Source organism: Falco punctatus, assembly GCF_963210335.1.
Source record: "Falco punctatus genome assembly, chromosome: 17".
NCBI lineage: Eukaryota > Metazoa > Chordata > Aves > Falconiformes > Falconidae > Falco > Falco punctatus.
Window position 1 is genome coordinate 7,729,330 of NC_137597.1, and position 140,798 is coordinate 7,870,127.

A 140,798-nucleotide genomic window follows, 5' to 3' on the forward strand; every position below is an offset into this window, starting at 1 on the left:
AGTTTTGATGCAAAGCATTTCTTTAATACAATCCAGAGGACAATGTGGAATAACTCTGTTGTTAGTATCTAATTATCTTTGCTATTGACCCAGCACCCCTAAATAGTCTGGCCCAGTATGGGATCTTTGCCTTAATGTGTTATTTCCAAGTAGCCATGAAATTGCACAGGATTACAAACTTCCCCGCTTTGATGGAAACTCTTCCCGCTTTGAAGGTTTCTGTGTGGGATAGAAACTAAATGCTTTAGTGTGTCAGTAAATTAAGAAGAATATTCTTTAGTCCAAAGGGTAAATTCATCTGTTGCCTGCCTCTCGTGGGGCTGAAGAAGATGGTCTGCAAAGAGCGCACCCAGTGCAGAAGTATGACAAGAGATAAGTCTCGGAGGTGCAGGAAAAGAGATAAAGCAGGTATATGGAGATAAAGCTAATTAAACTGAGATTCATGGATACAAAGAAAGACTAAAGAAGGTGTCTTTATCTGGTGATGATGAGGGCAGAGGAGAGGGACTGAGGACACCTGGCTTCTAATCTCAAGCCTCCCCTCAATGTGTTAGGTAGCCTAGGGCAAGTCACTTAATTCTTTTTTTTTTTTTTTTTTTTGCCATTTAACCCTGCACTAAGATAAACCATGCAGCTATTTATAAACACTCTGCAGCATTTCTGAAGCTTGGAATTGTTTGGAAATGTTTTGAGGCCCCACGTCATTGTACAGGCACTGGACAGCCATGACCACTAAGCCCAGCCCTCACACCCTCGTGCACTGAAGAGATTTGGATTTGACTGGGGAGACACCTCGCATTTCTGCACCTCCTCTCACCCTTCTGGCAGCAGAACACTCACCAGCAGCTGAGATTTCATCCCGGAGAAGGATGGAGAGGGGAATGTCCTTTACAGCGGGGGCCAGGCAGTGTGGAGCAAACCCAAATGATGCTCGGTGTGGGCACAGGCTCATCAGCAGGATTTCAGGGAGGGCTGCAATAATATTTATGATATTAAACAAACCCAAGGCCCACAGCTAGTGGTGAAGGTAGCAAAAAGAAGATCAATATGATGGTTAATGGATACAGAAGGGCAATTTAATTGGGTGTTGTGTTTGATAAATTATTTGTAAAGTTAAACACACAATGAAGGTATTGCAAGCCTGCCTGCTTGGGAGGTAAATGAGTCAGCCGGCACAAATTGAGCCCAGATGATTAATGGTTATAAGCACCATTGTTTGCTAAACTGACAAGTCACCGAGAGTAAAAACAAAGCTGGAATATTTTTAATTGGATTTTATGTATGTCTCACTGTTCAGAACTGGTTTGGAAGCAGGTCTTTATTTGAGACAGGGAGTCAACGTGCCAGGCTGGCATCACAGATGTCATCCCTGCGGCACTGAGCAGTGCCCAGCACCCTGCTCGCCTGGGGAAGCTGCCGCTCCTGCGGGATGTGCCAGAGCAGCGTGCAGCATCCTGCCACTCCAGCACCAGCACCAGGGTGTTCCCTCTGACCTGGCCCAACAGAGGAACAGGACAAGCCACTGCCTCTGCGAAGCTTAAAATGAAAGTATTATAACATAGTAAGTGAACAACTTATGTTGTAGGGAGCTTTATGCTCACACAGCTGGATTAGTGCATAACAAACAACTATATGGATTTACATTTCAAATTAACTTTAGAAAAAGTAGTCTGTTGATTGCCTAAAATACATAACAGTTCTTTGGTCTCACCCAATTTTAAGCCCATAAAAATGCTGCTGTTACTAAAAATATGCTACATTGGGAATCTGAGCCCCACACAAGCCAATTAAAGTTAAATACTGATACCATCTCCTTACAACATTTCTTATTATTTAAAAATTACTCCCATTCATTTCACCTGACCGGCATTTGAACAGTGGCCACAGACACACCAGGGCAGGACAGTGTGTGATGGATGGCCAGCCCTGTGCTCCCACAAATGGGTGCGTGTATGCATAAAAGTGATGTTGATTTAGCAAATGATTTTTTAAAAATGCAAATGATTATTTCTCATAAAGGACTAGAAGACAAGAGATGCAGCTTTCTTCACCCTGTTTTGCTTATGTCCTGAGCCAGAACAGCAGTCCCTGGTTATGCTCTTTTGCTTGTTATCCTAAGCCTTATTTACGTAAATTTATCATGAAAGCATGCATGATGATGCTGGAGAATTTGTAGGCATAAGCAATGCAGCCATCTTTTCTCCTCTGTTTCCTGCAGCAGCCATGCCGCCACATCACAGAACTGTCACCTGGAGCTTCTCCAGCACCTTCAGCTGCTCTTTCTTCTCCATCCGACTCCTCTCTTCCCCACGAGCCTTTCATCCTCATACATGCCAGCTAGGTGACCCTCAGACATAACTGAGCTTTATCACTTCTCTGGGTGCGGGACCCAGGCCACGGTGGTGCCAAGCAACTCAAGTGGGGGCAGAAAAGCAGTTTTAGGTGAGCATCTTCTGCAGCAACTGGAGGGAGGTCAGCCACCACCCTGCCTGGGACCTGGCAATTACAGCCAACAAGTTTGGAACTAATGAAAAAAGCAACGAGGTCTCACAATGACCAAGTCTGAACGGAGTGGTTTCTGGCACCCTTTCAAATTGATTTTAAATACGAACTCCTTTTAATCCTCCTCCCTATCTCATTCCCTACATCGCTGATTCCTCATCAAACAGTTTAAATTAATGTGAGCCTGTCGTTCTTTGCCCTGTTATCCCCCCCCCCCATTTATAAATTTTAAATCAACTTGTTAACAACCTACTTAGTTGCATAATTTTTCTATAATAATCCATGCCCCTGGCCGATGGCATATTAATTCTAGAGATAACACACTCAGCAACTGACAGTGCAGCAAGCTCACGGCTGCGCTCTCACTGCCAGCAGTGGCTGCACTGCCAGGAAAATGCCTTTGTACAAGGCGGTAGCCCCGTGACTGCCAGGACTTGGGCTACCGGTGTTTTGCCTCCTGCTCCTGCCCGCTGCTCTCCAGCCCAGACTACTCCCCATCACGCTGGGGGCCACCACCCCCTGCACAGCTGGCGCAGGCAGGAGTGGGGGTCCGTGGCTTGGCACCACACAGGGACACCGGCACGCGGGATATCTTCATTGCCAGGCAGGCAGCTGTGCTGTCCCTTCCCCTCCGCTCCAGACACGCTATCTCTATTCATCCTCACAGCCCAGAGGCTCTAGAGGAAGCTGTGATGCAGACAAGTATTGTTTCCAAGATGGAAACTGAAGATACAATCTATAAATCATTTCCTAAGGGTTATGATAATGGGTTATTGATTAATAGCAGAGGGTAGAGAAAACATGGGAAGCCCTGGAGGTCATAAATCCTGTAAATTAGGTAACCCTGTGTGTGCCAAGTGATGTGAGCTGTGCTCCCAGGCCCTTGTGTGGCAGCAGCTGGATTGCCTGCCTCGGTGAAGTTTGAATTCTCAACAGCATCAGGGCTGGGCGCAGCATGTCCATCCCCATCCTGCAGCACAGGGTGCTTGCCCCGGGCTCCTGGGAGAGGCTGCAGGAACAGCAATGTTGACCCCTGTGGGTTTTCCCCTTGGCTCCACAGGTGAAGGTCACTTCAATGAGATGCTCAGAGGAGCCCTTGCTCTCAGCTCCTCTGCCTTCTGGCCTGGTGAGGTTTAATTCCTCTCTCCCGCTTTGCTTTCGTTCCTCCTTTCTTGTCTGTCTTTAAGAGTCATTGAAAGCAGCACTTTATTTGACCATGCTGTGCATTAATCCTACTTGTTCTACTCCCATGGAGACATGCTGAGAGGGCTGCTACTTATTTTTCCTGCTTTTTGTTGTTTGGATTTTTTTTGTGGGTTGTTTTTTGTTTGTTTGGGGTGTTTTTTTTTGGGGGGGGTTGGTTTGTTTTGGTTTTTTTGTCAATTTCATGGCTAAAGAAAAGCTGTCCATTACCTTTAACAACAACAAATTAGCCAGAGGTCTGCAATGAGAAACTGTTCCAGCCTGCCAGTAGTTTACCTTAACTACAGAACACAGCCCTCTCTGTTCAAAGAGCCGGTGGCTCGTGGCTGGCTGTGACCAGTGACCGCCCAGCACCGCTGGCCTCAGCCACCCGGGGCTGCTCGCCACCCCCCCTACCCGCCCCCCCGCCAAGGCACCCCGGGGTGCTGCTCCGCGCCGGGAGCTCCCGCAGCCCGGCTCCCCCGAGACGGCTCCCCCCAGCCCGGCTCCCCCCAGCCCGGCTCCCGGCTCCCCCCGCCCGGCTCCCCCAGCCCGGCTCCCCCCCGCCCGGCTCCCCCCAGCCCGGCTCCCCCGAGACGGCTCCCCCCAGCCCGGCTCCCCCCAGCCCGGCTCCCGGCTCCCCCCGCCCGGCTCCCCCAGCCCGGCTCCCCCCCGCCCGGCTCCCCCCAGCCCGGCTCCCGGCTCCCCCCAGCCCGGCTCCCCCCAGCCCGGCTCCCCCCAGCCCGGCTCCCGGCTCCCCCCGCCCGGCTCCCCCCAGCCCGGCTCCCCCCAGCCCGGCTCCCGGCTCCCCCCCAGCCCGGCTCCCCCAGCCCGGCTCCCCCCAGCCCGGCTCCCGGCTCCCCCCCAGCCCGGCTCCCCCCGCCCGGCTCCCCCCAGCCCGGCTCCCCCCAGCCCGGCTCCCCCCAGCCCGGCTCCCGGCTCCCCCCGCCCGGCTCCCCCCAGCCCGGCTCCCCCCCGCCCGGCTCCCCCAGCCCGGCTCCCCCCAGCCCGGCTCCCCCCAGCCCGGCTCCCCCCAGCCCGGCTGCCCCCAGCCCGGCTCCCCCCCGCCCGGCTCCCCCCCGCCCGGCTCCCCCCCGCCCGGCTCCCGGCTCCCCCCCGCCCGGCTCCCCCCAGCCCGGCTCCCCCCAGCCCGGCTCCCGGCTCCCCCCCGCCCGGCTCCCCCCAGCCCGGCTCCCCCCAGCCCGACTCCCCCCGCCCGGCTCCCCCCAGCCCGGCTCCCCCCAGCCCGGCTCCCCCCAGCCCGGCTCCCCCCGCCCGGCTCCCCCCAGCCCGGCTCCCCCCGCCCGGCTCCCCCCGCCCGGCTCTCCCCAGCCCGGCTCCCGGCTCCCCCCGCCCGGCTCCCCCCGCCCGGCTCCCCCCAGCCCGGCTCCCGGCTCCCCCCGCCCGGCTCCCCCCAGCCCGGCTCCCCCCAGCCCGGCTCCCCCCAGCCCGGCTCCCGGCTCCCCCCAGCCCGGCTCCCGGCTCCCCCCAGCCCGGCTCCCGGCTCCCCCAGCCCGGCTCCCGGCGCATAGTGCCCTCTGGCGCCGCCGGGAAGCTCGGCGGGCAGCGGCGGGCGGAGGAGCGGGGCTGGGCTTGGCCTGGCCCCGGCTGAGCGGGGGCTGCCCTGCCCCGGCCCCCAGGGAAAAGCAGAGGCTGAGAGCAGCTGAGGGAGAAGGGGGGTGAAGGGCTGCGGGACCGCAGGCAGGACGCCCCGGCTGGATCCTGCCCGGTCCCCGGCTCCGGTCAGCACCCACCTCAGCAGTCACCACTGCAGACGAGACTTTCCCCTTCTCCCACCGAGCTGAAAGCAGGTGGCCGATGAGGGGGCTGTTCACTTTGCCATTAATGTGACAATATCACCAAGGAGCAATTTATGGGGGGGTCTTATGTCCTTGTTACCGCTACCTGTTACGCCCCTGCACCGAGGAGATGCTCCCCTGTCCACCCGGGTTGGGGCAAACAGCCGCAAGCACTGACCAGACTTCCCAGGTGTGGAGTGACGGGCAGGAGATGCTCCAGTGACTTTTGCAGGGTTTGCAAGGACACGGAACCGCAGGGCAGCCAGTCGAGCATCGCGGGGGGTGATGGCTGTAATGGGCTCTGCACCCACCCAAGGCAGGAATATCCATGGACTGGCAGCGGGGTGCACGGCTGCTCCCCCAGAACCGCTGCTGTGCTCCTGTGCAGCTCTCATAAATGCACAAGCACCCGTTTCCCATGAACCAACAGCTCTCCAGCCCTGGTGCATGTGCCCAGAGGGGACAGATCCACTGCAGGTGCCGGGTGATACCCAACCCTGCTGGCCCTGGGGCCGGGCAAAGGGTCTTTCACCCCGCCATACCCTGCAGGCTGCATCACAGTGGGACCCTGGGCACCACAGACCCTGGTGCATCACAGTGGGAAAAGGAAGCAAAAGCCATTCCCTTGGGGAACAGGGACATCTCAGCCTGTGGGATCATGAAATGGGCCAGTGTTAACTCCTGGGAGAAACAGTGCCCGGCCACAGGAAAGCACTACGGGCTGCAGCCACTCACGGCAACTGTCAGTGCCCTGTCCAGGAGCCTGTAACGTGCATTCAGAAATCATTATAAATAATTAGTAAGCTGGTATTCCAGGGTGATATCCCATAATTAAACACAATGATTTCATAGTGTTTGGCTGAGCGAGAGCCCAACATTTCAAGATAATGGCTTGCTTTGCCTTTTATTTGCCATGTGTTAGATCCCCATATGGTCTCAAAAGCAGTTATTAGCACAAGTGTATTTCATAATTAGGTTTATTCTGACTTGTATGCTATTAATTACATCCTTAAAGTCAAACCTGGTAAGATCTTGTTTTTAGGACAGGACAAAACTATAGCTTCAGCTAATGGGAGATCTTACTGGTTTCGACACATGAGGCATCACCGCCATTGGCGGCTGCTCCAGTATCTGCCACCGGCCCCTGAAGGACGGGGCTGTGTCACAGTGCCTGGCGCAGGACAGCACAGAGCCAGGGCTGCTGCGGGGAAGGGTCCCAAGGGAGCACCGCTCCTTTGAAAGCAGCAATGGCCAAGGCTGAGGCCTGGGAAACGTGTCTGCTGCTCTGCACCCTGTCCTGACGGTGAGGCCAAGCAGTCCCGGCCACCCTGAGCGGCGGGCAGTGCAACGGGCACCCTGGGTCCCAGCGAGGTGCTGCTCTCACCTGGGTGGGCTGGGCTGGTTCTGGGTCCCAGCTGCTGCTCTGCTGAGCAAATCACCCTGTTTTACTGTTCCTTTGCTTTGTGCAGGAAGAAACTTGGAAGAGAAGCTCCTAAATTATTTTATAGACATTTTCAGCTGTTCCCTTCACTCCACCCGGCCAGCACAGGCTGTTCAAAGCCATGGAGCTGCAGGTTTGGTGAGGATGCACTTTGAAGGGGCTGATGCACTCTAAATGTGTCGGCACATTGTGGTTGAGCTCAGAGCTGGGGCTGCCTCAGTGCCTTTGCCAGGGGCTGGGACTACAGCCAGATGTGGCTTTTCCCCCTTCAGCTTTGCAGAGGGATAGAAGCCATTTGGGATGGCACCTAGTGCCAGGCTGGGGTTTGTGCTGGGACATGGTGCCCTGACTGACTTCTCAGCCCTTTCCAAAGCTTGGGGCTGACCTGATGTAGTAGCAGAAATTGTTCTGGGTGAGAATAAATCTTTTATTTTAAGATGTTATTAATGTATTAGTCCCTCAGTGCTCTGCTCTCTGCTCCCACCCTGGCCCTGGCCCCAGTGCGAAGACCCATCACCAGCTGTGATGTCCTGCACAGCCCTGCAAGGGATTCCCCCCCCAGCCTCGGAAGGAGCCAAGCGCTGCTCTCAGCTCTGCCCAGGCCATGCTCCCACTGGCAAACAGCTCCAGAGCCCACTGCGTGCCCCTCGGGCTGCTCCGGCCACCCTGCCGTGGGCACCGGTGCCCAGCTGCACATAGGTGCTGGGCAGAGCTGGGGCCTCACGGCTGGGGCCAGCTGGTGATGCTCCTGCAGCACCTGCTGACAGTGCAGGACCCAGCTCCGCACCGGCAGCTTCCCTCCTGCCCCGGTGCGCTGGGGTGGATCAGGGATTAACCTCTGGGATGTCTCTGGGAAGGGGATAATCGCCAGCCCGTTTGCTGCAGTCTCAGTTGAAAGCCGGGTAAATCTGCTCCCTCCATGCAGATAAAAGCAATGAAGATATCAGAGATGTGACACACCGCAGTGTGGGACTTGACTCTTCATTACTGAGTCATCCGACTGCAGAATTGATTCCATTTTCACACGGTTTATTGCAGTTCAAAGCATGGTTAGCTTTACCGTTTCATTGTCTGAGGGCTGCGGGCACTCCTGAGACAGACATCAAAGGAAGGGGAGTGATGGAGGGGTCAGCGGGGGGCTTGGGCTCCGCACCTACGCATGGGAACAGCTCGGGCTCTTGGCCGAGGAGCCGCCGTGACACCACTCTCCTCCCCTGCGGCTCGGCCACCCCGCAGGGGACAGGGCGGAGGGGAGGTGGGACACCAACACCACTGGATGAGGGATGCAGCTCACTGTCTGATGGGGAGGAGATGAAAACAAGACACTGATCTGTAATTGCAAACAATTAAATTCACAAAAACAGGCTCATTCTTATGCACAACATGCGGCCTCTAATTAAATTTTAAACATGTTTCATTTTCTGTCTTTCCCCCCCTAATTTTCCATAGAAGGTAATTAGCTATCTTTTTTTCTGTGGGTATGTAATTAATTAATACTTTGTTAATCGTGGCCAGGATCATACTGTTTTGATTTACTCAGCGTTAATCTTTTCCCAGTGCAGTTACTCCCAGCTCTCATGCCTGGAGTCACAGGTGCAGGCAGGCAGGTTAACTTGGCACAGCCCTGCCCGTACCCTGGCCCGCAGCCCCCGGACCCCTGGGGTCCCAGCCCGGCTCACACCCACACCCCCCAGTGCACCATGCCCCCCCCACCCACAGAAACCACCTCATCTGCCTGCTGCAGGAACGGGTCCCAGCAGGGACATTGGAGCCATGGCAGCTGCCTGGGGTGCAGCATCCAGCCCCCCGGGATGCTCGTGGGTCGCGGGGCACGGTGGGGATGCAGGTACACGCGCTGGGGGAGCAGGGCCGCGCGGGGGCGTTGCCACGAGAGGGTGCTCATGCAGCTGGATCCGGCGCTGGACAGTGCAGCCTGTTCGTGGGTACATGAGGCAACGGCCCCCGGGCAGCTGCTGCCTGCAAACCGCTCCCGCCTGCGAGCTGCCTCCTGCCCACACGGCTCGCAGCAGCCCGTGGCTCCCCAAAGGACACCTCCTGCAGCGATTTGGGTGGTGGGTTTGCCCCGTCCTTGGCCTGGCTCCTGCCTGCCCAGGAGCATCGCAGTGGGAGCCCAGCTGGCCCCTGCCCGTGACACTGTCTGCCCGATGCCTCCACGAGCCCAGAGAGGCTTCCAGCACAGCACTGGCCCCAGCCCCGCAGCCCCAGCCCTCCACCCTGGGGCTGATGGACCCACCCGGGCTCCTGTCCCCAGCTCCCACCACACATGGGGATGGTTCCTGCCCGCTGCAGTGCTGACACTTTGCCAATTCTCGTGCAAGAACTGTTTCTCCTAGGGCTGTGTCCTGAAATGGGCACATGTTGGCACCGTGTAACATCCATCATATGGAAAGCAGGGATGACAGCAGGCCTGGCTCAGAGCTCCTGGAGGAGCAGGGGTTTGTGCTGCGCAGTGCTGGGACCAGGCCTTTGCCCTTGCTGTGGCAGATGGTGGTCCCAAGGCAGCCAAGCCCCAAGCCGTCCCATGTGGGTCACCAATGCTCTGCTCCAGCCCTAATTCTACCAGTAACCAGCTGCTCTGGCTGTAAATCTTGGTGGCTGGCTCTGCAAACCACCAGCACAGACCCTTCTCATGATTAATAGCAATAATTAAATTCATATCAAGCCACAGAGAAACGTCACAGGGCAGCACAGCAATAAAAGCCACTGTTGAGATGCTGACAGCCCAAGAGGGATGAGCAGGCAATGCACTGTGGCCCCAGGACGCTCTGATGATTTGCAGCGGGGTAAATCAGCTTGTCCCTGTGCACCCGGGGAAGCTGGCCTTGTGGCTCCCTCCTGCTGGGCCCAACAGCATCCAGGGTGGCCATGAGCATCTCCTCCTCCCCTTGCTGTACACTGGGGTGCAGAGTGGGCAGGGCAGTGGGCACGGCTGCGGGTGCAGGCAGGCATTTGGCCAAGGCACTAGCCTCGGCAGCTGCAAGCACCTCCTGGCTGCCAACACAGCAGTCATCAGCCAGCACTGCAGAAAGCCTGGGGTGCTCAGGACATGTCTGGGCCCATTGTGGGGCCAGTGTAGCCTCTTCCCACCATGCACAGTCATGGCATGCAGCATAGACTGAATCAGCCTGCCTACCATGTGCCTCCAGCCAGCTTTTTGCACCAACACCTCCTTTGCCTCACTGGCCCAGAGCCACCCTGAGCACCCTGCGGGCACCCCAGCTACAGCATCCCAGTCCCTGCCCAGGCAGCACTGTCTGCCCCCGGACCTCAAGGCTATTCTCCAAGGCTGTACCCCAGTAACATGAAGATGCCACAATTCGCATGAAGCAGAGCAAAGGTCTCGGGTCCACCCAGGGAAAAGCCCGGGCAAAGTGCAGAAGAGCTTGTCCTTGGCAGTGTTTGCAGTGAACACAGCCCATCAGCCCCATGGGAGCTACCCAGGGCATGTGCTGCACCCTGCCATCACTGTGCAACGGCAGAGCATCGCTCACCTCCCCCGTAATGGCTCCGTGACACTGGCAAAGGGCTTTCATTAACAGAATATAATGTGCAGTGAAAATAATTGATGATCATCTTGTAGCAATTGATTATCTGTCTCCCGTAATGCCGCTTTGCTCATACCTTAAGGTGCTGTTGCTTTTCCCTGCAGAGCCCAGACCAAGTGGCGAAGGCTGCACACACAGCCGTGGCTGTGGCCACCAGCCCAGCTGCCCCCACGCCACAGGCAGGACTGGCCACCCCCAGGGCTGAACCAGTGAGTGCAGGCAGGGAGAGCTCTGCCTGTGCCGAGGCATGGGCCCGGAGCCAGCCTGTCCCACGGGCAGCCCAAGAAAGAGGAAGAGGAGGAAGGCTTCCCTGAGAGCCATGAGCTCCTCCTGCGGATCCCTCCTGCTCCTCAGCTGCAAGCTGTGGGGGGTGTTGGGTGATGCTGGAGAAAGCATCTCTGCAGCCATGTTCACCTCTGGGGGAGTGGAGGTGGGCTCTGTGGGGCTGTGGTCATTCCCACACACCCGCCTGCAGAGAGAAGGTGGCAGCCACGTGGATGGCTTGCCCCTGACCAGGCAGGGCAGGTGCCCACTGCCCCCTGCCCAGCTGGGCAGTGCTGGTGGCACAGACTGTCCCCACAGCCGCCCTCCCTTCCTGGGCACGGTGCTTGCCTCAGCATCGCCCAGCCAGCACCTTCGCCGGCGCTGGGAACAGCAGCAGTTGTTTGCAGAGCAGCGGCTGGAGCTGCACACTCAGCAGAACCCAAATCTCCCGAAAATACTGAATAAACTTCCCCGGCAGAGCAGAAGCTGGGCAGGGACCCAGATCCCCTCCTCATGCTTGTCACATGAATGAGCTCTGCAGCCGGGCTCCCCTCTCCCCGGGAAGGGGATTGTGCCACATTGTGGGGAGGATTAGGCTGTTTCAAGAGACCGGGAGCATCTGTGCATGCGGGGCTGCTGCAAGGCTGCCCCCCCCCCGCCTGCCCTGGCCCCTCATGGTACTGGGGGCAGGAGCTCCCACACAGAGGGGAGATGGGCCCAGGGCACCCACTGGGCAGGGATGCGCTTGGGCAGCCCCCCGAGGGGCGGTGGGTGGGTGATGGCAGCTCCCCAGCCCCCGCATCCACTGGGGGTCACCCAGTGCCCTCCCCCCACATCCCCCAAATCCCCCAGAACAGGGACGAAGGGAAGGAAGAAGGGCATCCCGCAGCGCACCCCTCCCACGGGCACCCGGCCGGGGCTGTCGCCGGCGGTCAGCAGCCAGCAGCAGTTCCCGGTCAGCAGCCAGCAGCAGTTCCCGGACGGCGGCTGGAGCAACCGCCTGCTCCTCTGGGAGCCCCCAAGCCCCCCCCAGCCACTGCTGAGCATTTCTGGCCGGCGACCTCAGATGTTTGGGAAAACAAACTGCACGGGAATTAGCTCCCAAGTATTTCCTCAATTCCGCCTGCTATGAAGAGAATTTTATTTTGCTACCCCCCAGGAGGAAGGAAGGCGGCCTGGCAGAGCGCAAAGGAAATCTGTGTGATCATTCAGGGGGCTGGCCGGTGGTGCCCACGCTGCTCGCCCACTGCCGCTGGGGCCTCTTGGCTTGGGGACTGGGGGGGTGCCCACGTCCCCACGGGCTTTCTGTGGCCCATTGCAGAGGCATCGTCCCAGCAGTTGCCAGCCAGCTCTGGTGAAGCAGCCCCAGGGGCTCAGCCCACAGGGTGTCCCTGCCACATGGGCTTTTGCAGAGCGGCACTTCCCCGAAGGCACCAAGGTCTGGTTTGAGCATCCAGCACCTGCTCACCCACCACCATGGCAAAAGCCAGAACTCCTGCCAGTTGCACCATGCCCTGGGGCTTATTTTAGCTGCTGTTTTACGGGTAGGTGATAGTGGGGGGCTCCGGGAGCCGAGCACCGCTCTTGTACTTCCCAGTGCCGCGGATACCTTTGCTGGCTGAAATAATGTGACTAAATATAGCCCTGCCCCTGCTCCCTCTGCGAGCTGAGCCGCCAGGGAGGGCCGGGGCACAGACAGCCCCTGCCCGGCCATGCTGCCTGGGAGAGGCTTGCTGCAGGGCAGAGTCCGCACCTCGCCGGGGTGCCAGCCCCACCACGGCACGCAGACCCGGCCCCGGCGCTCTGCCCTTACAAGCAGAGCAATTATACAACTGCTACTAGACTGCGTCACTCCCCAGCCCAAGAGCAAGGGCAGGATCCTCATCCTGAACCCACCCGCCTCCCTTCCTCCTTCACCTGCACTTCCACGACGGTGGATTCCAGCAGCAGTCCCACAGGAGGTGCTGGAGCCAAGGCAGGGCTGACGCCCAGCTCCAGACAGCACAGCGCAGAGGGGACAGCGCAGGGAGAGGCCACCCTGGGAAAACAATCAAGGATTTACTAGCGAAGTGTTCCCAGCCAGCCAAGTCCAAGCAGCAGGAAATTATTTAAACATATTTTTTTTTTCCTTAGAAAAAGGGCTGGCACCCGGCCTCAGCTGTGCAAGTCTCTCCCAGGCAGCGCTGGTTACGGTAACACCTGTGTCAACTGTGGGGGCACCAGAATACAGGACAGGCAAGGACCCCCCCACCCAGGGGCATTGTCAGTGCTTGATGGCCATCAGCCAGCTACACCCAAGCCCCCTCCTGCAGCCCCCTACACGGGTGACAGCCCCCGTAGGGACCACCCCAGACATGGAGGGGAGCAGGCAGGGCTGGCAGCTTGTCCGGAGAAACAGGGACACCAGGGGCAGCTCCTCAGGGTTGGTTTATTGTGATGTGAACCCACTACTGTAGCTACGGTAGACACTCCATTTATAAAAACACAGTTCCTTGGCTTTACAGCATCACAGCTCAGCACTGTATAACAAAATCCTTTTGTACAAAATACTCTGTTGGCTTTATAAAGTTATTCTACAGTATGAAAAAAAAAAAAAAAAACAACAAACCACCCTGGCCTGCTTTCTGTGAGATTTAGACTGTAAGAGCCCCAAGCAGCCCCACAGCCAAGGAGTGCAAGGAGAGCAGCCACAGAGCAGGGTCTGGCCCTGCTGGGGGCTCCAGGGACCCCAGGGCAGCTCCATCAGCGAGACCCTGGTTCACCCCCTTGTTTGGTTTCAGCCATCAGTGCAGGGCCACGGCAGGGGGTGGGGGTGGGGGGGCCGGACCCTGGGCTGCATACCACCTGGCCCCACTAGGCTGGGGGGAGGCAGCAGGACAGGGGAGTCTGCCCACCTCAAGGCTTTCACCAGCATCCTGTAAGGAAGGGAGATGTCTCCACAACTGGAGTGCATGGGGACACTTAGCCATGGCCACCCCAAACCCTACCCAAAGCCTCCTCTTGTGGCTGAGGTGGGAAAGGGGCATCTCACCCTTGCCGGGTGGGGACCAGCTTCCACAGCCAGCAGGACCCACTCAGTGGGAGCCTTGGGGTGCTGGTGCTGGAGCAGCGGGTGGAAACTGGGGTTCTGCCAAAGCCCCATGCACCTCTCCCCAAAACAGACCTTATAATGTGTCAGAGAAGTGTGGTCCTAGGAAAGAAGTTCCACATTTGGTGGGTAAATTGTAAAAAAAAAGTTTATTTGAAAAAAAACTTAGCCTCTTACATGATTTCTGATCAACATTTACTAGAACTTGAGAGCCATTAACCTGCTCCACGTACGTTGAGATATTTTCCAGCACTAAAAAATAAAAAATAAATACGTACAAATTCTTTCCTCCCCCTTACATGTCCTAGATTGAGTGGTTAGGCATTCACTGCCTTAAGATCTCAGTTGAACAGAAGCAAGTAATAGAGGTTTCTAAGAGATAAAAAGAGCAAAAGCAGCAGGCCTGTCTCAGGGATGTACCACCTCACCCACCCCATCCAGCCCCTCCACTCTGCCCAGGGTCAGGCACTCGCAACACCCGTCTGGGCGGGATGGACCAGCGCAGGGATGCTCGGGGGGGAAACCCACCCCAGGGGGACAGGGCAGCACAGCCCCACAGCAGGACTGGGCCCAGCACCCCAACCCAGCACTGCTGGCCAAGCCCCCGGCATTCACACTCGTTTCACATCACCCAGTGCTGGGCTGAGAAGAAGCACTGCCAGGGCAGAGTCAGGGGGCAAGGGGGGAGACCCCAGCCCTCCCTACGGAGGGCTCGGCTGCAGGGGCTGCTGCAGCCCCAGAGCAGACAAGGCTGCCTGACAAACCGCAGCCATCCTTCTCCAACCTAAATATCCCATGAGAGCACAGCTACAAGAAGAGGGATTTTAAAGAACTACAGTAGCTAAAGTGTTTTGAAAACATACCTAAAGACCAACTACAGAGACAGAAGGCACCAGGCACAGGAACTGAAGCCCACCCTGCCCCGCACCCGGACCCCCCTCTCCACAGAGGGCCTGCGGTAAGAAGCGTGTGAAGCAGTATTCATCCAGGGCTGGCCCTGAAGCCCATCGTGCTTCAACAAATCCAGTATCCTGCTTTTTATGGCTTTTTAACAACGAAACTCCCCCAACCCCACACACATACACATCCCCCTGCCCCCCCACCCCGAGCAGAACACAGGGCTAAAGCATGGTTTAGAGTTAAGGCTTGTCCAAATTCAGCTAGATATGAAGGCTGTAAGGCACGTATTAGTACATTCATGTTACTGTTAAAAAGCCAGACTATAAAAAGCTCCCCTGCCCCAGTACACGCGGATACTGCATGTGTAGCCCTGTTACCTTTGTTGAACACAGATGGAAAGACAATTCAGAGCCCGGTTAAAAATGAACACCTGGTTTAAACACTTCTCACGGCTGCCCAGCGCCAGCGGAGCACGGCCCCGGCCACCGCGCCAGGGCAGCAGCACTTCCCCGACACTCCGGGATTGAGACCAGTCCCTCACATGTGGCTCTCCTCCTCTTTGACACCATCCTCCGCACTCTTCTGAGGCGAGGGGGCCACGTCATTGTTTGCCTCTTTCTGCTTCTCAGCCTCATCGACATTGGTCTCCTCCTCCTTCCCTTCATTCCTTGCCTTCTCCTCTGCCTTCTGCTCCTTTGCCACCAGACGGTAGTTGATGCCCATCCCGATGAAGAGGTAGATCCCAGAGACTATGAGGATGACCCCACAAGCCCAGTATGTGTACTTGTAGTCACCGTACATGTCATTGAGTTTCCCTGAGGGACAGAGAGGGGACAGCTTAGTCAAACACCCCCAGAACCGCTCCAGGTTGTAGAGACGTTCCCAAGACCAGCCCAAACCCATCACCCTCAGCTTCACACCTCTATTCCTCCAGCCCCTGCTCCCCACCCCCATTGCCAGGGCTCACCCCTCCACTTCCCCAGCCATCCCTCAGATGCCAGGGCAATCTCAGTGCCAGTGCTCCCCCCCTCCCCCCCATCCCAGTGCCGAGGGCTGCCCACAGCTCAGGGGGACCCACCCCCACCCCACAAGGCCAAGCAGAGCCCCCCAGGCACAGCACACCCTACCTAGCAGGGGGGGTCCCAGAAGCACAGGGCAGCACTCCACGATGGTCACCAGGCCGACGGCGCTGGAGAACCGCTGTGCTCCCACCAGGTCCATCAGGGTCTCAAACAGGACTGAGCTCAGCCAGCCGAAGGCAAAGCCAAAGAAGCCAGCATAGATGCAGAAGCCGGCATAGGTGGTGGACATGGGGGCCAAGAGGTGGCACACCCCGTTGTAGATCACAGAGATGGCAAAGAAATACTGGACTCTGGGTCTGATCCACTTGGTGTTTGCCACCAGTCCCATGGAAGGTCTGGCCACCATGTCTACAAAGGCCAGGATGGAGAGCAGGAAGGCTGCAGACTCATTAGCAATCTTCTTGCTCTTCGCATAATTGCTGAGGAAGACCAAGGGAGTGAAGAGCCCGAAGAACATGATCACGTTGCCTGACAGGTAGAGCAGGAAGCCCCTGTGCGTGAACAGGGACAGGTCCAAGAACTTGTTGATTGTCTGGAAGAGCGTGCTCTTCTGTTTCTTGGTCCTCCCGCCAATGAGGTCTGCACTGGTGTCACTGTCATCCTTTTTCACCACCTTCCCAGCTTCCTGCAGCACCTCCTTAGTGGCCTCTTTCTTCAGCTGGTCTGGCTTGGGACCTATGGGCCGCATCAGGGATCCGGCCACGCAGCAGTTCAGCAAGAGACCACCGAGGATGAGGAAGCTGCCACGCCACCCAAATATGCCAAAGAAGAGCTGGTTTACAGGTGCCAGGGTGGAGAGGAACACGGGGCTGCCCGCCATCGCCAGCCCATTAGCCAGGGGACGCTTCTTGAAGAAGTACTTGCCGATCATGGTCAGGGCTGGGTTCAAGTTAAACGCGAGGCCAAGCCCTGAAGAAGAGGAGAAACGAGGGGCTCAGAGCTCAGCCGCCCCCCTGAGCCAGCAGCACCGGCGGAAGGGGCGGTGGGACAAGCAGGGTTCCAGTGTCTTGCTTCCCCATCACGTGAGCGGTGCTGGGCACCACTGCTGGCCGGGAGGAGGCACCGGGGCAGCAGTGAAGCCGCACACAGGAGCTCGGGGGCCGGGAGACCATCAGGGCACAGCACCAACCCGGGTCAGAACAGACACTCTCTACAGCCAGGACCAAGTACCGGTCCCACATACAGTCTCCCCATATTGTCACCTGGGCCACCCCATATGTAACAGGAATCAGGGTTTACGCAAATCCACCATAAATATTCCCTAATAATTACTGGGTTCGAGATGCTCCTCTTGCTGCCTCGGGAGAGGTCTTACCTCTGCTGCAGCCCCGGTGGGGCAGAGCCATCACTTACCCCCTACAACCCCGACACAGAAGTAGAGCTCCTCCACTGTGTTGCAGAAAGAAGCTGCGATCAGCCCACAGCCCGAGAGGCAGCCGCCGGCGATCATGATGGGCCGGCTGCCGTATTTGTTCACCAGGATGCTGCTGATGGGACCTGGGGAGGGAAGGAGATACACCCAGATGAGTGATGCTCGCAGGAGACACAAGACAGATGCCCGCAAGCTCACCGGAGGTTTACTGCCCAGGCTGCTGAGCTTTCACATAGTGACACTTCACCCAGCCAGGGAACTGGGGGAAGGGGAAACGACAGGAGGTTTGGAGGCAGCGGGAATTAACAGAGTTAATCTGGTTGGAGCACAGAAAGCTGAGCCATCTCCGAACAAGCTGCCTTCTGGTGGCTACACCCGGAGCGGCTGGGCACCAGCGGCCCCCCAGCGACAGGGGTCCGGGATGGGGTGAAACCACCCACCCTGCACAGTGCTGGGGTCTCAGCAGCCAAGCAAGTGCACAGCAACTGCCAGCAAGAGGTTTCTGGCCTTGATCAGACAAAGCTGTGAAGAAACAGGTTGGAGGGTGCAGGCAAAGCTTCTCAAGGGCTCACGGGAGGGGCAGTGCAAGCAGAAGGTGTGCTTCTGTTTTCACTGCTACCCCTAAGCCAGGAAGAGCCCAATTGCTCTGCACACCCACCTTAAGTGCTTCATTATCAGGAGCTTTAATCCAAAGTAAACAGTGATTAGATACTGCAAAGCATGCTCTACAGATACTAAAATGTATTTAAATAAACTGAATGAACATCCATTGAATATTAACAGATCTAGTTTTGCCATTAACAGATAGCAAGGTTGTCAACATGTTATTCATGGGTCCTCAGATGCTACTTGACCTTTTTGCCCAGTTTAAACAAAGCCTGGAGAAGGTCACAGGAGCCCTGCTGCTGCAGGAGCTGCCCCCAGCCCCACGGCACCCTGCTCTCTGCAGCCGGTGGCCAGCTCTCCAGTGGCCTACGTGCCAGCTAGAGCAGCCCACGCCAGCAGCTCCGACCTGATGCCACCAGCAGATGGGAAGGGGCCACAGCCCCTGTCCCGGGAGAGGCAGCAGCAGCACCCGGGGGCTGCCACATCGCCCGCAGCCCCTCATGCTTCCCCAAAGAGCACGCAGCACTTTGCAAAACCTGTACCTTGAACTCAGCAAATGTGATGCCCCTGGCCAGAGTCTAAAGGCAGCTGTGGCCTTTCCTCCGGGAAGCTCAGCCCCGAGCAGCAGGCTCCAAGGGCAGCTACCAGGAAGCCACTCAGCTAGGCAGTGCCACATACCCTGATGGCAATTCCCCTCTCTTTTTTTTTTTTTTTTTTTTAATTACAACAAAAAATAAGAATTTACACCCACTCCAGTCTTCTACATTCACATGAAGCTTTTCTGACCAAAAGTTAGTTGATGTGTTTTGATTATTCCTGCTGTGAAAAAAGTGTAACTAACAGAACCAGAGTCCTCCTCGACCTGAATGGGGAGCTGAGATTGTTACATCCACATACTCTGATGGTGACTGTGTGGGGCTGCAGGATGCACTGCTCCACCACCCCCAGCTCTGCCCAGGACAGGAACTACCCCAGCTCTGCAAGATACCATCAGCCCAGCACCCTTTGCCAGAGCATGAGCTACTTTTTCTGCCTCCAAGCAAGCGCACAGCTCCTGCAGGAAGGTTCCCTGGGGGACGGGAAGAACAGGATGCAGTACTATGACAGCTCCAGTGCAATTCAGACCCTACAAAGGGTCTGGGGGTTCAGGCTGTAGGAGCCCTGGAACAAGCAAGTGGGGCAGTGCCATGTTCCTGCACTCCGACAGCCGGAGATGCACCTGGGCAGGTCTGGGGTCCCTTCAGCATCCCTGCCACTGGCTTACAGGCAACCAGTTCAAGACGGGCAAGCTGCTGGGATTTAATGGCAACAGTTCAAGGGGAGCAGAAGGGCTGGAGGGAGGGGGGCAAGCCCGGGACTGGAGGAGGGAGCTCTCACCATGGCCTCCAGGGTGCCCAGAAGAACCAGCTCTGTGCTATTAGGAGAGGAGGAATGGCCCAGATTGAGTCTCATTAAAGCAGTTACACAGTTTACAAGCTTGTTATAACATCGGAGCAGGGAAATGTGCTGGTCGCTTCGCTAGCTGAGCTAAGACAAAGCAGAGCCTGTTCCCCCAAAGGAAAAGCCTCGTGTTCAGCTGGGTGCTGACGTCAGCTCCTTTCGATGCACAAATGCAGCAAGGCTGCGGGCAGTTTGCCAGCTGGGGATGGCAGCGGTACAAGCTCTGATCTGCCTCTGAAGTGGACACAACAGCAGGCTCCCAATAAGAGTGTCTTTCAGCCAAGCGACCCAGTACAAAGCTGTGTTTGCAAGCGGGTATGAGACACCGGGGTTTGGAGAGCGGCGAGGCGAGGGCCGGGAATGCATTGCCCCGCAGGGAGCACTCTGCCTGCTCCTCACCTTAGAGACTGGCATAAAGCACACAGCTTGGCGATTAAAAAGACTCCAAGAAGCAGTTTCTGGAGGATGGGGGAGGGGAGCTGCTTCAGTTTAAGTAGTTTTGCTTTATTCTGCTCATGTCTCCGCTTCCAGCGTGCACTGCCACCCTCAAACAGCACAAACTGCCTACGGCGCTGCTCGGCACCGGCAAGGAAGAACAGGCAGTGCCAGGTTTCACTACACTCCAGAGCACAGCTGAGCCATTGGAGCCGACTAGAAACTGGGAACAGATCCCTAGGATACAACCACTGTTTGCTGGATTAAAAAAAAAATCAATAATAATAAATAATAAAAAACCCCCCTGGTGTCTTATCTAAAAGACCTTGTGAGCTGGGTATGCCTGGCAAAGCAGCTCCCCTGGCCTTTGAGCAGGAGTTGGAAGCAGATACAGCATCTGCAGCACACTGTAACAAGGACAAGGGCAGAATTACACAAGTCGTAATTCCCCGGAAAGATTTTACTTACAGCTTTGCAGAGGAGGACAGATTAACCCGGTTTTTGCATTCTGGGCATTAAATAGAACTCTTTGAGTAACATCCTTCATGCAAACTTGCTAAGGCAAGTTTTGCTCTCACATAAGGAAAGAATTCCAACTTTTAGCATCATTTTGGTTGTCGTCACTACAGCAAGGTGTGAATCAGACCCAGCAGGAGAGCTGCATCCTGTACTATGATGCACAAGCATGTGTACTGCTGCCTCCAGTCCACTTACCTCCTGCATACATAACAGCCAGCATGATGGAGGAGATCCACGAGACTTTGCTGCTGGATGCATTGAAGATGACCTCAATCTCTTTGAAGAACACTGTGATGGATTTGGGGAAGGCATAGGAAAACCCAATGGAGATGAAGGCTCCGATGACAACAGCCCATCCCCATCCTCCTTCAGGAGGAGTGTATCCCACAGGGCCTCCGATGGCCGGTGGCATCTTGAACCAAGTTGGCAATGACTCAGTTGGGGTTCAGAGATCTGCAAAGGACAAAGTATTGCCTCAGCCAAAAGCAGACAGCCGCAGCCCCGCTCCCTGGCCTGCAACAGCACGGCTTGAGTCCTGCCAGCAAGACTGGCACGGCAGCGGCGCCCCAGACCACCTCCGGGAGAGCTGACCCAGGAGGTGAGTGCTTGGGGCTCATCAGCACGCTGGCCCAGTAAGGCTGTCCCCAAAACACACACCCTGGTTGTGGCTGGCCTTGAAGAGCCCTGGCCATCAGGTATCCATAAGCAACAAATTCAAGACACGATACCCCACCCCAAGCTGAAAATGGCAGGTGATGTGAAGCAGGCAGGGCTACAGGCAGCACGGGGCTGGACCTGTGGAGGGGCGAGCAGGGCAGCGGCCGCTGTGGTCAGGGCTGGCCGTTGTGGTCAGGGATCGCCTGCCCTGCAGCTTCTCCAGGAGAGTGACAGCAGCACCGCCCTGGCACACTGCTCGGTCTCGGGAAGCCCCAGGCCACCCAGGTTATTAAATACAGATGCACAGAGGGAAATAAGTCCACACACATGAGGCAGGACGGCTCCATTTCTGCGAGGAAAGAGCAGGCAGGTGTCACAGCACAGCCACCAGCCCAGCCAGCTCTGACGGTCACAGGCTGCTGCTAAATTTAGTGACTGGGGAAGGCTCCTGCTCGCTGCCAGCACTGCCCAGGAGGGGAGGTGGGTCTGCCCAGAGCAGCCCCAGGATCACCTGGCACCCAGGCATAAAAACAATTCACCTTAAAAGCTCAAAACCAGAAGGGATTAGAAAACAAAATGAATAGGGAAATGCCACCCAGGCTTGCTGAAGTGTGGAATTGCCTTCGAGAGGCTGATTTGGAGCAATTCTGAGATGGGTCAGGCTGCTTATGCATTCCCTGTGCTGCAGCTGCTGCGCAGCTGGATCACACCCTGGAGCTGTGGTTACTCAAAGAAATAAGGCTACTTCAGGCAGCAGAGAGCAGCACAAGCCATCCCAGGGAGGAAATGCAGCCAGAGCAGCTGCTCACAAGCATGGTTTACAATATGCAAAGCAACAGGAATCGCTGCAGTCCCCAGTACTGCTGTGTGCCCCTGCAGATTTTAGAAGACACTTCCTGACACCCCACAGCTCTCCCCATTCTTGCAGCCAGAGACACCCACCCTGGCCACACTGAGCACCACCAACCAAGCCGGGGGACACTGGGCTCCTTTGTCAGTGCCCACCCCTCACTGCACTTCTCTGCTCTGCTGCTCAGGCTTCCACTTGAAGAAAAAGCCGCCTTGGAGCAGGAGAGCATTCTCCAAAACTCCCCTAGGTCACACCAGGCGCAGCGAAATTTCAAAGCAGCATGCTGGCTGAGAGGTGCAACCTCCTATTTATAGCACGCTCCCGGCAATTACCATCTCATCCACGGCTGCTGACATGCCAGCCACTACCTGGCACTCCCCTCGTACCCTCAACATGCAGTACCATGAGTGCCTGCCTTGCTCTCGCTCACACTCCCCTCGTACCCTCAACACGCAGTACCATGAGTGCCTGCCTTGCTCTCGCTCGCTCCCCACCACTTCGGTGCACACCCGAGGCCGGGTTCCAAGGTGTCCCGGCTGAAGCGCAGCCAGTGGCCCCGAGCCATAGGGAGCCCCCGCTCCCACCTGGCACCGCAGGTGGCAAAGTTACCTGATACGGCACCAGGTTTGCCAGAGCCACCTGACACCCGGATGCGCTCAGGTGATGCCTTGGACCTGCACAGGGCGAGAGGAAGCAGAGCACAGGGGGCTGGTTACTGTAAGCCGCTAAGACTGGTTTAGCCCAACCCAGACACCGATTTTTTCGCTGGCAGGGTATTTTCCTGCATCCCGGCCAGTATGACACATGACCATCACGAGCAGATCCGAGCCACCCTGCCACTCCAACAAAGGAATCATTTACAAGACGCTGCCCCGGGCACGTCCACGGCTGAACTATGCCCAGGAGCCAGAGGAGCAGATTGCCCCCCCTGGACCCCAAAGACCACAGCTGCAGCAAGCAGCCCATCCGACACCACGCCGAGCCCCCACCACTGGGGTCTGGCTGCAGGCAGGTCCCGGAGGCACAGCCCAGAGCCAGCATGCACCCACGGGCACCAGCCTGGCACCGGCAGGCGGGGAGGGAAGTGCCAGGCTCTGCAGAGGCTCACCACGTACATTCGGCCTCTCAGCATGCGGAACAGCCCACCCGCCCATCAGCTCCGTCTGCAAGGCTGCTATGAACGCTGGGTTTTGCTTACCATCACTTCCCCGCACCAGCTGCATGCTGGAGCTCTGGCCACCTCTTGCTTTGAGTCACACTGAGCTTTCACAGCATTCAATGAACTTTAAAGCATCATCCAACGATACCAATTTGTCTAAAACATTTCAAAAAGATGAGACTACCAGGTGTTGGCAGTAAAAGCTGCCAGGAGGGATACAATGTATTTGTTAGCACTAATTAAAACTACTGGCAATAAAAGCTATCCTAAGCAAAAGCTGGGGGGTGCTGATGAGGTGTTGGGAATTTTGTCCTTTTGCTCCCAAGACACGCATTTAATTCTTCCACCCCTCTCAAGGAGCTCAACTGCACTGAAATTGCTGTGGCTTGGTTCATCTATTTGTTCTTTCCCTGCAAGCAGCATTCCTCCTCCTGTGGGTGCTCAGGTGGCATCTCTCTCTACAAAATAGAAGACTTTTGGTGGGTTAGACATGACCTCTCTTGCATTGCTGAGGCACAGACAAAAACCTTGATCTGAACAAGGCTTGAGACCATGAAGCAAGATTCCCAAAGCCTGACGCCAGAGGGTTTACATGATGAGTTCTGCATGCCACAACATTTTTCCCTGACTCATTGAAAATCCTCATTAAGGAAGACCAGTTTTAGAAAACTCTTCCTTCAACCGCATTAAGGCTTCTTGCTTATTTCCTTCTTGTCCCAACACAGAAGTTTCAAAGGAGAGAGGGGGGAGAAGAAAAAAAAAAAAAAAAGCACATGTAAGGCAGCCAGTTCAATTGGAAAGCTTCCCTCCTCTTTGCAAAAAGGAAAAAAAAAAGCCACCCAGAACATAGTTATGACATTTACAGCTCTGTTTTGGAAGAGCTGCAACGTGTAAGACGTGTTTGGAAATCAAATTCACAGCTGCCAGGCAGCTAGCTACAGTTTGCCCTATTAGGACATAAAATAACCATATTTGCAGTAATTAAGACTGATGAGACCAAGTAATGACTGCAAGTATCACATCTGCTCCCCGTAAACATCTTGTCTAATCCACAGGAATGGGTAGCCTACAGCAACCCTCCTCTGCACAGCAACAGCGAGACCAGGAACCGAGACTTCTTAGGCAGCAAGGACATTATCACCTCAAAACAGATCCCACACCAGACGAAAACCCCCTCCATCTCCCGGGTTCTGCGCACAAGCACTGTTATCCCTTCTCCAAAGGGGCCTGGAACAGGAAGATTTCAAGACTTTTAGTTACATAATGTAGCAAATTGCCATGCTTTTAAAGGCCCTGGACTGGCAGGACTCCAGCGCAGAAAGACAGAGGCTCACATTTATAAAGCGCTGCAAATGCCACAAAATATTTCTGGGGCAAAGCCTCTCTGGAAGTGTCCTCACACCGCTGCTGTCTGGGGTCAGAGGAAGAGCGATGCCCCCTGCCCACACATCATGTGCCTCCACCTCCCCTCACATGCCCTCCGGCTCACAGCTTCCCTGCTCCAGGCACACGGCATCTGTTGCGGGCAGGCTGCCTCTGCTCCCGGCTCCAGAGAGGGATGTGCAATGCCTGGAGGGGACCTCTGTGGCAGCAAGATTCCCAGAGACACCCCTGCTGTATGGTGGCTATTAGGGCTCCTCATGCCTTGTCAGCTGGACCCGGCCTTTGGCCAGTGAATGCCGACACCAAAACGCCCAGGCCAGGCACCAAAGCTGCCCCTTGCCAGCAGCCCCAGCCCCTGCTCCCCAAGGGATCACCCACCACGAGCCCCCAGCAGAGGGGAGGGACGCAGGAGGGGGACGCTGCTCCCCAGGAGCCTGGTGACTGCCTGTTCCCACCAGCCCTATCCTGAAGTGTTACCTGAACAAGAGCCTGAAACACATCGACCCACCCAACCCCAGCCTCCCCAAAGGGGCTCACAGCAGCCAGACCTTTCAGTGCCCAACACGCGGTGGGACAGCACGGGGCCATAAAGACCCTTGTGGGACATTTGTCCACGTGAGGAGCCAGCAGACCCTGAGCATCCGTTCAGGTCCCCAAAACTACACTGAAGTCTTGTACTTACTGCTGGGGAAACAGAGGTGCTGGCAATGATGAGCCCGGTTACAGTGTACACAGTAACACTTCATAGCTTCAAATTTGGCCTTTTTCTGGCCAGAAGCTAGATGAAACTGATTGTTACAAGCTAATGAGACACCACTCTCACCAGTTTTAAGCAGGTTTACAGCATTAAGTGTGGAGCTGTAATTCCAGCGAGCACCCATAGCCAGGGTTTAACCTGGCAGCACACAGGCTACGTGACTCCCCAGTGCTGGCAGGGGAGCTGCACCAAGACAATACTCAATGGAGGTCCTGCTCCGCCGCCACGCGTGCTCGCAGGGTGAGGCGAGGGCAGCAGCACGGGCAGGGTTTGCCCAAGGCCCAGAGCCCACACGGGCGAGCTCAAGGGTTTTGCCAGCAGCAGCTCAGCACCTCTGCCCACCCGGGCCAGCCGGCACAGCCACAGGCGCGTCCCGCGCTGCCAGCCGGGTGAGCTACCCCGGGCACGCAGACAGGCCGACGCCACAGGGCACGGTAGCAGCGCGGGCAGAGGCGGCACCAGCAGCTGCCCTGCTCCAGCTCCCAGCTGCGCCGGCACCAGCCCTGGCCTGCAGAGGCACGGAGCAGCCCGCTCACCCCGCCAGCGGCCAGCACTCCCCGGGGCTCTCCCTGACACCCACCACCGGTCTCTCCAGCAGGCAGAGCCCCTCCAACCACCCAGGGACAGTCCCAGTGTGGCAGCTGCCGTGCATGGGCTGCAAGCTGCCTTGCAAAGTGGGACATTGGGATGGTTTGTCAGGAGCTTCGCGGGGGGAGCAACCGACCCAACAGGAGGACAGGCAGCTGTTTCTGCCTAACAGACAACAGGCATGCTCCCACCCTGGGCTGCTGTGCCTGCTTGTTAGCACCAGTGATGCTCAGCGTGGCTGAGCAAGGACCAAGCATCTTACTGGTACAAGAAAGCGTGAAGTCAAGCTTAAGCAAGCTATCAGCAAGACCAAAGCACAAAGCCTGGCTTATCTCTATGCCAGAGCCTGGCCATGGCTCCCCCAGAGCCCTCTGACCCAAAACCCTGCAGGCAAACTCAGAGAGGTTTGCAGGCAGGTCACAGGAACGTAAGGTGAAGCAGCTCTTACAGGCATCCTCACATCAGCTTCAGCCCCAGGCGCAGCACCCGGAGCCCCCTCTCCAACCAGCCCCACCAGGGTATGGCTCATCCCCGGGCAAGGGCTGGCCCCTGCCCACCCTCCACTCTCAGCCCATCTCGCTGCAGACCCAGCTCTGCCAGCGCTTTGCCCCAGGGAGCTGCCGGGCGGCTTGTCTGTGCTGGGGAGTTTCACAGGCAGGACTGAAGGGACTCACCCAAAAAGCACACATTTAAAAAGCGCAAGCCTGACAGTATAAGGGCACCATCCCTGCAGCTCAGAGGTACTGGGGATGGAGCAAGGGTGCTGCTGGTGATACAGCCTCAGATGCCGCTCATGCTCCCAATCCCTAGGAAAAAGGCTTCCCACACAACCAGCTGTCAGCCCCTCCGCAGCCAGCTGAGCCTCCCTGTCTCAGGAAGGCTCGGAGCCCCTGCGCAGGCTTTCACAGTCCCCCCCCCAAGTACAAGCCATGCTCTGCCAGGGAGCAGAGCCAACCCTCCCTGTACCAGCGGTACTCAGGAACGCTCCCAGGACAGCCAGTACCCGCCAGGAAATCCTCAGAATGAGAAAAATGTGGTACCAAATAGCATTGGCATTCTTTCTTTAGATGCCTGAACCACCAGCCATGGACATGGCCGCTCTAGGTTTCATGGCAGAGCAGGGTAGCAGTTGGCTACAAAATGCCAGAAAGCCACAGCCATCGGAGTCAAAACATGACTGCCGCTCTCTTCCTGGGAGCAAGAGTCCGAGCTGCCTTTGCTCCCAGCCACCACCATATCATCACTTCGTTAAAGCCCTCAAACCAGGGCCGAGGCAGCACAGGGCTGGCGATGGCAGACTCTCACCAGCAACCCAGCAGCATGCGGGTGACTGCAGTTTTGGGAATTAACTACAGCTCCATGTCAATTTTCTTTGGCTACAGTAGAACCACACTGCGGCACATTTGAAAGCGACTTGCACAGACATCACCGGTGAGAGGCTCCCAGTTTCTTCAAGTCACTGTTAGAGGCCGATTCCACAGAAGGAAATAGGAAAAGCCATAGAAGTGCAACAATGAGATTAGCACTACAGTGCTTAATGAGATACAACTTGCCTCCTTTGGCCTACGTGCAGCTTTTCAACTCCTCATAAAGGAAATATAAAATAATAGCATGCAAGTCACTGGGTATTTTCCACCTTAGCTGCCAGATAAGTCAGTCCAATCTGTGTGGGGCAGGCACCAGGAGAAAGCACTCACAACCATTCACACCTTGTTCAGGAACCACCTCCTGGAAGGGGACGATGCTTTCCACCTTCCCGAGGGGCCAGGATGGGCACAGGCCCACCCCGTGACTTTGGGGCAGGGAAGTTAGCGGTACACTAGCAAAACACTTGTTCGTAATTAAGAGATCCATCACTCCAGCGATTGATGTAAGATGGATAAAGCCCCTCCTCACAAAGCCACCCAACAGGAGCAGGGTGTTTCTCTATGCCTGGAGCCTGCCCCCCAACCCCAGCACACACCAGCTATTCCCTGTACTGGCCCATTTCTCAGCCCTGCTCCTTTCCTTCTAGACACAGCCAAGAAAACCTCAGAGCAAAGACACCCAGGAGAATCAGCCAGCACTAAATTACCTCACTTAGCATGAAAATAGGATGCTTATGCACCACAAAGGCTTAGGGCTCCCAGAAAAGCACAAAACCAGTATCATTAGATTTCAGGTTTCTTGTGATGCAACTAAAAAAAAAAACCCACCATCTTTTTTCCTCAGAAGAAACTTAAAGCCTGAGAACATCAACTACCCTTGCACAAAGCATCTGACCTGGGAGCCGGGCAGAAGGGGCCGTGCAGCACTCGGGCAGTTTGCTGTCACAAGGAAGGACACACATCCCACCTCTCCTGCTGCGGACACAAGCTGCCCACACCACAGTTTCCTTCTGATCCTCCTGTTGATGCTCATCCCCCTTCCTCAGGTCAACTTCCAAACCCACAGGCACTGCTCACCCTTCCATGATGCACACGCATGCCCCTTGCCTGTGGGACCCCAGCCTAAGCCAGGACACCCACCCTGGCTGAAGCACCCCAGCAGCATGTCTGCTGGGGCTCACTCCCCTCCACTCACCCAGCTGCTCCCTGGCCCCACTGAGCATCACATCCTGGGGCTACCAAACACCTGCTGGAGGCCACCAGGCTTCAAATATAGTGGTCACCAAGGCCTGGCAAGCTCCGGCTGCACCTAGCCACTGGAGCAGGGAAGCAACTGCAGGAGACATTGGCTGCAGGAGCTTTTCAACAGCCCCACGCTACTGAGAGCAGGGGGCACGTCAGCTACTAGCAAGCTCCAGCAGCCCCAGCTTCCCACTGCCCATCACAGTGGGACCATGGCAGCAGGGTGACAGCCTGCCCCGGCACCCAAGGGTGGGTAGGTGGGCATAGGCCCCAGCACACGCACACTGCTGGCAGGGACCGCAGTGCCTGCAGCTTCTCCCTGAGCAATGCAAAAACATGCATTAAAAGGCACTTCTCCAGGGGCCGGAGCACAGTCCTGCAGGCTCCCCCCATGCAGCCCCCTCCCCACCAGCTCCTACCCCAGCAGCAGTCACGGCCACAGCAGGACAGCAGCAACCGGCCCACCCAAGCGGCTTCGAGCGGCCGAGGTCCAGCGCCTGCCATGAAGGAACAGCCAAGTGCCCGTGCACGCGTCCTGTGGAACCGGCACCTCAATGCTCCCCCCCGGCGTGGGCAGGGGGCTCCACGCCGACACTGCGGGCCGAGGAAGGGGCCAGCCTCCTGCCCCTCCGGTAGAGCAGACCCACCCGCACTCCCAAAGCACACTTCCCACGCGTTGGGACCGCAGCGAAGCTCCCCCCCGGAGCCCCCAGTCCGTTATCGGGTGCTAGCCGCTCCGTTAGTCACACACACACACCCCGCTATCGGGACCTACAGGGAGGGCGCGGGGGGACCCCCCGCCGCAGCCCCCAGGAACGGCCCTGCCGTGCCAGCGGCGGGGAGCGGTCAGGGCCAGCCGGGCCCCGTCCCAGCGGGTCCCCACCAGCCCCGCCGGGGACAGGACTCGCCATGGCGGAGGGACGCGCAGGCCCGCGGGGCAGCCCCCCCGGCCCTGAAGCCCAGAAGCCGCCCGGGACCCCCTGAGGCCACCAGCCACCGCCCCCGGGGCGGGGAGGTCACCGCGACAAGGGCGCGGGGCGGGACCCGGCCCCGGGGCGCTGCTACCGGTGGCGGGGGGGGTGGGGGAGACACGACACGGGACTCGTCACGCAGCGGGGCCGCTCGCCCACGCGGCTGTGCCGGCGGTGGAACAAACCCCGGCGCCGCGCGCACCCCCGGCGTGGGGCACAGGGCGGCCCGGAGCGGCGGCCACGCGCGACCGGCGTGGGGCCGCGACCCGCCGCAGCCCCACGTGCCAGAGCCCCCGCGCCGGGAGCGCGCGGAACCGCGCGGAGCTCCCGGGGCGATGGTGTATGTGGGAGGAGGGGGGGGAGGGGGGGGGGGGGACACACACACGACACCCACGGCCCGGCCCCACGGCCCCCCCCGCACCCGCCACATCCCGTCCCGCCACGTGGAGCCGCCGCGGCGCCGGGCCCTACCTGCGCGTGCCGCCGCCGGCCGAGTGCCGCCGCCCCCGCCCCCGCCGCTATAAGGGCGGAGGGGCCGCTCCGCCGGGGGGGGGCGGGGACCGGGGCCGGGCCGCTGCCGAGCGCCGCCCCCGCCGCGCCACGTGCGCGCTGCCCCGCGCCGCCGCAGCCCCCGGCCCCCGGCATCGCCCGGCCCCGCCGTGCGCCCCGGCACGTACCGCCCCGCCGGCGGGAAGCGGGAGCGCGCCCCGCCCGCGCGTGCCCGGGCGGCGGTGAGGGGAGCGGGCGGCCGGGGCCGCCGGCGGGGCCGGGCTGGTGCAGCCGGGGTTCCGCGGGCCGCAGCAGCAGCGCGGGGACCTCACCGAGCCTGTCCCGCAAGCGCGGCTGGCCCACGCGTGGGGCCGGGCAGGAGCAGCCGGGCGACCCCCCACTCTACCCTGCCCTCGCTCGGCCCGGGACCCGCTGCCCACGCTGCCGGGCCCGGCCGCAGCCCTGCCCATGCCCTGCCCTTGCTCGCCCCAGCGTCCCCTTAAACCCCACCGGCTCTCCGTGGCCTGACCATGCGCGTTAGTGGTGGCTGCAGCCCTCCTGGCCCTGGCTCGCCCCAGCCGGCCCCTGCTTTCCCACGATGGCCGTGACGTGCGCCGCCGGCGGGGGATGCTTCTGGTGTGTCTGCCGTTCCCCCAGCCGCAGCCAGCCCCACGCTGCCCTACTGCAGGTGGCTGCTGCTCCCTGCGCCCAGCAGCCGGGTGCCCAGAGCTGGGGGCCGCTGACGTTCCCCCCACGGTTGGGTTTTGTGGGAGAAAATGGTCCCGGACTTGGTGTGTGCAATGCCGTGGGGTGCAGGACAGGCCCCTGCTGGATGCGTGTCCCCATCCCAAGCAGAGCTTCTCACCCTCCAGATGCAGAACTGCCTGCGGCAGCCGTGCAGCCAGCGCTTTTCCTTCCCCACGTGTACCAAGCACCGCACAAAAGCACTGTTACCTGCCCATCTTTTCCTTGAGCTGCTCTCTCCTACAGCCTAATGATGCTAATTGTCTTCTGGGTCGCATGTCTAATGTGCTAATTTGTTTTAGAGCCGAAAGGAGTGTGATGTAGTTCGACTCAGAGCCAAGAGAGGGAAAGCTCTACAGAGGGAGATGGCAGCAGCTGCAGGGGAGGTGTGAGTGCTTTCATATCAAAGGAAACCACCGCTCGGCGGGTCGCAGCGGGCGTGTGCACGGGTGTGCTCTGTGCATGTCAAGGCACTTAATGGACCAGGTGCACTCAATAAAAGGCCAGGGACTACAACAAACTCCTTCACCCACTTCTGAGGCAAGGCTCTGTAAACCCAAGAGTGAGTGCGTGGGAGGTTTTCTTGATACCTCTGCTCCTGCATGACCTAACAGGGAGAGGTCTGCACTCTATTTTGCTTAGACAACAACATGAATAATAATTAAAAGGGGCAATTTTGGATCAAGCTTAGCTTTTGCCATTCTTTGACAGCCTATCTGAGGTGAAGTCTCTGCAGTGCCGGGGCCAAGTGCTGCCAGCCGTGGGTGGGAGGTGCTGCGAGGGGATCCCAGCCGGCACACGGCCTTCCAGTTTCCTTTGAGGAGACCCCACACCACTGGGGCAAATGAAGCTGTATGATGGCTGGAGAGCGTGTCCTTTCCCTGGCGCTCCTCTACGATGCCCCAAGCATGGCTACGCTCTAGAGAAATGTAGAAAAGGGGAGGCCAGGGATGGCAGAGCTTAGGTGAGCAGGGAGCTGCCAAAGCAGTGATGGGCTGGAAGGGCAGGCAAGAAGCCATAGGACAGCACTGCTGCTGCTGCTGTTTCTCCATCTTGTGTAAAGGAGTCCTTCCTGTTCTTGCCACTGCATTTTTGTCTCCTTTAAAAGACGGATTTAATATTAATCCCATTAGGAATTTTTTTCTTGTGAAGAAAACAGGATATTGTTTCAGGATATTGGGCAACAAAGCTGTCCTTGAAAAGCAACTCTAAGCAGCCTTGCAGTCTTGCTACTGGCTGCATTTGTTGTGGGCACTAATTGAGTTCAAAGTCGGGTACAGCTGAACCATTTTACTTCCAGCGAGAGAGGCCACAGCACAGCAATTCAAGTTCAGGATTTCTGTGTCCTGTTGTAAACACTAAGTACCTGTAGTAATCTTAAAATGTAATCACTAGCTCTGTTTTTTCTTGGAATTAATGTCTCTAGCAGGTCTAAAAGTCTAGCCCTCTCATCTGTCATGAATACGCATGTCCTGCTTAGTAAGAGAGGTAACATGAGTCCAAATCCAGGAATTATTGGAAATCTCTTGGGAAAGTCTGTTCTTTTGAGATATCCATCCTCATTTCCTGACTAGGCTTGGGGAAAAGGTTTCCTGAACTTTTGGATTCACACTTCACTTCAACTGAGCTAGCTTCCAGGCTTTGAGTTTACCCATCATAGCAACCCGGTGACAATGGATGGGGAAGAGAAGGCGAGGAGTGCTGCCCTCAGGGAATGTGTGGGCTCTGCCTGGGTCAGCATGACATTGTTTGGAGGTGTGTTGGTGTAACAGCCTCTGTCATTGTTTAGAAAATAATCTCTTAGGAGGAAAGTGCTGATAAGATGTTCAAAATGGCAATTAATATGCCACAGAGAACTTTTTTGCAGTTGTGGTCGACTTCACACTCATTTAGGTCAATACTTCTCACCCGTTTGGGCTCCTTTCGCTGCTCTGTCCTCCGCCTGCTGTGAGACTCACACATGTATCCCCCTGGGGATACAGGCCACCCCTCAGCAAGGTCGTGCCTCTGGAAAGTGGTCCCAAGTGCGCTGGGTCCAGACACCAGTGGCTGCATCAGAGACCTGTATCTGCTGGCACGCCAGCGTAAAGAGGAGCTGAAGTTTTTCTTACACTCGCTTAGCATGCTAGTTGCACCCAATACATGTTACCTGATGGTAGCGAAGCACATTCCCTATCAAAATCAGTTGCAGGACACAGTGTGACCAGTGAGTGGTAAGACAAATACAGTGGGCTGGGGCATGAGATGATGCGAGACCAGCAGAAAGAAGATAATCTCACGTAGTCTCTCCCAGAAGCTGTGCCAAAGGGTGACTGCCACCTCCATGAGAGCCCTGGGAGTGGTGGGAGCTAAGGAGGGGTGGCGGCACTCAGAGGCACATGGGAGCAAGTAGGCTTGCACCACTAGGAAAGACAAGGCTGCTCCATGCCGCATGCCTGGCTCCCCCGTGCATCCCGGCAAGCTGTCACACCTGATCTTCACTGCCAGGAGGGAGATGCTCTCCTTGGTGAGCTTGCCTAGAAATGGGGGATCCTTGCCCACACGGAGACCGGACAGCAAATGTTAAGAGACATCACACACTGTAGTCTTCCCCCGATGCTTGCGTTGTGCCTCATCTTCTGGTGTGAGTGCTCTCTGGCTCCTTTCTGTGGGCCCCTCATGCTGCAGAGTACGCCAGCCTGTCACCTTTAGCCAAGGAGCTTATCTGACACAGGAGATAGTATCTCTGTTCCTCCTCCCTTGCTGTCCCTGGAGCCAGAGGGAAGTGATGCTGATGTACTTTCCAATGCTAATTCGCTGCTCCACGAGGACTTGGGAGGGTCTCTGGGAGTGTGGGGGCTGCCGTCCTTCCCTGCAGATTGTCATCCCATATGTTCCCAGTGCAGTGACTCGTTCCTTCCACTCTCCTTCCTCGTTTCCCAAGTGCTGGCCGCCTGACTAGCACATCTTGGCAGCATCAGTCCTCTGCTCAAGTAAGCAGCCCATCCTACAGGATCCATAGCGGGTGCTGTCAGTGCCTCCACGCAGGCAGAGGAGGGGACTGATGTCTCCCCTGGCAGGAGGGGCTCAGTCCCCTGCTTGGAGGTGAATCTCACCCTGTGCCTTCACAAGCGTGCAGACTGCTGGGATGGAGCATCATCATGTGCTGTAGGTGACACAGAGGCACCGTCCTCGTCCTCAGGGTGATGCTGGTGGATGAACATCCAACTGCAGCCCAGCCACACTGGTGTCCTCTTCAAGCTGGGGCCACACAAACCAGTCTGACCAGCACGAGATCCTGTTCTGCTACATACACCAGGTGCTGGGATTATCTTCCTTGTAAAGCTTTCTTGCAGACCTGGGGACCCCTGACGAAAGACACAGGGGTACCGGGTCAGGCCACAGTGGTGGGTGTACTTCTCACCGTGTCCAGCTCTCCCGTGGGATCACCGCTGTCCCAGAACATGCCGTTTTAGTGACTCTATTCCTGTTCTTGGGGTGGGGAGGAAAAGGTGGGGGCTTTGCAAATAATTTAACCATATCCTGCACCAAGTAACTGTGCGTTGATAACCCTGCCTCACCTGCATCGCCCTTGTATCCCTGCCCGGAGAGCCTGTTTCCACCTTGTTTCACAGCCTGCCTTGCAAGATCCCCAGCTGTCAGAGACTAGTGGCGTTCATGACCATGTCTCGTGGTCTTCAGACAAGCTGCAGCTCCTCTCCTCCACATGACGCATTTCTAGGACTGGTTCTCACTGCTGGTGGGTTTGGTGACTGATCTGCTTCTGGGAGGATGGCACCTTCAGTGATCTCAGGGTAGCATCACCACAGGGAGAAGGTAGAGCTCACGGCTGCTTTCCAGCTCTGGTCCTGCTTTGCAGAGTCTGTAGCAGCTGTTTCCTTGAGATGTTGCACAAAACCCAGCTCCTCTCTGTAGTACCCGACATTTTTGGTCCTGCATCAGCTTCAGGCAGCTTGGGGCACTCTCAGAGGTCTGAAAAGGAAGGGAGAGGACTGCAGGCAGCCTGAGAGCCAGGAGGATTGCAGGTGGCCTGCCTTCCTCCAGGCACGGGGCTTGTCCAGCTGGCTCTGATGCCTGTGGAGATGCCTTGTGGTCCCCTGGTGCCCTGCTCCCACTGCCCAGTTGCATGGGGCAGCTGTTTTTCCTGCTGCCTTGGTGAGTACCAGCCCTGGGCATTCCCCAGCTGGGGGGAGTCACTGGGGAGCCCCAGTGCACTTGGTGCTTCGGCACATGACTGTGTAGAGTCTGGGGAGCCGCGGGACAGGGCAGCAGGGCCAGCAGACTCTGGGGCTCTGCCAAGCATCCCTTATGGAGGAAGAGGCTGAAGTGGAGAGTGAGCACTGGCCAGAGCAAGCACCACGGACCTGGGCATGAAACACCACACTCCCAAACCCCGTGGATGGCTTCAGCCGCCATCGGGCAACTCCTGGCTGGCGAGGCTGAGTGCTCCCACTCCACAGTGTGCAGAGGATGGCTTGCCTCCTGCGGTCCCCTCCCAAGCCATGATGTGGCCGAGGACTGCCACTGAGACATCATGGCTGTGTGAGTCCCCAGAAAGGCAGTGTGCACTGAGCCAAGCGCCTGCTGAGAACAGACAAAACACAGCCCCCAGTATTTGTTCTGAAACCTGCCCAGAACTGCTTTGGCCTCGATGAGACTGGAGGATTATTTTCCTTAAGTATTTTTAAACCTGGAGCCTGGCAAGTACCAAAGGGCTGGGATTTCCTGGCTTGAACACACAGGTCGTGGATGGCAAGGAGCCTGCTCCTGCCACCCCACCTGGGAAGTCCTGGCTGCCAGCACGTGGCAGAACCAGGCTGACCAAGCCGGCAGGTGCTGGGCAAGGCAGTGCCTGCAGAGCGGGCCGTGCGTGCCGACGCAGGGCTCCATGGGTGCAGCCCCCTGGGGACTGAGCACCCGTCTGCTCCTGGAGCAGGCACCAAGCCCTCTCCCTCTGCCAGGCCAGCACCAGTGCAGAGCCCTGTGACCGCCCAGCCTGCGCGGCTCCATGTCTGGGTGACTGTCAAGAAGGAAACCAGAAGATGCAGGGAGGAGGTCAGGAATGTGCTCACTTTCTCCTGCACTATAAAGGGGATGCAGAGCCCTTGGGTGGGCTCCTGATGCTTCAGACTGGGTGCTCACCTCTGGAGACACATTTGTGTCTGTGGAGCAAACATGACCCTGCTCGTGGGGCCATGGGGAGGCAAGGGCAGACAATACTCCATGTGTCTGCCCTTGGCAGCCCTGCCCAGGTGCCCCCATCCAGCACCCTGCAGAGCCTCTTGCCCACAGGGGTGGCAGCAGCCTGGGACCATCCAGCCCTGCTCTCCCTTTCTGGGCTGGCTTGACACCTGAAAGTTCCCCCCAAAATAACCTCCCAGAGCCCATTGGGGAACAAAAAGGGAGAGAAAGGCAGCACCTGTGGCACACCATGCCAGCAACACCCCAGCTGGAGCCTGACCCCTTCTCTGCAGACACTGCTTCCACAGCAGCATCCCAAGCACCGCTGCACCAAGAGGTGCCCCAGGGCACGCCAGTGCTGAGCACTGCTCTGCTCCGAGGTTACTGGGCATGAGGGAGAACAGAGCAGAGCTCAGAGGAGCGGTCAGGCTGCTCTAACGCAGGTGCATTTTTTAAATACCCTGCCATTTGCCCACAACCCCCACCGGCTGCGTGGAGGCAAGCATGGGGCGAAGGAAAGCAAATGCAGAGCTCTGGATGCTGGCAGTTTCTGCATGGCTGCGCTTAGTGGTGCTGCTGCCTCAGTCCTTCCCTCGCTGGCAGGACCTGGCAGCAGGACGGCTGTGGTTTGCTCCCATCCAGCGCTGGGGAGCACACAACCTATTGTGTGCACGTGTAAATACACATTTGTGCTGCTTGTTCCAAAACCCCACTTGTTCCGTTCCCAAAGAGCCAGGACTGACAATGTCAGGAAAGCCTCCATCCCCCCCCCCACCCCCAGCTTTGTTTGACCGTGCTTGTTTGGAGGAAAGATCCCCGGAGAGGAGCTCGCAGCCACTGCATGCCCCGACCCAGGCTTGCTGCTGCTGAGGAGCAGCCTCTGCTTGCGGGCAGAGCAGGGGGAGCCCATGGGCCTGGCTCCTTCCCAGGGCCCAGCTCAGCATCATTCCCAGCCCTGGGAAGGAGGGAGCAGGGAGCAGCACCCATGGCCAGCAGAGCAGGCACAGGAGGCAGTGGGGCCCTGGGTGCTGGCCAGAGCTCGTCCCAAAGGCTCACCTGGAGCCGGCTCCTTCTGAAGTGGGTCAGGTCCCTTTGCTGTGCAAACACAGGCCGGCCTAAGTCCAGCACCACCAAAGTACACTGGGAGCTGGAGGCAGTCATGGCCCCGGTACAGGCTTTTGGGACTTTGCTTTTTGCTGCCGCAGAGGCTGGGATTTCATGCCCTACCAGCAGCAAGGGTCGGAGCGGGACACAGGCGGCTTTTGCCTGGGAAGTGGCTGCTGCTTCATTAGGGACCTGCCTGCTGCCATGTCGCCCACTCGGCTGCACTCTCCTCCTGCCTTTGCCCTGCTGGGATGCTCTGCTGGCTCTGCCCCTGGCCTCTCCCGCTCCACAGGTCCGTGCTCTCCTCTTCCCCACAGCCCTCACACTAAACACCCTCAGCGTTCGTGGTGCCACATGGCCGGCTGCATGGCTGGACTCCAGGACATAGTGCCGTCTGCCATGGTGAGCAGTAAGAAGGCTGTTGTGAGGGAGAAGACACATTTACAGGCCCTGAATCTTGCATTCCAAGTCCACGTTACCAGGGATAAGGTTTGGGTAAACACTGCAAAGTGTCCGTCAAAACTAGCTCTCACTGGCAAATTCAGTTCTGCTTTTTCATGTGCTTTTTGTGTTTGGTTTACACAAACTCTGTTGGCTGAGCTGTACAGGCAGGAGAAGTTGCATAAAGCAATTTAATGAGTCTTATGTGCAAGCTAGAACTGCTTCCTCACCTGGGCAGGTGCCCCATGAAATGTCTTTTGACCTACCTACCTACATACCCGCCACAGCGGCACAACAGCCCATGGCATGCACGCCAGCACAGGCACGGGGCACATGCACACTGTCTCCAAAAAGCCTCAGAAGAAAATCCTTGCAACAACCACAGTTACCATCTAAACAAATCCCAGGTCTTCCATAAACAGAAAATGGGGTTAAATGTGCCTAATAAGCTGTTCCTTCTGAATTATCATCCCTGCTCTAATAATAGCTGATAAGCTAGTCTTTTGTGGGACAACAGATATTTCTGTTATTCCCCAAGCCCAGCTTTGAGATAAATAAAGCCAGCCCTTGTTTTTAAGCAGGAGGTCATGCTTCATCTTAGGATAAAGGTGCTGCTACCCTTTCCCTGATTTACAGGCTTAAAAGAGCAAAAGGTATTGAGTGGAAAAAAAAAGTCAGACAAAACTAGAGTAGGAGCAACTAAAGACAAGTCAAACATGCTGGCACTAAGCTCCCTTCACATGTGTGTTTAGAAGATAATTTGTTATCATCCCAGTCCAAAGTTAACCTGCTGGAAAGCTGCGGTGGGAGAGTTTGCTGCATCTACAGTGTTTCAGATTTCAGTGTTTCAGCAGGGCACAAACAAAAAAAAAAGTGCTATTAAAGCTTGTTTTTGATTAAACCTGTTGCTGCCAGGTACAAATATTTATTTTCTAGGTGGGAGTTCATTGTGGCACAAGCACCGAAGACCATTAATCCCCAGTAAAACACAGACTGTGTGCCCAGTGCCACCACTCAGCTGGCAGCTGCTCTCGTGCTGCCCCACAGTTTCCACTTCCCCATCCCAAATCAGAGGGACGCGGGAGGAGGAGGGTGGTGGGGGTTCCTACTGCCCTCTGGCAGCCCTGGCCTCGGGGGATCCATGCCCCGTGCCCAGTTGGGTTGGGGTCTCGCACTGGTGCACGGGCTGGGTGGCCGCGCTCCACTCCCAGCAGCAGCCCCGAGCCCCTGGTGCAGCGGTGGGTGCCCCAGTGCGGGCGGTCCCCATCACCTCCATCTCCTTGGGCTGCAGGGCCACGGCAGGAAGCTGCGGTCGCGGTTGTTTTTCTGCCCTAGCTCATCTGCTATTCTTACACACCTCGGGGTGGGGGGAGCCATATTTTCACTGCCTCAGAGACAGGATTTGCCTCCGTTACGCCTTGGAAAAGCAGCTGACTGTTGCAGGGAGTGGAGGGGGAGGCGCATGGTCTGGGCTTGCAGGAGGCGTTTGTCACAGGGCCAGCAGCAGCTGCAGACCCCGCATCCAGGTCCCACACAGCAACCCAGCCACGAGCCCCCCTACCTCCGCAGGATGCCCTGCTTGTGCCCCCCCAGCAGACCTGGGGCTCAGCTCTCCCGGGACGGGCATTTTCCCTCTCCGGGTGTGGGCTTTGCCAAAACCAGCCCGGCAGAGGGGAGCCCGGCAGCAGGGGCACGCGGTGGGCAGCTGGGGGCTGAGCGCTGCGTGCCAGCCAGGAGATGCTGCCTGCCTGCTGTGCGGCCACCTTTGCCCAAGGACCACCCCTGGGGAGAGACCCCAGCCCCAGTGCTACTGGGGCAGGAGTGGCCATGCCATCGCCTGCCAAGGCCCCTCACAGACCCCTGGGGGCTCTGTGCCCTGCCGCAAAGGCCAGGCACCACGTCCCAGCCTCTCACGTACCTCGGATAGCCCCAGGTCCCAAAAAGACTAGCCACCCTTGGCTAATGACACCCCCCCCTCTGCCATCTGGTGTCAGACCGAGCTTCAGCAAAGGGACATCCCAAGTAGGTCCTCATGTGTCACCAGCCATGGGCACGCTGGGGCTGTGCGTGCGCGTGGCCGTGTAATGCCATAACAAGATTACCCTGTGACATGATGGCTGTGAAATAATCCACAGTATCATTCAGTAAATCCCAGGATCCAATTACCCTTCCACATGACACCCCTTCCCAGGCGTGGGGAGGCCAGGGGGCCACAACCCAGCGCCCTGCCCCTCCAGCAGCCACCCACTTGGCTCCTCCGCTCCCCTGCACCTCTCTGCCTCGGTGTCATTTAAGATTAGCAAAGTATGCATTATGCTGCAGGAGCCCCGACCCTCTGCCAGGCTCTTTTGTGTTTTCTCGCCCGGCTGCGTGCTCCCCAGCACCACGCTGACCTCCCTGCCCAGCCAGCCCCATGCTCCCTCGCTGCCCTGGCAGCACCGGACCTGGTTGAGCTGGTGTTCAGCCGGCTTGGGTGGCAATGCCAGCCTGCCTGGGATGGCGATGCCAGCCTGTCTGGGACAGCGATGCCAGCCTGCGTGGGATGGGGAGGGAGCCAGCCTGGCCAGCTGGGAGGTTCACAGGATGTGGGAGAGGTGAGCAACACTGCCCTGTTGAACCCAGCTGTGCAAAGAGCCCCAGCACACACCCTGCCTCCCACAGCACAGTTTTCCAGGGCATTTTCCTTGTCCCAGCAGCTGCTTGCTTCAGCCAGCATATCCCTTTCTGTGAGAATAAAGCCTGGGGCACAGGTACACCAGCGCTGCCTGGCCCCAGCAGCAGTGCCAGGGCACGCATGATGCCCCACGGCTGGTTCGGCGCGCTCTGCTGCAGGCGCCGCAGGCGCTCCTGGCCCTGGCAGGTGTTCAGACACCAGCACTGCTGCCAAACCGTGAGGGAGTGTGGCCAGCTGCAAATTTCGGCTTCATTTTTGGAGCCTTTGAATCACTGGCTGGCTGCCAGGTTTGTTATTTGTTAGTCTAAGTATTTTTTTCCCAAGTGAATTTCAAGCTGGCGAGAGGAGACGGGCAGAGGGAACTTGGCAGGGGGCCCTTGGCATCCTCACCGCCGGGGGAGCGGGGGCAAGGGCAGGATGCTGTGGCATGATGCACCCTGCCCCGGGCACCCCAGGCAGCAGGGCAGTGGGCTGTGGTGGTGCTGGCAGAACCTTCACACCAGGAAACCTTGAATTTCACCTCAGCTGCGGAGAGAATTCAGCTGAAACTCCCATGCAGGAGACAGAGTTCATGGACCAGCCTGGCTGGAGCAGTCTGCACCTCTGCAGATCCCTATTGCCACACGGGCCTCAATGAGGTGTCAGAGGCTTACCACCCCAGGCGTGGAGCCCCAGGGTGAGCAGGAGGTTTGCAACACCCGTTTCTGTCTGAAAAACCTTGGTGTCCCACACGAGCCACGGCTGGGGCCATAGCAAGGTGGAGATCTGTGTCCTGGACGGGTCTGCTCTGCCGCTGCAGCTTTGAGCAGCTGGCTGAGCCCTGGAAAGCCACCCGGTGCCACAGGGGCGCGGGCAGTGCTCATGGGGGGCTCACACCTACCGGGGTGGCCCTGGGAGCCACCACAGCCTCCCAGCCTGGGTGAGCAGAGTCAGCGGGGATCAGGAAACAAAACAAAACCGGAGCAATTTGCAGGGGAAGAAATTGCTTTTCCACCTTGGAAACCTGAGCCTCAGATCCATTTCCCTCCAGAGAAGGGAAACAAAAGCTTTGGGAGGGAAGGGCCAGGCAGCTGCCTCGGAGGGCAGGGAGCCGTGGGGCAGGGAGCCGTGGGGCAGGGAGCCGTGGGACCACAGCTGGAAGGCAAGTGCCAGCAGGAGGGAGCCTGCCAGGCTCTGGCAGGAGCAGGGTGCAGGTGACTGGAGCGTGTCCTGTTGACACCCCACACTGCCCAGCTCCCCGCCGCCTTCCTTGCCATTGTTCGGCAGCCCTGGGGTGAGGCACGGTGTGGAGACCGGCTGCCCTTCCTCCCTGCCTCCCGCCTGCCCTCCTGCCTCCACTCCCAGCCCACCACCTTGCCAGCAGTGCCCGTACCCAGCGCCAGGGCACACGCCACTGGCTCCCCGGGGACATGGGGCTGGGATGCCCTCCCTCCTGCCTGCCCCGACACCCAGCCGCTGTGGGGAACAGCACCTGGCTCATCCCAGGACAGGGTGGCAGCCACCAGCACTTCCCCAGGAGCCAGCCCAAGGCCAGGAATGGGCACAGGATGCAGCCCCATGCAGCCAGAGGTGCTCACAGCAGTTGGAGGGAGGGGCTCTGGCCATCCCCTGGTGTCCCTTTGGCCTCTCTGTTTAGATGGATAAAGCCCCTGTGATCCCATCCACAGGCAAAGCCATTTCTGTCACATTACTACATTCCCCTGACATTAATCTGGTGGATTTTGTAAGGACACCTTTCTGCCGAGTTGTCTGAGAGTTATTTCTGTGGCTTATCAGCTGCCGCTCTCTGGCCACCACAGCCACGTCAGTGCATTTTGAAAAGGCAAACCAAGCCTGTCCGATGACTGTGCATCACTGGTTGCAAGGTGGCTCCAGCCAATGGAGTGGGAAAGATGTCAGCACTGCAGCAGACGGCGCAGTGGCCTGCAGCTCACTCCTGGGGGGATGGTCCAGATCCCTGGAGCTCACTCCCTGTGCAGGGACCGCACTAACACTCCCAGCACAGAGCCAGCAGCTCACGGGCTGGGCAGCCTCACACACAGCATGGGTACCAGGCAGAGGGGTACACAGGAGCCCCCAGTGCCACGGCTCCGAGTCCCAGACAAGCCTGAAAGATGAATGACCTTTTTTCCAGCGTTTTCTTTAGGCAGAGCCATCATTGCAGACCAGAGGGCTCGGGCTCCAGGGCTTCCTTCAGATAATGGTCTGGTATGAGAGTGAGCTCCCCTGGTGAGGTGCAATTTGGAGAACTTGAATGGGGGCTCCAAAACTGGTTGCAGAGAAAGAGATTAAGATCAGTATTTGTCTTTTTTTTTCTTTTTTCCTTCCTGCTAGAGTAAAAATATTCCTGTTTATTGCTACAAACCCTTGGGGGCTGTATGGTAAACTCCCAGTGGGAATTACTGTCTCAAGAGATCAGAGATCCCGAGAACATCCCCTTGCCAAATTTACAGTTACTGTTCGCTCTAATCAGCCTTGTTTATCTCTCCCTGTGGTGGTATTTGGAAAACTAGCACAGGTCAAACACGGGACAGTTCCCTGGTTGCCAGATATCTGAAATCTCCCTTCAGGCTGCACAGGATCCCTCCCAGCATGGACACCTTCCTCACACCTTCTCCTGGAGCCTGGCTGGACCCAGCGAGCATCCTGCTGCTCAGGCTCAGACCGTGCTGCCGGGAAAGGGCCAGCCAAAGGAGAGCCGCAGGCTGCTCCTGGCGTGGGCTGCTGCACTCAGCCCCCATCAGCCCTGCCATGGCATGGCTTCTATGGCCACTGGTGGCCCTGTCCTGGTCCTGCTCAGCAGAGCCGCAGGACCCCACATGCAGCGAGCCCCAGCACCGGCCGCAGCCCCCAGCCGCCCCAGCCACTCGGCCCCTGCCTGCTGCTGAGCGCAGGGATGGCTGCGATGCCTGTGTGCTCACACCGTCCCTAGTGTATATTCTTCCTAAGAAAATAAAGCATCACTGTCCTATTAATTATGTGAGTTCCAGAGCAGTATTTTTCCCAGAGTCACCTACTGGTTCACATAGTCGTTTTCCAGGCAGTTTAGCCAGTAGCCTGGCAACACAGTGACCTTATGCTCTGCTCAGCTTTGAGCGTTTTATTAGCCACACTGGACTCTCTCCACTGCTCCATATTGCTGAGCCCCTCATTAGTACAATTAATAAGCCGCTCCTGTCAATTCAATCAAATGCCAGGCTCGACAGCAGGAGAAAGCTTTGGCAGATCAAGTAGGGGAGATTCTGGGTAGACTGGGAAATTGCAGGAAACCTTTTATCTCCCCCAAGGAGCCGAACAAGAATGGAATTGTGGGATTGGGATTCTCTCAGGTCATGTTTATTTATCGCCGGCTCGTTAGTATAATAAATCAGGTCCCCTGTCACTTTGAATGAAGTCATAGGTTTGCTGGAAGGATCTTGGCAGAACACCTTGATATTATTAATGATGGTGTGGACAAAGCCTCATGAAAGGCGATGCCCTGGCCGGGGTGCGCAGACACCCTCACACGCACCCGCTCGTCCCTGCACCCCACCGGCAGAAGGCCACCACCGGCCCAGGCTGGCGCGGTCATCCCAGGGCAATGCCCGCAGACTGGGACGATCCCGGGACACACCGTGCAGCGCAGCTGTGAGGTGCCAGCAGCATGGCTGCAGTGCAGCATGTCCCAGGTACATGACAGCCATGGGAAAGGATGCTTCTGCCTGCTCCTGCTGCCTGCTCCAGGAGACACGCACGGTGGGAGGCATCCCTGCCCTGGCCCCACTCTCCTCCCGCCTGTGCACATTGCCAGGATGCGGCCGGGCCAGTGCAGAGCACCAGGCAGGCAGCGCAGGCGCTGGACCTCCACCGGCAGTCACGTGTATTGGGCACATGTGACGGCACTCTGCTTTCACACCTCTCTGCGTCCTGCCAGACTTTGCCCTGGCTCTGACATCGGCGGCGTGCTCTTTGGATCCTGCGCTGGCTCTGGGAGCTCCCGTGGCAGCGGTGTCTGGAGGTGCTGGGCAGGACACAGCTGCCCCTGTGGAGAAGCAGCCTGGTGGTTTCACAGCTGCCTGACCGCAGTTCCTGAGCCTGCTCTGTCCCTGACTCCTCTGAGCAGGACCGGCCAGCGGCAAGGGACCAGGAGGTGGCTTTCCAGAGCCTTTGGCTTGACACTTCCCCCTGAACCCGGCATCCCCGCTGGGGTGCGTGCGGTGCGGTGGTCTGCTAGAGATGCTGGGACGATGGTCATGGTCTCCTTGCCCGGATCCGGTGCTTTTCCACACCAGACAGCAGATCTGAAGGGTGGCTCCTAGCCTGTCGCTGGAAGTAATGATGTGTGGCAGCTGGGAAGAATTGTATCCTGAGTGTCCCAAATAGAGCAACATCACAGGTGTATGTCCCAAAAACATTCCTAAAATAAACTTCCCCAGGAAATGCTTTGATCTAGTTTGACGATGAAAATGTAAATCTAGATAAAGTCAGATATTTTAAAAGATTAATTTCCATTTAGTTTAAATATAGCTTGAAGTTTATAAAATAACAGCTCTTTTATTGTTCAATTTATCACAGTATTTGGTCTCCACGCTGGGATAAATGTTAAATTGCTCCTAATTTATTGCTCATAGACCCACTTTAGGGAGACAGTTAACTCTTGATCTCACAGTCTCTGGGCTGGGCCTGCAGCACCATTGAAATGCAGGTCACCCGCCTCAGCTGTGTGCTGCAGGAGCCTTCCCCTGGCCACCCTGTCCCCATCCCTGTCCCCATTCAGTCCCCATCCCCTATGCAGCATTCCATCTGTAATGGCCTGGGAAGGGCCTGGGGCCATGCTCACACTCATTAGCTCTCCGGACTCCAGCTGACCCATAAATGTTGAAGAAAACAAACAAACTGTGGGAGGGGAGGGAGAGGAAGGGCTGTAGGTGTTGGCTACGTGTCTGCTGAGCTCCACCTGAAGATGCTATTGTGTTGCAGTGATTTCCTAGGGAAAACAGGCCTGGAGATCTCCTTACTGTTCCTGGGAAGCGCTTGGTGACTGGAAGGGTGTGGATTCAGGGCAAGGGCAGCCCAAAGGCTGCAGAAGCATTTGAGACTTTTGCTGTTACTTTATGATGATGCTGTGAATGCTGCTGTGAACAGACACAATGGCCAAATGGCAGCTCTGCATCTCCTGGCTGCGCTGTGGCCACACTGGATGAGGCGCCTGTGCCCAGCTCCAGCAGACATGCTGTGGGACCACTGATGGCCAGCAGCGCTGGGGCTTGGCTCTGGCTCCCGGCTGAACAACGGGTGTTTCAGAGGACGTGCAGGCGCTGCACTTGGGCGGGCGCACGCACATGAGTGCTCACACAGGCACAGCAGCTCCTCGGCTGCTGCACATCAGCAGCTGTGGGGTTGTGATCCTGTAGGCACCAAACCAAACGGACCTGGGGCCGGGGAGGAGGCCATGGCGGTGGGGTGGCTCTGTGCATGCTCCAAGCAAGACCTACGAGCCCTGGCCAGGCCCATGGCTGCTGCTGTTCTTCAGGCTTTGCCACCCCTTTGCGGGCTGTTTGCAGGCAGGGTGACTGTGGGAAGGTGCCCAGATCCCAGAGCAGGTGCGTAGCAGACTGCTGCATGCCAGTGAATCTCGGGGCGGGTGGGTGGGGGGGGGGGGGGAGGGCAGCAGTGCCGCCAGCCCCCCAGCACTTTCCCCTTCCTGCCAACCAAGCGCAGTGCCCTGGACATAGGGGCCATGGATGCACACAGTCAGGGTTGCCTGATTGCATCCCACCCCTCGGGGCTGGGACGGTGCAGCCACCTTGGGAATGGGCTGGAGGAGGGGAGGCTGCTCCACCGAGCCCCAGCCAAAGCCCAGCTGGGCCCCAGCCTTACTTCTTGAGGAGGGAGGGTCTGCAGGTGAGGGAATCCTCCCCCACAGTGCCAGATCTCTCCAAGGCTTCTCAGGCAAATCACTTGCGTCTTTTGCAAAGTCTGGCCTAAATAAACCACTGCCTGAGCATTCTGCAGATGCCCAGTCCCTGCCCAGTGCCTGCATGGTAGCATGGCAGGCTGTCTGGGGACACAATCCCCCCATCTCCTGCACCACAGGGGAACCTGCTGCATCCACCTCCACTGGAAAGCCAGTAAATGCCCCCCCCCTCCTTATATTTCCTTTAGCAGTGGGGTCTTGGTACCTCCTTAGCCCCCGTTTCTTCTCCCAGCTCTTGTTGACAGTGGGTGCAGGAGAACAAGGAGGCCAAGGGTGGTGGAGTGACACCCTGCCCCTTCCTCTGGCTGCCCGCTCACCTTCCTGGGCACAGCTGGGCACCCAGGCCCCAAGGACCTGTGGCACGGCCAACAAGGTGATGGCACCAGGGTGAAGCCACAGCCTGGGCAGGCGGATGCTGCCCTGTCCCAGCAGTGCAGCATCAGGCATCCCCCAGCATGGGGCCACGCTGCACCACCTGATGCTGGTGGGAGCCATCCCAGTGAGGGGAGGGATGTGGAGGTACTTCTGTGCTGGTGAGGAGCCCCTGGATGAGAGGATGACAGGGGCAGATGGAGATGGTCAGAGGTTTTTACTGTGAGTTATTGGCCAGGCTGACACCCTCCGCCTTCCACTAGAGTTGCTGGCAAGAAGGGCGACATTAAATAAAGAGCTCACTTCAGCCCATGCTTGTCAAGGCTGGCAGGTGTAAAGCCCTTCCCTGATTTTCCAGCCTGCGAGGAGCAGGGAGATGAGCTTGCTCTTATCTGGAGAGAGTGCTGATCACGATGGCCTTGCTGCCCCCACAGAGCAGCCGGGCACCCAGCTGGAGGTGCAGCAGATAGCATCCAGCCAAGGTCACAGTCCCACTCTGATCGGGCCACCGATGCTCCTGAGGGCTGCGAGGAGGGAGTAGAGCTGTGCGGCTGGGAGCCCAGCACGTCCTGGTACCCTAGCATCCCCCAGCATCCCTTGGCACCCCCTGGTACCCCCAAGCACCTCCATCCTCCCCCAGCTTCCCCCTGCACCCTCCAGCATCCCTCAGCATCCCACAACGCCCCCAGCCTCCTGGCACTCCCCAGCACCCACGGCACTGACAGAACCCCCCAGCCCCTCAGCACTCCCAGTCCCCTGGCACCCCCTAGCACCCCCAGCATCCTTTGACACCTCCTGCACCCCACAGCATCCTCCAGTATCCCCCAGCAACCCCCAGCAGCCCCTGGCACCTCTGGCATCCCCTGGCATTGCCAGCATTCTTCGGCACCCTCAGCACCCCTTGGCACACTCTGGACAGCCATATCCCCCTGGCACCCCCAGCACTCTGCAGCATCCCCTGGCACCCCAGCAACCCCTGGCATCCCCCAGCATCCCCTGGCACCCCCAGCCCCCCGAGCACCCCCCAGCCCCCTCCAGTCCGCCCCGGCACCCCCCAGCACCTTCAGCAGCCCTCGGCACCCCTAGCCCCCTGGCACCGCAGCGCTCTCCAGCACCCCCGCGCCGGCCGGCTGCCCAGCGCAGAGCAGTGGGGCTTTGCGCAGCCGCCGGGGCCCCCGGCTCCGCCGCCGGGGCTCGTGTGCCATCCAGTGGCCGCGGCCCGGCGCAGGCTGCGCCCTCCCGCCGCGCCGCTCAGCGCCGGGCAGGGGCAGTCGCGCCGGGCGCCAGCCCGGGGGCATCCCCCGGGGGACCCCCGGCACCCCCGGCGGCAGGGGACGCGCTGAGCCTGCAGTGCCGGCTGGCAGGAGCCCGGCCCCCCCGGGTGCTCAGGGGGCTGGAGAGCAGCTCAGGCGCTGCGAAAGGGGGGCGTCCCGGGGGGCGCAGGCAGGGCTGGGAGGCAGCGGAGCCTCCGGCCCCTGCCGTGGGGATCGGGGAGCGCCCTGTGCTGAGGAGGAGGGAGCCTTCATCTCAGGGACAGGGAGCCGTGCACATCCTTCCCTGCCGAGCCCTGGCCACCCACACCGCATGTCCTAGCCAGGGACGGCACCCAGTGCCCCCACCATGAGAAACCACGCTGGCTCTGCTGGTCGGGCTGGTGGTACCTCATGGCGTCACCGACATCGGGAATATGAAACTCCTTAACACCAACGTAGCGCTAGGAAGCAGGCATGCTTTATTGCAGAGAAGGATGCACGGATCGCTCCATTGCTTTATCCATCACTGCAATAAAGCATGCCTGCTTCTTAACTACATTGCTGTTAAAGAGTTTCATATTCCTGATTTCGATGACAGTGGGACCGTGTCAGGTGGTCCCACACGTGCCACTTCTACCAACTCCGCAAGGGCTTGTGCCCACTTCAGCGGGGCTGGGGCTCGAGGTGCCCGGAGGGAAGCACTGGCAGTACCAGGCACGCAGGACACGCACCACGTACAGCATCTGTCCTGCGTGCATGGGTGGCTGCCGGCAGGCTGGGTGGCAGCCCCAGCTTGCACCGGAAAATTGACACAGTGGGTGACGGTGCGGACCTCAGGAGAGCTGTGCTGGGCGGGGGCGGGCAGCAGCGAGAGCTTTAAGGAACTTGCCTGGGAAGGCAGGGCCTCCAACAGCCACAGTTGCAGCTTGGTAAAACACAGCAGGCTTCCTTCTGCTTCCAGACATTGGGAGTAACTCAACAATTAGGACTGGCTTCTATTAATATGCAAATTTCTGCTGCCATGGCAATATTCTTGTAAATGCAAATTGCAGTGGGAACCATTGTTGGAGAGATTGGTGCTGGGCCCTGGACTTTGTCTGAGCAGCACAGATGCTCCTAGCTGAGCTCTTCCCACAGCCTGTGGCCCTGGGCAGCCGGGGACAGCACTGCCAGCGGCCACCGTGACATTGGCAGCAGGTTCTCCAGCTGGCAGCACCGCTGCGGTGCCCTGTCCCCACACAGAGCATGGGCCCATTTGCACAGATGCTGATGTACCAGCAGCAACAGGCAGGGCAGTTGGGCCTCACTGCACCTGCCACTGGCAACCGATTCCAGTTTCTGCGGCAGAAGCCGTGCCTTGAGCTGCTCTGGGAAGCAGGGATGTGTGCAGCTGCCTCACAGCCGGGGAGAGCACGCCTTTGCCATGCAGCCAGACCCGCGGGCAGCAGGACCTGGCTGCGGCCCAGCCTCCCTGCAAGCCGCCTGGGGAGGCTGGGGCTGCACCAGGACCGCAGGCGCTGCAGGTGCCAGCCCTGGCTTGCTCTGCTGGCGGGTACCACTGAGCCGCAGATCCCGGCCCGAGGGGAAGGGGGGTGTTTTCTCTTGAGCCTGCTCGGGACTGGGCCTCCGGCAGCCCCATGCTGACAGGGCGGGCTGGCCTTGCCACCAGCTACCAGCCCCACGCCCCAGCCCTGTGGCCGCAGGTGCCCACGCCAGGCCCGGTGGGCAGCCGGGTCCTGGGGGAGCGTGGCCGTCCTCCACCCGTGTCCCTTCCCACTCGGGGCCGGGACCACGAGGTGGCAGTGCGTGAACAGCATGAGCGGCACTGGGGGCTCCCGCCCTGACAGAGACCCCTGCGACCTCCCCGCAGCAGCCAAGCGGCTTCTCGGGCTGCAGGGCTGGGGGCCAGCAGCGCTGCTCCCCAGAGCCACCCTCGGGGACCTGGCGTAGGGGCTGCGGGCCGCCCACACCCGTCAGCAGGACACGCGCGGGACGGGTGGGTTGCGGAGGGCTCGCAGCAGCAGGCTGCGGGGGCCCGGGGGTTCGGGTGCTGCAGGCTGCGACCAGGCGTCGGTGACAGGGCTGGGTGGTGCTCGGCCGGGTGCCAGCGGCAGCCGGCACTCGGGGTCACGCCGAGCCGCGGCCGCGGAGCCGGGCCTGGGGGTCTCCATGCAGCGCCCCCCCCCGCCCAGCACACAGCGGCCGAGCAGCCGCCGAGCGGAGGCCCCGGGAGCCGCTGACAGACCCCGGTGAGGCCCCACCTCTCCTGCCGCCGGGCGCGAGCAGCGCCGTGTGTAATTAACTCCTCATCGCCCCACAGCCCCGGTGAGCCAGGCGTGCGGGGGGCGCCCGCACCCCGGCGAGAGCGCCCGGCGCAGGCGGCGGGTAACACAGCGGGCCCTCACCGCGCGCTCCGAGAGCCCCCCGGCCGCGGAGGAGGCCCGGCAGGCCCCGAGCCGCGCTGCCCCCCGGCGCAGGGACCCCACGGCGGGGCTGGGGGGGCCGGGCCGGCGGGCGTGAGGCGACAGACGAACCGCCACGCCGCCACCGCCGCCGGCAGGCTGAGGCAGGCAGGGGGGCGCGGCCCCACCCCGCGCAGCGCCGCCTGCGCGCTGAGGTGGCGCGGCGGGGCGGGCCGGGGCGCGGCGGCTGGGCCGGGCGGCGGGGCCGGGCCGGGCCGCGCTGGGCCGGGGAATGCGGGGAGCGGGGCCGGGTGTGCGGGCCGCCCGCGGGGCGCTGCCCCGGGCCCTGCTGGCGCTGCTGGCGGTGGTGCTGCTGCTGACGCTGCTGTGGGCGCGGGTGGCCGTGGCTGCGGCCGCCGCCGCCGAGCCCTGCGCCGCGCCCTGCTCCTGCCGCCGCGGCCTGCTGGACTGCAGCCGGCACCGCCTGCCCGGCGGGCCGGGCCCGTGGAGGATCCCGCCGCTGCCCGCCGGCACCACGGGCCTGTGAGTGAGCGCGGCGGGCGGGCGGGCGGGCGGGCGGCCGTGAGGCCGCGGGGCCCAGCGGGCGGCGGGGCGGCGGGTGCGGGGCCTAGCGGCGTACCGGCGGCGGAGGGTGGTACGAGGCCGGGGCCTGGCCGGGCCTCCTGGCCGCCGCAGCGTGGCTCTCGGGTGGGAGCGGCGGGAGGCCGGCGATGCTGGGCCCCGGGGCCCGTGGGTTGTTGCCGCGGGCCCGGGGCGGTCAGTGCTGCGGGGCGTGGGGGGCAGCGGCTGGCAGGGGCAGCGGCTGAGCCACCGCTGGGCCGGGGGGCGGTCGTGCCCCGCTGCTCCAGCAGCCGCCCGGAGGAAGCTTGGTGCTTCGCGGTCGCTAGGGCACAGATGTCACGCTTTTCTTAGCGTGCTACATGATGGTAACATTTGAGAGCAGTGTGAAGCAGAAGCAGGCTGGAATGGTAATGCCCGTCCAGCCAGGATTTAACGTTTTTTCGGGTCAGGCTGTAGGACACAGTCTCTCAACAGTTGTGCTTGGAAATATTCTTTCCAGCCCCCAGCTTCAGCTATGTGCTGTGGCAGCTCCTACTGCATCTGGTTTCCCCTGCATCCCGTTGCTGCCTTGCCGACTCAGTGACTTCCTTTTCCCCTAGGAAAACCGCTGTGGGCTCCCCTGAACATTTGCTGCCATTGTTTTTCAAAAAAACGCAACCCTCAGAACATTTTACAATGCACCTTTAGTCTCTGCCCCCAAGAGTTTAATTAGACAGTGGGCGAAACAGTGTTCAGGTGGGGCTGAGCCCAGTACACCTTTATTCTTCCTTGGCTATTACTGTCATAATAGTCACCGTTGCATTTGTCACCTTTGGCTCCAGTGTACTCAGGTGGAAGAGCTGCTGAAGTATGAGGGATATCAAAACCCAGTTTCGTGCTCAAGCAACAGTTTTCAAGCCCTCTTGGAGTGATTCTGTTTCCTAGTTGATAGAAATAACGTTATTTCAGGCCAAGGGAAAAAAAAAACCTGTTTGGAAGATAGTATAAACATGCAAACCACTGTTCAGTTCACTACAGGAGTTCTTCCAGCAGGACTGAAAGAATCTGATCTGTGTTAAAAACTGGGCATATCTGAGGAAGCTTGTCACCTTCTCACCCCTTTGTGGTTCTGTAGTTTTCTTTCCCTGCATGGTAAGCAATTGGAAATGTTTAAGAGTAAATGTGTATTTCAGTACAGAAATTGTTGTCTGTGAAACCTTTTGTGTTTAGAAAAGTACAAGGATATCTTAACTTTAGCACTTGTCAGGGAGGGTGTCAGTGCTTGGAACAGTGAGTTGGCAGTTCATCAGGTAGCTAATAAGCAAAACGATATCCATGCTGTTTGGAGAGCAAGTTTTCAAGCTTCAACATATACTTGCATCTTTCTGCAAGCTGATAGAGGGTGTGTTTAAAATTACTTGGCACAAAATGGAATGGGAAAAAGCAGTGCTGGCACTGTACTACATTATGCAATCTGACATATGCTGCAAGCAATAAATAAGTGTATCATAGGATGGTTTGGGTTGGAAGGGGACATTAAAGATCATCTAGTTCCCACCCCTCTGCCATGGGCAGGGACACCTTCCGCCAGCCCAGCTTGCTCCAAGCCCCATCCCAACCTGGCCTTGAACCCTTCCAGGGATGGGGCATCAACAGCTGCTCTGGGCACCCTGTGCCAGCACCACGCTGCCCTCATGGTGAAGAATTTCTTCCCTATATCTAATCTAAATCTCCCCTCTTTCAGTTTAAAGCCATTCCCCTTGTCCTGTCGCTACATGCTTTTGTAAAAAGCCTCTCTCCCGCTTTCTTGTCAGCCCCTTCAGGTACTGGAAGCTCCTCTAAGGTCTCCCTGGAGCCTTCTCTAGGCTGAACAACTAACTCTCAGCCTGTTCCCACAGGAGAGGTGCTCCAGCTCTCTGAGCATCTTCATGGCCTCTGGGTTCACTCCAACAGGTTCATGTCCTTCTTGTGTTGGGGGCCCCAGAGCTGAATGCAGTACTGCAGGTGGGATTTCACCACAGCAGAGTAGAAGAGAATCTCCTCCCTTGACCTGCTGGTCACACTTCTTTTGATACATCCCAGGATACAGTTGGCTTTCTGGGCTGGAAACACACGTTGCTGGGCCCTGTTGAGCTTCTTGTCAACCAGCATCCCCAGTCCTTCTGAGGGCTGCTCCCAATTCATTCTGCATATGTTCTCTCTTGTGGCTTTCAGGATTTTGGCACACAAAGTGTGTGTGTGTCTGGGTGACGTTTTTTCTTCACTAGGACTACTCTAGCAGCTCTCAATCTAAACAAGCTATAATGCATACAAGCTGTTTAAAATTAATCAAAGCTTAAGTTTTCTCGCATGAAGAAGTCCCAGATGTGCTTTTCCTTCTTAGTTCTGTGATACCATTTCACCTAACTTTGAGAACTAAAATTTCTTGTTTTTCCGATCCCTTTCAAACTACTTGCAGGTGATGCTTCCAGTGTAGGGGGTTTTTGGTTTTGTTTTGGGTTTTCATTTTTAATAAGGCCAGGAGAACGCCTTCAGAACTTGTTTTCATGACAGAAGTATTCAGGCAACTGTATCTTCATTTTTCCTGCTAAATTACATATGTTTTGTGGGTAACTTGGCAGGTGATGAAAAGGGTAGGGAAGTCAAGAAGTTAGTGAATATTTTTTTATATGTCTGCATCTCAACATTATGTTCTTTAGAGCAAGGAATGCAAGCCCTGTTTGTAGGGCAGTCATTTGTAGTGGGAAAGGGAAGCACGATGCTGGTGGTCGCTGCCTTTCAGTCCTACGCAAGTGCCTGAAAGTTTGTTTATATGTCCTGGTAAATAGGAAGACAATGAATAGAAGTTAATTAGTTCAGCTAGTTCCATTTGCAACAGTTTTTTGGGGTGAGCTTATGTGTTTTCAGCTCACAAGGCTGGCTGCATTGCTGCATCAGCACCTGTACCAGCACAGTGCCGTGGGGAGGGAGCTGGTACGCTCAGCTGGGATGAATTAAGATCATTCTCCAGGAATCAGTATACAGTAATCAGTTTGGTGTGTGCTTTGTGTTCTGTTTGAGATGAATACCACTTCTGCTCAAAATGAATGTTTAGATGATTTTTACATACAATACCAGATAATAAACTCCAAAATACAAATTTTGTGTGTTTGCTCTGTATCTGGCATAACATGGGCCTCACAGTAAAAATGCAAGTGCTTTTAAAATGATGGATTTCTTGGTTTTGGCTTTTTCAGAGCAAGGGAATTATCTGGTTCTGCATAATAGCAGAAGTCTTAGCTGTGTGATGGAATGATCTATAAACATAGAAAATCAGACAATATATTTCACTTTGGATTTAGTAATCGGTCACTATTTCAAAAAGAAAAGTATCAGTAACAGTAACTAGGCATAAGTAGTAATGTCAGAACTGTTTTAAGTATGAACTGTAACCAACTTCTTGAAAGAGGAGTTACTGTTAATCAAAACTGTGTTGTAGTCCAAATCTGAGTAATAATAGAAAAAACTTTTTGGGGCTTTCTAAATTAAAATCTTAATTTAGTAAGACAGTAGGCTTCTGTCTCCTGGGGGGGGGGGGGGGGGGGGGGGGGGGGGAGACCTGAATGTTAGCAAATCCTCATCACCCAGGCCCCATGCCTGTCAGTGTTTAAGAGGCGTTTGGGCAATGCCCTTAATAATTTGCTTTAACTTTTGGCCAGTCCTGAAGTGGTTAGGCAGTTGGGCTAGATGATCATTGTATGTCCTTTCCAACTGGAATATTCTATTCTATGATATTCTTCCTGAAAGCCTTAGGAAAATCAAGTTTCTATTTCCTTTGCATTTTAATCTGACTCGTGAGATCTTTGTCAGTGCCCACTAACCATGCCTGACACACAGGTTGGTCTGGCTCAGCACCTGTGGCATGGTTTTGCTCATCATTGTAGTATCTGGCCACCTTGAGGAGTGTGGTGTTATCTTCTGTGTCCATTGTCTCATCCTTCCTCCATGGGTTGCGCTTATGTCCTTTAGAAACAGCGTGGCTTAGTACTCCCCGCTCTGGTTAAACCCACTGCTACCAAGATTAGTCTCCTCAGTGCTGGCTGGGTGCCTGAGTGTTGGAAAGATCCAGGAAAGAGCCTGCCTCTGGGAGTTGGGATCCGTGCTGCCCACTCTGCGAGTGTGGCTGGTGGCTCCTGCGGGTCATGCTGGGCTCCTCTGCCAAGTCCAGAGCCCCCAGGCTGAGCCAGGCTCCGGCAGTGGTGGGCAGGGTGGATCCTGACAGCCTGAGAGGGTGTCCTGAGTGCTCAGCCTCCCCTGACCTGGAGCAGTTCACACTTGATTGTTTTCATGTGTTATTGGCATTTAAGATTGGCTTAATTACTACTTATATCAAGGGAGCAGGCCTGTAGAGTAGTGTTCAGTGGCTGCATGTGCATTGTTTTCTTCTCCACGTTCTTTTTCTTTTAATTGTAGGAATGAATAATTGTTTGCAAACCTGACTGCTGCTGTATCTGTATAATTTACATCTTGATGTAATTAAAAGAATGCATTAACAACTGTCTGACTTGCCACGACACCCAGGATTTTAATAATTCATTGTTAGAACGGTATCTTTGTTGCTGAGCCTGAGTGGACATTAACAGCAAATAGTCTGTGAAGTCCTTGCTCTCTCCCAGAAGGTTCTGGTCTTACAGATCAAAAATACATAGGTACATGCGTGCTGGGGTGAAAAAAAACAGGTCCTGCTCAGGTTGTCTTCTGGTTAGCTGCCAGTCTTCCCTCCTGCATGGAGGGTTCTTGTGTCAGCATTAACACCCACTGACAGATGCTTACAGGTCCTCAGCGAGGGTTAAATTTGTACTGCAACACCTTCTTCAGCAGCAGCACCAGTACAATTTCTTGTCTTCCCCTAGTCATGTGTTTTTGGGCAGCTTCGTGTCTGTACAAGTTCGACCCTCAGTGTAGTTCAGTTGACCACAAGCCCAAAGCTATTGCAGGAGTAGACGAGCATGTGGGTGCAGTGACTGCCTGAGCCTGGTTGTCAATGGAATTATTTTTAACTGTGACACTTCAATAAGCTTTTTAACAGATAGTTTTGTTTGTAAAGGATAATTTTGTCTCCTGTGTCAGCATAGCTGCAGCCTGCCTGATAATCTTAAAACTGGCTGTAATAAATATATACTGTGTTACTTCTGTAATCATGAAAGAGAATCAGTGATACAGGACCTTAATAGAGGAATTCATCAGGAGGTGAACAGCTTCTGCTGAAGATACTTCATTATAGCTCTGTCTTCGGTGTCAGAATTGGAAATGGAGTGAGAAGCATCTTACCTTGCTGACAGGCAGGCACAACTAGCCAGCAGAGACAGACTTCTTGATTTAATAGGCAGTGTCCAGTTATAATATATGCACCTATGAACAGTTTTCCAACTGTGGCAAGGGTGTCAGTTATGTTTCACAAGCTTGGCATCAGTGCCAATCCTGTTCCTTTGCACAACGACTCGGGCTGTTGGCACAAGCTTCAGGGATTCATCTTTGTTCTGGACTTGTGCCAGAAAGGCGTCAAAAAGATGAGTTGGTTTCACCATGTGGAGCGATGTCTGTCCTCACTGGTATAGCTAGAACTAGGCTTCCATCAAAACCTGATGTTTTCTGGTCATGCTTTGATTCATGTCGCAAAATAGAGATAGTCTCTGTCCAAGGAGTTAGCTCTCCAAAGCGGACCTGTGGGCTTTTTTTCCCCAAGTAACATTTTTTGCACCAAGTCCAAGGCAAAAATTACTGCTTTAAAGTTAAAAATCAATGGGAATAGTATCAACATCCAGTATGGGCATTAAAAACAGATTTAATTACTCTCTTGCCCATTGAAACAATCCAATTCCTGCATTTGTTTCTTATAAGCAAAACCAGCTGGCACTAAAGCATGCCTTCTATAAGCTTCCCAGCCTCATGTTTCTCTCCCCTCCAGCTTGTCTGGTAATTGTGTGTACATTGTTCCTCCAAAACAAGCCCGCCTTGACTAGTCAACATCTTTGAAAAGCCGGGCACGCTGAGAAAATGGGGATTGTAGCTGCTACAGAAATCAGTTCAATAACAGGTGTTTTGTAAGAAATTATTTTCATGTCCCTGGAAAGTTTTTCTCTTTTGTGATAGGCATGTATGGTCTATAAAGCTATGATTTGAGGGAAAAATGCTCAGGTCAGGTATGATCTTTCCTTCAAGAAACCTTTTTGAAAAAAAGTTACTTGATTCAAGCGGAGAAATAGAACTGTAGACTTCTATTGTGAGTGACCACTAGAATGAGCTAGGAAGAATTGTATGTAGCATAAATATGGTTTAAAACTTTTAGGTTGCATAAAGGATACATGATGGTGTTTTGGGGTCTTTTAATTATTATTCCAGGAGCTAGAATAACTTTTCTGTCTGTTCTCTAGGGATTTGAGTCATAATCACTTATTGTCATCCAACTGGAGCATTGATTTGTCTGTTCATACACTACAAGAAGTGTAAGTTGTTTTTTATGAGGATAAACTAAAGATATCGTACCTAATTCTAATTAGTACATTTCATTGCATGTCTAGATGTCTGGTCTGACTTGTAGAAATATTCATTGCCAGTTAATTAAAAATGGTGGCACATTTTGCACAGAAGTGATCCTTTGTGAGCAGAAGACTTTTTCATAAGAGATTAGAAGACCATTATTTTCAAAAAAGAAATTAGATGTGTTTGTTTTGACTGTAGGTGGTTCTAAGCTATAGTGTCCATGAAAATGGTAAAAACTAGCATGCTCCACTATTAAATTATTCAAATTATTAGTATTTAAGCTGCTAGGGAACCTTTTTTGTCAACTACTAAGTACTAGTAAGATAACAAAATTGTTAAATTCATTCTGTGATAGAAGTTAGTTCCACTGCAAACAGAATGGTTTTTCTTCTCTTTGCAGTGCCAATAATGTGTTTTGTTTTGTTTTTAAGGAAAATGAATTACAATGAGCTAAGTGAAATTCCGTATTTCGGAGAAACAACTTCTAATATAACTCTTCTTTCATTGTAAGTAATAGCTTGTCTGCCTTTTTCTTGTTTAACAAATGAGAGAATTGTATTAGAGCTCTGCTATCAAGTTGCAGGAAAACATAGCTTCTTTTGTCTTGAAATACTGCTCATCTGAAGTGCTTTAGGGAATGTGTAAGCACTCTTTAAAGAAATACAAATCAGTTAGGCAATCAAGTCGCCCTAAATTACCAATAAAATGCAGTCAGCCAAGGCAGGCAGCTTTGAAGGGGAGGGATGCAGTCTAGGAATGACAGTTCCCACAAGGAGCAGCCCAAATACAGGCCCCAGAATTTGAATCTATTCATATGTCAAGGTGGCAAATAGCTCTTGGATTTTCAGTATTGCGTTGGGAATTAACACTCTGAAGTGTGTGGTACATGTCCCATTTAAGAGGCTTGCTAATAATATTTCTATACAGAAAGAATCCTTTAGCTGGTTTAGCTGTACAACTTGAAGAATAGGATGTTTTGATAACCATATTTGTTGCTGGTTGGTTTTTTTCCCAGGGTACACAATACTATTCCAGAAATAAATGCTGAGCAACTCCAAGTTTACCTTTCATTGGAAAATCTAGATCTTAGTTCTAATCTGATCTCAGAAATTAAAGCTTCTTCTTTTCCTCGGATGCAACTGAAGTATCTGTAAGTATGAGTGATCTGTTATGTCTGAGATTCCTGACTCTGCACAATAACGTTGAGTAGCTCATCTACTCTTAAGTTACTGTCTTAAAGCAGGCAGCCTTGCATGGCTGTGAACTGGTAGCAGCGTTTAACGTAGCTAAAAATGTGCTTGAAATAAAACACTTTTCATACCAATCTGTATTGTGTTTTCTCAAATAGTAGGGAAAACAATAACTGCTGTTGTCAAAGTGCAGGTACTTCAGCCAGCAGGGACATGGAATGATTCCTGCCCATTTTGAGTAGATGACTGTTGACATTGTCTTAACTATGTTTAACTGAAGCATGTGCATGCAGTAAAAATCAGCTCCTAGCACCAGTTCTTTGGAAAAAAATTAGTTTGGTATGCCAGAATTCAGATGTGATGTGACTTTACAAGGAACGTGAGTTCTAAAATTAAGTGGTCACTCTGAATTGCTTGTGCAGTTGTGTTCATAAAATGCTTTGAAAGGCCTCTTTCCCTGTTTCTTTCCTAGGAATCTGAGCAACAACAGAATAACTACTCTAGAAGCAGGCTGCCTTGATAACTTATCTAGCTCACTAATGGTGGTAAAGCTGAACAGAAATAGGATTAGTGTGATTCCACCAAAGATCTTCAAATTGCCTCACGTGCAGTTTCTGTAAGTAGCAGTCTTGAAAACTTAAAAACATGGCATTTACAGCTGTGGTGTTCATCTGAGTATGTGTTCTTGACTTTCAACAAAGTGGTGCTTTTCAAAAGATGTCTTAATATTTGGATGTCATCTTTATGAAAGGGAGCTGAAAAGGAACCGGATTAAAATAGTGGAAAGCCTTACATTCCAAGGACTGGAATCCTTAAAATCCTTGAAAATGCAGCGCAATGGGATTAACAGACTAATGGATGGAGCATTCTTTGGCCTGGGTAATATAGAAGAATTGTGAGTACGCCTAGTTGTGGAACTTCTTCTAGGGGCTCTAGCTGTGGAGGGTTGTGTCCTGTATGCCTTGCCTTGCGTCAGGGTGGTGCTGAGGTACTGATGAGCATCACAGGAAATGAGTTCAGATCCGTATTTTCCCATTGTTTTGATATCGTATCCAGTTACTTCAGAGGTGGAAGGATCTTGGCTCTCCCCAACTTCCTCCCACTTGATCAAGAGTGCTTTGACCCTTTAGGCTGCTTTTTGCTGGTTTTCATTTGCACTTCCCATAACATGGGATGTTTTTTTGCTGTGTGACTGTTTGGCAGAGATAGCACAAGAGTGTGCCATGCAGTGCTAGCAAAAACTTTTTTAAAAAGAAGTAATCTTTGAGAGCAGAGATTAGTTTTGTTTCTGCCACTGGGTCAGTGCAGCTGTTGAGTTACTCAGTTCTTCATGTACTTCAGTTTGCTCTTCTGGTTTCAATGGAATGAATATAATCATGCATTTCAGGTTGCCTGAGTCTTAATGTGAGTAAATGATTTTGAGATCCACAAGGTCAAATTTTGTAAACATATTTTTCATTGATTATCTATTTGGCAAATGCTTTTCTTTTTAATTCCTCAGAGAACTGGAACATAATAACTTAACAGAAGTAAACAAGGGCTGGTTGTATGGTCTGCGGACATTGCAACAACTCTATGTTAGCCAGAATGCCATTAACAGGATCAGTCCAGATGCATGGGAGTTCTGCCAAAGACTTTCTGAGCTGTAAGTCCTGGGCTGCTTTTCATTGGGGGTTTTGTAATGTTGCAATAACAGATTGGATAGCAGGTATGTAGCAAGAATGAATTGCCGAGGCAGTACTCCATTTTCTTGTTAGGCCCATAGTAATGCTGTGTATTTTACTTATATTTCAATTGTTCTGTTAGAGAAATTAAGCAGAACTGAAGAATTAATCAAGTTCAATAGTATCTTCATAATTAATCCCCCCTACTTGCCTTTAAAGTGTATGTTCAATGTTTCTAGAGACTTGTCGTACAACCAGCTAACTCGCCTTAAGGAGTCTGCCTTTGTGGGACTTGGTTTATTGGAGAAACTAAACCTGGGTGACAATCGCATTAGTCACATTGCTGATGGTGTATTTAAAGGTCTGACAAATCTTCGAACCTTGTAAGTACAGAAAAACTTCTAGTCGAAATTTCAGTTTAATGCAGTGAAGCTTTTGGAAATAAAGACAATGAATATTGCACCATGCAAGCCTGAGATCAGCATGTTGGCATTGTTGCATGCTGTCCTGCCTGCAGGTGTGGTGCAGTTGATAATCTTTTGGTCTGTTGAGATACAGAATTCTGCCGCAGCTAAAACAAACCAACCACTTAAGTTTAGAGGTGGTAAGAAACAGTGGCTTGGTGACCTCGGGTGCAAGCTGCATGTCATACTGGTTCTAAGAAGGTGTGGATAGTCAGCTTGTATAAATGCCAGTTGTGGAATGAATGGTCAGCCTGGACCTCTCCTAATTCCAGAGCATTTTGTTAGGGTTGGAGCCTCAGAAACCAAGCGGTGAACGCTTTTGGTTGCAGAAGGTACGGTTTAAGCCCACCCTGCTTGTGTGCTGAAGGCAGGCACAGTGCATAGGAGGGTGTAGGGTTACTTCTTGCTGTTGTAGAGGCACAGCTCTGCACTCACCAGGACCTTTCGTAGCAGCTGCAGCTGTTTGGTATTTCTGACAAGAAAAGACTCAAATCTTGCCTCTTAATAAAAAAAAAAAAAAAAGAAAAAAGTCCCAAGTAGATCTGAACAGTTGTAATCATCTTAAACAATGGTAGTTGAGAAAGGAGTGAAAGTTTGTAACCCCTCTGTCAGTTCATTAAATAAATGCTTAAATAAGCAAACTCACCAGAGAGATTTATGTAAGCAGTCATATTCTGTTAACCTTAATGCAACCTTTTAATGAAATAATTAAAACTAATTTCTTAGATTTAGAGTAGCATGAAAAAGAACAAGAGCAGATTAATTAGTAGGTTTTCCTGGGCTCCTCAGGGGCGTCAACAGCTGAGAGGCTGGCCATTTGCTTCGGGGTTGGAATGTGCAGGACAGAGGGCAGTGGTGATTAACAAGGCTCCAAGCATTCGTGGCCAGCCAAGCACGAGGAGGCAGCTCCTCAGCTCACACAATGAGGGGCTTTTCTTTTGCGTTGCTCACTCATTTTGCTAAATGGTCTGTGTAGTGGAGTGTAAAAATACTTCAAACAACAGGAGATACGTGTCGCTGTCCATTGTTTGTATACTGGTTGTTTCAGTGCTAAGGCTGACGTTAGTATTTCTCTGTATGTTCAGCCTCTGTCACTGTTCTGCAATGTAGCTTTAATTTACAAGAATAAACTGTAAAACGGTATATTAACTACAAGGTATTAAAAGCAAGGTAGGATTAAAGGTATATTGAAGAATAGCACTGGAATTTTACATCTTAACACGTTATTTACTTCATAATACTGCGAGTAGCTTGGCATTGATACCCCTCCAGCATTCACAATCTAAAATTCCAAAGCAGACCGCGAGGTAATTCTAGAAACAAGTTTCAGATCACAGGAATTAGAAACTTGGAAATAAATTTGGCATATTATTCATCAGTCATTCTTCTCATTAGATCACATCCATGTTGAGTGCCTTAGCCTGAATCATTTTCAAAGTGCAAAATACTTAATGTGAGGAAGTATCAGGGCCATATTTGTTAAGACCCTCTGATGTGTGAATCATGGAATTCTTTGCTTTTTGTCCCAAATGTTAAAGTGTATATATTTATTGTGGAAATGACTGCTGCGTGGTGTTAAGAACAAGACTTCCATATTTCAAAGTAAGAAAATAATGTATTATCACAGATAGCGTCCTGGAGGTTGATCACTCTTTCTTCCAGGATGGTATTCTATGCAATTTACTGTCTCACCCAAGGGAAAGTAGATACTTTGTTTTCCCACCATTAAGATGAGGAAAGAAAGGAAGTGTTTGTGTGAGGTGATGTATACAATTACCTGTATATGTAGCTAGCTATCTGTGTCAGTTGACTTGTTTGGAAGCTCCATCAAACAAGTATCTGGTAAAATGCAGTAAAGGCTATTTTTTCATTGGTGTATTTTCCTTTAAACACACTCCTTCCTGCAGGGACTTCTGTGCATGGTGGTATCAAAACAGACAAAAACCGTGGCTTTGATGGAAACTCTTGGCTCAGTCCATGCCATTGAGGCTAACAATGCAACTGAATTTATTTCTCCTTCTCACTAAACAGCATGTAATCCTCTCTGAACCATATTGCTCTGTTGCTTTTGCTGTTTAGACGGTTCTTCTATGTGAGGGGCCAAAGCGCTGTGCAGAGGTCAAACAGAAATCCCATTAGCTGGTAACGAGATTTGTGAGCAGTGTATCAACTTCATTCTGAAAATCTACTACTTTGTGCCTGGCAGCCTTACACTGTAACCTATGTGTAATCTCTTAATATGCTAATGCTATTATAAGCCTGTTACTCAGGAAGATTAATGCTGCTAGTGTATTGGTTAATTCGCTTACATGAACCAACTTGCTTCAGGAGCCTCTCCCAGCTTCTGGCAAATAGTCCATCACATGACAAGTGCTAGTCAGACTGGGTCTTTGCTTAAATACCACATCAAGAAGTTTACTGCAGAATTTGTTTGTGGTGCTGTCTGTGGCACTGATCTTGAACGATTCCATTTTCCCTGGCATCTCTGAAATGGGGTATTCATCTTCTGACAAACTGTTTTAAAAGATTTGAGACCTTCCAGGTGACACTGTGCCAGAACACTGTGGCTGGCCTGTACAACAGAAAGTTCTCATCCCCAGCTTGCCACTAGCAGTGGTCATGATGATGTTACAAGGCTTCTGTGTAAGAAAGCTCTTCTTCTGCAGGGACTTGCGGAACAATGAGATCTCCTGGGCCATAGAAGATGCAAATGAAGCATTTGTGGGACTCAGCAGGCTGGATAAACTGTATGTATTAGAAACCATCAAAATGACAGTACTTCCCAGGCACACAGAGTAGAGGGAGAGTGCAAAATATTAAGTGAATGTAAATCAATGACACAAGGCAGAAAGCCTTTCTAGTTGGCAGCTGTATTCGGTGTGTTTCCACTTGTGTGCTACAACCTCTTGATACAGGTTTGGGCTCCATGTTCAGGAGCATTTGATCTGTGTAGTACTAGATCACCTTGCAGCACCAATTTGAAGAAATTAAGCATAAGTATTTGGCTGTATGTATTATTGAATAGCCCAGTCCTGCTGTGTGATGATTGTCACTTTTTGTGCTGCTTTAGTTTGGGTAAAAGTTACCACTTGGAAGAAAAAAACCAACAAAAACCCCAGCACCAAAACCACACCACAAAGTGTTTTTGAGCAAACATGAAACACTAGAATTAACAGTTTTTCAGTAGTTAAACTGTACACTTGATTCATCCAGAGCCATGTGCTTTGTAGAAAGCTCCATCCTCTGGAGCTACAGGCATTGCTTATAATGAATAGCTTGGTATAAAGGTGCAGTCTTGGGAACTAATGTGATTGTGGCAGACTGGTATGAGGAAGTTATTGCTCCACTCCCAAGTTCTACTTATCAATGTCTTATTCTGCTGACTTAAATTACCTCCTGACACATCTCTAACCCAAATCTCTGGGTTAAGAATGGAAAAGAAACTGTTCCTGGGAAAATTAGTTGAGCCTCTAAGCTCAAAAAAACTCTGTTTGATCTTTTAGCTTAGCTAGAATTAGAAAAAACCTAGTCTTTTAGGTCTTATTTGTGCACTCCCATTGACATTCAGACTGGTTTCTGAGTTTGGGGGGCTTTGTCTTTCAGAATCTTGCAAGGAAACCAGATTAAGTCAATTACCAAGAAAGCATTCTCTGGTCTTGAAGGACTTGAACACCTGTAAGTGCTTTGTAGAACTTACTATTTGTCAACTTCAGTCTTCTATTCTCTGTCAAATTTTCAATAATTTAACTGAAGGTAGCATATGAAATCATATTTGCCCATAATTGTTCTCTTTGCTTAACTTACAGAGATTTAAGCAACAATGCAGTAATGTCCATCCAAGAAAATGCATTTGCCCAGGCTCACCTGAAGGAGCTGTAAGTTTATGACAATTATTTACAGATTCTTTACAAGTGCTACCAACTCACAGTTGGCAGCGGTATACTTAGATTTAAGGTTTGATAAAATCTGTGCCTCCATTTTTTGCATTTCTTAGTTGCAGTTAGTAGAAAATAATTTCTTCATGCAGTGCTGAACTGTTAAGTCTTTCATATCTGATGATTTTGCAGCAAGCTCGGCACACACTAGCATGTAGACAGTGAACAGAAGAAATAATTTATCAGGAATTTTTCAGGGGAATTAGCAAACCCTGTATTTTGTCTTCCCATTTTTGGGACTAGGGAAGAGCTTTAAAATTCACAGCTAGACAAGAATTCTTACTTGCTCAGCAGATGCTTAAGCTGCTAGAGCTTCTTGTGATCTTCAGACATTCAAAGTGTAACAATGTAAAGTGACCTTCACACCCAAGACTAATCCTAATGTAACACAGTCATCTCTATGAGATAAAGCCTCTGAATATCATGTAATCTGTTTTAAAACTGTTATTCAATTGGTTAATCTTGGCTAAATGGACTTAGTCTGCAAGTTCTACCAGTTTGAGGAGACACGTTTTAGGTGTTAAAGATGAAGGCTCATTGCCTTCTCTAATGTACCTTAAAAGTGAGGAATTGTTGGTATGTATGGGCAAAACAGTAGGATGAATCCTGGCTTGTTGGCATACCTCTACGCTCTCATTACTAGATTAATCTAGTGGCAGATCACTTCTTGTTGAAGTGGTGGACTTTCTCTCATCAGTCGTAGTCATGCATAATATTTAGGAAACTTTGAAAGCAGGTGGTGGGGGAAAAGTGACACATGATTGTTTCCTGTTTGCAGTTTTCTCCGTGGAGCAGAGAAAACAAGCTACAGTAGATACCTGTATGAAACAAATCACTTCCATTCTTAAATATTTATTAGCTGGCACAAAAATGAGCGTTGAGGCTTATATTCATTTCATAATGTTTAGTTTGAGACATAGGGCTGCTCTGCGGTGTTATGTTCCTTTTAATTGCTTTAAAGAGGGATGGGATAATTGTAAAGACAGGCTTAACTTTTTTTAAAGTTGAAAATCTGAGGCTATCTCCTTCAGAATTGAAAAGAAGTCTAAGGTTTTAATGCTGACACAGAGGGAAGGTTTTTCGAGATTGTTTATAGCTAACATTTTATAATAAATACCCATAGGCGTAAAAGAATACTGTAAGTCTTGACACTTCTGAGTCTATATGCTTTATTTTGTTGCATGAAATCACATGTAAGTATGTGAAATACATAAACTTTAATCACGCTTTTGTTTTGCCTTGTTTCTGCAGAATTTTGAACACTAGCAGCTTGCTTTGTGATTGCCAGTTGAAATGGCTGCCCCAGTGGCTCACTGACAGCCATTTACAGCAGGCTGTAAATGTTAGCTGTGCTCATCCTGAATGGTTAGCAGGACAAAGCCTTCTCAGTGTGGACCCTGATGACTTTGTCTGTGGTTTGTATTTTTAATGACTTTTGATATAAAAACATGGTAACACAAATCTGTGCAGGTACCTTTCTGAAATCAAGCTGAAGCACTGCTGGAAATACTCGGTCTTGGCTATGGTGCACACATGGGCCTGTGTACATCACTGGGTCTGCTTTGGAGTTTGGGATTTAATTCTGTTTCTCTTTGCTTTGTTTTGTTGTATTTGAGCACTGAAGTTAACCTGAGCGAGTTATTCTGTGAGACTGCATTGTTTTTCATGTAGGTTACTGTTAAAAACTGGTTGTGCTTCCCTTCTCCCTGCTGATAAATGACTTTAGCTTTGGAAGGACTGTTTGACACTTCCTTAACAATTCTTGTCCATACCAGCAAGGCTAGAGTAGTTAATACTCTGGCACGTATTCTGACACTCTGGATCTGTAATGTTTATCTGGTCTCTGCCACCACGGTTTCAGACATAAGCCTGTTTATTTTTGTAACTGAACTGTGAGATGGAAAACTGAGACGTTCTTTGTCCAGAGTCACGTGTGAATTCTGTGGCAGGCCTGGAAATAGTCTGGTGTTCCATTTTCTGGATGAGCAATCTGATAAGTGTTACTTGTGCGTATGCAATTCTTTCATTCTTTTGGTGGTAAAGGCTACAATAATCATCATGTAGATGCAAGCACCCACTTCTCCATTCTAATACCACCACTGTGGAGCCTGATACTGAACATTCTCTGTGCCTACAAGAATGTCTTTGCTGAAATAACGGGTATTGAAATAACTCTGATCAAGTGGGATGAGATAGAGTGAATTGCCAGCTTGCTATGCTTTGTATTTGTAGAGCTTAAAGGCTCTTCAAGATGTTTATGCTATCTGAAAGTAAGTCTCAGTCCTTCGTTAAATAGTCTAGCTCTTCAGCTAGCATGACTTTTGTGTGTGATCTAAATATAGCAAGTTCCAGACAGTTGTACAAAATGCAGGGCGCTGCTCAAGACCATGCTTCTACATGAACTGTTTTCAGTGCTTTTTCTGTATGCCTACCTGTGGTTCTAATCCTCTTTCATAGCTTGATTTCCAACTGAAAACAGCTGAATATGTGCACCTCAAGCAGGACATCTGTTCCCAAAGCTTTCTTTCTGCTTACATTGTCTTTTCAGTGAGTTTTCTTGCAATATTACTAGCAAGTTGAAGAGGAAAGTAACTGATCTTGATGCTTTTATTTTCAGATAATTTCCCTAAACCACAGATAAGAGTGCATCCTGAGACCACAGTTGCTCTGCGAGGCATGAATGTGACTCTGACTTGCACTGCTGTGAGCAGCAGTGATTCACCCATGTCCACTGCCTGGCGTAAAGACAGTGAAGTATTGTATGATGCAGAGATTAAGAATTTTGCCAGATACCAGCAGCAAAGTGGCGAGGTGGTTGAGTACACCACTGTCCTGCATCTTTTCAATGTGAATTTCACTGATGAAGGAAAGTATCAGTGCATTGTCACCAATCACTTTGGCTCCAATTATTCTGACAAAGCCAAGCTGACTGTCAATGGTAAGCAATAATGATAATTAAGGAAAATCACCTTTAACCTAAAGCTTTATTTAAGTAGCTACAAGTCTATTTTTCACTAGAGCTGGTCCAAAATAGTCTTGCAAGACTGTCCTACTGGTATTTGGAAGCATCAAGCATCTTTTTATAAAGCCAGAAGGAAGTGTTTTGGGTTTTTTGGTGTTTGTTGATGGGGCTTTTTTGTGGGTGAAGAGCCTTCTGCTCACTTTCCAAAAGGGGCAGGTATCTCCCATGCTTTCATTATAACACAATTAGTTGTTCATCTAGTTAAATGGAGGTAGAAGTGTCTTAAACTAAAAGCTCCCTCTGCTGTTTCTTCAAAACTAAGCACCTTTCCATGTGTTTGTAGAGCTGGGAAGACTCAGCTAAAAGTAGGTAGGACTGGAAGCAAAGTCTGAAAAATCAATTATGAAGTCCTTTGCTTTTGTCCATCATGGTTCTCTTTATTTTGGCTTGAGGGAAGGGAGGTAAGAAGAGTGTTCACATCGGTAAACCACTGATTCCTGTTGTATCTGAGAGCAGAGGTGCCTGTGTTGCTTGTGCTTGTCCAGAACAGATAATCAAACCTGGACTGATGAGGTGGAAGTTCACCTTCCCTATTACCAGGGGAGAAAAAGTGTGACAAAGGGATTATGAAGAAGGCGAAACCTTTTCCCTATCTTTTCCCCATGAGAAACGATGTCCTTCAGATCATCTTAAATAAGCACTGTAGATACTGTATTGACACTTCGAGGATAAGCTCTTAGAAATGATCCCTGAGAATTTGTGCGATTCTTCAGAATAATCTGTCCCTCTGTCTTAAGGAGAACTGCAGGTGTGTTTCAGATTTCTTTGGTTTTAGATACTCTCTGTGCTGTGGAGCTTTTGCACCTTTTTCCCTGGTACTGAAACTGTCTCTTTTGATCCAGAGCTACCTTCTTTCCTGAAAACCCCCATGGATCTTACTATCCGCACTGGGGCAATGGCCCGGCTGGAGTGTGCTGCAGAGGGCCACCCTACTCCACAGATCTCCTGGCAGAAAGACGGTGGCACAGACTTCCCTGCTGCAAGAGAGAGGAGGATGCATGTCATGCCTGAGGATGATGTGTTCTTTATTGCAAATGTAAAAATAGAAGACATGGGAATCTATAGCTGTATGGCACAAAACACTGCGGGGGGGTTGTCAGCAAATGCCACGCTGACTGTGTTAGGTAAGTGGTGTGCTAATACATGCTTGCATACGCATCCCTTCACTTTTGCAGGGGTAGTGTAGCTTATCTGTAAGCAGCAAGTTTAAGTGCTGAAGAAAGAAGTTAAAATACAAAGAGTGGCACGTGCAATGGTTTTTGAACAGTGAAGCTTTAGAAGCTAAGCGACAGCGCTGACCTGTGAAGTTAGTATGATCTTTGCAGGAGAGAACTGAGGGGCGTATCTCCATCCAGCAGTGTAGACTAGGTAATTTCTGTTGCCTTAGAACATACTTAGTCACAGGTAACATGAACTGTGGTGAGTGGTAACGGAAGGATTGTTCCTTCTAGAGTGTGGTATTTTTTGAAGACCCTGACTTTTAACATGATGCTCATAGGCAAATTTAGAATCTGAATGCTTAAAGCAGACTGTGGCTAGTGTAATTCTGGGGATGTTTGCTGTACCTGCATTTGCTGCAGTGATCCATAGAAGAGCTGAACTCATAGGATTTCCTGAATCCTGTGTTTCATTGCTGAAGTTTTAGGTTTGGGTTTTAAGATCAGATTTTTAAATACCACGGAGTACGCTCTGGTATTGCACAGTGAAATTATCTTACAATTTCCTTTCTTTTTCCTTCACTGTCACAGAAACTCCTTCCTTTGTTAGGCCCCTGGAAGACAGAACTGTAACCCGAGGTGAAACTGCTGTCCTGCAGTGCATAGCTGGTGGCAGTCCTGCCCCTCGCCTCAACTGGACTAAAGATGATGGTCCTTTGACAGTCACAGAACGGCATTTTTTTGCTGCGGCAAATCAACTCCTTATCATTGTGGATGCTGGACTGGAGGATGCTGGGAAGTACACGTGCATTATGTCCAACACACTGGGCACCGAGCGTGGCCATATTTACCTGAATGTCCTGGCTTCCCCAAATTGTGATTCTTCCCAGAATGGCATTGTCCATGAGGAGGATGGCTGGACAACAGTAGGCATTGTGATTATTGTTGTCGTGTGCTGTGTTGTGGGAACATCCCTGGTGTGGGTTATCGTGATCTACCACATGAGAAGGAAGAGTGAAGATTACAGCATCACTAATACAGGTAAACTGCAAAAGCAAGTCCTCATCCCTGTTTTTAATCCAAAACACTTAAGAGTGGTAAAATTTCTGGATTCATTACAGGTGTGTAAGATTGAAGCACTGAATATTTCCTCCTAAAAGCTCTTCAGGGATTTGCTCAAACTCCTTCAATTTAGATTTTTTTTCTAAAACATCAAAAGCATTAATTTTATCCCTTATGCACTAGATTTGCTCTATATTGAGGGAAAACAGTAAAGTTTGGAAATAAATATTTGAATAAACATACAAACATTTTCAGGATCTGGAATAATCTGTATAAATTTCTGTTCAGGCCCTGTTACTTTTGAACTAGCTGTATGGACTTCTGATCACTGAGGTAGAAAAAAAGATAACTATATGTGCGTTGAAATTCTGGGTAACATTTTTGTTAATGTGGGTAATACTATTGGTACTACCTTGAAATCTTCAGACTTTGCTGTTAATGTCATCAATGTTAATTCTGCCTTGCAGAGGAGATGAACCTACCTGCAGACATTCCCAGCTATCTGTCCTCCCAGGGAACTCTGTCGGAGCCTCAGGAAGGCTACAGTAACTCGGAGGCGGGAAGCCATCAGCAGCTTATGCCTCCAGCCGGTAGCTACGTGCATAAAGGCACAGATGGTAAGCAAAGCCCTCACGTGTATTATTTGTGTTTCAGCAGGATGCCAGTGCACAGTCTAGTCCTCATAACTGGCAGCAGTATTGCATAATGCAGCGCAGTACTGTGTATTAACATCAAAGGTGACTTTTCCTACGTGAGAGTTCATGCTGATCGGAAAATTTCCATTGATCATTCTGAGTTTTAGGCATCCCCTGTTTTTCTTCTAGTGTTTGTTTACATTCTGCTATCAAGGTTTTTGCCTTCTGTGCGTGTTGTTTAATCTTTGGTCCAACAATGTCTGGGCTCACATCTTCTGTGAGTGCCTTTGCATATAGATAGATGATGTGACTGCTGTCCTTCAGGTGCCAGAGTAGTACAGGTCCCTCCAGAGGCTCATTGCTTCAGGGTTTGTGATCTGTTCAGCAAGGCGGGGATGCCATTAGAGAATTCCCAAGTTAAATGCCAAGGTAGATTTTTATGCTGTTTCTTTCATTTGGCATCTCAAAAGGCCAGGCAATAGAGGTGGAAATATTTTGCTTGGAAGGTGACTTGCTGTACCTTTCATCCTTGGCATAAAATTACTGCCTCTGCCAGACGTATAGTCTGCTTGCTACAATCATAACTAAAGGGTCTGCACTATTTCCCTGCCTTGTTTGGACGCTTTTCAGGATATTTGCATCGTTGAGTCTACAGGGAGGCTATTTTTTACCATACAAGTGCTGAGAAGCCATCCAATCCTTAAATAGGCTGGCTTTCAAAAGTGATCCTTCAGTGTAAGTTTTTCACATCTCTCCCATGATCCATTCCCTCTAGTCTGTAGTCCTGCTACACTAGAGTCTGTATGGGGAAGGAGTTGAGATCAATGACCACTTTATCATCTGGTTTGAGGTGTGTGGGCATGCAGGGTACAAGTCTGGTACAAGAGCATAAGCCAATATGGATAGGTATCCCAGTTTGATTCCAGGGCTGTTTCAGCCCACTGCCCAAGCGGATTGAACCTGCATGGAACCCTTTTGCCCTTGAAACAGGAGAGCAAACATGAGATTTTGTTTTGCTCATGTCCATGGTTTTCCCCTGGTCAGCTTCAGAAGGGCAATGCTATTGAGAATTTGGATGGTGGGAAACCTAGAGCATTGCTCATGTCATTTCTTCAGTAAACAGTTAAGCTGGGTACTCTATTACCACATTAACTATATAAAGGCCCTCCCAACCGTGTAATATCTGATCGTACTGAGACAGGAAAGAGTCTATTGAAGTGAAGCATCCTTATCCTCTTTGAAAGCGTTTCTGTTTTCCCTTGCGTTTACCAGGTGGTGCAACGCCATTGGTGATCTGCTCAGACTGTTACGACAATGCAAACATCTACTCCAGGACACGAGAGTACTGTCCCTATGCCTACATCACAGAAGAGGACCCCCTGGATCAAACTCTCCCTAATCTCATGGTGCAGATCCCTAAGGAAACATATGCAGCACGCACCCAGCGTGAAACCAGTGCTCTTGATAATCTCCTAGCAGACAGAGACATGTCTGTCTTCCTCACCAACCATGACAAAATAAGTGAAAAGAAAATCTCCTCCCAGCAGATTAATGGTGAGCGCTTTTCCCTTTTGTTGCTTTGTATTCCCTGATAACTCTGTTCTTCCTTGTGCTGCCCTTCGTTGCTGACACACAGCTAATTCTTCAAGTGACTGTAGTTTGTGGGGTAACTCGTCTGTTCATTACCACCCACCTGTTCTCGGAACTAGCCCTCGATTTGCATCCAGTACCCAAGAGTCGAAGAGGGTGGTGTTAAAAGTACGATGTTTCTTAATCTGCAGTTCATCTCTTAAATCTTGTGCAGTGTGATCCTTTGCATGTACTCCCAAGGACCTCTATTAGCCAAGAGTTAAAGCTTCATATAATAAATTCCAATAGACCTTCTGTTTAAGCTGGCCTGAGTTTTGAAGAACTCCAAAAGTTGGGGTTTTTTAATATTTTGGTTTTGTAAATTGATTGGGTTTATGTTGACTTTCTTCCAGGTAGCCTTTTTAAACAGTCACACTGAAACTCTGCGTGTTGTTTTCTGGTTACTGTAACAGACTGCTGAAAAGGGACAGCATCCAGTAAAATATGCTCGCAAAAATAGAAAAAATAACCTCAGAAAGACTGTTACTGCTGAGTCACACAACTCAAAAAATCTGTCTAAAATTTGAGTGTGTTTATCGTTAACTCAGTCCTGTTCCTCTTCCAATTTTTCTTCCTCAGAACCCTTTCAGCTTCCTTTATGGGGAATAAACAAAGACCTAGCGTGCTCTCACTCACACTTTCTGCATCAGCAGTCAGCCCATGAGACCCCACGACCTCTTCGAAGCGAGGGCATTATTGACAGTGACCGGGAACAAGCTGCTTCACCCAGACCTTGCCACAGATTATGTGAACATAACTTTGATTTTAATAGGACACGGAACATTCATGACTATAGTGAAACCACGTAAGACACTAAAATGAAGTCTTGAAAGCAAATCCTTATCAAGTGACTTTTTGTATTTACTACCTCAGGACTAACCCCAAGGCCAAAGATGCTTGTGTATGTGTGTCTGCAATTACAGGCTGACTAAATAGAGTTGGACTCTCTAGGAGGAGGTGGCACATGCCCTTTTTCCTTAGATTTCTGTGTATTGGAAAATGGGAATGTGCAACAGGTGATGATCAGTGATGTCTACAAGAATAGCATTAAAACATGGATTTTCTGATGTTGGAAGCAGCCTTTGTGTTGGTGCATGCTTTGAAAATCTCTCAAGAATGCATAGCTATTTCACGCTGCATTGTCTGCTTGAAAACAAATGTTCAGGGTCTCCTCATGGAATTCCCCAGTAACTGTAAACATAAAACTCTTGGCCAGCTTTTTGTTCCTTAGACTGTTGGCAGGTGTCTGTTACCAGTCTAACTTTGGAGCTTCTTTTCTCCTATGAATAATGGACTCTAGTTGTAAATAAATTTGCATTTATAAATATTTTGTATACACTAAGCATATAAATGTGTTGGCTGTAATGTAAATATATTTTCTATTATGCCAAAGGTATGTATCATACTGTTAGCCTTGACAGCTGCATATCAAGCCATATGGATGGGGTGTTTTTGGTGGGACTGAAAGCTTGTTTCTGAGAAGATAGGGCTGTCTTCGTTTCGGAAAGAGGTGAATTTACTGTAGGTATGTGGTGAAACTGTGATATTAATGAATTTCGTTGTACGTACAATTCTATATGCCTTAAGCTGGGCTGACCTGACTGCAAGCTGATCCATTTCATGACATGAGAAAAATGCCAAGTTTCACCCATGTGAGTGTTGAGAGAGTCCTTAGATCTCTATATTAGGCACCATCTTGTCCGTTACAGCATAAACCCAGCAGGCCCTGCATTAACGAGTGGTATTAACCTGCGTTCCATGCTGTAGTATCTAACTTCCCACAAGTTTCTGTAAATAGCAAACAAAAAGAACAGTAAACAGAATGTTTCTTTCTGGTCATCTGGTAAAACAGCTATAACATCAGAGTTTTCAGTGGTTTGTTTCAGAAGTTTATGTAACCTTTTATCTTTACAAAAAGCCTTTCTATTGTGTATGTTGCAGAGAGGTCTTTGTGTATTTTTTTATAGCTTGACAGTTAAGTGAGCTTTTGAAGAGAATGTTGTGATGAAAAGCATCAGATAAATTGGGAGAGCATTTGATAAATACTTAGTGAACTATACTGTGGATTTTCGGTTTCCTCAGCGCAGCCAAGGGGCATATGTAGCTTAAAACACTTGTATCCTTTTCTGTTGTAAAGTATCAGGCAAAATTTTTGCCCTGTTGAACTCTCTAATAATTCCCTAGACTTCAGTGTGGCCACAATGTTTAAATATTTGGCAGGTAAGAAATGAAACAATATGCAGGGAACCACTCAATATTGAAAGTCCAGTACTTGCTGAGACGGAGGAAGCGCAGACTTCATTAGTTACAGTGGCACGTGCCTGACAAAATTAAAGGAAGGACATTCCTGACAAGTTCGTTCTTCTAGGAAGATGCATCTTTCTGTTGAAGGCTCGTCAGTGGTGAGTTTTCAGCAAGTATGTTGTGCTCAGTGCTAAGAGTGCTTCAGCGTCATCCTGTATACTCATGCCTGAAGAGCCAAGGGGCTTTTTTCCTAGTCATTGTTGCATTTTTTTCCAAGCCATAGGATGTATACTAAAATGAAAACAGGTGCGCAGTGTATTTTTATAAAGACAGGAAAACCTTTCTGGACCAGCCCAAGGGAGGCATGTAAGACTTGCCATTGATCCATTCCTAGATAGAAGGGTGTGTGACTGAAGTATCGGATGCAGTGATGCAGAATCACAGCTGAAACTTTTGAGACTGGATTATTTGAGTAAACAAGTGAGGAAACGCTGAGAATAACTATTATTTTCCTCACAGCTCTTTGGACATGAATAATACTCAGACCTATGGAAATGAGCAAATATTATCAAGCGCTCTTTGCACACTCTCAAAGCAGCTGTGGTTGCTTTGATAGTCAGTAGCTGTAGTAGGAAGATGATCCAATTGTCCTTGACCTTTGGATAAAGTAGAGAGAAACACAGGTGTGTTAAACTCTTCTGGGTGCTGACATCCAAAATGTTTTAATAACATACATGCTAAAAGAAGAATCTTAAAACCAGAAAGGAATGAACTTAACTTCCTCCAGGCTTTTCCTCTCCAGACTGAATTTAAGACATGGTGCTTATTTTCAATCCAAAGTTATCTCTGTTACAGGAACCCAGTACTGTCAGTTTAAATCCAGATGAGAAAGGTCATGTCATGAAACTACAGCAGCAGAGAAGCCTCATTCTTTTGGGCAGCTTGCTGCTTTCTCCAGATACTCACAGAGGCTGCTGTGGCAGAGTGCTGCTTGGCATGTGTGGGGCCACCATTTCCCAGTAGTGGGAAAACAGCCCCCTTGCTGCTCTGCCTCCCGTCACTGTTTGGCAAATGCCTCTTACTTTTTCTTTCATCCCTCTCTCCTGTGGAGTTGAGCTAATAGAGATCTGCCGCAATACAGTTGTGGATGTCCAGATCTCAGGTGTACTTTGAGCACAACTCCCTAGTGCAATTGAATTCCCTTTAGGTAGGCAAGATGTGCTTGGCCAGGACGAAGGCTTTAAAATTAATGCCATCTGCACCAGAACAAACTGAAGTGCTAGCTCTTGAAGCCATTTAGGAGCTCAAGCTGCACTGATTTCTGTGAGATAGTGGCCTAGAAAAGCTGCTGATATGAATTAGGACACTTACATCCTTCCGTGAGCAACGGTATCTTGTTAAAGTCCGTAAGCTGGTTGTAAATAGCTGAAGCTTGTAAGTAGGTGAACACCTTGCTGTGCTTAGCATTGTGGAACAACTTCCTAGGTAGGCTTGCAGAAAAAATCAAGTCTCTTTTTCTTTGCCCTTTCCTCCAGGAGGTGCAGACAGGACAGAGTGGCCATTCTGTTTTCACAAAACACAATCAATGCCAAAGTATTAACAGTGCAGGAACTGGGGGTTCGTAAGAGCGTGAGCAAAGCTGCTCTTGTTCTCTGTTGCTATTTCCTAGTGTCTATTTATATTTTTTTCACATAAGAATGTATATTTTGTATAGCATGTGTAATATATGTTTGTCTATTGTAATATACCTTCATTCAATAAAATGCTATATACATTGAGCATCCGGTGTAGCTTTGTTAGTTTGCAAATCAAGTAATTTATTTTTGTTCTGTGATACTTAATTTTCCAAGGGAGAAAAGTACAGTAAACTGCCATCTGGAGGTGTTCCTGGGCAGCTGGCTCCAGGTGCCCCTGCTTGAGCAGAGGCTTTGGAGGTGACCTCCAGAGGTCCCTTCCTGCCTCGGCCATTATCTGATTCTGTGATTTTTATTTCAGTTTTCTAGTAGGAAACACCCTGTACCCTTTTCTGAAAATGTGCAGGTACTTCTTCCGTGGCGCTGTTGACTCTGGGCCAGGAGACTCGCAGATCACTGTGCTCCCAACACTGTCATCCTGCTATTCGGATCCTTTGAAGTAATAAGAGATTTCCTTTCCAGCAACAAACTGGCAGCATAAACTTGTTGGTGAGAGTGTGCTGCCACATACCTGCTGCAGGAGGGGAGAGGTGTGTGCTTCCCACCCTGCTTGCCACCCTCCCTCATAAAATCCAGGGTAAGTTTTTTATTCCTTTGAGTAACTTACTCTGTTTCTATCACTGTGTTCTTGTGCTGGTTCATGTTCTGCTAATTAACCACCTTTGCTCTCCTGTGCTCTGTTTGGTATGCCTCACCATTTCACCTGTTCACAGCTCTCAACACTGTGTAGCTTTTACCAAGTTAACCCGAGCTCCTGTAGCTGCCTCATCCTGGGTTCTTGCTGCCAAGTGAAGTTTGCACCCAAGGAAAGTGTCCACAAGAGCTGGGTGCACACGCAGCCCGACAAGTGAGAGTCAGCCGGCGTGGCACGCTGCTGCGGCAGCACAGCACGCGGCAGCCTGCGGTGCGGGGCTTTCCTCTCCTGGCCACTATGGCCTGCCCAGGGACCAGTTTGGCAGAGAGCATCCCCAGATGCAGCGCCCAGGAGCGCCAGGCAGCCCGCGCAGAGGCTCCGGCCTTGCCGGCAGCTGTAGGAGCAGGCTCTGCCGCGGAGGCCAGGGCAGCCGCTGGCAGCCTGGCGTTGGGTCCCTGCCCGGTTTTACGTGGCAACATGCGATGCGCTTGGCAGCGCTGCCCAATTCCTCGTGGCCTGCGTCTGCTCCCATGCGCAGGGGAGTGTGTCGTGTCCGCAGGACCTACGCTGAAGCATCCAGAAAGCAGAGCCAGGCTGTAAGCAAATGTCACTGCTTCTGTTACCTCCCTTCATAGCACGGGCTAAAGGGCTGCCCTTCCTCTGCGTGCAGGCTCTTGACTTCTGTATTTGTCAGCTATGTGCCTGAAAACCAGGGGTTCCTGGTGCCGATACCTGGCTGGGCAGGGCACAGCGGAGCCTCCAGCCAGCTCCGGAGGCTTCCCTCCTGTTCATAAATTGTGCTGGGACCGGAGCTGGAGCATTCGCTGAGTGTCCACAGTGTTTCCCAGACCCCAGCCTGTTTCATGCTCTCAAATCTTTTCAAGCCACCGCGGCTGTGGGGGGATGGCCTCAGTGATACGAGCCTGCCCCGCGAGCCTTGATTTATTCAGAAGCACAAGTGTCGTGAAACCCTGCCCTGTCCTGTGATCGTTTCAACAAGAGGCTCAGGAAAAAACGGCTATTGCCTTCCCTGGTAAGTTCAGCTCGCCCCGGTTCATTATGTACATCTCAACCCTGGCACAGTGTCAGGGAACCAGCTATTGAAGATAAGATCATGAATAGTTAATGTTCTCAGTTACCCAAGCATATTTAAAAATTAACACAAGCCTGGTGCAGATGAGATTAAAAAATGGGTCATCAAAGAGAGGAAAAAAACAGAAAACAATTGCATCTACCCTCGGGCTTCGCTAATGACTGCGTTTTCGTGGAAGGTCCTATCTCTTCCTTACTTTAATCCTTCAGTGGTTTAAAATACTGGATACTTCGTTAAACCACCTCCTGCCCGCTAGGTTCTCCTTTCCTCCTCCCCTCCCGCAGGAGTTTGCTGCCCCTTCAGATGAGGCTCCGGGCTCAGGTGTGGCGGCACTGGCCGGTGCCCTGAGTGCCTGCCCCCCACACGTCCCTCCGGGCACCTCGGAGCATCTGAGCCGATGGGCGCGTGGATGTGACGGCTTCGGTGACCCGGCGTGGCAGCCAGGGTGTGTGTCCCGGGATGTGGGCAGGGGGCTGTGCCCGGGTGCGGCACCGGTGACCTCAGCAGCAGCTTCATCTGCCCCTGGGGTCTCTCCAGGCTCCTGCTTGGAAAGGTCACCGCCTCTCCTCGTGGGGTGACGGCTTCACCTTCTGCCAGATGGAGCCCAGCGTTCCAAGTCCTGCAGGGCATGCGCTTGGCGAGGGAGCGGGCAGGTGGCGGAGGCGGAGGGAGAAGGATCCCGGCGGCTGCGGGAGCGCCAGCCGTGGCCGGGCAGGCTCCCATGCCAGGGTGGTCGCGGCTGTCACCTGCACCCTGAAAACTTGGATGTTCCCCACACGGAGGAAGCTGGAAGGGACACAGGATCATTTTTCAGAATGAAACTGGGCATTTGTAGGCAGACTGAAGTGTAAGGGACAAATACATCCAAACCCTAATTTTTATGGCTCTTGCCCTGAAGTAGGTAACCAGGAGAGCTGGCGGCAGGGAGCCGGGTTACCTCCCCCTGGAGAGCCCAGGCGCTGCGGCGTGGGTGTGCCGGAGCTGGATGGCACGGGCCACGCGTGGGCACCTGCCGGTGTGGGCAGGCTTGAGCGTGTGGACGTGCCTTGGCTGCCTGTGCATCCATCCCCAGGTGAGCGAGGTGGCTCCCGGCTCCCCTTGTGTGCCGGCCTGCGTGCAGGAGGTGGGGGTTCCCACACTTTTTAGGAAGGTGGGTGAGGCTCGTACCCTCCAGGTTACAGGTACCGAGGGAGGAGGGGAACAGCCCCCGGGGACCTGGCACACGCTGGGCAGAGCTGGGCCCTGGGCTCCTGCCATCCCATGTAGCTGCTGCCGCTTTTCCTTCCCGGGGCTGGCCTGGCTCTTTCTGGGTCTGCTCGTCCTCGCTGCACTGAGCCGGTCTGGCTGGGACACGGGACGAACGCAGCACAGCAGAGAAGGGGCAACCTCGGAGCGTGTCCTTTAATCGGGGGCCTTTTCCTCCTGCATCTGGGAGGCACGCCAGGGTTGGGGTTCCGATTTGCAGGGAAATGGAGCGCTATTAAAGCAACTGTTTATCTCATTTTCTCCCGAATAGATGGCATCGATTTGCTTTGTGGAGGGACGCAGGCTGATTAAACTGTGAGTGTTTATTGACAGCCCCTGATGGGTCCGGGCAGCTGCTGCAGGGTCATCCCTGCCCTGCTTCTGCTGCCACCCCGATAACGTATCGGGGTTTATCTCGCCAGCCGGCAGCTGCTCCACCCTGTAGTGGGGAAGCGCAGCCTGTCCCCTGCCGAGCAGGGCTGGGAGAGCCTTCCTCCCCCCCGGCACCACACCACGTCCTGGGGTGAGACCCTGGCGCTGCACTGGGCTGGGGGAGGTGAGCAGCACTGTGGCCTCTGAGCTGGCACTGTCCCCCCGCTGCTCTCACTGTCCCGGGGATGTCACCCCCTGCATGAGCACAAGTCCAGGCGGCCGAGCCCTGGTTCAGTGACCTGCAGCTGCTTGTGGCTGGCAGGGACCGGCTCCATGCCCAGGCTGGGGGTCTGCATGCAGTGGGGTGCCTGGGCTGGGGGTCTGCGTGCCGTGGGTGGCAGCAGCATGAGGCAGAGCTGGGCCGAGGGAAGGGTTAAAGCTCCATCCCCAGACACGGATCACAGAGCTCTATTCCAGCTCATCTCTCCTGGCAAAGGCAGATTTTCTCTAAATGAGACGCTCTTGCGCATAACTTGCATGTAACAGAGGGGATAACTGCTCCGCTCATCACTTTGAAGGTTCAATTTCACATTAGGTTTAATGTCTCGTTGGAAGACTTATATATGTAATTCACCCCAGAGTTTAGAAAAATCTCGCACGTCCTTGCTCAGATTTATTGTTGATACCATTTTACCTGATGCCGAATGTTGCAGGCACATCTATTGAACAGTGGGCTGTGATTTGTGACTCGCCAAAGGGGATTTCAGGATGCAGAAATAAATGTGCCCTACTCGATTAATAGCTAATAGCCTGCTGAGAGCGTCCCTGGCAGCATGCTTGGCTTAGGAAAGGACTGGCTGAACAGAGTAAGGAGCTGTTCTGCAGAGCAGGACAGATCCCTTTCTGAAAAATTTTAATTAACGTAAAACAAATGCACAGGAAAGGGCCAGCCATTAGCTGCCTTTGCTTCCTGAGACTCATCCCTGCTAATTAAGCAGTGTGTCAGTGCAAGTGACCTACAGATAACACAGCATCCAATTTGCATTTAAATTAAAAAACATATTTTTAAAATAAAGGTTTTGTTAAGCCCTGTCTGTTTGTCTTTCCAGGTGCACACGATGTCAAACCCTTCACTGATTTTTATGGACTGGCTTTTGGACTGGCAGCAGCTCTAGGGTGGCACGGGTGGGTGCAGGCCCTCCCTGTCCTCCGCCCTTCAATGCTCTGACGTGGCCCAGTCCGGAGGATTTTTTGGTGGAGCCTCTGCTCTCACGCCATGTGATGAGCTCTGCCCCGGCGTCCCCATCTGGGCTGTTCATCCTTGGGATGGTGCTTCGGGCGGTGAGGGGCTCTCAGCTACTTCCCACCAGGACACTGGTGTTTTTCCTCGCTGTGGTGTCGTTATCTACAGGAGCAGCACCAGCCGCAGAGGCTGCACTTCCCGCGTGGTGCTAGGGCTGTGGCTGCACCAGTGATTTTACAGGGAGGTTTTTCCCTCCACTGCTCCCAGAATGTGGCACCCGCCTGGCCACTGTGGCTGTCCCAAGCCTCGCCTGGCCTGCTGCTGCAACGTAACGAGAAGGTTGGGTAACAGGTGTCATGGCCCGGCAGTGAGTTATGCTAAACCGAGTGCCCGCAGCTGGAGGAAGCGGGAGGAGGACGGTCTGTCTGTCCGTCCTGCAGAGCAGCAGCATCTCCGCAGGGGCCTGGTTGCACAAGGACAGGGGTTTGTGTGTTTGCACGGTGCACACGCCATCCTGTGGGCCTCAGCGCAGCAGGGGTGGCGTGGGGGTCCTCGGACAGACAGCAGGACGTGTTGCTCCTGCACGCTTCACAGCACGCTTCACAGTGCCTTTCCTGGTGAGGAGGTGCTGGGTACAGGGGCTTCGCACAGCACCCCCCCAGCACCTCGTGGCGAGCCGTTTCCCACCGCCCCAGTGCCCCGAAGGACAACACCCCCCTCCCCGCTGTTGGTGAGACCCTCAGCCCGACGGCTGCCAGGCCCTGGCAGGGCTTTCGCGCGGCACGGGAGTGCCTGCTCGGGGGGTGAGGGTCCTTGCGAGGGGATGGGGACAGAAGCATTTCTAGCGCCGGTGCTGGTCGCTGGGAACCCTTCGCTCGGCAGAGGCCCGTAGCGTGGAAACGCTGCGGCAGCGCTGCCTCTTCCCGGGCAAGCCCGTACCCAGGGGCTCGGAGCCATGTTTCTGTTCCTTGTATTAACGTGATCCATAGCATGCAGCCTATATTCAGAAGGGGATCTGGTCTTCACTGGGGCCTCTGTCTTACCCTCATTTTTTAATTGTAAGTGTTGAAGCAGAACAGACCGTTAAAGAGACCCGCACTGTGCTCTGTGCCGCTGGTGCCCACGCAGTGGCATTCCCTCGAACGGCACCGGTGCTGCCCGGCTCCCCTCCAGTGAGGAGCTGGGAGCTTTGGCTGTGCTGGACAGGTTTCTCCCTGCCAGCGGCATTTATGGGATTTGAACTTTTGTGAGCAAAATTGAATTACCAAGCATGGGCTCAGATTAGGTGTGGCAGAGATGTGTGTCCATAAATCCCATGGCCCTGCTAAAGGGAAGATGGCCCTGCCACCCCAGCCGGGGCAGCTCTCAGCCGCGCAGCACTGCGCTGCTGTGTTATTAGCACCGATGCGTCTGCCCTAGCCACGACCCGGGGAAAGGGGGCCCGAGACCACCCGCCAGCCTTGCTGCATCCCGCCCGGCTCTCGCTGCTGCACTAGGATGCCGAGACGTGCTCCCTCTGCCCCTGGTGCTGGCAGCGCTGTCCCTGCAGGGCTGGCGGTGCCCCCTCTGCTGCGGGTGCCCCCGGGACAGCTGCCCTCTGCCTGCGTCCTGGCGGTGAGCTCCTGGGCCACAGACCTCGGGTCGCTGAGCTGGCACAACCTCACAGAGCCCAGCTCCTCTGGATACCTTGCATCGCTCTGTCTTTCAACGCCATCAGGTGTCCTCTGGCTTGTTTTCACAGAGACTGACGCAAAAGGGTCTGGCCATCTCCATCCCCCTCTACAGCCAGCCTGAGCGACAGGTCCCATCCTCTGCAGCAGGCACGGCACGTGGGGCCGCGGCGCGCAGCTCCTCCGCGCACAGCACAGACCAGTGGGCGCACGGCACCGTGTCCCACTGCTCCCGTGATGGACGTGCCGCGTTCCTTGCCTACCCTGCTCCTGGTACACAGTGGTGTTTCTCCTTCCCCTGGGCTCCGTGTCCGTGTAGCCTGCGTGTTGCTGAGCAGGCTGCGGTGGTGCTGGGGTCTCTGCTGGGTTGGTGCCATGGCCGGCTTGATGCTGAGTTCCTGTGGTGGCCCGGTCCCCCGCAGGCAGTGGTACCTGGCTGCCTGCTGTGGTCCTGCCCTCCCTTTCGGCTGCCCTTCACTCCTCTGCTGGGGCCTGACAGCTTTGATTTCTTTCTCCCAGTTAGAGAACATGAGGTTTTTGACAGCTGCCTTTGCCATTATTCTTTCCTTAATGCTGTTGTTTTGTGTTACCGTCAAATCGCATCTTATTAAAGTTCTTCCCATCCTGTCAGTGGCAGATGAGCGCGAAGGGCTGCCTAATCTCCTGGCTCTGTCTGGGGAAATCGCCTTTTATTATTGATAAGGCAGCGCTGCCTTTGGAGGACGCGACTTTGCCACGTGTCGGAGCAGGAGCAGGGGAGCAGCCCCCGCAGCACTGCCAGTGCTGGAGGTCAGCCGGCCCCTGGCCTCCGCAGGTGGGGAGAGGAGCCGAGGGCTGCTGGGCGAGGCGGGCGCTGAGGCTGCGGTGCTTCGAGGGGCACCTCTCCTGGGGGAGCTGCCTGCCTGCCATGGGAAAGGGGCTGATGCTGCCTGGCACATCCCAGCTGCCCCTCCTGTGCCTCGGAGGGGAGAAGAGCATCTGCCTCCTGCCCCTGTGCTGGCTCCCCATCACAGATCAGTAGCGTGGCACCCGCTGACATGTGTCTAGCTTGACACAAACAGGAGCCCTGAGAGGACCGGGCACCAGACAGGGAAGTGCCATCCCGGCTGATTTGGGCTGGGGGCTGCTAGGAGCACCGGGAGGGTCGTGCATGTCAGTGGCCGTGCTCCTGCTCCACGCAGTCCCCTTGGGTCCCAGTGGGGTGTCTGGGCGAAAGAGATCTAGGTCATCACAAAACCTCTTTCTCTGAACATTAAATATTTATCTGTGTTTACAGCATGTTCCAGCTCCCGGCTGCAGAGGAGGGGCAGTGATGCCAGGAGCAGCACATGTGCCTGCGCGTGTGTCCCTGAGCGAAGGCGCAGGTGTGATGGAGGTGGCAATGGGCCCCTTGGTGAGTTTTGAGCCTGGCCTGGCTGTCACTGGCCCGTGTGCTTGTGGCTGCCACCATGTCCAGAAGGTCTCAGCCATGCCGAGGTTTTCCCCCAGCCAAAAGTAGTGCTGGTTAGTGCTGGTTAACGGGCCAGTGGGGTAACTGGTCCTGGGAGCTGGAGGATGGGTGTGCCAGCCGGGAAGGGAACACGTGAGGAGACGACACTGGTCCTCCAAGAGCTGATATCCCATTTCCACAGTGGATCTTGACCTGCCGATGAGCCCCGGTTACGCTTTGCTCTATGAACAGTTGCACCTTTGCAAAGCGACTGACACTTCCCACAGCTTGCTAAAAATTCCTTGGCACCGGAGCAGTTCCTCCGGCTTTGTTCAGCTGGAGGGAGCTGTTTCCACCCGCAAAGTGCCATGCAAAGAGCAGGCACAGCTCGACTGCCACAGAGCCGGGCAGACCCAGCTCCTGCGCATGGGAAGCAGCAGCTCGGAGAGCTGGTGGGGTCCGAGCGCAGGGCAGGGGCTGCAGCAGCGAGGGGTACCACTGGGATGCAGGCTTTGCAGGAAGCACGTGTATCTTCCCATGCATGTTCCGTACCCTCCCTTGTCAGGTAATGGTGTGGCGAGTGCTCATCTGCTCCCTCAGCCTCTCCGAGGCAGCCAACAGAGACTCCTGCCAGCAGTGGGTACCTGGCATCCCTCACGGCCCCCCTGCTGCATCCCGGGCCCCTCCGCAGAGCCCCAGGACCTGCTGCTGCCACTCCCCTGAGCTGCAGCTGCTCCCCTGCTTTGTGGGGGCTGTGGAGCAGGACAGGCTGGGGACCCCTGGGCTTGCCACCCTGCTGCTCAAAAGGGATGTGGCAGTGCGGTCCAGGCTCTTCGGCGGCACAGAACTCATTGCGATGCCGTGAAGGTCGTTCCCTTGGCCAGGGCCTCCTTCTGCTCGGTATGTCCGTTGAAATTGTGAGTCCAGCGTTGGCCGTGTCCTGGTGGCACTGGGAGGGGGCCGAGGCATGCGGGGCCAGGGCTCTGCTGCCAGCACCCTTTGGTGATGGATTGGGTGGGAATCTGCAGATTCAGCACAAGCCCAGCAAAACACTCTACTGTGCTTGTTGGAAGCCACTATAGCAAGTACTATTTTTTTGCTGATAGATCTTATTTTTAAATTAGCTGCGTGTCAGACTGGTAAATAATGAAATGAGCATTTCTTATAAATGAAAAGAGCATTCAAACCCAGGCTGGAACAAACAGCCTGTGCTGCAGGTACAGCCAGTCCTGTGCAACAGGGAGAGCAAGCGGCAGCGGTACCTGGAAGCAGATTGCATCCTGGACTGCTGCTCAAATTGCCTTTTTAAATCTTTAGTTCCCACAACATATTCCATAAGCTTTTCCCATAAGCATAAATCTTGGAGCAGCTTTGATGGGAACATAAAGGTTTTATGTGTATGAACTCAGAGAGCAGCAGGGAAAGCAGGAGGCTCTGGAGGTACCAGCCCTCTGGAGAGCCAGGTCCCCTTTCAGGAGCATTTGCAGCCATGTCAGAGCCATCCGGGGAGCTGCCTTGCTCCAGACCCCAGCGGACGGCTTCCTCTAGCCCCCTACCACCACAATTTGAGTAGAACAGATTGTTAATTACTATTAGAAGTCCCAGGAGCTACACGGTACTACGTGCTGCCTGCCTGCATGGAACAGATGGGGTTGAAGCTCCTTGAGGTCTCAAATGCAGGTGGTTTTGCACAGGACACAAGCCCCTGCGACCCCCTGCTTTTTCCTTGGAAATGCTGTCCCAAATGGGATGTGCTGGGGATGTCTGTCCTGAGTGCTGGAGCCCCAGCAGCAACTGGGTGCAGCCGTGAGCCTCACCGCTGCAATCTGAAGGGCAAGAGGGTTGCGTCACCTTGGCTGCTCAACCTTGAAAGTCGAATAAAGTACTTGCACAGAGGACTGTCGGCAGAGCTGTTTGTGGCATGTCTGTGCCGCACGTGTTGGTCATACAAAGCCCTGAAGCTGTCCTGTTTGGTTTCCAGCACCCCAGCAGATGCTCTGGGTTGCTTTGGGCACACGCAGGGCAGAGCAGACCTCTGCAAGTGACGGATTGGAAGTCAGAAAGCAGCTTGGACTCCGGAGTGGCTGGCGTGCTGCCCTACAGACAGATTTCCTCACAGCTGCAGGAGAGTAAACCTGGGGCAGATCCCAGTTTGTTTTGGGAGTCCTGTCACCAACATGTGTGCTGGGGAGCCGGGAGCCTTCACTCGGTGGGAGCACTCTGTGGCAGCTGGCACAGGGCAGCACTGTAACAAACGCTTCGGGTGCAGGGCTGGACATGGCTGCGACTCAGTGGTCTGGTGGCAAATCCGTGCCACGCTCCGGAGGAACTGTGTCTTTCCAGAAGGTCACAGGGGTTTCAGCCCATCCGCAGAGCTGCTGCCCATCTCTGAGCAGGCTGCAGTGAGGAGAGTTTGTTGGTGATGAATTGTGGGCTGTTATCAGAAGCAATTACTGATCAGCTAAGTGTCGTGAGGATGTATGGAGGAGCCTGCAGGGTAGATGTGAAAACAGTGTGATAGATTCCTTGAATGCTGCTGAACGGGTAGGGAATAGTTAAAGGCTAATTAAAAATCTAGACAGTTTCCCGGAATAAACAAAATGGCATAGCCAAGGTGCTTGTGAACAGTTGTTAAAAGGCAAGTTCTCACTCTAGAGGTTGAGATGACACAGCTGCAGCTGTGCAGTATCCTCCCCCCTGGCTGCCCCTCCTTGCCCGTGAGTGGGTGGTCGTGGCCAAGTCTACGGCCAAAGGGCAGTGCAGGGGGGATGCAAACCCTGCTGCGGTGCCAGGGGTCCTGCCCAGCCGGCGCGGAGGCTCGTGGCTTGGCTGGAAATGGGGAGTAGGAGAAACAGCGCTGGACCTCACGGTGCCCATCCAGCCTCCGCCACTGGTTTGGTTTAAACTCTGAAGCTGATTTCCCACAAAGGTAATTTTCTGCTTCTCTGACTCAATTCTGTTCGTTTTTTAGAGGGTAATTAACATCACTTCAGTGTTCTTTTATGCCCAACTAATTGCACCTTGTTTCAGGAGTGAAAGTTAATGCCTCTCCATTTAGGTTAGCACAGCAATTTATGATTAGGGATGAGGCCAGGCAGAACCGTGTACCAGGAGTACAGCTGCCTGCCTGCCTGGCTTGACACTGGCCACTTGCACTGGCGGAAAGGTTTCCCGTTTTATGTTTGAGCTGCGCCTGGATACTGCAGTTGCGCAGTGATGAGCCCACAGTGCTAATGCCGCACGTAGCAGGCTCTGTGCCTCGGGCGGGGGAGCACGGATCAGACCCCCTCTCTCAGTCGGGCTGGGGGTGCTGCAGCCAGTGTCTGCGGGTGGCAGCGGGAGGAGGGTGTTGAGAACTGCAGCTGCACGTGGTTTGTGTCAAACAGAACCGGCAGCAATACAGGGGATGGTGACGGGGCTGTCACGTGCCGCACAGCTGAGGGGCTCAGCTGGGACCTGCTTCAGTGCCACCAGAGGGGCAGACAGGGCTGGATGGGGAGGTGGGGGCCAGCACAGCGGGATCCTCCTCTGGGATGGGTCACTGTGCCGCCAGGTGTGCTGGCCCAGTCTCCCGCTCCGGCAGCATGTATCTAACATATGGCTAGTTGTTCTTTTAGACTCTCTGACCAAACGAATCAGAGCCATGCCCCAGACCCAGGCCCTCGGCTGTTGCCCCACTGCAGGTCCTGCTGTGACTCCCGAAGGATGGCTGACCGACCTCCTTTCCCTGCAATGGCAAAGGCTTTTTCTGCGGTCCCCGTGCTGCTCACGAGCACTGAAATTGCAGCTTGGCCGGACCCAACACCAAAGCCTCAGGGATCAGAGCCCCCGGGAGTGCGCCCGGCTCTGGACATGTGCTGGGTGAGCAGCAGCAGGGCTTCAGCCTGCAAGTGCCAACCAGACCCCACGTGTTTGGAGGCCTCATTTAAGGAGCTGCTGCTCAGGCATCAGTGACTTTGATAGCATCAAGGACTAGAAAGTAAATACTTCCACTATAAATCTTGTCTGCTTTAAAGTAGGTTATATTTTCAAAGCGCTTTAGTTCTTAGGAATTTAATATTGCAATGTCAATTGTAAGACAAGTAATTGGATGGGGAGAAGGTTGTTACTGGAACCTGAGATTAAAGGCAGGATTTGAAATGCTGTGTTGCATGAGGGTGGGTGTTTTTGTTCACTGCAAATATGACTCTGGAGGTTTCGCAGGCAGCGTTTCTGTTTGAAGTTGGCTCTGCTGCTCCGCAAGGTTTGCTGTGCCTGTGCTGTGTCCTGCCGCAGCTCGAGCATGAGATGACTTGCAGAGCCAAAGCTAGGGAGAGCATGCATGTCTGCACAAAAGCAGCTGTGCAGCAAACCTCTTGCACGAGGTTTCTCCAGTGCTGCCTCCTCCCTGGGCCCCCAAAGGGCCACCGTGCCGGTGGAGCAGGGAGGGGCCGGAGCTGCCGGTGCCTGCTGCCCCTGGGTTTGCAGGGGGGGTCCCATGCAGGGGTGTCCCGGGCTCCTCTCAGTGCCCTTGGGGTGCAGCTCCCCATGCTGCCCCAGCCATCCTGCCCTGGGTGCTGCAGTTGGGTCAGCAGGGGCTGGAGGGCAGGTGGGCACTGTGAGCAGGGTGCTTTCGGGGCTGGGGCTGGCTGTCCCAGCTGGCTCTTGGCCCTGCCGGCTCCCTGCTCACCCTGCAACACAAGGTGAGGGTCTGAGACACGGCAAGAAGCCGAGACGGCCATTGGCCCAAAGTTTGGGCGCAGCTCCTGGAGCGAACCGCTTCTGTGGGAAGGGGCAAGGGCAACCAGAGCAGGCAGAGACCAAACCTCCCTGCTGCTGAACCGGCACGGTGAAAGCCCGTCTGCACACAACGTGAGGCTGAATCCCTGCAGAGACCAGGGTCTTGCCTGGTGTTCACATTGGGGGTGATTCCCATGGGACGGCGTGGGTGGAGGATATTGCTCTCCCTGCATGCCGCCGTGCCCGTCTGCAGCAGTGGTATGTCCGTGCGAGGGAGAAGCTCCAGACCTGCGCTTAATCCTACCCACAAGTGGGTTGCTTTAATCTCACCAAGCAGTTTCTATCACAGGTTATTAAAAGCGCTTTGTGCCCACGCTGGGAGAGACCTGGGCTGCTCCCAGGGAAGCCTCTGTCTCCCTGCCGCCCTCCCTCACCTGCTCCTACCTAGGCATGCAGTTTCCGATGTCCCATGAACAACATTCTCCTTGTCTGTCCCATTCCAAATCATGAACCGCACTAGCATGAGCTGGCATCAAGTTTTTGAGCTGAGCAGGAGCTCGCTGAACTGCAGCTCTCCCCGCCGGGTCCCAGCAGACCGAGCCAGCGCTCCCCAGAGCCCCCAGCCACGGAGCACGGCTGCAACCCCGCAGCCACGGATTTTCTCAAAGAGGCAACACAGCACCGACGGAAGTCCTGGAGTGCCGGGAATCATGTACCCGGTGAGTGCTCCCACCCGAGGGTATGCCAGCAGCAGCCTGATCCTGCAGCCCTGTAACCTCCCAGTGCCCCCTGACCAGCCCCACCGAGCTAAGAGGAAAACCTGCTTGGTTTAATGACAAGACTTTGGTATTTCCAGTCCTAACCTTTCTGTAAAACAGCGGCTACCAGACAGGTGAGCTGGTCAGCTGTGCCTAATGTAGATTGATAGCAGATCAGCTTTTCTGTCTTAATTTGCTTATGACCTAGAGAATTAGCGGAGAGGATCTGTTATCCTGCCAATGCACTAATGACTCCTGCAAGAGAAGGGCTCCCCAGGGAAGCAGTGGTATTTGCTAACCTTTCCCTGGCTCACTTTACATAATAGCACACTCCTCCAAATGTCCTCAGAGTGACTGGCTATTCTCCTTCTCCTTAATTCTGCATGGTATTTTACTTTTAAAATTTCAAGAATACTGCACAGTAAGAAAAGGTGCTGAATTCCTCATGTCATTCATCTTCCCTCTCCCTTCGGAGGCTATTCTTAGAGACACTGTCGGTTTAGGAATTCAAAGGGAGGCACTTTTCCTCTTCGAGGTCTCAAAAGATTTCCTGTATCCATATGTCCAGATAGAAAAGAAAAGCAACCTGAAATCTGCCTGCCAGCCTGCTCTCGCTTTTCTTCAGAATACATTGCAAGGCTGTGTGCAGAGAGAGACCCTTTTCAGGGGGCATTTCTGAAGGCACGTGAAGCAAATGAGTGCCACGCCATGCTGAGAACCAGGCAGGGTGCTCGGCATTCAAACGAACAATGTGACAGCACAAAGTACTGCAGATATCAGACACAAAGTCAGTGCTGGGGTCTCACTGATGAAAACTGACTTCTGGCCTTGCTTGTGAAAGGAGCTTGAAAATTCCCCATGATATTTCAGAAAACCCTGTTTTTAGTGTAGTAAACAGTATTTTGCAAGCTTACAACATTTCTTAGGCTAAGGTTTAGTCACTGCGGCTGCACTTCAGCCAGGTAAATTATCTAAGGAGAAATGAACGTGAGGGCCACGGCTCCTGGTGCAGCAATTGTGTGTCCTCAAGTCAAAGCCCGGCATGAGCAGCAGGCAGCAGGACGCTTTGGGGTGTCCGTCACCTTCTGGGCACAGAGGGAGGCAGCCACGCGTGGGCAAAGCAAGGCTCAAGGCGGGGGTCTACCCTGCACCCCCCACAGCCCACCAGCGTTCACCGACCTCAGCCTCCGCGAGGAGCCCCGTGGGAAGCGGGGCAGCCACAGCCACCGACTCCTTCCGCAGGGAGCTGGCCCAGAGAGCTCCCACGCTGCCACCGGCACATCGCCAGGGCTGGTGGTCCCAAGCCGGGTGCGATGGCCCAGTGTACGGCTGACACTGGCTGTGGGTGTCCCACGGCGCCGGCACCAGCCCTGCTCCTGCTGTCAGCGGTGCAGCTCAGGAGCTTGAGGGCAAGCGCTGGGGAATTTCTTTCCTAGGATGTGATGTTGATAAATGACCTGTAGGAGCCTTTAAAAAGTTTGTAATGCTCATATTGAGGACAAAATCAGTGATGCCCCAGGCCGTGAGTGTCGTTGCTGCATTTGTTTCAACATGGTGGGTTTGGGTTTTTTTTTTTGAATGACAGACTTAATCTTTTGCATGGTTGATTTCATGCTCTGCTCAAACACCTTGCCAGGAAAAATAATGTCCCTGTTCAGCTCAGTGTAAACAGGTAGTGCTGAGATTTTCTGACTCGTGTTAAGTACCTGTGGTAATTCAAGAATAAACCAGAGATGGGGCAGGAGGGCAGGTTACTCAGCAAATGCTGGAAAAGAAGTGGAGTCCCGTAATTTGCAGTCGGGAGACCGGGAATCCAATCTGAAATAGTACCATCTCAACTGTTTGGGCACAACTTCATGTTCCCAGGCTATGCAGGTTAATGCACAGCTGGAGAGCAAAAACTGTCATGCCTGCATAAATCTGAGAGTAAATAAAACCTGTTTCTGATCTATTTTTGGTTTATGCTTTGCAGAAGCCATGCCAGCACCATCACAGGTTATGGCAGGAGCCAGCAGACCCCTCCTGCTGACAAGTGCCCCAGGGGAGGCTCTGCCAGTGACACCAGTGATGGGGAGAGAGGGGATCGCTCTCCCCTGCTGCTGCCGCTGAGCCTCTGCCCCCAGCACCGCTGCTTTAGTTCACATGGCTGCACACGAGCACGAGGGCGAAGCCCGTGTCTCTGCACGTGCGTGGCTTGTCTCCTGTCCGCTTTCCCATGTGGCAGCCATCGGGAGACTCCCACCTGCCATGGCATGGCATGGGAGCGCCCCAGGGATGGAGCAGCCAGGCTGCTGAGGATGGCGATGCAGTGAGGAAGGCCTGCAGGCATCAGCCCTCAGCTCTGGCTTCTGTTGCTGGGGCTTTTTTATCTGCTAATCAACCAGGTATTATTCTCCCGTGAGTTCAATCCCGTGTCCCTGAGAGGGCTGCGTGGCACCCAGCAATAGGACAAAGTGGGTGATTACTTCTTGTGCTCTCAGAGATAAGAAAGAGCCCGTGAGAAGCATACCACCTCACTTAGAAAGGATGAAGCTATTCACAGGCTGAAGTTAAAAGAGTGTGAAGAAAGATAAGGAGCTAAAATGAGAATAAAATAAAGGTAGCAGACAGCACAGACAAGTAATCAACAGAAATTCATTAGTTTGTCAGGTACAGGCAATGGGAATGCAGTCAGGAGCCCAAAAGGTTGAATGCAATCGCTGGTACTGAACCAGAGCAAATGGAAATTAATTCTCCTTCCCTGCATTTCTTTGCGGAAAAGGGAACTGCTGCCCATCTGCTGTGAAACAGAGACCTGCATCAGTCCTCTGCTTGGACATGGCCCTGTCCAGTGTCCCGGCACCCAGGACCAAGCTCCGTGCCCTTATGAGGAGGCACGTGCCTGTTGCCACAGGGAGCCCCCTGCCCTGGCACTGTCGGACCCACCTGCAGAGCAGGCACAGCAGACGGACCCCGTCCAAGCTGGTCCATGGCAAATCCTCCTCCAGGGATACAGCACTCGCGTCGGTGTTCCAGCCAGGTAGGACAAAATTATGATAAATTAATTAAGTAATCACCTTGCCACATGGAGCTGGCCATGGGCAGGGTTGGTGGCAGTTGGCTCTGCTACGGTCGGAGGCATCTGCCTGAATGAGCACAGGGGCTGGCAGTCGGGGGTGGGCAAGCTGCAGGGAGAGCACCGGCTGATGAGCATCCCAACGTGCCGCAGCACCCAGCAGATCGCTCCGGCACATGCTCCCACTCCACTGCCTCCAAAGCAGCTGCTCTCTGCACCCCGCAGCAAAGCCCGTGCATTTTGTATCCATGGGGTAAGTGCTGCTAAACGGGGATGCTGAACTAAGTTTGCCCAAGCTGCCACCGTCACTTCACGTGACAGGCATGTGTGTACACACTCCTCAGCCAGCCAGCCTCCCTGCAAACCCACCCTTCTCCTCGTCTTCAACAAGAATCAGTGTGTTAATTACCCTGACAACACAGTGGAAGTGCTAGCAGGTGCAGCTATCACCATTATAAGCTGCCATTTAAGTGTGTTTTTATTTCTACAGTTTCTTGCCATTAAAAGCCCATAATTAAGATAATTAGAGCAAAGACATTTGCCTTGTAATCAGCATATATTTCAATAAGATATTTTAACTTGCAGGCTAAAGTTGTTAACTTATTATTTAAATAACGTTATATATATTGACAGTATGCTAGTGGTGCCAGGGAAGCATTTATAGATCCAACTCATTTAGAGAATTTATGATATTCATTTCTTTTTTAATCCCATTCAATTTGACGAACACACAGCAAACCTCCAGGAAATGACAGAGCAGATCCGCAGGTAAGCGGGGACTGAGCTGTGGGAGCTGAGCCATGCCACGGCGAAGTGCTGCATCACGCTGGCTGGGCTCACCCTGATAGGGGCCATTGGAAGGCTCTTTACAAAGGTACAGATCAGTCAAGGCACCGCAGTGATACCCTACAACATGAGCTTGGGTGGCCTCAAATCTCTCCAAAATGCTAGAGAGAGAAATTCTGGCTCTGGGAATTGATTTCTCACTTTACTGTGTCAGAGGCTGTTCAAAATAGCTGCTGTCAGCATCCCCGAGTTAATGTGCACTGGTGTGCCAGCGATGGAGCGGGAGGTGGGAAGGGGCTGGCTGCCCATCCTGCCCTTGCCTTCCCTTGCCGAAGGAGCAGGAGGATATCGCTGCATTTCCCACACGGCTCTCCATCCCTGTGCCCGAGGCCAGCCCTGCAGGCAGCTGCCCTCACCCTGCCTCCAGCCTCCTGCTTGCAAACCATCCTGCCTGAGCATGCCTCTGTCCCAGTGCACTGCACGGCAGGCTTTGCCACGCTCCTCCTCCAGACCCAGAAACTGCCTTTTTTCCCCAGCAGTGTCTTTGGGAAGGTTTTATTGCAGTGACATTGTCCCCGGGAAGGTTGGTGTAACCCGGGCAGTGGGTGTGTGGAGCCACCTGCCCAGGCTGCTGCCAGACAAGGGGAGAGACAGGGTCATCGATGTCCCCGTGTCAGCTGCTGGGTACCAAGTCTCCACTCCTGTTCACCTGACAGTGATGTATATGCACCTACCCTCAAAAGCTCTCTGCAGCTAGCAGCCCTTCATTTCCCACATCTAAAAATAGTCACAGGCATTATAAACAACCTTGCACAGAACATGACTTAAAACTTGTTTTTCATCCTATCTGTGTTCCTTGTGGGAATGAATGCTCTTATCTCCTCCTCTCTGTGCTTGGTTTACCACTGTGCAGGAGAGGAACACGAACAATATGGCACATCCAGCACCCAGCCTTGCATAAAGGAAAAGATCTATTTATTTATTTCTGCTTCTATGATGCTCCAAGTTTTTCAGGGGCCTCAAGATGAAGCAGCAGCTCAGCAGCCACCAGAGAATCGCTTGGAGCCTGTTACCTACCAGGTAGTAGCTTTCAAAAAATATCTGCTTACAGAGGACTTTGGCTTTTTCTCAAGAGCTCCTTCCAAATCCGAGGTCTGTCTGACAGTCTCCATGTTAATAAACACTTGCACATTAGCAGTTGTGAAGTTTTTATCTTCTGCTAAAAAGGTATGAATTATGCAGCAGGGAAGTACATGAGCTAGTGGTGTATAAATCGCTCAGCAGCACCAGCACCGGCTCGCCCGCAGGAACGCCACACAGAGCTGCAACGAGCCCCGGGGTGCTCCTGCCTCCCCAGCCCAGCTCCGGCTGCCTGCAAGTTGGCGCATGGGCTCCTGCTCCGGTTTGGTGCCTCCCAGTTCCCAGGCGCTGGCCTGTGAAGTCTGTGAGCATGTCTGGCTCTGCTCTGCCTTGGGAAGGGCACGGCTGCCCTGCGGCTCCGCACCGGTACAGAACGCAGGTGCTGCCGGGCGCTGGTCCTGCCCTTGCCGTGCCACCCGGCCTCGCCGCACCTGCTCGCAGGCTTCTCCCCGACCAGAGGTAAACCATGAAATCCAGAGTTGCACGGTTTTGCCGTAATGAGGCATTTTCTGTAATGCCTCGGATGCCTTCCTTCATCACTGCACATGAAAGCTCTCCAGTGATGGCTTCAAGCCTGGAAATAGGGTTTGTGTTTGAGGACTTGCCTGTGCACTGCTCGCTGGTGTGTTCCTGCAGGCGCTCACCCACGTGCTACAGCTATCGGCAGCGCTGCCTTCCCAACCTTACTTCTTAAATCACCTACTATTTTGGCTTTGTATAAAGCTCTCTGCAATAAGCTGAATATTGCAGCATAAAGGCTTCTTGTTTATTATTTGGCAGACAGTAGGATTCTGTTAGAAGTCCAGTTGCAAATGAGATGTGGGAAGCCTGGGCTCTTTGCAGAAGCCTTCCTCCCGAACAGATGAGACGGGAGTGGGGAGAAAGGACTCTGGCACCCCAAGGCACTGCCCTGGGGCCTGAGGGACGACCATTAATCAAATTAACTTCAGTAACATACAGGACTCTGCCACATTTCCCAGGTCCTGTTACGCTGCTCACACCCACACACCTCTCCTGCTTTGTGAACCCCATGTGTCCTGAAAGATTTGCTCGCTTTTTTTTCCTTCCTTCTTTTCACATACAGCCCCTAAACAGCCACCTGCTTGGCTGCTGCTCTGTGAGGGATTTTTACTTGTGTAATGTATATTTTTTCAGGCACCGTGAAGGTCTGGGGGTGACTGAGTTATTAATTGACACACTAAGTTTTCCACTTTTGTTATTAGAAGAGGTCATCCCATGAAATAATTCACAAGTGGAAGAGACGGTGAGGAAACTGCTTCTACAGAACAGCCCCAGCCACTGTCTCCAGGCTGCTGTGAGTGAAGGAGAGAGTTACAAATGAGCAACAGGTGAACAGTTTTACGAAGTTTTATTTTCTTCTAGCACCACTGTGGTCTATGAGCCATAACAGGCAGATCTTTGCGAAGCAGCTATAATAACTCATAAATATTTATGATGCTTATTCATCAGGCAGCAATGGTGCAGAAGCTGTAACACCTGACACGGTCTCGGTGTGCTGGGCTCGCGTCCCTGAGGCAGCCAGGACAGCTCTGTTACTTGTCCCGCATGGGGGACCCTCCTGCTTTCCTGCTCCTTGTCCTTTTTCCCACAGCTGCCGAGCATGCACGGGAGCAGCTGGAGTATGACCATGCATGTGATGCAAGAGCAAGCATGGGCTGGGCAGGAGGAATGTCCTGGGGACACCAGTGAGTCCCCAAATCGCTGCCCAAAGAAGGGTGGGGAGAGGAGCTACCCCTGGGGCGGGCTCCTCAAGCACTGCTGCCGACCTGGCTGATGGGCCAGGCTGTCGCTCCCAGTCTCCAGCCAAGGTGCTACAAGAGTAGGGCACTAGCTTTGTTGTATCCCAACAGGATCTGCAGCTTTCGTCTTGCTTCTGGTCCTGGTGAAACTCTGCCTTCAGCACCGAGGGAGGCCCTGCGCATGGACAGGTGTCAGCACTGCCTGGGTAAGGGGCGATGAGCAAGGTGTCGGTGCACCCAGGGGTGGGGGGCTCCCTTGTAAGGGCTTCTCAGAATGTGCTGTCTGCACCTGGGTGCCCTCTCAGCCCTGGTCCTTGCAGCTCCCACGCTGCTACAGAGCCTGGACTGTGCGTTGGTTACGCAGAGCGGTGGGGCTGCACGCGTCCTCCCATGTAAGAAAACGAGCCTTGAATCCGCACTGTCAGCTGAGGCTGAATTGTCTTTGTTGAAACGGCAACTGAGTAGCAGTTTGGAAGTGATGAGGATGTTTTGGTAATCAAATGAAATGAGTATTCAGTTAGAAAGGCACTTTAACGGTCTTTGAACCTTAAATTCACCAGTGTGCACATTGCACCCCTTTGCTGCTCTCCACAAGTGTGGTGTGGGCCAGCTTGCAAGGGCAGTTAGCTGAACAGCAAGGTCCTCTTCTGCCTCCTCTCATCTGAAGTCATTCCTGGGACCTGATGTCAGTGCCAGCAGCACTGCCTCACACTTCATGCGCTTTCCACACATGTTACTGTACATGCCTTCTGAGAGCCATGCCTTCAGCAGCGAAGAGCCTGGTCTGTTTTGGGGTGTCTGAAGCTCTCTCTCAGGGAGAGGCTCTGTCCCCGTCAGCCGGGTTGTCAGGTGATGGACAAGAGCTCTGCTCATCTTGTCTCCCACAAAACAAGCCGTTGCTGCCTGCCTGGCTGTCGTTGCCGATAGCCTGCCATCTCCCAGCCAGGAGCCTGCGCTCTGGGAAAACCCTACTGTGGTGTTTGCCTGTGCAAGCCAATCCTCTGAGCCAAATTCATGGCAGCAGGCAGCATTTGATGTGAACCTGCAGTTAATTACATGTTCTTTCTAAAAGTAATTGAGTAGCCTAAGTTCTGATCACTGTAATTGCATCCTAATGAATTTATGTGTCAACTTGCTACGTGCAACTTCGGTGTGTTCTGTAAATACCAAATTAAGTTAATCGCTCATTCTCCAGGCACCCGAAGCACAGCTCTGCAGCCAGCTTCACAAGCTGGGAAGGATGCAGAGCGGTCACCGGCTGTCCTTCTCCTCGGCAGCGCTCCAGCCCCGGGCCGGCACAGCTGCCTCGCCGAACGAACCCAGAGCAGGGGGATAAATGTGTGGGAAGCACTAACAGCACAACAGACTGCCCATTACAGACAGCTGTGCTGAGACGGCTTGCTGCAGGGTCGTCCTTGTCCCAAGCGCTCAGCCGAGCGGAGGGCTCGGTGCCACACCTGGCCAGGGACAGACCTGGGCTTTGCTGGTCAAGCAGCAGGACGCAGGCTCCAGTCCCAGCCCTGCGCTGGGCATGCTCTGCCACCTGCCCCGGCTGCTAACAGCCACCGGCTGCTAGAAGACGGTGCCGGTGCTCTCCTGGCACGTGGAAGGGGTTCCCTGGGCAGCCAGAGAACCAACTACAAACCCAGATATTAACCCAGCAAACAGAAATGTGTAATCCTACTGACTTTAATGAGAGTTACAAACAAAGAGTCCTTTAGTTCATTATTAATTGTTATGGCTGAGCAAGACCAGAATCCCTACCTGTGCTCCTTGAAGGAAAAAGCAGCTTTGACAAAAGTTACCAAAATGATGCCATGCTCCCATAACGGCTTTTTACAGAACATTACTTATTGTCATTTTTTTTCATGTTTGCTACCAAAATACCAACTACAGTTCCCCTACAAAAGCCGTGCAAGTTAGTTAACCTCATTAAATCCTAAAGGATTAGTCAGCTGTTCCTCAACCACAGAACAGTTAGGAAACATCTAAAGCTCAGAGTTATATGGCTTGGAAAGTGATTTTCTAATACGCTAACTTCAAAGGAATTTTCAAATCCTGCAGTGTAAGGGAGACAGACTAATGTTAATCCACTGGAGTGCTGCTTAATGGCCTGTTTAAATTTTGTCTGCATAGGTCTTTATAAGCAACTGAGCACGGAGGTTGCCTTGTGATAAGCAGGGGTTCAGCTTCACCTCCAGGCGCCGCATCCCCCTCGTACCACCCCACTCACCACACACGGACGTCCTCTTCCCCACGGACGGCAGCACGCGCAGGTACCAGGAGCCGTGTCGCTGTGGCCTCTCCCCACCCTGTGGCTTGTAGGCATGCACGGACACAGACCCACCTGGGGAGGGTCTCCCCCAGGCCCACTGGTGGGTGACAGGGAGCCTGTGCCAGGCCAGGGCCGGTCCCTGTTGTGGCTGCAGAGATGCTGGCTCACCGTCAGAGCAGACACGTGTCCCGCTTGGCGACGTCCACGCACTGCCAGGGACCGTGGGGAGCTGTGCCAGGGCAGGCAGGCGGGATTCCCTCCAGAGTGAGCACTGGGGAGCCCTGGCCTCGCTGCGGGAGGGGATTAATGCTGCAGGGCCAGGTCCTGCCTTATGGCTTCGCACCCCCATGCTGCAGCTGGACGTGCTGGGGAGCCACCTGCACCTCCCGAGCCCACCCCAATCCCCTGCGCCAGGGCCACTCCTACTGCTGCCCGTGCACCATACGGCATCAGGAACCCGTCATCACACAGGCTTCGTGGGGCCTGCCCTAACTCAAATAAATAATGCTATTAACTGTGAAGCAACGAAGGAATTAATACACTACATTTTGAGAACATGAAGCACCAAAACCCACAAATTAATTAAGCTTCACAGCCCCCCTGTGAGACGCAAAGGTAATTGCTATGTTCACGGTACATGTGGGAAAAGGAAGGGATTTGTTGTGGCAGCAGAGGCTCTGTAATGTAACGGCAGAAGCACATGTGGCACTTCAGCCCCAAAAGCCCCTCCTGCTTCACTTATGTCTCCTGGGGCTGACAGGGAGCTGGAGGAGCAGGGCTTGCGCTGGGACAGGGATCCCTGGCTCTGGTCCCATCCTGCTGCCTCTCCCTTCCTCTGCCCACCGTGCCAGGGCACTGGTCGTACTCTGCCAGGGCGCTCAGACACAGCACAGTGAATCCCAGGTTCCCTGCTCGTAAATGTTGGAGGATGTCAGCGTAATGGAGACAGCCAGCAGTGCCGTCAGTGAGCCAGACTGAATAATGTATTTCCTGGTGTGTTATCAGCTGAGAAACGCGTTAGTAATAAAAATACATGAGAAGAAGCAAGAGGACATGAATGTTTAATTGGATGAGGGCATCCTCTAGGATACCCAGATCTCTGTCACTGAGGCTGGCCTAGCATGAGCGGAGAGGAGGAGCACTCCTCCTTTCCAGCATGCAGCCCTTGCAGCATCTCCGAGGCACAGTTCTGCAGCCTTGCAGCGCCTGCACTGCCTGGCCAGTGTGCTCGTTGTCTTTGCACCTTTACTGGGCCCTTGACCTGCTTCTTTGCATGTCCTTGCTGTATCTTATCTCATTCACCTAAAAATGAAAGGCACCGTATCATGATCCAGAAACCAGTGAAAGACCCTGGTAGCTGGACCTGATGATCTCAAAGGTCTTTTCCAACCTAAATGATTCTATGATTCTATGATTCCCGACCCGTATGTTGGTAACAGATAGCGTCTGAGCCCACAGGGGCCATCTACCAGCAGGTCACTCTCTTTTTTTTTCTTTTCTTTCTTAGTGAAGCTGGTTTTGAGAGCTGACATTGAAAAATGGAGAACGTGTACTCCACCACACTGTCCTTCACGGAGAGGTCAAGCTGAGCTGTGGAAGCTGAGAATCAATATCTGTAAAATAGATCCATCAGCAAAGAAAGAAAAGTCCCAGCTTTCTGAGAGAGAAATTAATTTTGACATCTTAAGTATAAGTCGGAGGAAAGGCTGGTGCTGGAATGGTGATTTTTGGAGATTATTATATTGTCATTTTTCATTAATGACTCCAAAAGAAACTACCTCTAAATGATAATGGTGAAGTATAATGGCAAACCTATGAAGCTTCTATTATATGCCATTTATTTCAGAAGGGTCCTTTGTTTTTAGCCTGATAACAAAACCCCAGAAGCACTAATCAGGTTTTGGTTTAACAGTGACATGTATTGCTGTATAAACACTGCCAGGAAAAAAAAAGAATCTAGAAAATCTGTCTCACTGTGTTTAGAGCAATAATTTAAAAACTGAATTAAAATAGAACAGTAATTCCCAAATTATGGAAATCATAATGTAGCGGTACTATTTTTGTCTGGACGATACGACTGGGCATAGGCAGGAAGGGGGGAAAGAAAAATAATTTACAGGTTTCTCGCCAGTGCTCTTCAAGGAACAGTGACATTTGTAAAAGGCCTCTGAATCTGAGACTGCCTCTAAAAGGTGCTGAAAACCATGAGGAAACAGAGAAACCCAATCTAGGAAATGAACATGGTGCGGTGGAATGGCAGTTTGTTTCTCGGTTGGTGGGAGCTCAGCCGTTGCACCTCACAGCGAGGTTGCCACGGGGGGCATGGAAAATAAGGACACCTTCGCTTCCCGAGCTCGGGGAGGTCTGGGCAAGCTGCAGCAGCCGCTTACATCCCCACTCGGAGGGGCAGGAGGCAGCCAGGGCTGGCGTCCATGAGTGCTGCCGGCAGCACCCGCTTGGGCGCAAGATCCCCAAGCGCCCTGAAGTGTGGCGGTGAGCCGCTGCCCCCTCGCCGAGGGTCCTGTGTGGGGCAAGCACTCTCATGGCCAAACTGTGCCATCCATCCAGGGGGGCAGCCTGGGGAGGGCTTTGCCCGTGCAAGCCTTGGAGTCCCCTTTCCATCACCTCATGGTCTTGCCATTTGCTGAGGAGCAAAACAGAGGGGCCAGAAGGCTCTCTACAGACCTCCTCTGAACCATAGGTATATTTCTTGCCAAGTTCTTAATCTATAGCAGCGATACCTGGATAACCCCTCCCTTGAGGTGAAGTCTGTTCTGTCAGAGTGCGTTACTTGATTTCTTGTACTAAAATGTAAATTAATTTAAACGCACTTGCAAGGAGCTTATTTCAATATGAGCTGTAATTACTGCTTGGGCTGTAAAAAAAGCTTTCTTTAAAACTTCTATCAAAGTTATTTTGTGTTATTATTGCTTTCTGTGATGTGTCTGGATTTTCCAAACAGCAAATAATTCTGCACTTATCTTGGATCCTTTGATAGTATTTTTATGACAGATATACCGAGACTCTAACTACATTATTAACATTAAAAAAGGAAGAATGGGGACAGTCTTTTCTAAGTAAGTCTGTAAAAACCTTTGCATGCCATTGCTGCTGCTTAAATACTAATCATGGAAAGACAAGAAATGTATTAATCATATAGCTTTGTACAGTAATGTAACCAGATGTGAATTATCGTGTTGCCAGGAATAACGAATGCAGCCATCCTTCTTCAGCTGGGTGAGGTTTATTTGCTCAAATGAGGCTTTCTGAAATGTTAGTGCAGTTGGAAGAGATCCTCAAAGTGACAAAGCCAGCTACATCTACAATAGCAGCAAAACAAAAGGGCAGTTGTGTTAGTCTGAACTCACACTCTGGACACCGGGGAGCGAGCCCCTGGAGAAGGCTGATGCGCACGCTGCAGGTCACAGAGGTAGGCAACCAGTTCTTCTTCCAAATGCAGGAGGGGCGGGAGGGGAAGGAGACGTATTTTTCCAGTCCCAACACTCCACTTCTCCTTCATCCTGTTTTCTAGAAATAAAGAAAACTGTCAGTGTGTTGCTGAAGCTCAAACCCCCTCTCCCCCCAGCAGTTCCTCTTTCAGTGGGATGGGTGTAACTGGAGAGGGCAGGACAGCACCACGCCCTCCCTCACCAGTTCAAATCCAGTTCCCTTGCTGCGATAGAAATGGTTTGTCTCTGAAAGACAAGAGCAGGCTCTAGTATGGCCTGCAAGTGACTGTAGGACTCTTGGGGTCCTGGAAGGCAACAACTTACAGGAGTGGGCATCTGCTCTCAAGGAACTGGATTTTCCTTCTGCGCTCTCCAGGGAAGTTTGACTGCGTACAGGCGCAGAGTGCCTGTAGTGCTGCTCCACGGGCTTGGTCTGCTCCTCCTTCTTTCCCCAGCTGCTCAAGCAGCAGATACCTGGTTAGGCAAGAGAAAGTGACTGTGAAAAGGAGCAGGAATCAGAGAGGAGCTGGGGATTACATTTATCAGGCAGAGACTAGGATAGGCTTTTGGACCGCGTCAGCTATCCCAAATCCCTGTGAACGGGGCTATAAAACTTGACAAGGCTGCTACAGATATTTCAGATCCTATTGAAGATGTAAAACCACTGACAGAGCTGAACCGCTTACAGATGCTAACTCGGCTGCTGGTAAAGTAGGTTGACACCAGGGAGAAGGTTCAAGCAAGGGATTTTAGCGAGTGATGATCAGAAACACACCCAAATGGAGAGAAATAGCTGAAATGATGAACAGGGTAAACCATCATCAAACCAATAGCTTCTGCTGCTTGTGATAAATGGTCTAAATAGCACACCAAAAGCAGTAGCTCACACTGTGGTTGAATTAGATTTGGTTTAAAAGGAAACATTTGCAACATGTAATTCTGTTCCTATGAGTGATTATGGATTCATAGACAAAAAGCTCTCCCTCCAGTGTGCAAGCAGACAAACAAAAAAGCTTAGCTTGAAAGAGCAAGAAATCAATCCTTTTTCTCAATTCCTGAGTTGTCTGGTTCAAGTCAAAAGGTACTTCCTGAGCTGGCAGTAGCCTCAACAATACAGCGTACAGCAGTGCTGGAAGGAGTCAAGATTTGCCTCAATAAAGCCAGCATGAGCAGACTTTGGAAGTGGTCAGATCTGAGGGCACACGCTGCAAACCGCCTGGTCTTTGCCAGTCAGTCCTGTACGTGGAGGAGAGCTGGCCTGTGACAACCATGAGCGAGGGCTGCATCCAGCTGCTTCTGCTGTAACAGAGCACGGGCCAATGATAAAAGCCTTGTGGCTACTTGTGAAATGGTCCCAGTGCCTCAGTATGGCAAAGGGGGGACATCCCTCAGTGATGCAGAAGGGAGAGCACCAAATGATGGGACCAGCAGAGGTCGGGTCAGCAATAAGAGCTGGGATATGCATTTATTTCCTGAGTGTGCCCTGACTGCAAATACCCAGATGAATTTATGAGCAATCTGCCACTGCCGCTCCCTTGGTCATGTTGTGCTTGCATCCTTAGTCTCCAGCCCCTCAGTCCTGCTTGTCTCCCCATGCCACGTCAGAGCATCCCACTGGTTTTCTCCAGCCTTGATTTTTCTGCAAAGCACTAAACTTTAGATCTAGACTTAAACGCTCCATTACTGCTTTTAGGCTCTCAATCCAAAATGTAGACTTCAAACCCATGCTTAGCTGTGATTCTGTATGACTCCGTGACTCTCAGTTCACTGTTTGACTGGGCATTTATCCTCACTTTGCATTCATCCACATCTGCAGTGCTTGATCACATTGCATTGCAGATGTTTCCTGTGTGCCCCAGAGCAAGAGGCTGAGGGGTATTTGCATAGGCTGCTTCTTTATTCACTTTGACAAGTCCTCTTAGTTCGTCTTGTTAACTCTTACACAGAAAGCTACAGCAGCAAGGAACCGCACAGGCAGCAGGCGTATGTGGAGCAATCTCTGTAGTTATTATTTTTTTATTATTATTATGGAAGTTTTGACTCTTGAGGGTGAGCTGCACGGGAGAAAGCAAAGTAGATGAAAAGTGCTTGAGAACATATTACTGTGTGCTCTGTACGTATCTGTGTTACACCTGTTGATGGAAATTATTTCTACTCTTTCAGCAGTGCTTTGTTTGTTGTTCTCTTCCCACCACCACCCCCCCTTTTTTTTTTTGTCAGCTTGAGGATAACTAAACACTGCTGTCATTGTGCAAAGCAAGTACAACACAGCTCAGTTGTCCAAGCTTTTAACCTGATGGCAGATGCTTGCATCAAGCAGGCAAATCGTTTGGTGTCTTTTTTTTTTTTTTTTTTTTTTTTTTTTGTGGTCTCCATTGCAGATATTTGTCTATACACAGCCTCCTTCTGTGGAGGTTTCTATCATTTTATGAGCATTAGTTTAAGGGAATTTATGGTGTTTCAGGTATGAAATATTGCTGAATGTGCATCCGGGAAGTTGAGGCATACAGAGGATCTGACTTGAATTAATTTCCTGTAAAATCTTGGTCAAAACATAGTAAATTCCCAGACCAACGCTCCTGCTGTTTGAAAATTTTGTGTGATTATTTATGAGACATTCAAGGTCTATCGTATGTAATGATCACTAGTTAATATCTGCCCTGCATTGCTCAAGGGTGGTTTTTTATTTGTGGAAGCGGGGAGAGAGAGGAGAGAAGGACATAATGCTGCATGAATGCCATTCTTGCTGGTATTGCCTTTTGTTTGCAGGCCATGGCAATGTGTGTATCAAATACAGGCAGATTTATGGAGCAACTTTGTATTGGCGAAGCATTTGTTCATCCTGGTCTATCTGGGGCTGATACATTTTCTGTTCCCAGGTGAGGAGTCCAGACACCAGGGATGAGCCAGCCCAGGCTGACACAGATCACTGTTAAGACTTGAGTTTATTCTCTAAGCTTTTTTGGAGCTGGACAAAATTCCCTGGTAAGATCTGCTTGCATGGCAGCTTTTGCTCTTGTACAAGTTAATTTATGACATGTTTAAAAGTTTGCCTTCAGATAACTGTATCTTAGGGTCACACAGTTTTCAAATAGACAGTCCTGGATGTGTCTGTCCACAGGACAGCAGGTGTCTGGCTTTGAAGCACTCTTACCCAACTGTGATTTGTTTATGCTTCCTTAGAGGCAGGTAGCTTGCTAAATAATTTGTTACTTGGTGTTTGAGACGAGTGCTTCTGTTAGGAACACTGTGCCCACTGCTCCTCCCTGGAAACTATTTTTGTTTTCAGTTAACACGGTGCAGTCAACCATCACTGCTGGTTGACTCCCAAAAGCTTTAACAGCATTGTAGTCAGGTAGTATTGCTGTGAGACAGTCGGAGCTGCTGTGTGCCCAGCTGCTGGGCAAACAGAAAATAACACACTTCTACACATATAAATGTCTGCACATTGCTTTGTACTGGTGCAACTTGCTTCCATTTCATCCTCGCTGAGGATGGAATTGCTGTTTTGTGTGTGTATGTGTTGTGTATTTGCCGCTGCCTGGGTCTCTTCCCTTTAAGCACAGGACTGAGGCGCTGCATGTAGCACAGACAGTTGCACTGCTAGTGTTGGGCACTAGAAGGACTTTGGAGGAGTCAAAATGTAACACCACAATTCCTTTTCTGTCCTCTCTGAGAATGTGTGTCTTCAAGCTCTAATTAAACAGCACTCTGACATGTTTTTGCTGTTTTGATTGCCTTTGAACTTTGGCAGTGTGATAAACAAACTTTGCTTCCCTGCCTGCTAAGAAGCTGCACTGCCTGGAAGCAGTTTATTTCCTTAGTTCTGATGTGGCAGAGTTCAGCGCCCTGTTTTCATGGCATCTGTACATGTGCTGATGCCAACAACAAGAGAGGGATGGCAGCTGCCGTGGCAGGTGATGAACTGGAGACACTGGAGCACTGATGTCTCTTTGATGGCCCCTTTTAGCTCACTGAGATTTCAAATGCTAGTGCTCAGTAAACACACAATTCTTCACACCTTGGTGGGCTGGGGCTGGTGACAGTACAGAGCACGTTCCTTCTGATCACTGGAGGTGGTTGCAGACACTTCATGTGTCTATGAGCTGCAATGCGTACTTGCAAAGGAGAAAGGAAAGCAGGACGAACATACTTGTCATCATGTGGCATAAATGAGAATTAGAACTGTTGGTTCCCAAGCAGTTTGCTCATGTTTCAAAGTTTGCTCATGACAGAGAAATAAAGGAGGTCCTGTGGGGTGAGGTGTGCTGCGTGGTGTGGGCTACCCCAAAACAGCATGGTGGCAGGGGGGCTGCCCCGATCTCCAGCAGTGCCCACTCCTGAAAGGTGCAGTGACCAGCAGAGGTGAGAGCGGGGAGCCCAGGACAGGGCCTCGGGGAGCCCTGCGGGCTGCGGCTGCCACTGGAGGGAGGCTTCGCCCATCTCCTGGGTCTGCACACGGTGCCAGTGCATCTGCACCCAGGGTGCTGAAGAGGAGACAGCGGATTAGAAAAACGATACTGAAAAAGTAAATACATTCAACAATGCCATTGACTCTCTCAGCATACAATAAGACTGAAAGGTAAACATGCAGCTCCAGAAGAAGATTATCGTCCATACGATGTACAACCAGCCTGCATAACTTCCCAGCACTGTGGAGGTGGGGAGCTTCATAAAATGTGCAGAGGATTAGGCAGCTTTTTTTGGCTTTCAAGTTTATATTGAAGCATATTGTTAAAGACAACAGGACTTTCACTGAAAGAACAGCAGCTTTGTGACTTGCTTTTGTTATTAGCGAGTGTGTCGAGCTCAGCATTTCTGGAGCTGTCCCTTGTTTCAGGTCTGTGAACACAGTGGGGATCTCACACCAACGTTTGAAAGTCTCAGCCAGTGAAAAGACTGAGCTGCGTTTTCATAAGATAATGGGCGGACGAGCCTTCTGTTGAAGGGGATGGATCAACTGCTGGCCCTGGAGCCAAAAGGATGCTTGTCTTCTTGAGATGTCCACATTGTCTACATACAGTTGCATGTGTTCTCTGTAACGCCTGGCACAGGCCACTGTCAGTGGCTCATAAATTATGGATCATGCCTGGTGTCACAATTCCTGTGCAAAATATTGAAGATTGGTTTTAAATCATGTGACAGTGTCCCTTTTAATGTCCCGATTACGAGCACCACAATGCTTTCAGCCTTCTTGCTTCCATTCTGCAAGTGTGAATGCAAATTTATCACTGGCAGTTTTTTCCACACCTGTTGGCAGACAGCCCCATGTACCTCGAACAGCACCGAACACAATGAGCTAAACCTGCGCTGGCTGCAACTCCGTTAGTGCCGGAGATGTAAGGGGGAGCATACACCTCGGATGTATGGGGAGCATTTGGGTAATGTCCCCAGACAAGTTTAGATTACATTGTTTTACCCCATCAAGCACAGCTTTACTATAAGATTGGCGTTCTTCTATCTTCTTTGGAAACATTCTTGCTTTTTTGGTAATAGCTGCTATGGAAGTCAGGGGTCCTCAAACTTTTTAACCAGGGGGCCGGCGGGTGGATGAAGTGGCAGGCAGCCATCTGCGGCTGCTTGGTTTCCCCCCCACAACCCCTGGCGGGGGTGGGGGTGCCGGGGTCTGTAAGTACCAGGGGCCGGATTGAAGACCCTGGGGGGCCATATCCGGCCCACGGGCTGTAGTTTGAGGACCCCTGATGTAAGTCATAGACTAAGAGGCCTTAAAGGTAGAGGGGTCTCTGAGAACTGGAAAATATCTAGTAGCAGAAGCTACAGGTATTTGTAAGGTGCAGGTTTCTTCGTGGTTTCTTTACTACACAGAAATTAACCACTTGTTGCTGTTTACCATTGCAAAACATTGTGTTGAAATGTGATAGTTTTAAGGGGCTCTCTTGTGCAAACTGAGGTGAGCACAGGAACACAGCAGTGGAAACAAAAATCTATTGTTTTACAACTCAGCAAACATTCTTGGGACTCTGAAGATACGGCTTTTTCATTTCGGCCTATGCTAAGGAAAGTATTTGAGTTATGCAAAGTCACACCTCTCTATTTGCAAACAATGGCAATGCTACACCTTTTCAGGACTCCGGTTTTAATGCAGCCCCACTGCTTGGTAAGGACCTCAACCCCCGGGGCACAGCTGGAGCCTTCAAGACACTCCTAAAACACAGTAGATGTCAAAAAAGATCTGTAGTGGGAATTCAGCCTCTGGGTGAGAGAAAAACAATTTAAAATGACTGGGCAGAGAAATCTGCAATTTGAACCATAAAGGTTTCAAAGGATTGATTTTCAGCTTTTACAGTGGTGATGTTGATTTTGAATGAACTTTCCTGTGGTTAGCAGTTTTTAGTGTTTCATTTGTTAAACTGCTGTGCTATGCTCCCAAATGCAAATGCTGTGATTTTCATAGCGCGTACCTGGTGTGCAATCTGTACCTGGCATGAGCTAATTGCTACACTGACATCTTTGATACACAGCTAAATAAAAAGCTCATGTGGAGAGCAAACACGCTGGATTTGTATTTTCCAATTGCAAAAACACCTTCATGGGTATATCTGAATTACAGCCATCACTTTCACCTCTGCTTTGGCCTGGCGCGCTCAAGCTGGCTTTGAACCAACTGGCCCCAGCGACGGCAGCCATGCGGAGAGTGGCGTTCTGCGCCGCTCCGGTTGTGCTGGCAGTAAACGCAAAAAGGAAAGGCAGCAAAAAGGGAAAGTAGCTGGAAGAGAGGTGCGCGCACAGCCCACTTCAGCACCGAGTGAAGGCTATGCAGGGAGCTGTGGGCAGCATGGCGCAGGGACGGCGGCCCTCTCTGCAGCGGGGTTTCGCCAAACTGCTGCCACCGCACGGCCTGGCTGGGAGAGGTGGGCCTGGCCGGGGGGAGCCTGGCCCTGGCCGGGGGGAGCCTGGCCCTGGCCGAGGGGAGCTCCTGGCCGGGGGGAGCCTGCCCGAGGGCAGAGCCTGCCTGAGGCGGGCGCTGACTGGGGGCTCCTGGCTGAGGGGGCACTGGCTGACGGGAGATCCTGCCCGAGGGGGGCTCCCGGCTGCGGCGAGACCCCGGCCGCGGCGGGCCCCGCCTGCGGGGCTGCTCCCGGCCAAGAGGGCCACACCCAGCCGGCGGCGCGGGGCCGGAGCGCCCAGCAGGGCCGGGGGCAGCCGAGGCCCTGCCCGGCCGTAGCGCCGGAGCCCGGGGCCGGCCGCCGCGCTGCCCGTGACGGCACTAGCCACGCCCCGGGGGCCGGCGGCAGGGGGGGCGTGGCCAGCGCGGCCGGTAGGGCGCGGCGGGGGCGTGGCGGGGCCGGGGGCGCGCGCCGGGGCCGGGGCCGGGGGCGCGCGCGGCGGGGCGGGGCAGCGGCGGGGCCGGGCGGGCGGGGCGGCGCCGCGGCGGGGCGGCAGTCGGGCGGCAGCCGCGGCCGGGGCGGGAGCGGCGGCGGCGGCGGCGCGGGGCGGGCAGCGGCGCCCCGTGGTGCGGCATGTCCAAGACGCTGCGGAAGAAGCGGCACTGGCTGAGCAAGGTGCAGGAGTGCGTGGTCTCCTGGGGCGGCCCGGCGGGCCCCGACCCCGACCTCCTGCGCGGCGGCGCCGAGCGCGGCGAGTTCCCCTACCTGGCGGGCCGCCTGCTGCCGGGCGGCGAGGGCGCGCCGGGCCCCGCGCTGCTCTCGGGCAAGGCGCCGGCGCCGGGCGACGTGCTGCTGGAGGTGAACGGCACCCCCGTCAGCGGCCTCACGCACCGCGACACGCTGGCCGTCGTGCGGCACTTCAGGGAGCCCGTGCGCCTCAAGACCGTGCGCCCAGGTGAGCCGGGCGCCGCAGGCCGCGCCGCGCCCGCCGGACCCGCGGCCCGCCCCGCCGCTGCCCGCGCCGCCGCCGAGCCGGCCGCGGGTAGGCCCAGCCGCGCCGGCGCCCTGCGGGGCGGCGGGAGGGCCGCGGCGGGGTGTGGGAGCGCTCGTCCGGTGGCGGCGGGGCGCGGGGGGCGGCTGCCGGGCTGGGAAAGTTTCCCGCGCCGCGGGCGGTCGCCTCCGCCGAACGGGGCGACCGGCGGGGAGCGGGAGGGGTGGCCTCGCCGCCGCGTGGGGCTGCGCGGGGCCCCGGCGGCGCGGCCCTGCCCCGGGGCGGCGCTCGCTCCCCCGGCCCGTCGGGGACCGCCGGCTTTAGGCAGCGGGTGGCCGTCGCGGGCCGCCGGCTCGGTCCCGGTGCCGGGGCGCGCCTGTCGCCGCGGGGGAGGGCCCGGTGCCCAGCCGCTGCCGCCCGCCTCGCCCCGCGCCGTGCCGGCCGGCTCCGGAACCCGAGCGCTTCCCGGGGCTCCCGCTGTCGCGCCGCCGTGCTTGGCGTGTGGCGGGGCGGCTGTGCCCTCCCGGGGCCGAGCAGGGGCTCCGGGGGCTGCCGGGGGTCCCTACCCACCGCCGTGCTGGTGTGCGCGGCAGCCGGTGCTGGCGCCTGGGCACCGGCCGTCCCGGCTCGGCAGCGGGAGGAGGCGGTGCCCCGGGGTTCCGTGACCCGCTCGGAGCCGGGCGGGCGCTGGGTGCTCGGGACCGCGGAGGCGGGAGCGTGGCTGGCGACGTGCCGTCACTGTGCCCTGTTTGGTTACTGACTTGCCAAAGACAAACACCGAGGACAAACTCTGGGCGCTCTTTTTCCGTACATTTAGATTAATTTGCAGTGCCCTTTAATTAACTAACGATACCAGATCCTTGCGGTAAAATCTATTTCATCAACGTGCCTGTCAGATGTCAAGTTAATGCTGAATAGTGGTACCTGCAGTCACATGAGCCGATGATTCAGTGTAATGAGCTTCAGATTTACCGCTTTCCTGGTCAGACGGTCCAGTGCAAGCGTGATGCGTTACAGAGAAACTGTCTCCGGTGGAACCGTTTTTATCTGAATCCCAACTGACAGCAGTATTTCTGATGCGATTTCTAACGCAGTTTCTTTGTTTGACACCTGTCTTGTGCTTCTTTCGTAACTGCTGGGTTGCTAATTGACTTTAAGTGACACGTATTTTAAATCAGATTTTCCTTGTTTGACCAGTAATGAAAAGTCATCTAAAAACTGTGCAGTTGATCCTGATACATATCACTTGCTAAACAAATTAAAAAACAAAACAAAAGAAAAACAAGCCCACACCTTAAAAGCACCTACAGAAGCCTGGTAAGCTTTGAAAGATGTCTTTATTTCCAAAATTAGAAATCCTGTCTTAATGAAGAAAATAGAAAAGAACAAACAGCTGCAAGTTAAATGCAAAATAAGAGGATTAAAAAAAATTGAGGAAGATAGGAAATAATTGTAAATCCCTTTTAAAAAGAGAAAGCTTGTGGAAGATAAAAACTACAGTTAGGAGATCAAAGGGATTTCTTGTGTTTATTATGGAGGGTAATAGGGGTATTCCTGTACTGGGACTTTCCACAACAGAGATGGCTCAAACTGTCAAGTTAAAACTGGCAGAAAAGATACAGAAGAAATTGGTGCAATGAATAGTAGAAAAGGTCCAGAGCTGGGTGATGTTCATTAGGAGTTCCAAATATGAAGCACTAAACAGCACTGTGTTGCCCATTCCTTAAATCATCAGTGGTGTAGGACATGGTGCTAGTAGGGAAAGGGTCCAGAAGACCATTGGGACTGGCTTCTGATTCCAGCAAGCTGGTTAAGGCTGTAGATAAGACTGAAACTACTGGGCATGTGAATAAATACCATCTAATGAGGAGAGTGGGTGGCTTTTTAGAAGAAAGGCTGTTAGTTTTTGAAGGTTGACTGGTTGGTTTAATCAAATCGAAGTATTTTGATGTGCTGGGTTTTGAAATAGACTTTCAGTAAGGTATCAACAGACATTGAGTAAGGCTCTCACTGAGCGCACGTTGTGTGGTAGCGTAGCTGCCAAAAGATAAGAGCAGAATTCTCCAGTGGGTTAGTGAGTGGTTAAAATACAGCAGTGGTTTTCTCAACAGAAGGAAGCTACTGCTGGAGTCTTGCAAAGACCTGTGCTGTTTAGCATAGTCATCCAGAGCTTGTGAACCGAACGCTGGGTTGCGTTGTAAAAAGAGAGCTAGCGTTTTCATGCTGAATTTATTTAACTTTTGGAACAAATAAAATTGAAGCTTCAGATCCAACAATTCTTCCCATACTGGAACATATTGCAAGCTTATTTACCACATCAGATGACTTGTGCAGCAATTTTCTGTGTTAGACTTAGTGTCCTTAAATACAGTATTTTAAAGCATACTGTTTTTCTTGGTTGGTTTTGTTTTTTTACAAGATTGCCACAGTAGCACTCAGTGGCAGTGTTCCAGTTAGGGTATATGTAATTAGGAAAGTTGTTGACAAGGCGTTCTCTGTGAAGACCTGTGACTTTGAATTTGGCTTCCCTTCTACCCCTTGTGATCCAGAGCGATCCAGACTTGCTGACCTTTGGAAGGCAGCTGGGGAGATGCGTGGGGTCGTGCGGGTGGTGAAGGGAGCGAGGGCTGGGGTGCTGGCAGCGCGCACTCGTAACAGGTCTGGATTCTCAAGAGACCTGTAATTGTATTACTGGTTTTTAAGGTCCCGTGTTTCATGTTTTCCTTCAGTCAAAACTGTTCTCTCTCAAAAGAACCATCACGTTGGAAGGCAAGGAGTGCCTCTGCCAGCTGGCCTTCGTGTCCCTGATGGCTTTTCAGGTTTGAGTGCTACTGGGACAGAAGTCTGAGGGGATCCAACTTCAGGGGTCTCTACCACCACAGCAAGGAATTTGTCACCTTGTGTCTCAATTTTAGGGAGCTTATAAGGCCTTGATGCTCTCGTGATCTGCCTCTGCATTTTAGAAGCGCAGCTTTGGGTTTGAGGGCTGGCTCCGTATTCCAGGTGAAGTCTGTGCAGGTGTCCCAGTGGCCTTGAACAGCATGTTGGGGGACTGGACTGCTTTATTTCAAGTAGTGATGTAGTGCTTCATTAAAGGCAGCAACAGCTTTAGTTGACAGCAGTAAAATCTGTCTGTGATACTTCTAGCAAGCTCATAGAAAATTTAAAATGGAAATTTCAAGATGCTGTTTAGTCTTGTTTGATAAGACACTTGAAAGATATGAATGTTAATTTGAATGCCATCTGTTAACCGCACATCACAAACGATGGACCATTTTGTTGATGAAGAGATTTGTCCTTCCCTTTCTTGCTCTGTCCTTACTTGCTGAGGAGGGGGAACAAGACCAGTGTGCCCCAGGCTGGGGATGCATGCTGTTGGTGCTGCAGCTGGGCCCCTAGATGAGGTCTGGCTCAGGTGCGTGCAGGCCAGCTGGAAAATCTTCCATTCTGGTGCCGGTTGATCAGACGAGCAAAACGGCAGTACAGAGAAATAAGGCTTCTTGTGCAATGTGATACTTATATGGATGTGCATGCATGCTAACGCAGGCCAGCTCATCATAATGAATGCATTTGTATTTTAGCCACGCTCGGTAAGTGCTGGTCTCAAGCTAATCGCTGGCTTACATGCATTGAAGCGATGGCTGCCATGTGGCTCAAGGACCTTCCCCCCTGTCCAGTGTTACTTGTATTAGTACATGAGCCTTGTAACTAACTGGCACTGTTGCAGGTTTTATTTCCATTAAGGAAAAACGAAAGCATTTTGTTTTAGTCAAATCCACTGTCTTTGAGTGCTAAGTTCATCCTTTAAAGGTACCTTTTTTTTTTTTTTTTTGCATATGGCATTCAGATCTAGCCAGAAAGATGTTTGTGTGTACAGGTGAGGCTGTGTGCTAAAATACTCATAAATACAGCTTTGAATGCCTTCTTTCTTCACAGCAGTGTGGTAGCCAAAATACATCAAAACTAGGTTACAGACTTGAAGTAAGAAAAATTACTGCAAGTTCCTATTTCTGCAGCCTGAATTGCCAGATACTACGTAGGAAGGAATGTGTTTTCCTTCCAAACTAAGGAGCTTTGATGAATACAGCTACTCTGTGGCAATTATTATGGTTTCATGGCCACTATAACTAGCATCTAGGAAGAAAAGGGCAGAGTCTTGCAACTCTTCCACTTGACAAACGCTTCAGAGCACATAGCTTTGTCCCTTGATTATTGAGAGAATGCATGTTGGCTCCGTTGTATCAAACCCGATCTTTAATCAAAAAATGCAGCAAGATTTTAAATGATGAAAAGCCCCCTTCAGACTAAATTTTTTTAATAGTCTCAGTGCTCCTGAAACTATTAAATCTCTATTTCCTATGTATTTGTTTCATAGCTGACTTTCACAGTGGTGGCTGGAGCTCTTCCTCCGACTGGGGCATTTATTTGTTATCTCCCATCTGGATTGCCTGGCCTGCAGTAAGTTGTCAGTTTGTGCTTTGATGGTTTTTTTTCCCTGCTGGGACACATGGAGTACTTCCCGGCTCATACTCGCAGGACTCGTGGGATCATTATTTTTTTCAGTACTTCATGCAGTTTGTGATACGTACAGTACACCCCAGTTGAAAGCTGACACATGTTGCTGCTTTGTGTGTGCTCAGCCATAATCTGCAGCCTTTTGATGTGACATCTCTAACTACTTCAGATCTATTGCTTTATTTGAGTTATGATGCGTTAGTACAGAGAATAAGGTGATTGACAGGTGGATGTGGTACTCTGAAGTTCTTGGTACCAAACTGATTTTTTTCTTCGAGTCAGTATCTTTCACTAAATGATGTAATACTCTTGGGACTTGAGGATCTTGAAGCCAGCAAGGCCTTGTCTTACCAAAATGCTCTCCTGATCAAAATCTAGTACAACCTTACGAGAAGGTAACTTACTGCTGGATGCATTTTCTCATGTGACTGTAAAATTGCATGGTGATCGATCCCTGATGTGTCTGCTACCGAGAGGAGTTGAAGGAAGTGTTTAGAAGTCAGCTTGTGCATGGGGGTCCCTTCTCTGAAGCAGAATGAATGAAAATGGTGATGACACATACAGTGATTCAGATCAGGATTTGACACTCGAGACACAATACTTGAAGCTGAGTATATAAGATTAATTTACATTTTCTCTTGTGCTTGAGGTAGGTATGAAGCCTTCGTGCGGGGGTAAACATTTGCATGTTTGGCAATTAAGGCAGAGAGGAGGGCACGCCACACTCCAAAGCTGTTTTTGCAAAATCAGATGAATTCTAAATGTGCCATGTTAAAACAGAGATCAGAGTACACACTAGGATAATTTTGCCTCTCAGAGGAAAGGCATTACCCTAATTCTGTGTTTCTGTGGAAGCTGGCAGTATGCCAGCTCGGAGATTAAACAGACTAATGTGTTACTCTGCTAGTCTGAGGAGCTGATGCAGCCAGCTCAGGTCCTTCAGTCCTTGATGTGCGTTAGGTGGGGGGCTGCTGGATGCTGGTGTGGAAAACTGCCCTCCCTGCTTCAGGGTGCATGGGGAACTGATCCATTTTTATACAGAAGGAAAGGCTGATTTGTTTTACCACACTTAAGAAATGATGAAAACATTCAGGGTTGCTATAATGAGTGTGTAGGGCATCCCAGTTCCTTGAAACTGTGCAGGAGACAGATGTGCAGTCTTGAAAAAGAAAACTGATCAAGAAATGCTTTTCGCTGGAGGCTGTTGTTTCTCCAAAGCATTGGTAGTAGCAGTGGTGTGTCCTAGAGCATTTTTAGAGAGCCATCTTGCACGAAAAGCTATTAGCTTACATCTCAGATGTGTGGATGCAGAGGACTATCAAGCACTTGCCAGGGCATGGGTATTAGTATGTGCGTGTAATTTATAATCTTGTTTCTCCTATTCATCTTTATATAAACACATTATTCTTGGCATAGAATGTATTGCCTTTCACTTTCACATACTCCTTTGTTTAAATTTTCCTGCGATGAGTACTGTGTTAATGATTTCACCATAAATGCGCTCTAATTATTCTATTCTTTCTTGGCGTGTTAGTCTCAAATGATAACGAGGCCTCATGTGGCTTTTGCTGCTGCGCTATTTAACACCACGGTTTTAATTTGCACTTTTTTGTTCCCTTCAGGAAAGCCATTCTCTTCGCTGTACTGTTTGCTGATGTCTCTCCTGAGACCCAGTAGAACAGTGCAGTGTAACGCTGGCATTTACCTGGAGCTGGTGGCAGAGCGGGTAGTGCAGCCAGTGTTCTCCGACCCACCTCCTCTGCGTCTGTGTCCCCTGCTTTAGGGGAAGGAGATTTTCACTAGGACTGAACGATCAAGCACTTGTTATGCCTGGAAGGAAGTTTTCTTGTTCAGGTAGACAGTTTTGATTGAAATTCTTGCATATATCTTTATGGTGCTTTTCTATTAAAAAGAAAAAAGAAAAAAAAAAAAAAAAGCTTTGGTCTATAAGCCAGCATAGAACTTGTTTAAAATCCTTGAAACTGTAATTTTGCCACCACTCTGCAATGGCAGGAGGCTTTTTCTTCTATGTGAATGAAGCCAAGAATGAAATAAACATGAACCTTTATTAGAAGCCATGATTTCAACAGCAGATTTTGCCTTCATAATTTTTGTTTAGGTGTTGCTTTTGAATTCTTGGCTGGCTTTAATGAAATGCTAGTCAGTTGGAGAAAATGGCTAGTTTTTACCACTCTCAGAAGATGAAATTTCCTTAATTTTTTTAAAGGAATTCTCATTTTTCTATTATAAAACAAAGACACTTTAAAACTGAACTGCCTTTTTAGAATATTCCTGAGGTAAACAAGCTGCACTTGTATAACTTGCTATGCATCATGCTCCTGTATTATTGAAACCTCTGCTTCAAGATACTTTTCAGCTGATGATTTTTTTTAAAAAAAATCATAAAATATAACAGGTATTGTGCATTCAAATTGACAGCTGAAAAAAATTACTCTAGTTTTGATTGTTGCTCTATTTCGATGTCTTTGATTTCATTCTTCTGATTCTTGTTTTTAATTCATGATGCTTCCTTTTAAGAAGCATTTTGTCACATTCATGGGCTGTTAGTTAAATCACATCTTGTTCCCTGAATGGGAACAATTTTCTTTTTCAAAGCGATAGTATTCCTGAGAGTACTAGATTTGGATTAAGAAAAATATGAGCTCTTTGTATTTGAGAGTAAATTCCTTATTTAGTTCTGCTGAACAGAAGGTGAGGGGAAAATGCAGTAGGAAGATTGCAGACTTGTATTGATCTGTTACATCATCATCAAAACAAGAATCCTAAGTAATTCATCTTCTCGGTTGCTAATTGGTATTTGAATCTGTGTTAAATTAATCTTTCTTGGGCCCTCAGCAGGTTACAGTGGGAAGAGGAGCTGCTCCCAGGTGGCATACCAGCAGTAGTTGAATACGATGGGCTGGCTTCCAAGCTAATCAGTTTTAAAAGCAAGAACATATACTTTGGTGAAAAGGAGAATATCCTAGGAAAGGGTGTTTATCAGTGTGGTGTCAAAGAGACTGTAAAGGCACTGATGGAGAAAAGGGGGTAGCTGCTATGGGTGCATCAAGTTGAGGGACGCTGGGGTTTGTGTTAATTTTTCCATACTGTCTGTTAAAACCTCTGTACAAGCTGTCCCTCAGCGCTGTACAGATGCAGATACGGGTGGTTGCACATAGCCACGTTCTGTGATGAGTTTAGGTGTAGCTTTTGATATGAAATACCATCATAGCAATCTTCAAGCTTATGTCACTGTGCTTTTTTGTCATATGCAAATGCAACGTGTTAAAGTAGTGATCGTATGTGGAAATGTAATTTCATTTGCAAAACACACCAGGGTGGTTAGACATAACTCTAGGCTTTCTCTGACAGTGAGCTTTTAAAGCTTGTTTTCATAGCTACTTTTGAAGATGCTTGCTTAAGCTACTTTTCAATATGTATGTTTCTCAAGCCTGTAATTTTTCATGAATTGTTGGTTGCTCTCAGTTGAATGTAACTTCTTCAAATTGAAGATCACTGGGGTGTTTATTATCCATCCTGTGTCACTCTTCACTTGCTGAACAGCAGTCTGGTTTGTGTAGCTAGATCCATTGTAAATTTATCTTCCTGAGATATGGTTAAAAAGTTAATTCCTTTAAGCTCTGGATTGCCATCTCTTCAGTTACCTGTACAAAAAGTGTAAAGCTTGAATTCTATCTCTGTCAGATCATGGTACACTTGAATATTGATTCTTACTGAGTTCTACTTCAGTGCCATTTCATTACTGACTTTTGGTATTAAAAACAATCAGACTAACAGCTGGTGCCTTATGAATATGGATTATGGACACTATATAAACATCAGAAGTATTCTGGGTTTTAGTGTCTAGAAATGCATTATTTCAATCTGCATGATAATGAAGTATTCTTTCAAAAAGGTGCTAAAGGTAATCAACAAGGTTAATGTGATTGTGTGAATCACCTGTTACTGAAGTTGTCTTTTCTTAAATCCACTGCATTTAGAAATAGAGAACATGTATTCTTATAAATTCAGACTAGTATTGCTGTAACATGAGAACGTAATCCAAAATCTGACCGCAACGATAGTTGCGTTGCACTTGTACAAAACTGCGTTGGTTTGGTGAGGCTGGGACCCTCCAGGACCATCTCCAGCACAGATTGCTTTGAAGAAGCTGGCGGTATCACCTTGTCTCCGCTGTGATGCAAGTGCCTGAGCTGACATGTGCCGGGCAGGTCTGATCCAGTGGGGGATGTGGGAGATGCAAGTCACGAGCTGGTGTTGCCAAATTCTGTAGACGGTATTAGGGAGTGCTTTGGGGGTCACTCCTCAACTTGCCTCAGAGAGCCAGAAGCAGAGGAGATGCGAAGAAAGAGATCAGCAGCCTGGAAATACTTGAGCAGTGAGACAGAAAGGTGGAATTACAACAGAATGGAAATAAGTATGAGTGAGATTCAGTAATGGTACAAAAGAGTAGGGTTAGGGGTTTATTGCTTCTTCTCTCAGCACAAGCACGAGGCCATAACCGACAGCAAATAATCCCTGATAGTGGGAAACGTGTCTTTGTTCGGGCATGTCAAGTGCCAGGGGCAGGCCCTGGAGACGGGCTCAGCAGGGTTCAGTAATGGTTTGACCTTTGCCTTCTGATGCTTATTGTGCTAGCAACCTGCACGTGCTAGTTATTAACTGCGTGTGGGAAGGCACAGATGTCCAGTTTTCTTCTAATTTAGTCCCAGTATACCTTTAAACTAAAGACATGGGAATGCTTCCCTCGTGCTGGATGTTAGTTAAAATGTCATTGTTTCGTCGGCCACGTGGGAGCTGTAGGAGCCCGTGGAGGCCCCAGACCCACAGCTGCCTCCGTCGGGGTGGAGCTGGTTCCCTCGAGCGTGTCCGCTTTGCTCCATAAACGTCATGTGGGGGAATATAGAAGTTTCCATCAAAGTCTCCCAGAAACCCCTACAGCCCTAAATGTTCACATACCACTGGATGTCACTTGGGCTTCTCAGGTGAAGTGGGGACGTGGCAATCCTCCCACCCTTCCTTTGTCAGACTATAAATATGTATTTACTCTCTGTATCTGTTTGGGGCTGAAGAGCGGCAGCCTGAGGCAGGGTGTGAGGAGCAGCCTGGCCCTGACGCCCTGCGGAGGCCCCCCGGCCGCGGAGGACCCTCAGGCTGGCACACGGCGCGCCTGGGGAGGGCTGCGTCCCGCGGGAGACCGGCCCGCTGCAGCCTGACACGTTGGCTTTGCAGGGCATGTTGGTCGTGTCTCGGCTGTAATGTGCCTCCCAGCTGTTCAGGTGTGACATGCTGCAGCGGTGCAGCAAGCTGTCCTGGCGGGCATGGCCCTCCCGCACCGCTCCAGTGCGGTGTGCCGGGGCTGCCGGGCCGGCACGGGGTGACTGCCCAGGGGCGGCTGCTGCTGCGGAGAAGGAGGAGGTAACTGCAGCCTGGCTGTTTTCAAGGTTGATTTATGAAGCTTATTAACAATAGGAAATAAAGAATTGGAAATTGGAAACACATTTTATTTAATTTTTTTCACTTTTCTTGAAAACCATTGTTCAAGCACCTGAGAGATGTGAATCGGGGTGATGTTTACTCCATCGTAGATTGCTTGCAGATTTACAGCATTCAGTAGCTGTCTGCAGATCATTACAGGTTTACATAAAAGCACTTTCAGAGGTTTTCAACTCTAGATGCATCATAGACTAAACATGATAGTAATCTAAGAGAAAAAACAAGCTCTCTTCCTTGGCCATCCCACTAAAAACTCACACGCATTTTTAGGCCTGGTCATTAGATGTTTCACTTCTTCATAGTGGAAATATGAATAAGGTTCTCATGTCTTAGAAGTAAAAATGAGTGGTCAGTATGTTCCAGTGTTGTTTACCTCCCAGTAATCAAATGCAGTTTGAGTTATACATCTTTGGCCAGTTTCTCAGGGCTCTGAAGAGCACTGAAAGCCATTTTGAACTTTAAAAATACAAGTTGGTAGATCTGTGCAGTCCTCTGCCAGAAATTGTTCTGAAAAAAAAAACATCAATACTTGGTGGCTTAGCCTGTATATCAGGCTTTGAATGTAGAGCATAAAGGAACATACTTAGTGCTGGGTTGCTACTGAAATGCCCCAGCTGGCTTTGCCAGAGGTTTTTTTGATAAAACATTTAGGGAGAAAGTAATTTCCCTTGGACTAGGATCATTTTGGAGTTGTATGTTAAGAGCAATTCGATGTTAGCTATTATGTTTTGGGATTCAAATTGTGTCTCTTCTGTTAAGGACTGTTTTAGCATGCAGGCGAGGATGTAGCACGCAACTCAGGAGCACTTTTGCCAGGACCATCTGTTTGCCCATGGAAAGGGTTCGTCAGCTCTTGGTGTGCTCTGTGGGCAAAGTGGGGTGTGCTGGTATGGGAAAGGGGAAAGGCCGTGACCAGCCTCGGCCTTTGCCTCTGAGTCTGTGGCAGCTGATTTCTTCTGCAGTGCTCTGCTGGAGTCCTCTCCAGCCATGGCATCGGGCACCTTCTTGCATCCTCCTTCCCCTTGGCTCGGAGAAGGTGCAGTTTGCAGCTGGGTGGGCAGGAGCGAGTGCTGAGCTTTGATGTGGAAATGCTGCGTTGCAGCTGTGGCACGGTAGGAAGCGGCTGTTGGTGCCCCACAGGGTCGGTCCTGCTCGCTGTGAAGTGGAATGCTGGCAGGTCTGGCATGCCAGCGGAGAGCTTCCTCAGCAGATCCCCCTGCCCGGGGTGGGATGGTGCACAGTGGCATATGTACCAGGTTTGTGCTTAGCTAGAAGAAACTTTAGGAAAAAAATCTCCTTTCATGTTGATGAAAGGACAGATGAGAGAAAAAATTCCATCTGAAGTGGCTGCTTAATTACTGTTTGATACAGTGATGTAGTTTATCAAATTAAGTTGTAGTGGAAATAATGTTAGGGTAGAAAGTCTTTGTCTCTATTTTCCAGCGTCACTAAGGCTTGTGTGACAAAGTTAAGCCGGTTTTTAATCTGTCTGTTCTTCTTAAATGTTTTGTGAACGCCGTGGGAGTCATTCAGGATATCTCAGTCTTCAATGGCCGCAAGCCGAGACCTGCCACTGCGGGGTGCCTACAGAGTGGTGCAGCCTCTGGTGACTGACCAAAACGGTTCCCAGAAAAAAATATAAAATGTGGCCTAAGGTATTTGATCTGCAATTGAGTAGGTCTTAGAGCATCTACAGATACCTTTTTCTTAACTCGTGGAATCAGGTGGCTGGGAGACTCCAAATAATTAAAACAGTTTTAGTTCTTGATATCCTAAGAAAAAAAGTTTATCTGATTCAGTGTTAAAGAAATTATTCTTGCAAGTCATTGAAAATAAAATGCCTGTGGTGGTGAAGACTGGTAGTAAAAGTTACAAAGAAATAGACAAAGCATCTGATAGATAACTTCGTGCTTTTGTTCTGTATGATGTTTTTAACAAAGTTAACTTTAAAGGTAGTGAAATGAAGTATATATAATCTTTAGGTGACTAGGTGGTTTGCTGACTAATTTAGTAAAGAAAGCCTCTTTATATAGTATTGTAACTCTTAAATAGTTGCTATAGTTGTAGTCAGTTTTTAGGAAAAAGTAATGTGCGTAGTATCTTGGGCATGCATTTTGGATTCTGGAAAAAGCAGCACTTACCAGGGGAGCCATGTCTAGCATAAAACCTAGTGAGTCTGGGTAGGAAGATCTTTCATTTGAAAACAAATTGAAACGAAAAGCAGAAGTGCCTGTCTTGATACAAGTTTTCCTTTTCCCTGCAAGACTTGTTAGAAGACCACAAGAAAAGTATAACTGAAGTAGAAATGAGGGCTGGTTTATTCCCTTTGGCACCATCTCTTGTGTTTGCACAGCTGGTGGCCTACCAGCTTTACCCAGCAGCTGAGTATGGAGATGTATGTGTATAAGTTATTTCTTCTTTTCCTGACATTATTAAAAACCAAAACGTTAACCCACTGACAAATGATTTGAACTGGGTGTAAGTCAATGTGCTGATTAAGTATTTCCATCCTGTGTTAAGTGATTTGTGTGAAAAAGGCTAAGGACATAGGTGGGTTTTTAAATCGTTTTGACGCAGTTTTTGTTCAAGTAGACAACAAGAACACCCAAACCACTTAAGCCTTCCTCCCCTACTTTAAGGTTTCATTGCCACTATGTGCAACTTCGTTTTGGTTATATGCCAAGTTTACTGTGACCTTCTTGCAACAGACAGAAGCAGAGTTTGCTGGTAGTACTCATTAAATGCAAGAGGATTAACATCCAGTTTATTTCCTTTAAAACCACAGAACTATTAGGAAATAAGTAAGCCGAAAGTTTTAGGTTTGTAGAAATTATTTTATCCTAATGCATGTACTTGGGGAGAATTTCAGAATTCTGTTATGTAAAGGAGAGGCATAGCCCTCTATTAATCCCAGGGAATGATGTTTAATGGCTTGTTTCATCCTTTATTGGTCTAAAGAATTCCTCAGAAAACAGCTGACCAGAAGTGCCAGGGAGCTATTTTTACCTCTGTTGCTGAAACTATTATCGCTCAGTAATTTCACTAATCTCCTTTGCAGTGAGATTAGATTGTAAATGCTTTGGTGCAGGCAAAACTTGTTTGTGAAGACTGTTTAGTGGGCGCCATCGAATGGAAGTGCCAGTAAGTAATCAAATACGGTGTTCCATTGCTGAGCAGTGTTTTTGAAATATTTATTGCAATGCGTTTGCTTCAAGTTGATAGTGTTTCATTGGAAGATAATGTTTATAACATGAACTTTAATGCATTGTGTTTGGTGTATACAAAAAAATGCCAGTGGCATAAGTTTGAAGACAAAATTGCTGTGGTTTTATTTAATATTGAGAGTTGCTCCCTATTGTGTAAAACAGTTTTGTATGAATAAAAATTGTTGTCCGTTATTCTAGATCTCTTGACTTCTTCAGATGCCACTCATGCGTATACTTCTTGTTTTAAATGGCTTACTATAGAAGCATTAGTATGCCATAATTATGAATAAAATCTTTTTAAAATGTATTCACTGATAGATAGGGTATGAAATGCTGGTGAGTATATCCAGCTGGTGGTTTAACTATACAGAATAGCTGAGGTAATGGGTAACTGGCTTATGCTGTGTCCTCTTATGAATTTTGAAAAAGACAAATTGTTATGTCCTTGACAGACCTATCTGCTATTATTAAACCTGCTTTTGTGGTTTATTTACAGGCAGCAGAAAACCTGTTTTACCCAGTGCACGGCCTGAAGTATTGCTCATGTCGTGGAATTACGAACTACAGCAACTTGCCTCTAAATTGCAGGCTTTCCTATGTGCCCTACTTACTCAATATAAAAAAACCCTAATCCTGTGGATTTTATTTCCCTCTCTGTAGGACAGCAGTGAGTAATTACTTTTTTCTGGTGAAGGTAGAGATGCTGGAAAAGTTTAATTAATGCCCATTAGGAGATGCTGCTAGTACTTAAATGAATTCATTAGGGCAGGACGCTTAATGTTCATCAAAATAGCAAATAATTGCAGTGGAGTTAATGTTGTTTATGCTGTACTGCATATTTTATCCTTTTGTTCTGCTCTGTTCTGCAAAATATTTCAGGATATATGGGTCTTTGCTAGCCAGAGACATCTTTTCTAACTCCTGTGTAAAGTGTATGGATTCAAAATAAGGTTTGGGTCCAGAGCATAAATCTCCTGCTGCTTTGTCACTGTGCAATTGAGTAATGTAAGGGGAAAAAGGTGTGTTTGCCTGCTCAGCCGTAAGGTGCTGCACTGAAAATACTTCACTGTCACTTAGTTTTGGTAGCTGCATAGCCTTATTAATATGAATCTTTCATATTAATCTTTCTGCCTTAGTAAATACCTTGTAGAAGGCAGTGAGAGTGTGGTGGCTGCCTGCTCCAGTGCCCTTCCGTTGGACAAACAGGAGTGCAGGCCATCCAGATGTGTAAACAGTGATGTCACTCACCTGTGAGCTCACATGCAAACGGGTGTCATTCGGACTGACTTGGGTGGTGAGTGAAGTTTCAGGGTGTTTCTGAGGCAGATCAGAGAGTGGGTGAGATGCCCTGTCGGCACCCCTCTCGGATGGTGCTGGTCCGTCCCTGGCAGTGGGTGTTGGTGAGACGCTGTTGGTGTCAGGGTCTTCCCTGGGTCAGGTGGAACATTGACTTTGTGGTTTGAACCTGGAGTTAGAAGTATTTGTAAGTCACGGGTATTTGTATTGTTGAAACAATGTTCTTAACACTTTCTTTAAACATAAGCACAGTTAAGTGATTTGCAAGTTTTTCATTTAAAGCAGTTTTCCTGTGATAGCTGTCTGCCATCAGAACTGTCAGCGGCTTTTTAAAGAAGCATGGGAAGTGTTTGTGCTGTTCAAACAGTTCCTTATCCCAAATATGGAGAATTGGAACTCTTGTGTAAATTTAATAACCTTTGGCCATGCAACAGTCTGATCTTAGCACCAATTCCATAGTAAAAGAATGACAAGACAGGAAGCAGGAAGGTATCCGCATTCTCTGGTCTTTGCAGAGGGAAGGAACATGGAACAAAGACGAGAATTGCTTTGTGGATGGGAAACTGTTTAAATTGTGGTGCTGAACACTGCTTAAAATGGAATTCTTTTCGTCAGACTGTGGTGGTCCTTCTGGGGAAAGTGGTGGCCCCGAGGACGGGATCTTGGGGTCTTTGTTAACCTTTTTGTCAGCCTGTATTTGTACACAAATGCGCGAAGTACATCCACAGGGAAGTTCTGAAGTATTGAGAAACTACCAACTTGTTCTCTGCATTTTCTCGCAGTTAAAAGTCTACTAAAAATAGCTTATTCTTCCATTCAGTCATCAAACTCTGATCTGTAATGTGAAGTGTCATGCTGCAGGAATAGTAAAAGGGTTTTTACCTGAGGAAGTTCTTTTTGTGGACTGTTTTTTCTTACACTGGGTGAAGTGCAGGAAAGAGAAAAAGGACTTAAATCAGTTTCTGCTTTGTTGAATCACCTTTGGGGGGCATAAAATTTCTTGTTCTGAAATCCTTATTTATTGCCTTTTGGCAAATACATCTGATACTTATTTTTATTTCTCCTAATTGAGCTATGCTCTTCAGAGATCTGCTCTTCCTGGGGGGGTGTGGTTGCAGAGATGTTGGGTATTAAGGCAATGGCGAAGAAAAACAACACCTCTCATGTTTAAAAATAATAAACCCAAACCTAGTTTTTTGACAGAACTTTCTATCCTATCTAAAGAATTAGAAACTGGGACATGAGAACTGGACCCTTTCCTCAGGCTACTTGCAGTGATCTGGAAAAATTTAGTATTTGTTGTTACCTGGCAGTACAAGATTTGAATGCAAAGTGTGAGGCTTTTCTTATATTTATCAGGTTTGTGGATATAAAAATAAAGTCTGCTTTTTGAAGTAACAATGTGCATCTGATTCAAATGCAGGAAATGTGAGTGATGCCTGCAGACTTAGTTGGACCTCAGTGCTACTGCAAATGCTGCCAAATAAATTTAGAAGCAGAGGATATTTGAAATTTGGGTCTTGAAAATTTATTCTTGGCCTACATGCTGGACAGGCATTGTTTTGTTGGTTTGTTTGGTTTTTTTACAGTAACAAATGGGGCAGTCACCCTTTTCCAGTAATACTTTTCCTGGCACAGCAGACCCTCCTGCTGCACACGGTGCACAGGGTGCTGAACTTTCCAAGCAGACATTGATGTGCTTCGTATCAAACATCCACAGCATTGGTTTCACCTGATTGCTCTGACAGTGCCTTCAGGAAGGCTCTGTTAGTCTCTTTATAAGAATTTAAATTGGCAGATAAAGACAAGATAATTCTGTTTTATCGCTTTATTTATTTGAGCAGCAAGATGTCTGGTTTCTTTTCTTTGCTGTTTCTGTATAGCTGCCAGTGGGGATTGAACGGTGAATTTTGGCATTTAAGTGGTTTTGTTTAGTAACAAGTCAAGTGCTAGCTATGTAATTGCTATCTGATTCTGACTCAATATGACGAGTAAAATTAGGAAGGCTCTTGACTGCGTTCCAGTCACAGTTTTTTGAGATGAAGAATATTGTTAGGACAGGTACCTGCTGTCGGATTTGCTTGATGTAATTCCTATGGTCATCAGTGCGCGGTAGTTTTTCATTATCTAGCTGTATGTTTTATTGTATTGGTAAGTTGATATACATCATGTACTTGTATTCAAGCAAAAAAGGTAACCTTTTAAAACTCTTGCCTTCATGTTCATATGTGTGCCCTGGAAGCAAGGAGAAAGGAAGCATTTTTTGTAAAAAGTGTCTGCTGTGGGTAACAGAAATATCTGCTCTGTGGAATACTGTGCTCTGGTGATAGCAAAGCATTTCAAGGAGATTACTGCAGAACCTAGACGGTCAGGCAAGGGTGACAGAAAAGGGAATGATGCAATAAATACAGGGGGAAAAAACTACTATGCTGTCAGTTTGGGTTTTCCTGTTGGGGTGTACATCCATAGCTGCCTCCTGATTGATTGTGAATTGAGAACAGAAATTAGATTTGGCTTTGCCTTCAAAGCTGTCTTTTTATTTGAAGTGCTTTCTTATGAGAATTCCATTTCTGTGTCAGTCTTGAATGTAGTGAGCTCTTTAAGCAGATATAAATGAGTCCAGCCTTTGGAGACAGCTGCAAAAAGACGATGACTGGCAAGCTTCCCGAGCTGAATGCACCGCAATCCAAGAGCTAAGCGCTTCGAATGTGATACTTTTATTATTGTAACTGGATGACCCTTTCTGTCTCATAGTCTATACAAACATTTATATTTTGCTTACGATATCTATGTGGTGCCAAACTTTTGGGGGCAAAAATCAAACTGAAAGCAACTGGTGAAAGTTAATCACTGAATCTAATAGATTATCATTCACACAGTTGTTGCAGACATCTGCTGGGGAGCAGTTATTTTCTGCCCTGTTCTTTAGACTTTGATTCTTGTTCACTGCCAGTATGTCTGTTTTGTGGCCATTTATTGTACTTGGAGAAGGGAGCGTAGGTGGCTTGGAATCTGACCACAACTGAAGTGATATGTGCTATTTGTATCTGACTGCAGCTGTGGCCCATGAGGACTTTCTGAAATCAAATGGTTTTGTTTTTTAAGTATGATTGTGTATGGCTTACATAGACTAGTTTTTATGATGGAAAGCACAAAGTAAAAATGAAAACAGCAGTTATCTTGCTGTGAATTTGCTGTCCTTGCTTTTTCTCTCTGCTTCAACTAGTTCTAGTTTATAGTATGTTTTAAAGTAGCAGAAGTTTGTTCTGAAATTAAAAATAATTGGAAATACAGTTATTGTGCTCCCCATGTGGAGTGACCTTTCCACAGGTGAACAAATGCTAACTAAGCTTAAATCTGCTGCAGAGTTGACTTGTTGCCTGTGCTTAGACATTCACATGGATGGCAGTGAAAGAGCACGTTTTCTTTAATGTTCAGTAAGTTCTGATTATGAAAACCAGATTTATCCTTTTAATGAACAGGTTATTTGCCCTTTTTTAATCTGCCGACCTCTCAAATGCAGATGTTCTGAAAACTTTATTGCAGAAAAATTTCTTGAAAGATTATCTTTTAGAAACTTTTTTTGGAAGCTTTACAGGTTTTTGGGGTGGGTGTTTTTGTTTGTTATTAGCTTCTTAGTAATATTTAGCAGTTAAAAGCACAGAGGAGAGGCAGCAAATACTTCTTTTCAAAATTGCTGCACACTGTGTGTTGGGTTCTGGTGGCGAGGGAGCTAAGTGGCTTTGGTCATAAGGTGGGTGGGTGACCCTGACTCTGTGGTCAGTTGTCGGGAGGAGCTTTGGTTAGCGCTTGAGAAGTGGTTGCCGTAATACTGGACAAAATGCAACTTCCTGCTGCCAGATTCAGCGTGAGGCTCCTCTCCTGCGTGACAGTTGGGTGCAGCAGCCAGGGTTCGGCAGGAGAGGCAGTGAGCTGGGCTTGGGACTGAAACTGGTTGGGAGACCAGGTCTTGCAGAACATGTGACTCCAGAGTGTGCATTATTCCCGTTATGTTCTCCAGGTTGCAGCAATCTTTTAAGAAATGCCTTGCCATGAGGAAATCAGAATGTCTTTTTATCTGTTTTATGGCTACTCTAGGTGGGCTTTCCATTCTGTAAGAGAGATGGGTTCATTATTAACCTGAAGGTTTCTGTTTTAATAGCTGTTAGCTACCAGCTTCTTTTTCCATGTACTGACATACTCTGTCGAGGCTGTGTTCTTACGAACTACCGATAGATAAGAAAAAGAAGAAATGCTGAGAAGCAGATGTTGCATGACCAAGTACCCAGCTGTGTACTAACAAAATGAATCTCATGGTGATTAGTTAACAATTCCTTGGCAGTCAGAGGCATATGTAAAACAGTAAACACAGCATGGGGAAATAATAATAATAATTAAAAAAAAAAGAAGCATTTTCTGAGCTTAAAACATTGGCAACATCAGTTCAACCATCTGTGTTGCTGAAGAGCTGACTGTGTTGTGGGTAAGTCATACCAAGGTCAGTTGAACTGACTTAGAAGTCCTTAACCCTTTATTAGTAGAATTTAACATTTGTTTTCTAAGCATGGAGTGCATTATAATTTAAATTACATGAGAGCCACACCATGGATATCTGAACTTAAACTGTCAATAATGGAAAATATTCATTAGCGCTGTGGGGTCCTTACATGCTGTTACGCGAAGGTTTTTAGTCAACAGCAGCAAAGCACAGGAGCTGACAAAAAAACCCAAACAGGCAGCCGTTTTAAGTTAACCTTTGAAGTTTAAGGTTAACTCTGTTGCTGGAATGGAGTTGCCATTGTTATATCTATGAGTGAGTGCGTGCAAAGGAGGAAGATAAAGATCGTTATGACCTTCTGGCTACATAATTTAGAGCTGTGGCTGCAGTTACAACAGTCTGCCCTCTGGAATAATTCTCTTCTGCAATGCCTTTTTTTTTTTTTCCCCCCCCGTCATTAGAGAAATATATGAGTATGTGCTAGTCTGTGAATGCCGTCATCCTTCCCTCTTTACCCCCTTCAGTGCCCTTCTTGCTCCCACAGTCCAATAAAACAGTACAGCCTTGTTTTTCTGACCAGTTACTCATCAGAACTAATAACAGTTTGACAAGTAAATGTGGAGAAAGTGTGTAAGTTGTAAATAGTGCTGTTTAGCATGTGGATATAAGGGGATTTAGTCAATCAAAGATGTATTTATAAAATGCAGAATTAACATTTGGATTCTACAGCAGCTGCTATCAAGTGTTTTCAGGCAGACAGGTGATGGAAAGGTGCGCAGATTTTGAAGTTAAATCCTGAAATTGATCCATGCATTCACATGCATGGCTTCATGAGCAGGACGTGGCTGTGGGGCATTCCCATGGGTGCAGATTAAAACTGCACCAGACTCTGTGCGTAGGGATGTGAGGAATTCCTGAAAGGGAAGAGTTGTTGACAGGGGGTTGGTTCGTTGGGTTTGGGGTTTTTGTATTTACTGGCTGTTGTTTCTGAAAAAAGCTTCTGCCAGGGTTGAACTGGTTTTGTCCTTGTTTACATGTGCTGGATAGCATTAGGAGGGTGCAGGAACCGACGTAAGGAGTAAAACATTTTATGTTCCACAGAACGTTGGAAACGCTTGTCTGATAATAAGAAGTGTCAGGTATTTAGTTTTTATAATTTGTTGTTGTTGTTGTTATATGCGTATAATCTGCATAAGGCATGAACCTCTCTATCAAGATGCGTTTTCCATACTGGGTTTTTCAGCCTTTCCTGCCTCCTGTCGTTTTTATTGATGGTGCCTGTGCTGTTGTTCTACAGTCAGATCGAGGAGTTACGTTTTCTCCATGCTGTTGATCTGATTACGGGGTGCCTGAGTTCAGGCTTTAGCTCGGAGATGTGATTAATGTGTTTGGAGGCTTTGACAGGCATCTCTCTTAAAACAGTCTGGGATAGTAGGGGTTTTCTTTCAATATTAGGACGGAGGGTATAGAGTACTACGTCTTCCTTCTGTAGTGCTACTCTAAATGTATCGTGTATATACATCCACATGGCCCATTGGCCAAGATAACTTACAGTAACATTAAGGGCTTTTAAATTTTAAGTAGACTTTAGACTTCAAGTAAATTCACCATGTTAGAACATATGCAAATCATACAACTTAAAAACATCAATACATATCTGTCCTGTTGATTTTTACTAGTGCTTACAAATACTGTGCTTCTGGGTTGTTTTTTTGCACTTGAAGAATACACTGGATTGCCAAATAATTGAGTTTATATTATGTTTAGAAAAAAAACATTTTTTGCTTGATAATCCTGGCACTAAATTTCTTGGTGAACTTTCCAGAACACTGGCATTTACGCAGATGTTAAGTTGCTGCCCAAGGAAATAAATCAATGTAAATTAATTATATTATGAAAAAAACAATAATTCCCTGTGAAATGCTGCTTCTTGTCAGATGTCAGAAATGCATACATAGTATACGGCATATGGAAGACAAGAAAATGTAATTAGACTAATTATCCAAGGTTCTTTAAAGTAGCTATCATCTGAAAGGCTGAGCTGCATGTCCCAACCATCTCAGTCCCTTGTTCCCAGGCAATGCTAAGGTAGAAGACACAGCTGTAGAAGGTAGCAGTTCCTGTAACAGCATTCAGTTTCGCAGCTTTGTGATGACTGACACAGACCATGGGCTTCCCTTCTGATCCTTTAACGGGTCTTGTTCCATGAATACCTTTTAGGTTGCAAAGTCTGCATCATTCCCTTACCTGTTCACAGTATTGCATTTCCGCAATTCCTTGGGTGTCCATGTTCCTTGCCCAGCAGCAGCTTAGTGTTGATGGGGATGTGTAGCTGGTGGATGGGAAAAGTCCCTTTACTGGGATGCGGTTCCCCCTGGCACCAGCGTTGCCTCTCGTGGTGACCCGGATGACAGCGCTGGCCAGAGCCCTGGCGACAGGAGTACTGGGGTGGTCACTGAACCTTGGTGTGGTTCTTGACCAACCTGCCTCTTGGTAAAGAAAGGGGAAAAAAAGAGGCCACTTGCTATGAAATTAAATCTATAAAGTAAATATTGAAATAATTCTCAGTTCAGTAGGTACTTTTTTTTTGGGGGGGGGACGACAGATGGACACAGACACAAATGGTGAAATGTGGACTCAAATGTACACAGTGCAACTGAATGTGGGTTGTGGCTTTTTCTGCTACTAGTGTCACCCTAGAGAGAAAATAATATCTAACTAGGTTATAATTGTACTTTTGGGGATAAATAGGACATTTTTGTAGGAATCTGTAATAGGTGGGCTTTGTTCTTAGAATGGAGTTGTGTCTGGTTTTGTGATATTTTTTGTGTGTGTGTGTGTGCATGCTTAATCTCTAGGATAGGAATAGTTCGACTGTTTGATTTACTTAAATCACTTTTCATTCACCCGTGTTTTTTTCTGAGTCCTCCAGGGTCCAAACATGTTTATTTATGGAGCATTTTAGAGTGGGAACAATAATGAAGCAAATTTCTTCAGTAAATTGGCAGTCTGCAGTATCTATATCCTCCTGTAAATTTAAAGCTACTGCATTGTCCTCTGTCAACATAGTGGTTCCTATTTTATGTTGTACATTCTCTGCCTGCATGACCATAAACATAAATTGTGAACAATTGGTTAGGACAGAAGATGTAATCAGTTAAAGCCTAATGAAGCTTATACTTCAGAGCAGGCTCATCTGGTAAAAGACTACGTTGGCTGAGTTGCTGCTGCAAATGGGTGGTTTCATAATTGTGTTTCAAGTTAGGTTGATAATACACTCTTTTATCTTGATGATACTTCATTAAAGCCAATCTGCCCTCGGTCACTGCACATTTGTCATGCAGACATGCTCATAAGGAGCAGGAAGGTTGAGGAGCCCGTCTCAGTGTTGGAAACCTGTTTGGATGAGGTGCATCTGAACCTTTTCATGCCCCCAGCTGCCATGCCACGCTCTGGAGTGTGTCAAGCACCCATTTTGGTTTGCACCCATGTTAGCAGGCATGGGCAACAACTAGATGAAAGTTTAAAAACTTGCTCGAACCTAGTGCTGAGCACTGGGCAAGAAGCTTTTAGGGTCCCCAGGTGCTTGGGAGCAGGCTCGGGCAGGCGGGTGCTTACCGCACTGCTTGCAGCAGTTTCTGACCCCATGTACCTGTCTTACCTTGCTTCTCTGGGATTGTAAGTAATGAGAAGTAGTTTGTCAGTCTCATCTGCCCAAGTTTGAAATGTAAATTAATAAGCCAAAAGGTGGAGGTGAGCGCGCAGTTGCTTCTGACAGCTCTTCTGAATGAGCTGCAGCTTTCAGTGGTGATGACCTGCACTGCTCCCACGACTTGCTTTGGAGCTTGCACGTTGGCGCCTTAGATGCAGTCGCACCAGGCTAGCTGCTGTGACCCACCTTGCTGGCGAGCTGGGTTTCTGTGGCAAAGAGTTGTGATGGGATGTGCTAGGACTGCTTGGACAATTTCAGTTTTTGCAATTTGAGTCCCAAAAGCTGAGCAGTTCCTCTTTGCTGGTGTTCAGCTCTTCACGCTTGCTCTCCTTAGAGAAAGCACTACTTCATATTTAATTGAAAACCCTGGCTGCCGTAACTGAAAATAAATCTTATTAAATGAATAGTGATGAAATAATAGGATATGCTGTGCAAGGGAAAGGATAAATTCCTTTCATTTTTAATATTACTCAATTAACTTTACACATAGGGGCATGTTCTTTCCTAATGTGATTACTTCAACAACAGAATGCGTTAAGATCATAAACACAGGCATCCCTGCAAAATCAGGTTATAACTGAATTGTAGTTCATTGAGTGAAACCAGTGAGATTCAGGGGTGTGACCGACGAATGTGTGCTTGTTCTCTATGGACAAGGCAGAAGCTTGCTTGTGTCTGTGGATGCACATTGTTGGTAGCTGACCCCGTCTTGTAGGTGGCTGGAACAAGTCTCCTGGCTCTTGTTTTTGTGCTTTTCACGTGTAAATGTAGTGCCAAATACATGATGGAAAAGATGCTTGACTGACATCTTCATGTGGGTGAAAAGAGAGAATTACCTTATTTTCTGAATTGGAAGATTTTTAAAGTATTTTGAATAATGTTTGTATGTTTTGAATTATTTTTTTCTTTTAGCTTATAGTGCAGTAGTGCTGTGAGCTGGATATGCCTACTGTAAAACTGTGCAGTAGGTGTTCGGTACCTTCTCAGAGGCATTTTGGGCCTTTTAAATCTTGTAAGATTCCTTAAGGGTAGGAGTTAACAGCAATTGATACTAAATGCTGGTTTTTAGGTTGTGTTTTGAGAGAAAGTCTTTTTCATAGTTCATGAAAATGGCGTGACTTAAGCAAGTTAAAAGTTGCAGTGCTGTTTATACCAGCACTTTAAAATGTCAGTGTTGATACTTTTCTGTAACAAGTTTGTGTTTGCTAAGAAATGCATTGAAGAATCTGAGGAACATAAACCTGTTCTCTTGCAGCCATGCTTGTGCGAAGAGGCTACCTGTGAGGAACGCTCACAGACTTGGTGCTTGCTACAGCTCGTGCATGTTCCCCTGGGTGCTGTCCTGGGCCATCTGCAGGGACTTCTCTGTTCCTTACCGGAGCACTGTGGCGTGCGTTGGTGTGCCCTCGATCCTTAGCTGTAGTAGCAGACTGAATAAAGCATGTCTTGATGCAGAATTGCTGTGTGAACTCTGTATGAGTCAGGCATTAGCATTAGTCATGGCCAGTGCACATCTGGAGTTACAGGGATTTTGCTGACTGTCCATATTGTGCAGAGTGCTGGGGCTGTCTGTCTGTGTTGTTGTTTTCCAATTAAATGTTGAGATGTCCAATCAATAATGCCATGACATGGCACATCTGTTAATTTGATCAGAGGAGTGCTGAGATGGCACTTAGATGTTGGTGTTTGAGTTCCTGGGAGTCCTTGGGAGCATGGTGAGGCACAGCTGTGTGATCTGCAGTTTGAATTTACTGCTGAACTGCCTCTCTCTGGTGCAAGTGCAAGCGATCCATTGGGAATACCGCAGCCTACCTCTGGGAGTGGTGGGACGTCCTGAGATCCTTGAAAAGCCAGTTTGAGAAGCTCCGTTCCTTCATAAGAACCACTTAATGACTGTTACTCGGAGCAGGAATTGCTCCTTAGCCTGTGTGTTCAGTGCTTGGTGGGGGTCCCTGCCCTGGCTGGAGCTCTGGGGTCCTGCAGTAAGTGGGGGCTGAGGAGCCCAACAGAGCTGTGCGCCCAAAACCTCATCAGTGACGTTTCTGCATGGGCCAGTGCCTTGGAATGAACCACGCTGTTAACAAGAACTGTTGTACTTGAAAGTGATGTGGAATGGGGACGTTTGGGGTGGGTCAGGTATTTGAGAGCTGGGTTTGCTGTTGTGTAAACTTGGTTTATGGGTCCAGCTATGACGGACCTTGTGCTGCCACTGATGGGCACAGCTGAAGGATGCCTTTGCTGTGACGTTTTCTGTTGCTGGTTGGTCACCCAAGAGGTTTGTTCTGGTCCAGCAAAACAGACATATAGCATCTTTGTGAATATAGTGTCTTTGTCAGGCTCCTTACTCTGCTGAACTCCAGACTGAAATAGGTTAGTGGGCCTAGAAATTAGAGTGTAACTGCATGTCTTGTTTCCTATGGAAAGCAGGCTAAAAATAAGTCTGTGATTTGCATAAATTCTATTCTAATCGGAACACACACACAAAAAAGGTCTTGGCATGTAACGTGTACCCTTATGCTGGAAAAACAGTGCCAAGTCCCAAGCAGATTAAATTGCTTGTGTAACACAGAGCAGCTGCAAGGACATTTTTCTTTGGGGATGTGACTGAAATGTCATTCTATAGAACTGCACGCTGCTTAAGCAATAAGATATGGTATGTTATACGTATGTCAGTGTCTGAAATGTTAGGACAAACACAAGGGCAGGCAGTTTTTGCAAAACACTGCAGTGGGAATAGGTTAACCTACAAAAATACCCTGTGTAGAACCCCTTGTTGGGGTGGGATATTGAAACAATACTTACTAAATGTTGGCAAGTTTGAATTTGCCCACTGGCTGCGGATTGTCAAAGGGAAGCATTAATATTAGAACAGTTTTCGGACTCAAGTAACATTTTGTTCAGTTGCATATGTTAATTGTGCTTTCTAGACCAAATTGGTTGGTTTGTCTCAGTAAATCATTTTCTCTAGTGTGAATGCCCTAAACCCTCACATTGTAAATTTAAGGGAGTGAATGGCAGATTGTTTATAAATCGGAAAAAACAAGCCATAGTTACCCCGAGGAAAATCACTTCTATTGTTTGGGTTACCTATCTTTGTTTTGGAGTGTTTCACTTCTGTATCTGCTCAATTAAGAGCAGACTAGATGATTTATGTATTATTGTAACCTATGACAGCTACAGAGGACTCTGATTTCATGGCTCCAGTGTCTGTATTTGACTTTACAGTACGAGTGTTGCAGTGACAGATATTACTCATGCCAGACAGCCTTGGTAGGTGTAGCGAGTTGCACAGTGATTAAACTCAGCAAGGGATCGAGTGCATAATTAGAAAGCCTTAATAAAGTGCTATTATTAAAACAACCTTGTATTTTTATTTTTTTTAACGTGTTTGCATATTACAAATTCTAATTGTTGTTTTGACCCTTTAGATTGTTGTAACACAGTCTTCTAGCATGTTTGTGCCTGTTTGTGTGTTGCTGAACAGGATCCATCACTTGCATGGTGGTTCAACTCGACTGTACTGTCCTGCTCAGTGTTTGTATTAATCTACTGTTGTGACGTCAGAAACCTGTTGCTTCTCGTGCTTTGCATTTCTCTTACTTTGAGAGGCATAGTTAGATCTTGCAAATCCACGTTTTTGTCCTGTGAGGTGTTTCAAGCTCCCAGGCTGTGCTCAGTGAGCTTTCCAGATACCTGTGTAAATCCCTGTCTTTGACTTAAACCTGGCAGTGGTGGAGGCTTACAGGGTGCAGTTTATTTGGATTCTTGTTCCTCATCACCAGTGCAAACACATCTTACTTGAGACAGAAATCATGTGCCATTGTAGTGGATGGATTATTGTGGGGACTGCTACAAAATGAGGAGGACAGGTCAAGCAGAGCAGCAGTGGAGGTGAGGAGAGAAAGCAGCCAGAGGCAGGTGGAAGGAGGACGCCTTTCCCTGCTGGCCTGCAAGAAGGACAGCTTCATCTGGTGTATCAACAGTGATGTCTCAGGGGTGACTTTCCACACAGACACTCTTCACTGACTCTTCCCCCCAGCCATTGTCGTAGGATCAAAGTACAAAGTGCTGTCTGTGAGCTGAGAGCAGGGTGTATCTCTTTTAGGTTACTACCCCACAGCAATTAAAAACAAATTCTTTGCAGTGAGTCTTAGTTGTTTCAGAAGGTTGTAAAATGCTCCATCTTTCCCATAAGTAGAATACATGCTGCCTCCCAGTGAAGTGTGGGGAAGGATCATGAGGAAAGAAGAGAATTAAAGTACCTCTTGAAAATATAGCAAATCTTAATAAATTGGCAAAAGATTGTTCATCTCTTAAGTGCTTTTTTTCACTTCTCAAGAAAATACTAAATCAAAGAGAGAAGAGTGAAGTCTCCGTATGCAATATAAAAGGTCAAACTGTTCTCTTGTGGAAAGTTCTTTTGCATTTTTCTTCCCCACTGTTAAGTTGAAGGAAACAGTTATGTTTGCATTTTATTTGAAACCCATTCATTATTCTGAATCATTTGAGTTCTACTCATATCTCCTTCAGTGTCTGATCTTATATCAGAAACAGCTGTACAGTTCTTTGTGCCTTGCTGTTCTCCTATTTAATAATGGTACATTAAAATACTTGGCGTTATCAGAGAAAACCCTACCCATTGGTAATTCTCCTGACTGTACTCCCATTGTTAATGGATTTTTGTGTGCGTGCAATGTATTACTGTAATTATATCTGATACTAGTATGCTTGAAGCTGGCATCTGAAAGTTTGAACTTCTTTACTCAAAGGATTTTCATTTTAAAAATCCTTAAGGTCATAGGCAGAAAATGTATTAGGCTCTGCAAGCTTTTTTGCTACCAATGCATCACATAAACCCCAACTTAAAATGACATCTGCTGTCATTCCACAGAAGTCATGCATAGGTTAAGAGTGTCTGTAGATGTAACAAGATACAGAACAGGAAAAAAGAAGTATTCAGTAAAAAATAATGAACTGCGTGGTCCACCAGTAATTGCCAACATTTCTCATCGTTTGTGTGCTAATCTTTTTGGTTTTTTACATGTATGTTTCATTTCATGTTAACAATACTAAATGTATATACTTTATTTTCATGATGAGATACATACCTCTTCACAAAATTGTGCTAGGCTCTAATGGAGAGTCTTGTGTCGCAATAGTATTGCTGCAAAATGCCACTTGTTTTTGAGTCCAGTAGAGCCTTTATCTGTTGTTGTCCTACATATGGGTTTCCAAATGCAGCTGGTCTTAATTTACAACTTTTTCTGCAATTCCGAAGTGGTGTGTGTCACTGTCCTGCCATGTGTCAGCTGGCCGCAGGCGCCCTGCGGAGATGCCGCCGTGTGCAGGGAGCGGATCAGGGGGCAGGGGCAGCCTGTCTGCCAGGAGCTCTGCACTTCTCGAGCCCCAGCATCCCTGGGCTTCGCACTTGAGCTTTACTGATGATGTCCTCATTCAGTATGTGTCCTGGCATGTGAGCTAAATGCTTTTTGCTTTCAGGTAGTTTAAAGAAGAGCCATGTTTGTTGTTTGTGGTTAGATGGGAGCTGCCATCCGTGGGTGCAGGGGAGGGTCACGCCATCCTGCCCATAGATGTTTTGTGCTCTGGAGGTGGAGCGGTGAGCTTGGGGTGGGTGGTAGAAGGTACTTCCTCTGTTAAAAACCTCTCGGTTGCACAGTGCTGGATCCTTATTCTTTGCTTCCAAGATTCAGCCAACTATGATGCATCTATTTGCAAACGCAGGCAATTGTTAGTTGGGTAACAAGTGTTATTTTCATATATGAACCAAATGGCACTGAAAGACTCCCATCTAAACGCTGCCTATGCTCTGCCAATATTTTCTTTCTTCTTCCTTCTGTACTAAACAATAGATTATTTTTTTTTTTTTTTTCATGGCAGTTGAGGAACCCAGCCATGGATATTCACAATCTAGAGGCTTCCGTTACAGTTGGCTTTGCTGTTTCTGTACTGCCAAAAATAAAAACCTGGAGGATTGCATACAGGCTCCCACTGTTTACATTTCATCTCTTGTCCTTCTCAGCTCCCAAGTGTTGTTCAGAATAAACAATGCATAATTTGCCAATACTTTTTGTATTTCTTAAAGACTGTTTGGGGATATGCCTTCCAAAGCATATTTTAGTTGTCTTCAAAACTTGTAATGCTTTAATGATGAAGTTCATAAGCAAGCACAAAGCCAAATTATTTTTGCATAGGTTTACCAACAGTGGGCTGGCTTATTGGTTGTAACACCTTGTACAGTGTGCTGTGATCTTCAGGAACGAGGTTTGAGAAACATTGTCTCCCTGTATCAGTCACCACCTTGACTGAAGATCTTAGGGCATTATCTTGGACAGGCTTGTGTTGATCGCCCCTTTGATCATTTTTAGTAAGGAGCGATCTCCCAAATCTGTAGGCTTGAAAAGTCAACATGTACAGTTTTTGATGTTTTCAGAGTGTATTTTGTATTACTAACAAAAAAAGATTCCCCAAAGTGAAGTGGGATTACATGCTGTAATAAGGTTTGCGGCAACATTATTTCTTAGATCTTGATAAATGTTTTTTCACTTATTTCAGGAGTATTGTAAAAACACCCTTCCAGTATTTTGAATGCTATGGTAAATGATTTATGAATACTGTAAGGCTTATCTCTACCATAATTTCTGTAAATAAGAATATACCACCAAGAATTTATCGGACAGCATATAACAAACTACAATTAAACCAGCCTCTCAAAGTAAACTTTTCTAATATTTTTTAGCTTTCAGCTAGTAAATTAGTCTGGCCTAATGGATTATTGTGGCTATGAAGTGCCTTGAAATTTTTTTTCTGTACAATAGACCCTATGTAAATTCTTCTATTAATTCTTCTGCATCTGTCATGTTAATGCAATTAGATGACTCTGACATACTTACCCTTTACTTTTTCTGAATTTGTAGAATATCTTTAATGACACAGCCATAGTTCAGCTACATGAAAGATCCTTAATTCAATTTTCTTTAAAGAAGATTGACACTAGTAACATTTAGCCACTTAACAACCTTTATTTCACAGCATGGTAATTGGCAAATGCTCTGCACCATGATTTCTCTTCACTATAGAGAAACGAAATTTGCTGTTGTAGTTAAAAGTTTATGGATTAGCTGTGTTATGGGGGAATTAAATTCCTTCCTCTGCCGCTCGGACAGGCCCCGCCACTTGTCAGTGAGGTCTCCTCCAGTCCTGCTTCTTTCATTCTGTGCCGACGCTCTGGGACTTCCCACCCATACCGGTTGGTCTTGTGTCATTAATCTGTGCCTTGGAGTAAAATCGGCCTTCTAAATGTAGCTGTTTGCACAGGTCTTCGATGTTTATTAGATGTCCAGTTCTTGGCCATACTGCACAGGCAAATGTTAGGCCAGACAGCTTGAGAGTACACAGGGTGGGTCAGGTTCTGCAAAAACCTCCCCGAATTCTGAATCTCTCCTCATTCTGTCTCTGTAGGACACTGGCATGCAGGAGGGCAGTGATTTCCATATGGCTAGTGTTTCCTGAAGGTCTTTATGCAATACAATTAAAAAGCATGGTAAAATAAAGGAAATGAGTAGCAATCTTCTCCAAGCTGCGATGTGCTTGGCAGGACTGTGTTCAAAAGCTCATCTCAAAGGAAGCATGGTGTAAAGGACTTCTCTCTAATTGTCCTTTGCCTGAAAGTTTGATAATTTCTTAAATGCTTTCTTTTTTGTTGTTGTTCATTATAACATGTTTTCTCCAGATGCTGGAATAACTTCCAGAACTGTGTAACAAGGCTGATTTGGATTTTCTGCACACAGATGCCGTGCAAGGCTGCTTCTCTGCCCCCTCTCCTCTCTGTGTTCGCTCCACTTGTTCCCGAGCCTCTTGCTCACCTGTGTACATTCATCACCTAAACCCAGGCTGTCTCTGCTGTTTCTGTGTCTGTCTCGCAGCTAACCCTGTGCCAGTGGCTCTAGTCTACAGAACTTAACATTGTCTAAGCTTTTTTGGGGGATGCTCATGTAGCTTGCCGAGTGCAGCGTGGCTTAATAAAAATATTTTTACTGTCCCTATATTCAGTCAATATTCTTTGCAGACATTTAGTAGAGGGAAATTCACACAGCCCAGCAGGCTTTAGTGAGATTCTGTTAATGAATATTTGAAAGTTTTTGTAAGACATCTTATTGAGGAATTTAAAATATACTTTAAATATATTTTCTCCTTACAGCATTATTCTGAATCATAATGCCTCCTTTGATACCTATCCATATTCCCAAATAGTACAGTTCAGTTTTATCTGCGCTTATCAGCTTCTCATCCCCAGGACTTTCCCTTCCCTCTCCAAACAACTTTCCCAAGTCATTCCCCAGTTCTCCCTCTACTGATAACAGCATCTGTAATTTCAGAGGAGTTTGATTGTTGATGTCTCTTGGTCTGCTCTCGACCCAAAGTTCTACAAATGATCCTGGGTTGAGGGAGAAGGTGAAAAGTCTGCCAGTATGAACAGAACATTAAAATAGATTTTTCTTCTTTTCTTCATGCCCTTTAATGAGCTAAGGTTTTTTTATTATTATTTTGTCTTTGGATGTGAAATGCGAATGATGTATTTTACAAAAAGAAGCTTCTAATGTGTTTGGCTCTTCTCCCACGTTTGTTCTAGGAAATGAAGTTTCATTCTTTACCTTGTCTGTTCTGTTCATTGTCAGGGGAAAATATGTCTTGTGACAGATTTCTGTTTTCAGACAAATGTCGTTGCCTACCGGTGACACAGCAAATCAAGATGCCTTTACGGTATCCAAGCCAGAGACCTGCCCACTACAGCCCTTTGGAGAATCATCACTGAATTAGTCAACGGTTGGCCTTTTCTGATGTCGGATCTGGCAGTCAAAAGACGTGATTAATTTTGACTTTGGGAGCGGAGCAGTGTGGACCTACTGCTGCCTGAGTCTCATTAAAAGGCAGAGGAGCAGAAGCCTACATGTCACATTCCTGAGATGATTATCTGCTTTTGGTCTTCTGAACATCCTTGCAG

At 50.8% G+C, this 140,798-nt stretch overlaps 3 protein-coding genes and 1 long non-coding RNA gene across 12 annotated transcripts in view; 3 read left to right on the forward strand and 1 right to left on the reverse strand.

Moving 5' to 3' along the window:
* The first annotated feature begins 5,200 nt into the window (after positions 1–5,200).
* Positions 5,201–14,270, forward strand: LOC308054661. The gene is made up of 2 exons (XR_013924174.1): positions 5,201–13,487; positions 13,623–14,270. It is a non-coding gene; the product is annotated as an uncharacterized lncRNA (long non-coding RNA).
* Positions 13,973–30,734, reverse strand: SLC16A1 (solute carrier family 16 member 1). 4 transcript variants are annotated; one of them, XM_080367826.1, is made up of 5 exons: positions 30,614–30,734; positions 20,392–20,649; positions 17,178–17,321; positions 15,870–16,733; positions 13,973–15,557 (listed from the first exon to the last, which is right to left on the reverse strand). In XM_080367826.1, the coding sequence occupies exons 2-5, from the start codon at positions 20,606–20,608 to the stop codon at positions 15,280–15,282; spliced, it is 1,503 nt and encodes a 500-aa protein (XP_080223952.1). In that variant the 5' UTR covers positions 20,609–20,649; positions 30,614–30,734; the 3' UTR covers positions 13,973–15,279. The 4 variants fall into 4 exon arrangements, with proteins under 4 accessions (XP_080223952.1, XP_080223949.1, XP_080223950.1 ...); XM_080367823.1 differs by lacking the exon at positions 30,614–30,734 and adding an exon at positions 29,642–29,796; XM_080367824.1 differs by lacking the exon at positions 30,614–30,734 and adding an exon at positions 28,619–28,857.
* Positions 30,735–49,985: 19,251 nt separating this feature from the next.
* On the forward strand, positions 49,986–75,650 carry LRIG2 (leucine rich repeats and immunoglobulin like domains 2). Of its 3 annotated transcripts, none has more exons than XM_080367815.1 (18): positions 49,986–50,329; positions 56,761–56,832; positions 57,301–57,375; positions 57,885–58,019; positions 58,532–58,675; positions 58,811–58,954; positions 59,561–59,704; positions 59,963–60,106; positions 62,854–62,934; positions 63,791–63,862; positions 63,994–64,062; positions 65,374–65,537; positions 66,740–67,060; positions 67,987–68,268; positions 68,893–69,342; positions 69,831–69,980; positions 71,271–71,552; positions 72,207–75,650. In XM_080367815.1, exons 1-18 carry the CDS (start codon positions 50,079–50,081, stop codon positions 72,434–72,436), a joined length of 3,210 nt encoding a protein of 1,069 aa, XP_080223941.1. In that variant the 5' UTR covers positions 49,986–50,078; the 3' UTR covers positions 72,437–75,650. The 3 variants fall into 3 exon arrangements, with proteins under 3 accessions (XP_080223941.1, XP_080223942.1, XP_080223943.1); XM_080367817.1 differs by lacking the exon at positions 49,986–50,329 and adding an exon at positions 50,597–51,499; XM_080367816.1 differs by lacking the exon at positions 59,963–60,106.
* Positions 75,651–89,506: 13,856 nt separating this feature from the next.
* MAGI3 (membrane associated guanylate kinase, WW and PDZ domain containing 3) overlaps positions 89,507–140,798 on the forward strand; it is a 92,780-nt gene continuing 41,488 nt past the window's right edge. The window contains exon 1 of one of the 4 annotated variants that reach the window (XM_080367803.1): positions 89,507–108,996. In XM_080367803.1, coding sequence (XP_080223929.1) covers positions 108,675–108,996 — 322 coding nt within the window. In that variant the 5' untranslated portion in view covers positions 89,507–108,674. The remainder of the gene's footprint in view (positions 108,997–140,798) is intronic. The other 3 variants (XM_080367804.1, XM_080367801.1, XM_080367802.1) reach the window with 3 other exon arrangements.

What these genes read in the sequence shown, in the direction of transcription:
- LRIG2 (XM_080367815.1), top strand. Translation starts at nt 50,079, where the DNA reads ATGCGGGGAGCGGGGCCGGGTGTGCGGGCCGCCCGCGGGGCGCTGCCC. An exon ending in CCCGCCGGCACCACGGGCCT is followed by an intron (nt 50,330 to 56,760) that starts GTGAGTGAGCGC and finishes TCTGTTCTCTAG; the next exon opens with GGATTTGAGTCATAATCACT. An exon ending in CTGACAAATCTTCGAACCTT is followed by an intron (nt 60,107 to 62,853) that starts GTAAGTACAGAA and finishes CTTCTTCTGCAG; the next exon opens with GGACTTGCGGAACAATGAGA.
- SLC16A1 (XM_080367826.1), bottom strand. Translation starts at nt 20,608, where the DNA reads ATGCCACCGGCCATCGGAGGCCCTGTGGGATACACTCCTCCTGAAGGA. An exon ending in GGCTGTTATGTATGCAGGAG is followed by an intron (nt 17,322 to 20,391) that starts GTAAGTGGACTG and finishes TTCCCTCCCCAG; the next exon opens with GTCCCATCAGCAGCATCCTG. An exon ending in CTGTGTCGGGGTTGTAGGGG is followed by an intron (nt 16,734 to 17,177) that starts GTAAGTGATGGC and finishes CCTCTTCTTCAG; the next exon opens with GGCTTGGCCTCGCGTTTAAC.